At 41.8% G+C, this 144,179-nt stretch overlaps 1 protein-coding gene across 2 annotated transcripts; it reads left to right on the forward strand.

The window, feature by feature from the left end:
- The first annotated feature begins 15,828 nt into the window (after window positions 1-15,828).
- ZPBP (zona pellucida binding protein) lies at window positions 15,829-109,412 on the forward strand. 2 transcript variants are annotated; one of them, XM_081343634.1, is made up of 9 exons: window positions 15,829-16,005; window positions 35,525-35,587; window positions 42,151-42,276; window positions 77,589-77,738; window positions 82,478-82,696; window positions 88,459-88,535; window positions 105,542-105,719; window positions 107,255-107,391; window positions 109,259-109,412. In XM_081343634.1, exons 1-9 carry the CDS (start codon window positions 15,897-15,899, stop codon window positions 109,364-109,366), a joined length of 1,167 nt encoding a protein of 388 aa, XP_081199760.1. In that variant the 5' UTR covers window positions 15,829-15,896; the 3' UTR covers window positions 109,367-109,412. The 2 variants fall into 2 exon arrangements, with proteins under 2 accessions (XP_081199760.1, XP_081199759.1); XM_081343633.1 differs by lacking the exon at window positions 107,255-107,391.
- The last annotated feature ends 34,767 nt before the right edge of the window (window positions 109,413-144,179 follow it).

A 144,179-nucleotide genomic window follows, 5' to 3' on the forward strand; every position in this document is an offset into this window, starting at 1 on the left:
ACCCAGACAGCAGTCCAGACCATCGGACAGTCGCGGGGGGGAAAATAGGGGTTTGGGGGCAGACTCAGCTCTGAGTGCAGAGGGTCTCCCTATCTTGACGGTGATTGGGAGGGGCAGAGAGTATGGGAGCAGAGGGCTTTATCGTTATTGTGGAATGGGCCACCGCTGTCTTCAAGCAGTTGCCTGTTCCCGCCCTTGTTGCTCGTCTCACTTCCCCAGGGGCATAGAATTGCAGAACCCTGGGCTCAGGTTGGTTTATTTCAATGCCACATCCGTGGTGAACAAGGCTCCCCTCATACATGATCTTGTTGAGGAGGAGAACGTGTACCTGGCTTGCATCACGGAGACCTGGCTGGGCCAAGAAGGAGGTGTCCCCCTCTTGGAATTATGCCCACCAGGCTTTCAGGTGCTTCACCAGCCATGGGCCCAGGGCAGGGGTGAGGGGTGGCGGTTATTATTAGGGAGAGTCGTTGTCTGTGAGTGGCCACTGTCCCTCAGATAGGCAGGTGTGAATCTCTACTGTTGAAGTTGGGTCCTGGTGTTCAGTTGGGCCTATTGATTACGTACCTGTCTCCCAGCTGCGTATCATCAGCCCTGCCCAAGCTTCTCAACGTCTTGCCCGGGTTGGCGATTGAGTTCCCCAGGCTTATAGTTCTGGGGGATTTCAATTTGCCTTCCATGGGTGAGGCATCTGAGTTGGCTCGGGAGTTCATGGCTTCCATGACGGCCATGGACCTGACTCAAATAATTCAGGACCTGACTCATAATGGAGGTCACACACTTGACCTGGTTTTTATCTCTGGCCAGTGGATTAATGATCTGGGTAGGGTTGATTTAACCATCCATCCCCTGTCATGGTCTGATCATTTTCTTCTCCAGCTAGACTTTCAGTATGCCACCCCCCCCGCTGCTGGGAGGCAGAACCGACCAGGTGGTTCCGCCCCAGGCACCTGATGGACCCTGAGAGGTTCCGGACGGAGCTTGGGACATTCCCTAGTGGCAACCTGGGAGAGGGCAGCTGCTGGGGCCTTGGATCGAGTTGTGCCTTTGCGGCCTCTGACCCAGTGTGGATCCCAAGTGGCCCCCTGGTTTACCGAGGGACTCTGAGAGATGAAGCGCCGGAAAAGATGCCTAGAGAGTCGTTGGAGGTCCAGCAGATCCGAATCTGACCGAACACAGTTGAGAACTTATCTTAAGTCTTACCTAGTGGCGATGGAAGCGGCAAAGCATGCTTACTTTTCCGCTCTCATCGTGTCCGCAGATAACCGCCCAGCCGCTCTGTTTAGAGTGACCCGCTCACTGCTTAATCAGCGACCGAGGGATGACCCCTTGCAGGGTAGGGCTGAGGAATTTGTACAGTATCTGCAGGACAAAATCGCTCAGATCCGGTCTGGTTTGGACTCCGACTGGGTGGAATCTGGCAGAATGGAAGGGGCAGGTCTTGGTTATACCATCTGGGGTGAGTTTGACCCTGTATCTTTGGATGATGTGGACAGGATTATGTGCAGACTAAGTGCTACAACCTGTTTACTGGACCGATGTCCCTCCTGGCTAGTTTCGGCCCCCGGGGAGGTGACAGAAGGCTGGCTCCAGGCAGTTGTCAACGCTTCCATTGACAGAGGGTGTCTTCCCCTCCACCTTAAAAGAGGCGGTGGTGAGGCCCCTCCTCAAGAAGCCTGCCTTGGACCTGGCCTCATTGAATAACTATCGTCCTGTCTCCAACCTTTGCTTTGTAGCGAAGGTTGTTGAGAGTGTTGTGGCGTGTCAGCTTCCGCAATTCCTGGATGAAGCGGACTATCTGAACCTGTACCAGTCCGGTTTCAGACCCAGTTACAGCACGGAAACAGCATTGGTCGCACTGATAGATGATCTCTGGTGGGCCCAGGACAGGGGCTGTTCCTCTGTCCTGGTCCTACTTGACCTCTCAGCAGCTTTTGATACCATTGACCATGGTATCTTGCTGCGACGGCTCAAGGGTTTGGGAGTGGGAGGCACTGTTTTACGGTGGTTCTCCTCCTACATCTCGGGCCATTCGCAGTTTGTATTGGCAGAGGGGCAGATATACACCCCAAGGCCTCTTTTTTGTGGGGTGCCTCAGGGGTTGGTTCTCTCCCCCCTCCTGTTTAACATCTATATGAAGCCGCTGGGTGAGATCATTCGTGGTTTTGGGGTGAGGTATCACCAATATGCGGATGATACCCAGTTGTTCATCTCCACCCGAAACCAACCCAGTGATGCCCTTCACGTGATGTCCTGGTGCCTGGAGGCGGTACGGGTCTAGATGGGAAGGAACAGGTTCAGGCTAAACCCCTCCAAGACCGAGTGGCTGTGGATACCGGCATCTCGTATTGTCCAACATGTTCCATCTCTTTTGATGGGGGGAGGTATTGCCCCCCTCTGAAAGGGCTCGCAACCTGGGTGTCCTCCTGGATTCACGGCTTAATTTGGAAGAACATTTAACTGCTGTGACCAGGGGGGCCTTTGCACAGGTTCGCCTGGTGCCCCAGTTGTGCCCCTTTTTGGACCGAGATGCCATATGCACAGTCACCCATGCCCTTGTCACTTCTCGACTGGATTACTGTAACGGTCTCTACATGGGGTTGCCCTTGAAGTATACCCGGAGGCTTCAGCTGGTGCAAAATGCGGCCACACGGGTACTTATGAGAGTTCCTCGATACTCCCATGGTACTACACTCCTGCGCGAGCTTCATTGGCTTCCAGTTGTCCTCCGGGTGAGATTCAAGGTGCTGGTAATTACCTTTAAAGCCCTACATGGCTTTGTTGTTGTTGTTAGCTGCGAAGTCGTGTCCGACCCATCGCGACCCTATGGACAACATTCCTCCAGGCCTTCCTGTCTTCTACCATCTTCTGGAGTCCATTTAAGCTCACACCTACTGCTTCAGTGACTCCATCCAGCCACCTCATTCTCTGTCGTCCCCTTCTTCTATTGCCCTCGATCTTTCCCAGCATTAGGCTCTTCTCCAGTGAGTCCTTCCTTCTCATTAGGTGGCCAAAGTATTTGAGTTTTAGCTTCAAGATCTGGCCTTCTAAAGAGCAGTCAGGATTGATCTCCTCTAGGACTGACCGGTTTGATCGCCTTGCAGTCCAAGGGACTCGCAGGAGTCTTCTCCAGCACCATAGTTCAAAGGCCTCAATTCTTTGGCGCTCAGCCTTTCTTATGGTCCAGCTTTCACTGCCATACATTGCAACTGGGAAGACCATAGCCTTGACTATACGCACTTTTGTTGACAGGGTGATGTCTCTGCTTTTTAGTGTGCTGTCTAGATTTGCCATGGCTTTCCTCCCCAGGAGCAAGCGTCTTTTAATTTCTTGGCTACAGTCCCCATCTGCAGTGATCTTGGAGCCCAGGAAAACAAAATCTGTCACTACCTCCATTTCTTCCCCATCTATTTGCCAGGAATTGAGAGGGCCAGATGCCATGAACTTGGTTTTCTTAATGTTAAGTTTCAAGCCAAGTTTTGCACTCTCCTTCTTCACCCGCAACAAGAGGCTCTTTAGTTCTTCTTCACTTTCTGCCATTAGAGTGGCATCATCTGCGTATCTTAGGTTGTTGATATTTCTTCCGGCAATCTTAATTCCAACTTTTGATTCATCTAGCCCTGCCTTTCTCATGATGTGCTCTGCATATAAGTAAAATAGGCAGGGCGACAGTATACAGCCTTGCCGGACTCCTTTCCCAATTTTGAACCAATCAGTGGTTCCGTGTCCAGTTCTCACTGTTGCTTCTTGACCCGCATATAGGTTTCTCAAGAGACAAATAAGATGGTCTGGTACTCCCATCTCTTTAAGAACTTGCCAGAGTTTGTTATGATCCACACAATCAAAGGCTTTAGCATAGTCAATGAAGCAGAAGTAGATGTTTTTCTGGAACTCCCTAGCTTTCTCCATGATCCAGCGTATGTTGGCAATTTGATCTCTAGTTCTTCTGCCTCTTCGAAATCTTGCCTGTACTTCTGGTAGTTCTCGATCCACATACTGCTGAAGTCTAGCTTGTAGGATTTTAAGCATGACTTTACTAGCATGAGAAATGAGTGCAATGGTGCGATAGTTTGAACATTCTTTGGCAGTGCCTTTCTTTGGAATTGGAATGTAAACTGATCTTTTCCAATCCTGTGGCCACTGTTGAGTTTTCCAAATTTGCTGGCAAATTGAGTGTAGCACTTTTACTGCACTGTCTTAAGATTTTGAATAGCTCAGCTGGAATACTGTCACCTCCACTAGCTTTGTTGTTGCTCAGCTTTTATAAGGCCCACTTCACCTCACATTCTAGGATGTCTGGCTCGAGGTCAGTGACCACCTCATTGTGATTATCTAGGACGTTAAGCTCATTCTTGTATAGTTCTTCTGTTTAATTTTGCCACCTCTTCTTAATCTCTTCTGCCTCTGTTAGGTCCCTGCCATTTTGGTCCTTTATCATGCCCATTTTTGCATGAAACGTTCCCTTCATCTCTCCAATTTTCTTGAAAAGATCTCTGGTCCTCCCTATTCTATTGTTTTCTTCTATTTCTTTGCACTGTTCATTTAAAAAGGCATTCTTATCTCTTCTAGCTATTCTCTGGAATTCTGCATTCAATTGGGCATATCTATGTTTTTCTCCCTTCCCTTTCGCTTCCCTCCTTTCCTCAGCTATTTGCAAAGCTTCCTCAGACAGCCATTTTGCTTTCTTGCATTTCTTTTTCTTTGGGATGGTTTTGGTTGCTACCTGTTGTACAATGTCGCGAACCTCTGTCCATAGTTCTTCAGGCACTCTGTCTATCAGATATAATTCCTTAAATCTATTTGTCACCTCTACTGTATATTCAACAGGGATATGATTTAATTCATACCTGAGTGGCCTAGTGCTTTTCCCTGCTTTCTTCAGTTTAAGCCTAAACTTTGCAAGGAGAAGCTCATGGTCTGAGCCACAGTCAGCTCCTGGTCTTGTTTTTACCGACTGTATAGAGCTTCTCCATCTTTGGCTGCAGAGCATATAGTCAATCTGATTTCTGTGTTGACCGTCTGGTGATGTCCATGTGTAGAGCCGTCTCTTGGGTTGTTGGAAAAGAGTGTTTGCTATGACCATCGTATTCTCTTGACAAAATTCTATCAGCCTGTGCCCTGCTTCATTTTGTACTCCAAGGCCAAACTTGCCTGTTATTCCAGTTATCTTTTGGCTTCCTACTTTAGCATTCCAATCCCCCATGATGATAAGGACATCATTTTTTGGTGTTACTTCTATAAGGTGCTGTAGGGCTTCATAGAACCGGTCAATTTCATCCTCTTCAGCACTGGTGGTTGGGGCATAGACTTGGACTACTGTGATATTGAATGGTTTGCCTTGGATTCGAACTGAGATCATTCTGTCATTTTGAGGATTGTATCCCAGTATTGCTTTTCCTACTCTTTTATTGACTATGAAGGCTACTCCATTTCTTCTGAGGGATTCTTGCCCGCAGTAGTATACCTGATGGTCATCTGAATTAAATTCACCCATTCCTGTCCATTTTAGTTCGCTGATACCTAAGATGTCGATGTTCAGTCTTGTCATCTCTTGTTTGACCACGTCCAGCTTTACTTGATTCATGGATCTTACATTCCAGGTTCCTATGGAGAAAAAATCTTTACAGCATCGGACTTTCCTTTCACCACCAGACACATCCACAGCTGAGCGTCCTTTCGGCTTTGGCCCAGTTGCTTCATTCTTTCTGGCGCTACTAGTACTAGCCCTCTGCTCTTCCCCAGTAGCATATTGGACGCCTTCCGACCTGAGGGGCTCATCTTCCAGCGTCATATCGTTTTGCCTTTTGGTACTGTCCATAGGGTTTTCATGGCAAAGATACTGGAGTGGGTTGCCATTTCCTTCTCCAGTGGATCACGTTTTGTCAGAACTCTCTGCTATGACCTTTCCGTCTTGGGTGGCCCTGCATGGCATAGCTCATAGCTTCATTGAATTATGCAAGCCCCTTCGCCACGACAAGGCAGTAATCCATGAAGGGGCTACATGGCTTAGGCCCGGGGTATTTGCGAGACCACCTGCTGCCATTGTCAACCTCTCATCACCCAGTTCGCTCCCACAGGGTCGGCCTACTCAGAGTTTCATCGGTTAAGAAATGCCGGCTAGCGACCCCTAGGCGGAGAGCCTTCTCTGTGGGCACGCCGACCTTCTGGAATGAGCTGCCTCTGGAGCTGCGGATGGCCCCTGATCTTCGGTCCTTTCGCCGTGACCTGAAGACATGGATGTTTCAAGAATCGGGCCTGGACTGACTATGGTTTTAAATTTGGTTTTATGGGGTTAAATTACTATGTATTGAACATATCTACTGTTTAATTCTTTTTTAAATTTTGTATTTTCATGTTCTTTTTCAGTTTTTATTGTTGTGAGCCGCCCTGAGTCCTTAGGGAGAAGGGCAGCATATAAATATAGTAAATCAAATCAAATCAAATCAAGTGGCTGCCCTGAATCACCTGGCACGCACCACCTCCGCTGCCCACCCCGCACAGCCCCGCCATATAGAGTGGGTCCTGCTGCACCCACAGCACCAGCCATGCTGGCTCCGGCCCCGGGGGGGAGCCCGCCACCAACACCCCTCACACTCATGACTGCAGCAGCACCACTCCCCCCATCTCTTGCACCCACCAAGATGAGAGTTGAATGAATGAACCTTTATTGTCAAAGTACATCCATGTATACATTGAGATTAGCTGAGCCTCCCTTTGTGCTCCCACCCCCCCAACTCACAGTGACAACAAATCTCCATCTTATTGCACTAATTGCACCACACACCGGCCTCCCAAGTCAATTCTGCATAAAGTTTATAAAAATTATTTCATGTTCAAAAGCCTAACAGCCCATGGATAAAAGCTGTTTTTCAGCCTGTTGGTGCAGCTGGCTATACTCCTATATCTCCTACCAGATGGTAGGAGAGTAAAGAGATACCGTCTAGGGTGTGAGTCATCCCTGAGAATTTTCCTCAATCTTCCAAGGCAACGAACCCTGGAGATGTCATCCAGTGGCGTCAGGGGACAGCCCACAATGTCTTGTGCTGTACTCACCACCCTCTGTAATACTTTCCTATCCACGGCTGTCAGACCAGCATACCAAACCACAATACCACACGAGAGGACGCTCTCTATAGTAGACCGGTAAAAGAGGGTCATTAGCCGTTGTTCTACCCTGTTCTTCCGCAAGACCCTGAGAAAGTGAAGTCTCTGTTGGGCCTTTCTAGCCACCTGGGTTGTATTAACTTTCCAGGTCAGATCTTCACAGAGGTAGACTCCCAGAAATTTAAAGGAGGTGTCAGGACCCACTCCAAACCACGTCTTAGGAAGACAAAACTCTTGGAGCCAAATCTAGTCCAAAAAGAATCTTTACTATGACATGCTTGGTTGTAGGAATACAAGACAGGACTTAATATTGTTCCACGAACTAAAACCTTATAAAGAGTTCCCGGTTTAATCCCCCCTTAACCCCATTTGGTCAGTCCCCCATCATTTACCTCGTATCATCCCTCTCATGGGAAAAAGGAACTTAGGACCTTTTATGTTTATTGCTCTCTTCCATGACACAAGCCAGATGCTAGCCCCCCCTTTTGTTTCCCCAGTTCAAAAGGCTTCTCTTTTCCTTTGAAATGCCTAATACCAGCTCAATACACATCCGTTCTCTCATCTTCGGGAGAGGGCAGAATCCATGGAATAATGTTTTAAACATACATTTATGAATATGATACAAATGGATTCTGACAGTCCGCTCTCCTTAGAAAAAAGATGTGTCCATCTGTAGGGGAAGAAAAGAAAAGAAAAAGAAAAAAAAACATATATAAATGTTAACTCGGTTTGTTCGGATATTTTGTATGAAATCTCTTAAGCAGCTTTGGTGTTTTAACGTGGCGTTTGCTGACCCATTCGTTTTCTGAGGAGGGGAGATGTTTCCAAGCCACTAAATATTGGGTCGTTCCATGATGTTTCCTGGAATCCAGAATTTCTTTCACCTCAAAATGTTGTTCCCCTTCCACCATGATGGGAGGTGGTGGTGGTGGAATTTTTGTTCGTAGGGGAGATTGTTGTTCTCTCTTTATTAGACTGCAGTGAAAGATTGGGTGTATTTGTCTAAGATTTTTAGGTAGTCCTAATTCAACTGTAGGGACGCAGTGGCTCAGTGGATTAGGACGCTGAGTTTGTCGATCAGAAGGTCGGCAGTTTGGTGGGTTGAATCCCGAGTGCCGCGTAGCAGAGTGAGCGCCTGTTACTCGTCCCAGCTTCTGCCAACCTAGCAGTTCGAAAGCACGTAAAAAATGCAAATAGAAAAATAGGGACCACTACGGTGGGAAGGTAACAGCGTTCCGTGCGCCTTTGGCGTCTACAGTCATGCCAGGCACAAGACCACAGAGACGTCCTCGGACAAGCGCTGGCTCTTCGGCTTTGAAACGGAGATGAGCACCGGCCCCTAGAGTCGGAAACGACTAGCACGTATGTGCGGGGGAACCTTTACCTTTACCTTTAATTCAACTGTTACTGGGTTTATGATTCTTTTAATTAGAAAAGGTCCAATGTATTTTGGTCCTAGTTTTTTACAGGGTTGGAGACATTTTGTAGACAGATATACCATCTCTCCCACCTTGAACGGTGTGGGATCAGCTCTTTTCTTGTCTGCCTGTGTCTTGTGTGCTAATCTAGCTGTTGTGATTCAGGGTTGAGCAGTTGGGTCGGACGATTCAGAGGAGGAGGAGGGGGGTGTTGGAGAGGTTGCTGAGGGTGTTGGAGACCTTGCTGATGAGAGCCCTCAGCCAGGCCCCTCCCACCTGGTTACGATGCAGACCCAGCTGTGTGAGCCTGACAGCGTGGATGAAGATGACCCACAGCTGGCCCTGTTCAAGGACGCCCAACGCAGGAGGCAGTCAATCAGGAGTAAACAGAGGAAGGCAATGGGGCACCTAGGAAGGAGGCAGAGAGAAGCCACACCCTGAACTGTTTAAAAGGGGAATGCATGGGAGGGCTGGTTTGCCGAAGGCAACCATTTCAATAGCTCCTGTTTCATGGTTCGTGTCTTGTTTTTGCTCTGTTTGCTTTTGTGTCCATAAATTTGGCAGGCTTAGTTCCAGCCTCTTGCCTTCTTGTAAAGGGGTTGTCCCTGCCTTATCTGCAGGGCCAGTAGTAGGCTGGTACAGAACACTAGCCTCTGTTAACACTTTTCTGACAATAGGCCAGGTGTATTGTAACTGAGCAATCCATTCCTTTAGTTCTGGAATTACTGGTTGTTTTGGGGTTAGATCAGGTATGGGGTTGAAGCTCTGGCCTGTAGCTACTTGAAAAGGAGTGTAACCTGTGCTGGAGTGAACTGCATTGTTATATGCCACTTCTGCGAAAGGCAGTAGGTCTGCCCAGTCCGTCTGTTGGAAACTTATATAACATTTTAAATATTGCTCAAGTACTGCATTAGACCGTTCAGATTGCCCATTCCCTTGACTAGATGTCAGTCCTTGGGTAGTTCCTAACAGGGATAAAAATTCCTTCCAAAATGCTGAGGTAAATTGCACCTCCCTGTCAGATATGATGCGTTGTGGTGCCCCATGCAATCTGTAAATATGTTGTACAAAAAGCTTTGCTAATGCTTTTGCAGTTGGATTTTTTGGCAAGGTATGAAATGGACTTGCTTAGAGAACAGATCAGTGACAGTCCAGACAATGGTGTTTCCGTTGCTTTCTGGTAGTTCTACGATAAAGTCCATGGCTATTTCTTTCCATGGGACTGAGGGATTCACCACCGGTTGTAACAATCCTGGCGATTTCCCTTCTAACCTCTTGGCCATTGCACAAATTTACAACTGCTCACATAGCTTTCTATGTCTTTTTTCATAGATGGCCACCAAAATTGCCTTTTAGTTAAGTGTAATGTTTTACAAACCGGAAATGTCCTGCTGATTTTGTATCATGGCACAGTTGCATGAAATTGGTCCTCTGGGTAGCAGGTATGTATAACCTCTCACCCACCCAAGGTAACCCATCTTTAATAGTGCACACATGCCTATTTTTCTGGAACCATTCGTCCCCTTCCAAGGACTTTCGGAATTCTATTCCGGTTTGGCTATCCACTTTCGGCTTCATTTTTACTTGTGCCCTGGTGGTGACTGGTGCTGCCAGTTGTTGTTCTGGTACGAGTGGTTTAAAGTCAGTTACCCGTGTGCTGTTATATTGGGGCATGCAAGATAATGCGTCCGCCAGGAAGTTCTTCCTCCCCGGCAAGTGTTTGAGAGTGAAATTGAATCGGTGAAAGTGTTGGGACCAGCAGGCTTGCTTAGGAGTGAGTTTCCTGGGCGTTCTTAGTGCTTCTAAATTTTTGTGGTCAGTCCAGACCTGGAAAGGTATTTTATTTCCTTCCAAAAATTGGCGCCATGTTAATAACGACCACCTTAATGAGAATGCTTCCTTCTCCCATATTGGCCATCGTTGTTCAGTTTCTGTAAGTTTCCTGGATGTATATGTGCAAGGTTGCAACGCCCCATCATTTTCCTGTAGTAATACGGCTCCGACTGCTACGTCGCTCGCATCTGCCTGTATTACAAAAGGTTTGTTGGGATCTGGGTGTTTAAGTACAGGTTCAGCAGAAAAGAGTCTCTTTAGCCTCTCAAATGCTGCTTGACATTCCATTGACCATTTTAGAGGCTGGCTGGGTTTCTCGGGGGACCCTCCCTTCGTTTTCAACAAATTTGTGAGGGGCATGGCTATTTGGCCAAATGCGGGGATGAATTGGCAGTAGAAATTTGCAAACCCCAGGAAACTTTGCAATTGCTTCCGTGTGTGTGGGGGGGGTGCCCACTCTAATACTGCCCTGACCTTCTCAGGGTCCATTTAGATGCCCTCTGGAGATATGCGATATCCTAGGTAGTCGATTTTTTTCTGATGGAATTCACACTTTGATAATTTAGCATATAAATGGGCAGCTCGCAACTTTTTCAGGACTGCTCTGACTAGTTTGATATGTTTCTCTTTGGTTTCTGTGAAGATAAGAATGTCATCGAGGTAAACCAGGACCCCCTTATATAGGTGCTTTCTTAGCACGTCATTAATTAATTGCATAAAGACTGTGGGGGCCCCTTGCAGTCCGAATGGCAATACTTTGAATTGGTAGCACCCCATTGGGCAGTTGAATGCAGTCTTCCATTTATTTTATTTTTATTTTATTTTAATTCTATTTATATCCCGCCCTTCTCCGAAGACTCAGGGCGGCTTACAAGCTTAGCAGTAGCCTTCATTCTATGTATATGCCTGCTTATTAGGGCTTTCGCCCCCCCCCAAGCGTCATTATTACAAAGTCAGCTTAATTGCCCCCAACAATCTGGGTCCTCATTTTACCTACCTCGGAAGGATGGAAGGCTGAGTCAACCTTGAGCCTGGTGGGATGCGAACCTGCACTAATTGCAGGCAGCTGGTGTTACTTAAGGAGGCTTGTCAGACTTGTCTGACAAGCAAAGTCAATGAGGCGGCCAGATTCAATTAACCACTATGTTAACAACTTAACAAATGCAGTGATTCCCTTCACAACTGTGGCAAGAAAGACTTTTAAAAGGGATAAAACTCACTTAACAACTATCTTGTTTAGCAATGAAAATTTTGGGCTCAGTTGTGCTCATAAGGCGAGGACTACCTATATGTTGCTTTTATCAAAAATCCTTCCTTTCGATAGGTGGGATAGCATATCCTTCATTAGGGGAAGGGGGTACAGATTACATTCACTAATTGTATTCAGATTACGGTAATCCACACACAAGCGGAAAGAACCATCTTTCTTCTCCCTGAACAGAACCGGGGCGGCCACTTTGGGTTTGGCAGGCTCAATAAATCCTCTTTCTAAGTTTTTCTTTATGAATCTTTCCATTTCTGCCATTTCCCTTGGGCTCATGGCCTACATCCTGGGTTTTGGGAGTTTTGCTCCGGGTTTGAATTCTATGGTGCAGTCTGTGGGGCAGTGGGGGGGAAGTTCATCTGCCCTCTTCTCACTGAAAACCTCAGCCAGGTCCCTGTATTCCTCTGGTATCTCTGGTAACCCCTTCTCTTTCCCCACTGCTTCTGTCTCCTCCCTTTGGGTTGGGGGGGTGTTTGGGGTTTTTACTTTTTTCTGCTCCCCTTTTGGGAAGTTGAGTTCTGCTGTCCTCCAGTTTATCCTGGGGTTCCATTTCTTCAGCCATTCCAGTCCTAAAATCATTGGGCATTCCATGCCTGGGGCCACTATAAACGTTATGTCTTCCTCATGAGACCCCAGGGACATGTGGATTGGTAAAGTGGCTAGGGTAGCTGGTCCCCCCCCTGCTATAGATCCATCTAATTGACTGAAGGAGATTGCTTGTTTTAGCCTCCTCACTGGGATGCTCAGTTTCTCCACCAGTGTTGGGCTGATGAGGCAGCGGATGCAGCCAGAGTCTATCAGAGCCTTTATTTCGATAGCTTTAGGTATAGAGGAAGCTAATATAGTCACTGTCTTAAGTATGGTTGGAAGAGGTCCACTTACCAATGATTCTCCCTCTGAGCTGTCTTTCGAGGTATCCACCGCCCCTGCGGTGTAGGCCAGAGTCCAATCCCAGGTTTTGGCAGGAATTGTGGACTCTACAGCCTCTGTCCCCTTCATGGAAGATTCTTTTGGGTTGCCTTGAGACTTCCCCAGCTTTTTGGAAGATGATGCCTCTGTTTTGTGTGGAGGAGCTTTTGAATGACATTCTGCAGCACGGTGGCCCTCTCTCCTGCAATTGAAACATCCCTTTGATTTTTTAGCCGTGGCCGGTGGGTTTTCCCCCTCATGTGTTTGCTCGAGTGGCAGGCGGCCCCATGGCTTTCCTCTGCGTTGTCTCTTCAATAGGTCTATTTCCACTTCCTCTGCCAGGACATACCAGTCATTGAGATGGTAGGGGTCTCCTCGAGGCAGGCAAGCGTCATACAGGTCGTAGATTAGACCGTCTTTGAAATGGCTGAGGAGGATGTCTTTTGGCCAGTTCAGCTTGCTGGCGATGGCTCGGAATTCTTGGGTATATTTGGCCACTGTTCGCCTGCCCTGCCTCACCGTTTTGATTCTCTCCCGGGCCTTCCGGTCAGCCAAACGATCCTCGAATCATCACCTCAAGGATGACATGAATCGGTTGAAGTCATTGAGTTCTGGGGTGTTGAAGTCATGCAGGTTCACCACCCAGTCTGCAGCCGTCCCGTCCAGGGCAGATTGCACAATTCAGATGCATGTTTTGTCACTGGGGATGTCCCGTCCGTACTCTTCCATGTAGCTGAGGTCTTGGGTTAGGAAAAATCCCAGTCGTGATGGTTCCCCCTTGAACTTTGCTTCCAGGGGTGGGAATCTTTGACTGGAGCATTGTTTGCGCTGCGGAGGGTATCGCTCCTCATCTCAATCCCCGTCTGGGGGGGAGGTACTGCTGAGTCAGCGACTCTTCTTCCATTGGACGGCCCTGGGGTTTCAGGTGTTGGATCCCTTCCGTTACCCCTCCAGTTGCGACCCCAGGTGTTGCGTTGGTTGCGGTTTCCAGCTCTCTCCTCCCTTAGTGAGCTCAGGGTTGCTTTCATCAAGTCAATGGCTTTTTCCAGAATCCGCTCTTCCTCACTGGCGTGCAGGGAGTTCTCCATCTCTAGTTTCCATTCCGGTTGGTGGTCGCTCCGTCTCAGGGTCACTTCTCCCAAAGCCTTTTCCCACTCACTTTTCCTTCCAACGCCCATCGACCACCGGGGTTCCATTCATGCTGCTCCACCGTTTCCTCCCAGGAGGAATATGACACTTCAGCTTCCCAGTGTTTCTGGGAATTCAGCTGGGAGGAAGTCTCCTTCTCCGTGGGGCTTCCCTCCTCTCTTGCTTCATCGTCAGACATCATATTTATTTGCAAAGTCCCCCAGTAAGGTTTCTCCTTCCAGGTTGACTTCCAGTGCAAGTCCTGTCTAATGTCAGGACCCACCCCAATCCACGTCTTAGGAAGACAAAACTCTTGGAGCCAAATCTAGTCCAAAAAGAATCTTTACTATGATATGCTTGGTTGTAGGAATACAAGACAGGACTTAATATTGTTCCACGAACTAAACCTTTATAAAGAGTTCCAGGTTTAACACCCCCCCCCCTTAACCCCATTTGGTCAGTCCCCCATCATTTACCTCGTATCATCCCTCTCGTGGGAAAAAGGAACTTAGGACCTTTTATGTTTATTGCTCTCTTCCGTGACACAAGCCAGATGCTAGCCCCCCCTTTTGTTTCCCCAGTTCAAAAGGCTTCTCTTTTCCTTTGAAATGCCTAATACCAGCTCAATACACATCCGTTCTCTCCTCTTCAGGAGATGGAATAATGTTTTAAACATACATTTATGAATATGATATAAATGGATTCTGACAGTAGGAAACTCTCTTCACACAGTCTTCCCCGATGTAAAGTGGGGCAGGTTCTGGCACCTTGTTTTTTTTTTTTTAGAAAAAAAGCACTGGTTCTGAGATCATAGCTACCAGCTCCTTCAGAACTCTGGGATGTAATCTATCATGACTTGGTGATTTGAATTTGTCTACAGTAGACAGGTGTTCTCTTACCATTTTATTTCCTAATGTAATTAGCATTCCTAGTCTTTTACAATTCTGTTTCTGGTAGGTTGGCTATTTTTTCTTCTTGGATGAAGACAGATGCAAAGAAAGAATTAACCAGCTCTTTCTCTTTGTTGTGAGTCACTTCCTTACCATTGTCGCCCATTAGTGTGGAACACTTGTTTCCTTGACTTTTTTCTTGTTTTTTAATATGTTAAAAGAAACTTTATTATTTTTGACATTTGCAAGTTCATTTGAGCTTTAACTTTCTGCACTTTATCTTTGCAAATTTGGGCTATATGCTGATATTCTCCCTGACTAATGTGTCCCTCTTTCCATTTTTTATCCTTTTTGTCTTTCAGTTTATCAGAGAGTTACCATGCTGGTTTCTTTTTCAATGATATTAGCTGGACTGGGCTTTTATAATCATGTTGTTTAGAGTGGGTTTTCACCCATGGAATCCTTCCCAAACTCTGTTTATTGAAATCAGTTATTTTAAAGTCTAAGACACTGGTTTGATTATGTTCCATTTCTTGTGTCTACATTATATTGAATGACATGGTCATTCTCCCCTAAAGTTCCTGCAACTTCAACCCCCTGTATCATTTCTTCTGTTAGGAAGAATTAGGTCCAGTATAGCTATCCCCTCTACCTTTCAGATAACAAAGTTGTCAGCAACTTTGTTTGTAAGGAACCATCCATCACTTGATGCAGGGTTTGTCTCCCAGTTGATTTCAAAGTCCCTCATGACTACGTGGTGTTTTCTACATATATTTGTTAACCAGCAAAAAGTTCACCTATCCATTCCAGACCTTCAATTCATTTAAAGACACGGTACATTCCCCCACCCCCTCACCCCACCCCCACGATCTGCGCTATTGTGTCCTTTCTTGCTGAAAGTGACACTGATTCGTAGCTAAATTACAATTAGCAGAGGCAGAACTTCTTAACCTACACAAATGAATTGGGTAAGACATAGAGAACGTTCTAAGAGTGCAGAAAAAGGCAAAAACCTATTAAGTCATGTACTGCTCAAAGTAATGGTAATTTAAATACACGGAGAAATTATGGCCAATAAGTCAACTAGGCTTTTAGGTCACCGATATGATGATATAGCCAATAGTTTGTAATTGCGTAAGAGTCGCAGCCGAGCGCTCCACGCCACGCGAAGACGCCAGCCGAACACTTCTGCGCCGAGCTTCATTGTACTTCCTCCGCCCCTCCCCCTTTCCGTTGTGACGAGAGGCATTCGACGCCAGCGACTAAAGAATTTGTTGACGTCCGCGTGCGAAAAAGTGGAGCGGAGAGCGGGAACTTATCCAGTCCCGCAGGATTTGTTGGCATGCGGGGATGCGGCGCCAAGGATTGCGGAGAAGACGTGACTTCTCCTCTGCATACTGGAGTTTCTGTGTTCCTTGGGTCGCTCTGGCATTGTCCCTATTGCAGGGATTTCCCTTAGGTAAAAGAGCGCGTACTTCAATATTTAGGAGGAAGGGTACAGGAGGCTTCCCAGCTCGACCCCCTTGAGTCCATAATGTGCCTTCTGTCTTCCTCCTGGTATATTGGTAGCGTAATTCGCGAGGAAAGTCCCCGATAATACTGCATGTTTGATTGGTTTAATCGTCTATGGTTGCTGGACGGAGGAGTATAACTAGCAAGCAAACCCATAGTAATGATTCGCATAGAAAAGCCTACAAGCCAGTGTTTGTAGTTGGGCAGTTGGCATTCTGTCTTCCAATCCATGTTTCCTGGGCTAGTAATGTATGGTCTCCGTATGAATAACCCAGTTTTTGCAAAAAAAAAATTGACTGGAGAATTTTGTGTTTCATTCCCATATAGATTTTACCTTTCAATCTTCTGAAAGCCTTCTGAAGTAATTTTTGGGGAACTAGGTGGAATGCTTCCTATGTAAATTGCCCTCACCCAGTTGAATATATAAAGTGCTAAATCCCAGGTGCTTCACCAATAGACGTCTTGAGTCTGACAATTCTGTTATTTCATGTTTAAAAAATAATAATCGTGGATTAATGATCATGAAGAAACTTAAAAATCTTTTTGGGACATATTCACAGCTCTTCACAGTGATTATTGATTTTGAATTATTTTAAACCTTCAAAACTTTTAAACCAAAGATTTATGCAATGTGTTGAGAAACTGATGGACTAGACTCGAGACTGGAGGAATGCTGGTGGCCTGCTCACTGATGAATCCATATTTGTTCTGGCACCTATTTTGGGATTGGCAAAATAACCTTTTGGGAAACTGATTGATCTACTTCTATAATGTACTTATCATAGTATTGTAATACATACATTCATGATAGAAGTATGTAACAATGGATTTATTTGCCTGTCAAAAATATCACCAATTATTTCTACTAACTGGAAAGGTATAGTACTTTCTTCTCTGGCAAACATTGGATAATATTGATGAATTCTCATTGTTATATTAAATTTTCCCAATGTCTATTAGGTTTCACATAATTGAAGGGAATGATTTCAATGTTATATATCTATTCTCCCTTCCTCCCACCAAAAATTAATGTGTCAGGAAAAGGTACAAAATATCTTAAAATAAATTTCAGTCCCGGAATTCATTTGGGTACTAGATATAAGCATATAGACTTTTTATCGCTTCCTAGTTTTCTGTTCAACTTTCCTTTGTTTCAACAAACCAGTTTTGGGCATGGGTGTTGTCGCAGTTACTAAAATGGCTTTGTTCAGTGATAAATCACAGATCTGCTATTCGTTATGCAAATTTCTATCTGCTTCCACCATGATGAACTTGCAAACTATTTTCTAGTAGTTTTCTTTTGTAATTTTCTAAAAGGATATGAAAGCAAAATGAAACTAAAAAATAAAGTTATTTTGAATAATTATTATTTTGTATTAGACAAATAAAAGTAACATTTATTTCAAGATTCAAGACCTTTCAAACAAAGGATCCTAAAATGCATTTGAGCAAATATACTAATAGTTGAGAGAACAAAATAAATGGATTTCATTTTTATCTGAGAAAGAATATTGTATTAAAATGTATTTTTTTCCAGATTTTATAATTGAAAACAGTTGTAGAAAAATTGTAAATGTTTAGAATTACTGTAATTTATTATATTTTCCTTATTTACATATATATGGTTGTATGACTCCATCTTGTGGCTATGCATTGTAGTTATTTTCTTATCAGAAAAGTGTACTATAGTTTAAAACGTAGAAATAAGCACATGGGAAGAAATTTGCCTTCAATTGAACAGCAATATACATATCATGAAAACAGGTTAGTTAGTTAGTTGTATACAATTTTATTTCTGGCTTGGTGTTCAAACTAAAATCCAAAAATGGTAGGCTTTTGTTTTGTTAATCTAATAAAAGGGATGCATGGTTCATAGGCAAACTGAAACAAAAGACCAGAAAGCAGAAATTATACTAATCCTTTTTGAGCTTCAGATTGAAATAATGCTAGCTTTAGAAATGTATAAGAAAGATCGAGTACATTATAGTTAAGCCTTGCTTAGTGAAAAGCATAGATAAAATACTTGCTATGCTACTTGCTATGCTGATAACACAAAAATAATAATTAGAGTTTTCTGGTTGCTCTCCATGTCAGCTAGCATCTAATGGCTAATCAAAAGGAAGTTTTTATTTAATTTTGGTTTGGTTTTAGGCTTATGGTCATCTCAGCAGTAGAATATTTAGTTCACCGAACTAGGAAACAGATATTCGCTGGATTAGACCACATTTTGTACCTCTTCTCTGAGCCTGAAAATTGCTTAGGTAGTCAACCTTAGGATAATATATATAATCAAGGTTTGGATGATGCACAAATTTGTGAATCATTAGAAATCTATGTTGAACCATAGATAAAACTTTTATAATATTGCTTCCCTTAACCGAGGGTTAGGCAACCTTGCCTCTTTTATGACTTGTGGACTTCAACTCCCAGAATTTCTGAGTCAGCATAGCTGGTCCACAAGTCATAAAAGAGCCAAAGTTGCCTACCCCTGCCATAATTCAAGCTGTATTATGTATTTGTATATCCCATTTTATATGTGACTTAGCACATGTTAACTATGTATTGATTGGACTAAAATTTTAAAATAAGTTATGTGATAATCTTATATTTGAAAAAAATGAGTTCTGAATAAAAATTTATAGGACTGTACAAAGTATAATTTATACTTTTCTAGAGTATAATTGTTTCATTTGTTTTAAGTTCATGCTTGTGATAGCCAGTTTGTCGTCTTTTGGTCATTTTTTACTATTTTCAAAATCAAAAGCATCAAGGTCTCCTCTGATTATTCTTGACTATGTAAAATCTTAACAATGTTCATATAATGTTCAAATGTTTAAGCTTTAGATTATTACATAACTGCAAACCATTTGCATTATTCTCATGTTGGTGACCTAAATTAGATTATCTAAGAGCCTTGGTGGAGCAGTGGGCTAATGCCTCCTTAAGTAACACCAGCTGCCTGCAATTAGTGCAGGTTCGCATCCCACCAGGCTCAAGGTTGACTCAGCCTTCCATCCTTCCGAGGTAGGTAAAATGAGGACCCAGATTGTTGGGGGCAATTAAGCTGACTTTGTAATAATGCTGTAATAATGCTGCTTGGGGGTGTATGAAAGCCCTAATAAGCAGGCATATACATAGAATGAAGGCTACTGCTAAGCTTGTAAGCCGCCCTGAGTCTTCGGAGAAGGGCGGGATATAAATGGAATTAAAATAAAATAAATAAATAAATAAATAAATAATCTAAACCTTAAATATTTGAACATTATATGAACATTATAAGATTTTATGAAGTCAAGAATAATCAGAGGAGACCCTGATGCTTGAAGATCCTGAAGATAATAAAAAAATAGTCAAAAGATGACAAACTGTTTATCACAAGCATGAACTCACAACAACTGAAATAATTATATTCTAGAAAATAACACTTTGTACAGTCCTTAGAAAAGAAAAGCTGATGCCTTTGAATTGGGGTGCTGGAAAAACCACACCTCTGGCTACAAGAATAATTAATAAGTAAAAACAGACTGCTCCTTAGAAGTAGTTTGATTTTACTTTACTTAGTAATTAATTATTCCTGTAGCCAGAGATGTGGTTTTTCTAGTATCCCAGTTTCAAAGGTATCAGCTTTTCTTTGTTCTTTCTGATGATCTATCTTTTATGGAAAACTTATAGCTTTGACAATGCATAACTTTACTATTAGTATGAACTTTAATATTTTATTTATATTTGTCATTGTAGTTCTCCCATTATTAGATGAGTAGTTTCTTTTTACTCCACTGAGCATTGCCATTTTATCCATACCTGGCTTGCAAACTGTATATAATTTTATCTGACTTTAATTGCATCACCTTATAAGATTATAAATAGTCTTGCCCCTATTTTCCTAACTCTTCCAAGTTTATTGTTAGCTGTGTTTTCTAGAATCCCCTTACTTTCAGTTTGCAGAATGTCTGGCTCTAATTTGGTGACCAAACTTTCAAACTTTTAACTGGCCCAGCTTATTTGAAGGACTTTAAATATGGAATGGAAAGAAGATCAATCTTTAGGATGTAATCCCAAGCATAAACCTGAAGACAACCAATTATATAGTGCGAAAGAAGGGGAACTCAGACATAAAACATGATACATAGAAGGCAAATTCAGGGACAGTAAAAAAGAATGTAAAACATAGAATAACAGAATTATAAGGGACCTTAGAGATCTTCTACTCCAATACTTTTCAATATTTTCACAGATTGTACCACTTCTAGGACATAACAATGCTTAGCAAGGTGTCAAAAACTTGATGACCAAAAAAAGAAAAAGTACCAGTTTTAATTTCTTTCATGGCGTTTCCTTTGTTGAACCACTTTTGCTTTGCACTGACAGACATATGAATTTATGCATATTTATTAATATGCACCACTACTTTGGTGGTCAGGTGGCTGGCCAGCCTTTTTTTCTATCTGTGCTATTTCTCTCTCGCACACACAGCCTACTTCATTGATCTCTCTCCTTCTCTCATAGAAGCCTCTCCTCCTCTTCTCTCTTTCTTCTTACTGCTTCTCTCACAGAAGCCTCTACTTCTCCCACAGAAGCCTTTCCTCTCCTCTTCTCACTGCTTCTCTCACAGAAGCTTCTCTTCTCTTTTCACTGCTTCTCACGGAAACCTTTCCTTTTCTCCCTCTCTCTTTCTGTTTCCTATTGTCTTTTTTTCCTCTCCCTCTCCCACCAAACCCTCCTTTTATATCCTCTCCTCTCTCCAGCCTCCTCCTTTTCTTTTCCAGATGTGCCACTCTTTGGGGCTCAGGGAGAGCTTCAGCATTGGTTGCCACCACTCCCACACGTAGTAACCCATTCCCCAGCTGGCTGCTGCACACAGCTCGATCAGGTAGAGCTACACATGCCGATCCTAGGCCCTTGGCAGTTCCAGCTGACTCTCTCACCCCAAGGCCTGTCTTGCTCCCAGTGATAGCAGAGACTGTCGGAAGTGCCCTCAGCAGAGCCCCAGCAACACTGCAGCCCCAGCTGACTCTTCCCCCAGGTCTCTCTGGTGCTTTTGCCACTTCAGCTGACACCCTCCCCCTCCCTGCTACACATGTCTAGGTCGCATACCACCTGCCAGGTGCCGAAGTACCACCAGTGGTCAGTATACCACAGGTTGAAAAGCCCCTGCTCAAGCAGGAGACGCTGTACCATTTCAGACAAGTGGCTGTCCATTCTCTTCTTAAAATCTTCCAGCTTTCGGGCACCCATAACTTCTGAAGACAAGGCATTTCACTGGTTAATTGTTCTCACTGTTAATTGTTCTCCTTAGTTCTAGATTGCTTCTCTTCATGATTGGTTTTTATCCGTTGTTTCTTTTCTTACCTTACCTACTGGTGCTTTGGAAAATAGGTTGACCCATTCTTTTTAGTGGTACTCCTCAAATATTGGAACACTGTTATCATGTCTTCCCTAGTCCTAGTTCACTAGACTAGACATAGCCAGTTCCTGCAAATGTTCTTCATAAGTTTTAGCATCCAGTCTCCTAATCACCCCTTGTTGTTCTTCTCTGCATTCTTTCCAGTGTTCTAATATCTTTTTTATAGTTTGATGACTAAAATTGGATGCAACATTCTAAGTTTGGTCTTATTAAGGCTTTGTAAAGCAATACTAATACTTCATGTGATCTTGATCATATCCCTCTAATGAAGCCAAGGATTGCATTGACTTTTTTGGCTGCTGCCATACACTTTTGGTTTATAGTAAAGTAATTGCCACTAGGATTCCAAGATCCCTCTCATGTTACTGGTACAGAGCCAAGCTTCACCTTGTCTCGTGGTGGCGAGCCTATGGCACGTGTGCCAGACTGGGCACACAGAGCCCTTTCTGTTGGTATGTGCGCCAGAGGGACGCTTACCTCCCCCTCTCCATGAGCGCTTGACTAGTGGGAACTGGAGAGGGCAGGGAAACCAAATCTAGCAGTGCTCTCTCTAGCAGTGTGAGAGCTGAGCAGGGATAGGGGAACCTATAAAAGGAGCAGGTTTTGGCGGGAAGGCAGTGAGTGAGTGAGCAGACGGCCTTTGGAAGCAATGGTGGGCATGAGTTTGGAGAAGACAAGTATGATGTGGCGTCCGTTTGTGCTTTGCAGAAGGCTAGTGGAAGGGGGACACATGAGTGGATTTTGGAGAAAGGGGGAGAGGGAGGGAGGGAGAAGGAAGGAAGGAAGGAAGGAAGGAAGGAAGGAAGGAAGGAAGGTGGGCCTGTCAGCTGTTGTGCAGATGCGCAGTAAAGCCTGCCCAGGTGACACCGAAGCCAGCTAGCCCTTTTGCAGGAGAGGTGGGGGGAGAGCAGCTACCCCTGAGCACCATGCCTGCCTCCCTTCAGGCTCCCTTGGCTTCTCCGCCCCCCTCCAGGCTGGGACTGGTCAGATTCCCCCCATGGGAAGTGCTGTGCCCACCACCAGCCCATCCCTGTCCAGCCCTCCTCCATCCTCTTCCTTCTGCGGGCGGACCGCGGCTTACCGAGCCGGATGGTGCCTCGCCCTGCACACATCCTCAGATGGAGGAATTGGGCAGCCTCGGCTCTTGCTCCCTTCCAGCCTCCATTCGCCCAAGGCACGAGCTCAGCGTGCTCAGCTGGCCAGTGACGGGCTGGAGAGCGCCAGACGGCAGCAGCTGCCCCAGGATGAGCGGTAAGTGGGATGGGCGCTCCCAATGTCTGCGGAGCTGTGGCATCTGTGGCAGAAGAGTGCAGGCAGGCAGCGGAGGTCACGAGGAACCCTGATCCCAGCACAGCCCTTCCCCTCCTCCTCCCCTCAGAAGAGCTGTGGGGCTGAGGAGCCTCCCCGCGCCTCCCCACCCCCCTGGTCCCCAGAGCATGCTGACCCCCTTTCTCCCCAAAGGAAGGAGATGAGCCACCTTGGCAGCAGCTGCTGGGCATTGGAGGATCATTTTTCTAATCCAGTTCCCCCCCACACACACAGTGACGAGGGTGAGACAGACCGTGCCAATCTCCGTTGGTGCTGCTGAGCTGGCACCCCTGACTCGAGATGGGACCCCCCCTGCCCAATGTTCTGTGATTAAGAGGCTCTGGCAAGTGCCTGGGGGGGGAGTCAGAGGGGCTGTGAGTCCACCCATATGGCCTCCAAGGACTGTATCATTGAAAGCTCTGTTTTTGTGTTTTTGGGAGGTGGAGTGAGTGGGGAATCTTTATTTTTTGCCTTGTTTTGCTCTTTTAAAGAGAATGTGTGCCCAACGCCCCCTGCTTAGCCAGAAGCCTTGCACCATCACCGTTCACCTGCTGTGCTCCCCCAGCCCCTCTCCCTTTGAAACAAACAAGCCCCCCCCAATCCTCCCCTTCTTGCCTTCTGAATTAAAATGAGAGAAAGCCAAGTTTTTTCTTTTGTGGTCTTTACATATTTAAACTACAGCTAGAAGGAAGTGGGAAAGAAAATCATTGCAAGACACTCTTCTGTTGTAACTTTTTTTCCTTGTCACTTTTTGGAGTTTTCATTCTTTCGTGAGAGGGCAGTGTTTGGGAGGGGGTATAGCTGTCCCTTCCCCCCCAAGCCATCAGCTGAGCAAGACGCCCTCCTGCCTACTGCCCTACTTACCAGAGACCCCCTGGATCTCCCCCAACCCTGCTTGGCCCCCACAGGCATCCCTCCCCAGGAGCAACATCACGTTGGCCATGCCCACCCATTGGGCCCTGCCCACCCCACAATACATAAGTGGGTTTTGGGTTGCAGTTTGGGCACTCGGTCTCTAAAAGATTTGCCATCACTGATGAACGTGTACAAACGTTTATTCTTACCTAGGTGTAAAATTGTACTTTTATTCACTTTGAATTTCATTTTATTATATAGGCACAGTGTTCTAATTAGTTGAGATCCTTCTGGATCTTGAACCTTTCTTCTGGGATGTTGGCTATTCCTACTAGCTTAGTGTCATCTGCAGATTTGATGAATTCCCCTTCTATTCCCACATTTACGCAGATATTGAACAATACTGGGCCTAAAATGGATGATGGTACTCTCTATCCCACATTTTTCTAGCTGTCCATGAAGTAGGTTGTGATCTATTTTGTCAAATGCCTTGCTAAAATTTAAGTATATTATGTCCACAGCATTCCACTGGTCCATTTAGTCACTTGATCAAAGAATAAAATAAGGCTTGTTTGGCTTGATCTGGTTTTGACAAATTTGTGTCCACTTTTGGTTATAACTTTGCTTCCTTCTAAGTGTTCGCAGATTTGTTGCTTGATTATCTTTTCCAAGACTTTTTGATTAGTTTGTAGTTTCCTAGATACATTTTTTTCCTTCGTGGAAGATGGGAATCACATCAGTTATTTTCCAGTCCTAAAATAGTTCCTCGGTGCTCTAAGAACTTTGATAGATATAGGTCAGTGGTTCAGAGATCATATCTGCCAGTTCTCTCAGTTCTCTGGGTTGTAATCCATCAGGACCCAATGATTTGAGTTCATCTAGAGCTGACAGGTGTTCTCTTACCTTATTTTGGCTTATTTTAATTTGCATTCCTAGCCTGTGATTTATGGTTCTATTTTTGGTAAGTTGGGTTGTATTATCTTTTTGCATGAACACAGATGCAAAGTATGAATTAAGCAGTTTTGCTTTCTCTCTCCTGGTAGTTACTTGCCATTATCTCCCATTAGCGCAGGGCTTTTCAACTTTTTCACCCATTGTACCACTTTTAGGATACGGCAACATCCAGTACCACCAGTCACCTAACAAGGTGTCAAAAACTAGATGACCAAAAAAAAAGAAAGGAAAAAGTGATGAAGTACAGGTAGTCCTCGACTTACAACAGTTCGCTTAGTGACTGTTTGAAGTTACAATGGCACTGGAAAAAGTGCCCCCCAAGCCACAGCCGAGCAAGACACCTGACTGCCTGCCTGGTGGCGCTTTTTCTCCTGTCCAAGGTTTTTATTGTTGTGAGCATTTCTGTTCAGGATTGGCAGCAGGTGGGGTGGGCATTTGGTTTTTATTTCCCCTGTCTGCTGGGTGGTTGCAGCAGGTTTTGGTCACTTGACATGACCCTGGGACACTGTGACCGTCATAAATATGAATCATTTGCCAAGCATCTCAATGTATATCACAAGACCCTGGGGATGCTGCAACATTCCAGCTGAGCTTCTTGGCTCAACAGAAGCGCCGGGATCAGCACTGAGCTCCAGCTGGAGCCTGGCGCTGATACTGGCACTTCCGCTCAGCCCTGCAGCTCCAGCCATCTCTCGCTCAGGCTTGTGTGGTGCTGCCACCAGTTCGCTCATTCCCCGCCCCCGCTACCATTTTTCTAGGATGGTCATGTACCACCTGCCAGGTGCCAATGTACCACATGTGGTGCCCGTACCACTGGTTGAAAAGCTCTGCATTAGTGGACCAATTGTTTCTTTGACTTTTTCCTTGTTTTTTATATGTTGAAAGAAACTTTTTAAATTATTTTTAACACGTTGCAAGTCTTCATTTTGAGCCTTAGCTTTCCTAACTTCATATTTGCAGGTTTGGGCTATTTGTTGGTATTCTGCCTTAGTTATGTGGCCCTCTTTCCATTTTTAGTATTTTTTTTTCACTTTGTCCAAAAATATATAAGGGTAGCTATGACATTGTTGCCATTACTGAAATGTGGTGGGGTAAAACCCATGACTGGAATGTATGATTAGAGGGATTCAAATTGTTCAAAAGAAACAGATCTAAAAAAAGAGGATATAGAATTGCTTTATATATATAAGAAATAAGTACACTTCTATAGAAATGCAAAAAAATCCCTAAGAAACAAAATCTTGAATGCATTTGGGTTAATATAAAATAAAAAGGAATAGATGAACTTTTTTGCTAATCACTTAGGTAAGGGGTGCAGGAAGCATGATACAGTATAATTGTATCAACTGGGAGAAAAACTCTGCACCAGATGGGAGGTCAAGCAAGTTCCTGATGATCCTGGCAGAAAATTTTGTCATCCAAAAAGCAGAGGAGGGAACTAGAAGGTCAACTATACTGGATTTCTTGCTAACAAATGAAATGATAGAAGGGATTGAAGTTGCAGGGACTTTTAGGAGTGTCATGTCATATTGGAATTCAGTATAATGCAGGCACAAGTAATTTACCATAGTCAAATTAATATCATAGACTATAACAGAACTTCATAACAAATTTTGTAAGATGCTGTGGCCTTCCTGTCTCTTGTGTAACAGGAGAACAACCCAAAAAAAGAATTGCCCAAAGAATTAAGGATATAGAAGCACAAAATGATATAACTATCCTTGGTAAGGTTGGTAACTTGAAATGGCTGAGTAAATACAAACATATTTTTCAAGTAGACAGTTATTTGAAGTTACAACTGCCAAAACATCTTAGGGAGATATTTACGCGGGCGAGATTCAAACAGCTTGACACAATGGTCACATAGGAGATTTCATGCTATACCCTACAATGAGCATCTCTGCATTTGTGGAGCGGCAGAGGTTGAAGACCTGGCTCACATCCTATTTCATTGTTGCCTATATAAGAGGGTGAGAGACAGGTATCTTGGTCTATATATCAAACGAATGACCCATTGGGATCCCCATATCAAAACAACTTAGCTTATGTCTGGCCAGAACTTGAAAATAATATTTAACGCAGCACAGTACTTAAACAAAATGGTTCAGTTGAGATCTGCATATGTGGGACTGATTGGGGTAGATTGCAAGGGCAACTCCAAAATATAATTTTATCATATTTTATCTATATCTTAAATTATTGTACACTATTATAATTTCATTTTAGATTGTATTTTATTCCTATTTCATTTTAAATTGTATTTTATTCTAATTCCATTTTAAATTGTATTTTATCAAATTCCATTTTAAATTGCTTTTATCAAATTTTAGTAATAATTTGTTGCTGAAACTTTGCACTTTGATATGGCCCAAGGGCTAATCAATAAAGACTTATTATAACAGAACTGACTTCAACAAACTTAGAAAGAGCTTAGGAAGGATTCCATGGATGGAAATCTGAAAGGGTAAATAACTCAAAACGCTTGGGAAACACTGAAATATGAGATTATAAGAGCCCAGACTAACACAATACAATTGAGAAAGAAAAGTAAGAGACCACATACGAAACCAGAATGGTTATATATATAAAAAATTCTCAGATAACCTGAAACATAAAGGACAGGTATAAAAATGGAAAGAGGGACACATAACAGAAACAGAACACCAGCAAACAGCCCTAATCTGCAGGGACAAAGTCAGGAAAGCTAACACTCAGAATGAACTGAGACTTGCAACAAATGCCAAAAATAAAAATAAAGTTTCTTTCAGCATGTTAAAAAAACAAAAAAGTGAAGAAAACGATCATTCCACAAAAGGGAGAAGTTAGCAAGGAAATATTAGGTAACAGGGAGAAAGCAGAACGTCTTAATTCACTCTTTATGCAAAAAGAAAAACAATCCAACCTATCAAAAGAAGTACTGCAGAAGGCAGACTAGGAGTACAAGTCAAAATAGGCAAGGATAATAAGACAACACCTATTCACTCTAGTTGACTTGAAATCATCAAGACCAGATGGATTGCATCTCAGGGTTCTGAAGGATCTCTGAACTAGGCATATGAAATCTCTGAACCAAGTCTGGAGCACTAGAACTAAGGTTCCCATGTTCAAAAAAGGAAAAATGGATCTAGGAAACTACAGGTAAAACACCCTTATATCAATATCTGAGAAAACCCTGGAAAAGTTAAGCAAGTAATCTGCAACACCTTGAAACAAGCAAAGTTATTACTAAAAACGTTTGTAGATTAGCTTTGCAGATCATGGCAAAGAAACCTAATTGCATTCTTTTTTTGACAAACTGACTAAATTGATAGGTCAGAGAAATACTGTGGACGTAATTTATTTAGACTTTAATTAGACATTTAATAAAGTAAACTATAGCTAGTCTACTTTTATCTTTACCAAGTCCACAAGTCATAAAAAGGCCAAGTTTGAAGACCCCCCTAATCTACTGGATATGTTGGAAAAGTTAACCAACTTTTTTATATTTACGTCCAGTCTCTTCCAAGAAGATTACATTTGTTTAACTGAGTGCGAATCATGTTTTGTTACATTTCATTAACGTTGTTGTTAGCTGCGAAGTCGTGTCCGACTCATCGCGACCCTATGGACAACGTTCCTCCAGGCCTTCCTGTCCTCTACCATCTTCTGGAGTCCATTTAAGCTCACGCCTACTGCTTCAGTGACTCCATCCAGCCACCTAATTCTCTGTCGTCCCCTTCTTCTATTGCAGACATGTCAAACACAAGGCCCGGGGGCCAGAAGTGGTTCCATGTGGCCCATGAAGCCATCCTGGAAACAGTGAGGGAACGGCCCCCACTGCCTTGGCTCTGGCCCAGAGACCCTCCTTCTGCCAGAGACCCTCAGATCTGTCCCACTCCTGCCCAGGCCCCCATAGGCACCCTTGATGCGAATGATGTAGAGCTGGCCATGCCCACCCAGTAGGCCATATGGACTCTAGCCACACCCACCCAGTAGTCCACACCCACCCAGGCCATACCCACCCGGCCTCCTGAGGGCAACCACAAAGCGGCCCTCAATGAAATTGAGTTTGACACTCTTGTTCTATTGCCCTCAATCTTTCCCAGCATTAGGCTCTTCTCCAATGAGTCCTTCCTTCTCATTAGGTGGCCAAAGTATTTGAGTTTTAGCTTCAGGATCTGGCCTTCTAAAGAGCAGTCAGGGTCGATCTCCTCTAGGACTGACCAGTTTGATCGCCTTGCAGTCCAAGGGACTCTCAGGAGTCTTCTCCAGCACCATAGTTCAAAGGCGGATGCCATGATCTTGGTTTTCTTAATGTTAAGTTTCAACCCAACTTTTGCACTCTCCTTCTTCACCCGCAACAAGAGGCTCTTTAGTTCTTCATTTTCTGCCATTAGAGTGGTATCATCTGCATATCTTAGGTTGTTGATATTTCTTCCGGCAATCTTAATTCCAACTTTTGATTCCTCTAACCCTGCCTTTCTCATGATGTGCTCTGCATATAAGTTAAATAGGCAGGGTGACAGTATACAACCTTGCCGGACTCCTTTCTCAATTTTGAACCAATCAATGGTTCCGTGTCCCGTTCTCACTGTTGCTTCTTGGCCCACATATAGGTTTCTCAAGAGACAAATAAGATGGTCTGGTATGCCCATCTCTTTAAGAACTTGCCACAGTTTGTTATGATCCACACAATCAAATGCTTTAGCATAGTCAATGAAACAGAAGTAGATGTTTTTCTGGAACTCCCTAGCTTTCTCCATGATCCAGCGTATGTTGGCAATTTGATCTCTAGTTCTTCTGCCTCTTCGAAATCCTGCCTGTACTTCTGGTAGCTCTCGGTCCATATACTGCTGGAGTCTAGCTTGTAGGATTTTAAGTATAACTTTACTAGCGTGAGAAATGAGTGCAATGGTGCGGTAGTTTGAACATTCTTTGGCACTGCCTCTCTTTGGAATTGGAATGTAAACTGATCTTTTCCAATCCTGTGGCCACTGTTGAGTTTTCCAAATTTGCTGGCAAATTGAGGGTAGCACTTTTACTGCATCATCTTTTAAGATTTTGAATAGCTCAGCTGGAATACTGTCACCTCCACTAGCTTTGTTGTTGCTCAGCTTTTCTAAGGCCCACTTCACTTCACATTCTTGGATGTCTGGCTCGAGGTCAGTGACCACCTCATTGTGATTATCAGGGATGTTAATAATAATATAATAATAATAAACCTTTATTGTCAAAGTACAACATGTGTCCATTGAGATTAGCTGAGCCCCCCCCATGCTCTCTCCCCCCAACACACAGTGACAACAAACCCTCCATCCTACCACACCATGTGAACCAACTACACCACACACCGGCCTCCCAAGTTAATTCTGCATAAGATTATGTCCCATTTAAAAGCCTAACAGCCCACAGTTAAAAGCTATTTTTCAGCCTGTTGGTACGGCTGGCTATATTTCTATATCTCCTACCCGATGGTAGGAGAGTAAAGAGATACCGTCCAGGGTGTGAGTCATCCCTGAGAATCTTCCTCACTCTTCCAAGGCAACGAGCCCTGGCGAGGTCATCCAGTGGTGTCAGGGAACAGCCCACAATGTCTTGTGCTGTGCTCACTACCCTCTGTAATACTTTCCTGTCTGCGGCTGTCAGACCAGCATACCAAACCACAATACCATACGAGAGGACGCTCTCTATAGTAGACCGGTAAAAGAGGGTCATTAGCTGTTGTTCTACCCTGTTCTTCCGCAAGACCCTAAGAAAGTGAAGCCTCTATTGGGCCTTTCTAGCCACCTGGGTTGTGTTAACTTTCCAGGTCAGATCTTCACAGAGGTAGACTCCCAGAAATTTAAAGGAGGAAACTCTCTCTACACAGTCCTCCCCGATGTAAAGTGGGGCAGGTTCCTCCTTTTTTCTCCAGAAGTCTAACACCATCTCTTTCGTCTTGATGTTTAGGTGCAAGTTGTTGTTACTACACCATATGGATAGTTTTTGTACCTCCGCCCTATATGCTGCCTCATCCCCACCTGTAATAAGACCCACCACAGTTGTATCATCTGCGAACTTGATTATCGCAGTGGATGGGTCAAATGATACACAATCATAAGTGTATAAAGAGTACAGGTAGGGGCTAAGTACACAACTATGTGGTGTGCCAGTGCAAAGCTTCAGGGAGGTGGACAAAGCAGACCCGACCCTCACTGTTTGTAACCGATCCCTAAGAAAGTTTTGAATCCAATCGCAGATGGCGGGGGAGAATTTCAAGTCAGTCAGCTTCTCGATGAGAATGCTCGGCAAAATGGTGTTGAAAGCCGAGCTGTAGTCAACAAAAAGCATCCTGACGTAACTTCCAGGTTTCTCGAGATGACTTGCTACAGAGTGTAAAGCAGTAGCTATGGCATCGTCTGTCGACCTATTTCCCCTGTAGGCAAATTGATGTTTATCAAAGTCCAGTGGGAGGCATGTCCTAAGATGTTGGAGAACCAATCTTTCGAAGCATTTCATGAGTACAGACGTTAATGCAATAGGTCTGTAGTCATTCAGGCACTCAACTGCAGTTTTCTTGGGGACTGGGACAATGGTAGCTGCTTTCAAGCACGATGGTAAACATGCCGTTTGCAAGGAGATGTTAAAAATCCTTGTCAGGACCCCTGCTAATTGATCGGCACAATTCCTGACCACTATCCCCAGCACCCCATCTGGGCCTGTGGCTTTGCTGGGATTCACAGCCTTCAATACAGCTCTCGGTTGGTGTTCACACAGGGTGAGTGGCTGAGAGTCAGAAGGCCGGCCAGCAAAGGCTACAGGGTCTGGTCTTTTAACCTCGTAGCGGGCGAAGAAGATATTCAGCTCCTCAGCCAACGAGGCATCGGTGTTCGCCATGCTCCTCGTGCTGCCCTTATAGTTGGTTAAGTGCTGCAGTCCCTGCCATACTTGCCTCGGATCGTTGTTCGCTAAATGGTTCTCCACCTTTTGTTTGTATTGTTGTTTTGCCATCCTAATGCCTCTTCTGAGATTTGCCCTGGCCTCTGTATCTGTCCCTGTCCCCTGCCTTAAAGGCAGAATCCCGGGCTCTCAGGAGTGTTCGTATCTGCAGTCATCCAGGGTTTACAGTTCCCGTAAACTCTAATGTACTTATCTGTTGTTACACTATCAGTGCATGTTCTAATATAAGAGAGTACGGCATCTGTATATGAATTTAGATCTTGTTCTTCAAATACACTCCAGTCAGTGGTTTCAGAGCAGTCCTGCAACTGACTGAGAGCACCCACTGGCCAGGTTCTGACCCTTTTTGTGACTGCCTGAGTCCTTTTCCTGAAAGGAACATACTTTGGGCACAACAGGAGTGAAAGATGGTCAGATGTACCCAGGTGGGGAAGAGGGAAAGCTCTGTATGCCTGTTTCAGATTGGAATACACATGGTCCAAAGTGTTCTTCCCTCTGGTGGAAACTTGCACATACTGTACAAACTTAGGGAGAACTGTCTTCAGACAAGCTTGATTGAAGTCCCCAGCCACGACAAGAGCGCCCTCTGGGTGAGTTTGCTGCTACCTGATGATGACGTCATACAGCTGGGAAAGTGCCATGTTACCATTGGCATCAGGTGGAACATAAACAGCTATAATAATTACCACAGTAATTTCTCTAGGCAGATAGAAAGGCCTACATATAACAGTCATCTTGTATAAGCTCATTCTTGTATAGTTCTTCTGTGTAATTTTGCCACCTCTTAATCTCTTCTCTCTCTTCTTGTTTTATCATGCCCATTTTTGCATTGAACGTTCCCTTCATCTCTCCAATTTTCTTGAAAAGATCTCTGGTCCTCCCTATTCTATTGTTTTCTTCTATTTCTTTGCACTGTTCATTTAAGAAGGCATTCTTATCTCTTCTAGCTATTCTCTGGAATTCTGCATTTAATTGGGCATATCTTTCTTTTTCTCCCTTGCCTTTCGCTTCCCTCCTTTCCTCAGCTATTTGCAAAGCTTCATTAGACAGCCATTTTACTTTCTTGCATTTCTTTTTCTTTGGGATGGTTTTGGTTGCTACCTGTTGTACAATGTTGCGAACCTCTGTCCATAGTTCTTCAGGCACTCTGTCTATCAGATCTAATTCCTTAAATCTATTTGTCACCTCTACTGTATATTCAACAGGGATATGATTTAATTCATACCTGAGTGGCCTAAGTGCTTTTTCCTACTTTCTTCAGTTTAAGCCTAAAGTTTGCAATGAGAAGCTCATGGTCTGAGCCACAGTCAGCTCCTGGTCTTGTTTTTACTGACTGTATAGAGCTCCTCCATCTTTGGCTGCAGAGCATATAATCAATCTGATTTCTGTGTTGACCGTCTGGTGATGTCCATGTGTAGAGCCGTCTCTTGGGTTGTTGGAAAAGAGTGTTTGCTATGACCATCGTATTCTCTTGACAAAATTCTATCAGCCTGTGCCCTGCTTCATTTTGTACTCCAAGGCCAAACTTGCCTGTTTTTCCGGTTATCTTTTGGCTTCCTACTTTAGCATTCCAATCCCCCATGATGATAAGGACATCATTTTTTGGTGTTAGTTCTATAAGGTGCTGTAGGGCTTCATAGAACTGGTCAATTTCATCCTCTTCAGCACTTGTGGTTGGGGCATAGACTTGGACTACTGTGATATTGAATGTTTGCCTTGGATTCAAACTGAGATCATTCTGTCATTTTGAGGATTGTATCCCAGTATTGCTTTTCCTACTCTTTTATTGACTATGAAGGCTACTCCATTTCTTCTGAGGGATTCTTGCCCGCAGTAGTATACCTGATGTTCATCTGAATTAAATTCATCCATTCCTGTCCATTTTAGTTCACTGATACCTAAGATGTCGATGTTCAGTCTTGTCATCTCTTTTTTGACCATGTCCAGCTTTCCTTGATTCATGGATCTTACATTCCAGGTTACTATGGAGAAAAAATCTTTACAACATCGGACTTTCCTTTCACCACCAGACACATCCACAGCTGAGCGTCCTTTCGGCTTTGGCCCAGTTGCTTCATTCTTTCCGGTGCTACTAGTACTAGCCCTCTGCTCTTCCCCAGTAGCATATTGGACGCCTTCCTACCTGAGGGGCTCATCTTCCAGTGTCATATCGTATTGCCTTTTGGTACTGTCCATAGGTTTTTCATGGCAAAGATACTGGAGTGGGTTGCCATTTCCTTCTCCAGTGGATTACATTTTGTCAGAACTCTCTGCTATGACCTTTCCGTCTTGGGTGGCCCTGCACGGCATAGCTCATAGTTTCATTGAATTATGCAAGCCCCTTTGCCACGACAAGGCAGTAATCCATGAAGGGGATTTCATTAATATTACTATGCTAATAATTTGTTTATATAATTGTCTGAAGTTGTATAGTTCATGAACTTACGTGTTACCATTTTCATCATATTCATTCTGTTATACCTGGAATGAATGCCCATAGGTTGCATATAGCCCAATAATGCTTTAGTTAACAGTTTAGATATCAAAGATGCCCAGCAATTGGCATAGCATTTTAATATATATCTGCAGTTTCCATATATTCACCTAGGACAATTACCAAATATAGGTAGTCCTCGACTTATTTAGTGACTGTTCAGTGTTACAAACGCACTGGAAGAAGTGATTTATGACTCTTTTTCAGTTATAACCTTTGCAGCATCCCCATATTCAAATGATCAAAATTTAGATGCCTGGCAACTGGTTCATATTTATGACCGTTGCTCTGTCCCAAAGTCATGTGATCACCTTTTGCGTCCTGACAATCTCAGTGGGAAAGCCAGATTCACTTAACTGGGTTACTAACTTATCAGTTGCAGTGATTCACTTAACAACTCTGGTAAGGAAGGTCATAAAATGAGGCAAAACTAACTTAATAAATGTGTCACTTAACAACAGAAATGTTGGACTCAATTGTGGTTGTAAGTCAAGGACTACCTGTAATGCTTTGGGTATGCCTCAGATTGCTTCTAAAATTTAGTGGTGGCTTGTCACCAAAATGTGGCAGCAGAGCAGCTGATTGGCACTTTTTATACCAAACATATTTTTTGTTCCCTGTATCACTCAACTGTTACTTAGCTTTTCCTTTAATTATGATTCCTTTCTTCCTGCACAATGACATTTGCAAACCATGACTGTCAGTAGCAGATACTTTGATATTTAGAGGCAAAGTGCTTTCTGAAGCCATCAAACAGAATTAGATGTTCTTAATGGTCTTAAAAATCAGTAGTATTAATGTTTGCAAGTAATTTATAAGTGCAGTAAATAACATGAATTGATTAAAAATTGATCAAAACTGAATAGGAAATTAAAATATAATTTAGATGAATATTGTGTTTCTGAAATTAATGCGAGGAATGTGCTAAGAAATCAATTGTCAAATTAATGTATCAGTCTTATATTTTTCATAGGGATTAATATATAAATAAATAAATGTTTTGCAAATTAATAAATAAAGACTGATAAGGATTTTGAAAATTTGGATATGTTCTGCTCTGGCTCTTTTTTGAGATTGTTCATAAGATCATGCATTGAATTTTGATTGAAATCTTCCAATTTATTTGAGTTATGAAAATTTTGGCTTTTTCAAAAGAGTAACGATAATCAACATAGGTAAATTATTCAGGATATTATCACTTTGATACCTAATATTAAACCAGCATTTTCTGATTTGAGTATAGAATGAAATATTTATCCTGTGCAAGTCTGGTTTTTAACACCAAATCTAGCATGACGGGAACAGCAAAGAAGAATCTAATATTTCAGCATTTATCCAAGGCATCTTGAAATAATTTTAAAATGTTTGGATTATTGTTTGAATATAGCCATTTCATTCTGTATTCTTGCAATTGTGTGTGAAGTGACTGTGGTTGCTTTGATCTTTTATTGTTCTCTGATTAGTCAACAGTCATTTGTGTCTAGTTATTTTTCTAAGATTTGAAATTATGCTATTTTTTCCCTTTTTTGACAGTTCATTCTTCTACCAGAATAGATCCTCGTGCACTGAAAGTTGTAGGATCAACAAATTTACCAGGTATATAGTAAACAAATTTGAAATTTTAGAGAGGTTTTCAGCATTGGCTATATTCACATGTTCGTATTTTGTCTTTAAATGAAATACACAGTTCATGCCTCATGAATGTTAATGCCATTTCTTTACTCTCTTTCATTACTTTCTATGAGAAGTGAAACAAATCAAAAAAACAAAGTTCCTATTAACTAGAATTAACAAAAACTGTGGTTAAGGGTTAAACTAAAGGTGTCACCATATAAAATCCTGATTTATAGTTGGTTTCTTTTCCTGGTTTTTTGAAACCTATTTACCATAATTAATATAGTTAATAGTTCATTGATCTCCAGGTACAGGTAATCCTCAATTTACAACCACAATTAAGCCCAAGATTTCTGTTGCTAAGTTGTTAAGTGAATTTTGACCAATTTTATGACCTTTCTGATCACAGTTGTTAAGTGAATCACTTGTTATTAAATTAGTAACATGGTTATTAAGTGTCTCTGGCTTCCCCATTGACTTTGCTTATCACAAGGTTGCAAAAGGTGATCACAAGACCCCAGGACATTGCAACTGTCATAAATATGAACCAGTTGCCAAGCATCTGCATTTTGATCAGATGACCATGGGGATGCTTCAATAATTGTAAGTGTGAAAATGGACATGTCACATTTTTCAGTGTTGTAACTTTGAATTGTCACTAAATGGTTGTAGGTTGAGGACTAGAAATGGTTGTAGGTTGAGAAACAGACTCCAAAAAAAAGAGAGAGGAGCAGTTGCACTGTATTTAAGAAATCACCAGACTTCTACAGATATACATAGTACCAAGGAGAAAAGACTTCTTGAATGCATTTGATGAATATTAGAAGAAAAAGAAATGACATTGTTAGGTACATACTAAACAGGCCATCCAACCAAGCAGAGGAAATAGAAAAATGTTTGGTTAATCAGTTAGCTACGTGTGCAGGAAATACACCACTATAGTAGTGAGGGACATTAATTGGGAGACAAATTCTGCAGCAAGTGGGAAATCAGACAGGTTCCTGATGAGCCTAGCTAACAACTTTATCATCCAAATGTTAAAGGAAGAAATTAGAAGGTCAGTTAATTCTTACTAATATGGATGAAATGATGAACGGGGTAGAAGTTGTAGGAATTTTAGGAGCAGAGTGACCATGTCATACTAAAATTCAATATAATGCACACACAGTAGTTGAAAAATGTCAGAGAGGTGTTTTAGATTTCAAGAGAGCTGACTTCAACAAACTAAGAAATTAGGAAGGATTCCATTGATGGAAATTCTAAGGGAAAAATAATTCAATATTGGGAAACATTGAAAAATGAGATTAAAAAAGCCCAATCAAAATACCACAGAGAAAGAAAAATGAGAGACCAGATAAAATCAGTGTGGTTCAGCAAGGAGCTCTCTGACAAACTGAGATACAAAAAGAAGTATAAAAATGGAAAGAGGAGCTCATACTAAGAACAGAATACCAACAAATGGCCTGAATGTGCAAGGGTGGAGTCAGGAAATGCAAGGCTCAGAGAATGAAGTAAGACTTGCAACAAATGCCAAAAATAACAAAAAAAGTTTCTTTTAATATGTAAGAAATATATATATTTATATATTTATATTTATTAAATTTTTATACCGCCCTTCTCCCGAAGGACTCAGGGCGGTGTACAGGGCAATAAATATCAAAATATACATACAAAAGTTAAAAAGAATTAAATAATTATGCCCAATATAAAACAATGATTAAAAATGTTAAAACCAAATCCAAACCCCAACCCCATCAGACCAGGCCGGATTGTTCAAATAAATAAGTTTTTAGATCGCGTCGGAAGGAGCGAAGGTCGGGGGCCGTCTGGAGCTCAACCGGCAAGCGGTTCCATAGGTCTGGCGCGCCCACAGAGAACGCCCTCCCCCTGGGGGCCACCAATCGACATTCTCTGATCAGAGGCACCCTGAGGAGGCCCTCTCTGTGGGAGCGCACTGGGCGGAGGACCTAGCATTGAAATACACGAGCCTGAGCTCAGGTGGCTGCTCATCCTCGCTCCCGGAACCATGGGCCGAAACCAGAGGGTCGGAGCGCATCACCGCTTGGAAACAGCGGGGACGCACTCCCGAATATTGATACGACCCTCTGTTCACACGCCTGCTGCCATTCCCAACCGCCATGGGAATAAACAAACCCACACCCCGCTCCGGGGCCCCGGAGGCACCCAACCCAAGCCTCGTCACGGCGCGATCAATCCCAGGCCTGGTCTGAAAAACGGTTGGTGGAACCCCCCCAGTTCCCGACCAAACCTCATAAGCAGAAAGTCAAGGAAATGATCAATCGACTAGTGGAAGAAGATGGCAAGATGGTGACAGACAGTAGGGAGAAAGTAGACCTTCTTAATTCCTTCTCTGCATCAGTTTTCATGCAAAAAGAAAAAACTTAGCCCAGCCTATCAAAAGCAGCACCATGGGAGACAGAACAGGAATGCAGATCAAAATAAGGAAAAATTTACTAAGTGAATACCTATCTATTTTAGATGAGTTTAAATTGCTGGGACTAGATGATTTACATCCCAGGATTCTGAAGAAGCCAACTGATTTGACAAATCAGCTTGACATCAGTATCTGGGGAAATCCTGGAAAAGAAAATCAAGCAATGGATCTGCAAATAGATCCAGCAGTGGCAGATTTGTAAGCACCTACAAATGAAAAGGGTGATTACCAGAAACCAGCCTGGGTTTGTTTAAAACAGATTTTGCTTTATTGTCTTCTTTGATAAAGTGACTAAATTAATAGATCAAGGAAATGGTGCGAATATAGTATACTTAGACTTCACAGAGTGGATAATAATCGATGATTTTTTTTAAAAAATTGTTTTTTTATTTAAATCAGCTTTTTTATTTTTATCAAATATATTGAAATAAAATGCTTTTGGGAGTAAAAAATTTAAATATAGTTTTCTATTTAAGATATATTAATAATTTAGTTATTCAGCATGAAATGGAGTTTAGTTATGTAGCATGAGGCTGTATATTCTGCAATATTTACATTTCAGGAATATTCTTTTGTCCCATTGTTTTGCAAATCTATGTACACTACAAACTGATTGTTCGAAGAAAAATGCATCTCTACCAGGCTCTAAGTGTTTTAAATAAAAGAATTTGAATAGTTCTCCAACTATCGTGTTTCCCTGAAAGAAAGACCCAGCCTTATATTATTTTTCCCTCCAAAAGAGGCATTAGGTCTTATTTTGGGGGGGTGTCTTATATTTTTTGTGACACTTGCCTCTTCTCGCGGTGGTGGCACCAACAGCCCCTTCCAGCAGTCCACAGTCCACTTCTGCTGTGGCCGCTTGAGGAAGGAGACCGCATGGCACATCTCACCGCTGCCGCCACAACGAGGTAACGCAGGGCGGGGGAGGGGATGGAGCTGCTGCAGCCACCCTGCACCCATTTACTTCAGGGCCCCACCAGCCAGACCATTCCTTGCTGGGTGACCTTCCCTTTCATTCTCCTCCCGAGCTGAACTGCCATGCTCCAGAGGATGGACGGGGTAGGCCTGGTCCCCCTCCACTGTTTCGGAGCCAGGGGGGAGAGATGGCAAAAGGCTTTGATGCCGCTGTGTGCCACTGGAGGGGCTTTCTTCACTCTGCCCCACAGATCATCTGCCTGGTGGCAGCCGCCACCTTCTCCAACTCTCCTGTGGCTTGTGCCATGACCAGGCAGTGCAAGCCTCCCCTGCCGCCTCCCTCTGCCAGGCCTCCGTCACCGCCACTGGAGAGAACAGAACAGGGAGGGGGGGCGTCTATGTGCAACGATGCAGAGAAGAGTACTTGCTTGCAGCCCTGCGTTGCACTGCGTCTCCCTTCTCCATTCTGGAAATGGCAGCCCCGTTTCCTGCCACTTCTCCCAGTGCTGCTGCAGTGTTTGGCGCACCACCACCCAGCTCCTCTCTCTTCCCAAAGGCATTTCTTCACTAACCTGCTTCCCAGCTCTGGTACATTTCTCTCCTTCTGCAGGGAAACAGAGTTTGTGGGACTAAAAAAAGTTCAGTCAACTTTTTCCAACTTCTCGTGGAAAGAAAAGAGAAGTTGGAAGGTCTGACTGAACTGTTTTTAGTCCCACAAACTCCATTTCCCTGCAAAGGGCAATGCAGGGCAGCAAGCAAGTACTCTTCTCTGCTCTGCATCGTTCTCTGTTCGCTCCAGTAGTGGCGACGGAGGGAGATGGCAGGAGAGGCTTGCACTGCCTCGTCACGGCGCCACAGAATAGTTGGTGGAGTAGGAGGAGGTTGCTGATACCAGGCAGATGATCTGGGGGTGAAACGTGAAGAAAGCTCCTCCAGCAGTGCACAGCGGCAGCAGAGCCTTTTGCTGTCACTCCTCCCCTGGTTCCAAAACGGTGGAGGGGGACCAGGCCTATCCTGTCCATTCTCCATAGCATGGTAGTCTGGCTTGGGAGGGGAGTGAAAGGGAAGGTCGCCCAGCAAGGAATGGCCTGGCTGGGAGGCCCCTGAAGCTCCACCCCCTCCCCCATTTGCCTTGCCTTGTTGTGGCGGCAGCAGTGTGAGGTGGGACAGAGCGGACAGGGTCCTAACTAGGGCTTATTTTTGCAGTAAGGCTTATATTAGGCCCACCCTCAAAAATCAGGGTAGGTCTTATTTTCAGGGAAACGGTATGTGTGATTAACCTAAAATTGGTTCTGATATTGCTGTTTTACTAACCTGACAGCTTATTATTCTAAATAGGAAACCTTCATTTTGTTTGAAAATAATATTGAAGATTTTAACTACTGGCAAGAATGAGTCCTTATGTTTAAAGAGCACCTGTCATTTCAGATCCATCATGGCAGCTCCTGTTAGCGGGCATCCACTCACCTGCCTGCCACATCCCTCACCTTGTTGTGTCACTGCCGCATCACCAGTCATCCCATTAAAGTGAATGGGATTGTCGGTGAGTCAGCAGCGGGTCAGAGGAGGAGCTGCTGCGGGACTGAGATGACAAGTTGTTCTTTAAAAAACATGATTTAAATCGAGTTGATTTAAAGCAAGCCTTTAAATTTAAATTATGATTTAAATCATGATTTAAATTGACTTGATTTAAATCAAATCCACCCTGAGACTTCAATAATGCATTTGACAAAGAAGAGTACAGCTTACTTCTTGATAGGATAAAAACAATGTGAATAGATCACTGCCTACCTCTTGGTAAGATAGAACAATGTGGGGTAGACAATACTATCGCCCGATGGATTTATGGTTGACCAACTTCATTCAGCATGTAGTCTTCAGTGGAACTTCATTTACTGTATATGGAGAGATGTATGCAGTGGGATACCTCAGATTCTATTTTGGGGCCAGTATTCTTCAACATCTTAATAAATGATCTAGAAGTGAGGATAGAAGGGTAGCTCATTAAATTTGCAGATGAAACCAAAGTGGAGGGAATTGCTACCACCATGAAAGAGAGACTCGCAGTTTTGAAGGATCTTGACAGACCTGACCATTTGGTCCTGTCCTAAATAGGATGCAGTTCTGTGATGATAAAAGTAAGGTCCTGCACTTAAGCAGGAAAAATCAAAAGCAGGTACAGAATAGATGGTTCTTGGCTCAATAGCAGTAACTGTGAGAGGGCTCTAGATGTCTTCATGAACAATCATCTAAGTGTGAGCCAGCAGTGTGTTGCAGCTGCCAAAATTAAAGCAATCTTAGGCTATATCAACAGAAGGACAGCATTGAAATCATAGTGCTGCTCTGCACTGTAGTAGTAAAGCCATTCTTGGAATGCTGCATCCAGAGATTTGGAGGCTAAACCATACAATGGAACAGTGGAGGAAACTAGATATGGCTGGTCTAATGAAGAGAAGGATTAGGGGTGACATGATAGCTATCTTCCAATACTTGATGGACAGTCATAGAGAAGAGGGAGCTGACATTCTCCAAAGCATCTGATAGCAGGATAAGAAATAATGGGTGAAAGTTAATTAAAGAGAGATTCAATTTGGAACAAAAAAATTTACTGTCAGAACAATTAATGGAACAGCTTGCCTCCTGGAGTTGTGGGTGCTTCATCAATGGTGGTTTTCAAGAAAGGATTGGACAACCATTTTTTGGGATGGTATAAGGAGTCCTGCCCTGGGCAGGGGGTTGGGCTAAAAGATCCCCAAGGTGCCTTCCAACTCTATGATTCTATGTTTCTAAGAAATCTATTGCTAAAAATGTGAATCCCGGCTTGTCTATCAGTCTCTTAGAAGAATGGAATGTGAGCAAAGGATATAATCTTTATTTTTTAATGTAACATTTAATTATTGAGATGCCATAACTAAAGATATAACTTTGCTAGTTATAACAGACATCCTATATCTGAAAGTCTGAACACATGTATTCTTTGTGTATGCTAATTAAATTATTTCATGCAATCCTGAATTACTTACAAACAAATTTCCTTGAAATTAATTGTATTACCTTCTAAGTAAATGTATAAATGTTGAAAGTAGCATAGATTTACTTGCATAATTGTTATTTGAAATGAATTTTATTTTTATGTACTTTCTTTTAACAAATATTAATTAAATTATATTTTCAGTCAAAGTGTACGTCAGGCAGCATCATAACAGTCCACATATTCTATGTTTAACAAATCATCTGAGAAATTCAGAATTGATCGACCCAATATTTGAATGGCATGGACCAAGTGGTGATTTGGTTACAGGTATTTTCCTCTAATATTACATAATAACGTTTTCCTGTTTTTCATCAAAAACAAAAACAGAATGTCAATTTACATGTACGCTCTTGTATATTAACTAAATCTAAAGGGTTTAATTTAATTTTAGTTATAATTAAACACATAAACCAAGCTAATTGTTTTTAACATTTATTTATTTATTTATTTATTTATTTATTTATTTATTTATTTATTTATTTAAATTTTTATACCGCCCTATTCCCGAAGGACTCAGGTCGGTTTACAGGGCAACATAAAATACAATATAAAAATAGTATAAAATTAAAATAGATTAAATTAATTAAGCCCAACAATTAAAACAATATTAAAAGCTAAAACCCCTTCAGTCCAGGCCTGATAGATCAAAAAACCAGGTTTTCAGGTCCCTGCGAAATGAACGCAGATCGGGGGCGGTCCGAAGTTCCACCGGTAAATCATTCCAAAGGGCAGGCGCGCCCACAGAGAATGCCCTCCCCCTGGGGATCACCCGCCAGCACTCCTTAACCGCCGGCACCCTGAGAAGGCCCTCCCTGTGTGAGCGCACAGGACGATGGGAAGTTGATGCCGGCAGCAGGTGTTCCCTTAGATAATCCAGACCCAATTATGGCTAGTTCTTGACTTACAAGCATTCATTTAGTGACCATTCAAAGTAATGACAGTGCTAAATGAATGGTGGTTACAACCGATTCTTGGAATTCTAGCCATCTAGGCATCCTCATGGTCTTGGGATCATGATCTGGGTGCTTGGAAATCGATTTTTACAGTCTTAGTTGTAGCTCCCTCAATCATTTGATCGCCATTTGCAACCTTCCTTGTCAGCTTCCCCAGGAAGTCTTCCCCACATGTATGCTCTTCTCCACTTTCTTTGCTTTTGTGCATTCTTGCATCCATACCCAACAAGATCATAGCTCTGCATCTCCCTTATACTCTTGAGTACTCCCATACATTTACCCTTATGCACCCAAAGCTTGTCTCTCTGTCACCCTCATATAGCTGTCTTTACCCTTCCCTACCTGCTGCTTGTCCCTTACCAGTTTGCTGACTTCCTTGCAAGCTGCTTGGGATTTGAAACTTAAGCTGGCTTCTCTACTGACTTGTGGGAAGCCAGCAGGAAATTGCCTCACCAAACTACTGTAGCTTTTGGTTAATAACGGCAACCAGGACTGCAGACATTGCCGTTGCTAAATTATGTGGATGCAACTTTATGACCAAATCATTTAGCAGTGGAAATTCAGCCCTAGTTGCCATTGTACGTCAGGTTTTGAAGTTCAAACCCCCAAATTTACTCAAATAGAGGTATTCCTTAGACCAAAAAAGTTGTGTTCTTCTGTTTAAATGCAAGAGAAATTATAGATATAATTTAACTTTGGTTATATTGTCTTGCTCCCTTACATTTGTGCTTCTACAGTTTGTATTCTACCCTCACCCACAGAACTCACTGGGTAACTGGGCCAGTCATTCTCAGCCAGTTACTTCAGAGCGTTATTGTTGTGGGTCAAAAATAGGAGGGAGTATTATGTATGGAGATTTATTACAGGTAGTCCTCGAGTTATGACCGTAATGGACCTTGTACATTTAAGTGGAATGTTAGGACAATATTAAACAATTTGCCTCAAGTAATGACTAGCTATCCCTGCTCTCCCCAGTGCCACTTGATCAGCCATCAATTTATCGAATTGTCCTCTTAATAGCTTAATAACTTCCTTAGTCTTCACATCCGATGGGTTCAAAATTAAGACCTTTTCTTTTTCCCTAATTTCATTCTCCAGTTCTTTCCTTCTGGCTTCCAAAGTACGTCTGTATTTATTATTCATATATATCAACACCCCTCTCATGTAGGCCTTGCTAGCATCCCAAACCATGTCCATAGAAGTATCCTTATTCATATTAATTTCAAAAAAATCCTTCATCCGCTGTTTACATTCTTCCACATTCTTCTGATTTCTAAACAAATTCTCATTTACGTGCCACGAGCGCCTATCCCTATTGTCCTTATTGATCTCTAACCAAACTGGACTGTGATCCGAAATAGTCCTTGCACAAATCTTTACCTTCTTAATCCTGGAAAAAAAATCATTAGTCAGCAAAATAAAATCAATCCTAGAAAAAGATTGATGTCTGTCAGAAAAAAAAGTATAATCCTTTTCACGTAGGTGTATGTCACGCCAGATATCTCTCAATTCCAAGTCGTCCTTCATTTCAAAAAAAGATTTAGGCAATCTGGCATGACTCGGAGCACGCTTAAAAGAACCCGCCTTGTCCATCTGTACATCCAATACACCATTCCAGTCCCCCATAAAAATAAACGATTTATAATCCAATTGAGTAAGCTTTGTATGAAGTGAACTAAAAAAATCAGCTTGTTGTTGATTAGGAGCATACAGTCCAACTAAAAGCGTTTTTTTACCTTCTAACAACAAATCTATCATAACATATCTTCCTTGCTTATCTGCTTCAATTAATTCCGCTGTTAGAGTACTTTTAACGTAGACAACCACTCCATTTTTCTTATTCATCGCAGAAGCAACAAATTGCGTTCCCAACCTTGGGTTCGATAAATACTTTTGGTCCATAACCCTAATATGTGTTTCTTGCAAACATATAACATCAATCTTAAATTGTTTTAAATATTGAAAAACTTTCTTTCTCTTCTGTGGTGAGTTTAATCCATTGACATTCCAGGTTAGGAATTTAGTTGCCATGCGTGGCATCCCGAAGCTTTTGAAGCACATCTTTAATAGCCCCTATATTTTCTTTGGGCCGCGCTCCTCCCACAGCTTCACTATAAGTACGTTTTGAAAGTTCCATAAACTTCTGCTGGTCTTGCTCTTGTACTTGTCTTGCTCGTTTTACAGCGGCGTGCGTCAGCCTCTGCTCTCCAGCAGCCACCAATGAAGCTGTAGTTTGATCCCCTCCAGCACCATTCTCCTCTGTCTGTCCACCTTCAGCCTCTTGAGGTTTTCCCTCTCCTGATCCCTTTGCTGCTTCCAGGAGTGATAGAGGGGTTGCTTTTAAAACATTGTTGTAGAAATCACGCGCCGAAATCACAGTAACCAGACGATATCTTTTACCTTCGTGCATCACCACCAGTCCAACTGGAATCTCCCATCTAAACTTAATATCACGTTGCTTAAGTTCCTGTACGAGAAATGCAAAATCCTTCCTTCTCCTTAAAATCTTTGGAGGAATTTCTTTTAGAACCAGCACTTCTTGCTCAGCAACCACAACTTTAGTATCATAAGCAGCTTGAATAACTTCATCTCTAGTTGCTCTCTTTGTAAAATAGACCACCACATCTCTAGGTAACTTCCTCTGCCTTGCAATCCATGAATTTACACGAAAAACTTTATCCATACATCTCTCTATTTCAGATGCTGGCTGGCCCAATACTGCTTCCAAAGCCTCAGAAATCAGCTGCTTTAGGTCTTCTTTAGGATTCTCTTTTAAGCCCCTGATTCTTATAGCATACTGCATCTGATGATACTGGACAAGACTCAATTCTCCGTCCATTTTGTCCCTTAAATTTTCATTCTCCAGTACCTTTACTTCTAATATAATATTCTTTTGACTAAGATCCTCCATTTTTTCTTCCAAACATTGCACACATTCAGCCACGCTTTCCACTGTAGACAAGATGTCTACCCTCATTGCACTAAACTTCTCATTAAGCTTCTCTTCCATCCTCTCCTCCAATTTCTCCATCTTCTCCTCCAACTTTGCCATCTTATCATCCAGCATTTCTGACATTACCTGGGATTGCCTTGCAAAGGCGTCTTGTAAGTCCTTAAGCGTCAATGCCACAGGAGGTGCAGGAGGAAGCAGAGCTTGCAACGATGTCTGTTGCACCGGGGAAGTTCCCGCACTCCGAAGAACTTTAGAGGAAGATTTAGCCGCCATCTTTCTTCACTTTCACTTTTTGCGCACTTTCACTTTAAGTTTATAAAGTCCATTAAGCTAGAGAGTAAGAATAAAAGTCCTCTTCACCTGAACCTCCTGTACCGCTCTGCCTGCTCCTTTTACTCCAAAGTCTTTCCTTCTGGCAGGGGTGGTCGCAAACGCCTGGCTCCGCTCCAAAAATCCCGGAGCAGAGACGCTAAACAGCTGGGAGCAACCCAGGCTACGGGGGAGTTCAATCCTTCAGCCGCCCAAGCTTTCAGCTCAGGCGGCCCTGGAGAACTCAACCCCTACCTGGGGCCTCACCCCCTCCTCTTTTCCCGAGGAGGGGGCTTCAAATCCACCTAAACAGCTGATTGGCGCTGTTTTAGGTGGAAAAACTCAGCTGTGAAGCGGACAGCCCGAAACGGCTATCTTCGGCGCCGCGCCGCCACCGGAAGTCCTAAACAACATTATCTTAAGCCTAAAGATATTTACCTATCTTGCTATTATCCTTCTTATCTTTCTAATTTTCTTCTCTTTCCTACTACCTTCTCAAACTAGTATCTTATGATTTATTATTTGTTAGTATCTTATGAATTATGATGGTTTCTTATGATTTTTGATCTATAACTTATTACTTTGTTGTTTGTATGCACACTGAGAGCTTATGTACCAGAGACAAATTCCTTGTGTGTCCAATCACACTAGGCCAATAAATAGAACAGAAGAGAATAGAGATAGAAATAGAGCTGGAAGGGACCTTGGAGGTCTTCTAGCCCAGCGCTCTGCTCACGCAGTCTCAGACAGGTGAATATCTAGTCTCTTCTTGAAAATCTCCAGTGATGGAGCGCCCACGATTTCTGGGGGTAAGCTGTTCCACTAGTTGATTGTCCTCACTGTCAGGAAGTTTTTCCTTAATTTCAGGTTGCTTCTCTCTTTGATCAGTTTCCAACCATTGTTTCTCATCCTTCCCTCTGGTGCTTTGGTGAACAACCTGGCTCCCTCTGCCTTGTGGCAGCCCCTCAGATACTGGAACACTGCTATCATGTCTCCCCTATTTCTTCTTTTCTTTAGACTAGGCAAACCCAAGTCCTGTAGCCATCCTTTGTATGTTTTAGTCTCCAGGCCTTTGATCATCTTAGTAGCTCTTTTCTCAATTTTTTCCAAACTCTCAACATCTTTTTTGTGATATGGTGACCAAAATTGTCTGCAGTATTCCAGGTGTGGTCTTACTAGGGTTTTATAAAGTACTAATACTTCATGTGGTCTTGATTTTATGCCTCTGTTTATACAACCCAGGATGGTATTAGCTTTTTTGGTTGCTGCTACACACTGCTGGCTTATAGTCAAGTGATTGTCCACTAGGACGTCAAGGTCCCCCACTGTGTGTAAGCCAGGTCTTGCCCAATCTGTATTTATACATATAATAGTAAAACCTTTATTGTCAAAGTACAACATGTGTACATTGAGATTAACTGAGCCTCCCCCTGTGACAACAAACCCTCCATCCTACCACACCATGTGAACCAACTACACCACACACCGGTCTCCTTTGGTTTTTCATGCCTAAACGTAAGACTTTGCTTTTCTCCACATTGAAACTCATTCTGTTGGATAGGACCTATTGTTCAAGTTTGTTAAGATCTTTTTGGATCCTGAGTTTGCCTTCTGGGGCGTTGGCTACTCCTGTCAGTTTGGTGTCATCTGCACATTTGAAGAGTTCCCCTTCAATTCCCTCATCTAAGTCATTTATGAAGATATTGAAGAATACTGGGCCAAAGACGGAACCTTGTGGTACCCCACTGCTTACTTCTCTCCATGTGGATGTAGTGCCAGTGAGGACTTCTCAGTGTTCCAGTATTTCAATTCTATCAGCTGGCCACTGATCTCCTGGCTGGAGAGAGGCTACAAGTCTCTCCTGGTTCTTGCAGGGTTTTAGGAAGCCAACCCCTGTGTGCAGAACAGCAGCTTCAGGACAAGCTTTCCCTTGCTTTAATCTCCTCCCTCCTCCAGAAAGCTTCCCAAACCTTTCCCTTGCTTTAACCCCCTCCCTGCCCTAGAAAGCCACACTTCTTCAATAAAAAAAACAAAAAAACTTGAGAGGGATGGACTTGTTAATCTCTCCTTCCCCCCAATTAGGTATAAAAACTAAAATCCTGCTGTCCAATATCTATCCCTTTTAAAATGCTTAACTTGGCTTCAGGCTGAAGAGTAGAGAGATAAAAGCAAGGAAGCAGAGAAAATCTTTCTGCTGCCTTTTGCTTGAGGAGCTGCAGAAAAAATTCAGCTCCAAAAGCTTAGCCGGCTATAACATATGTGCAACAAAATGGGAAATGTTGGGTCCTTGAAAAGTTGTTTTGCTGTTTGTGTGACTACCTGAAGAATCCAGGTAGGACTTAAAAGTGAATTCTAGCTGGGTTTTAAAGGCAGTCAGATGAACAGTTTCTCTCCTGTTTTGCTGCATAAACAGCAAAATAAAGTTTTTAAGGAATTGGCTTCTTCTCCTGTTTCGGTTTTGCTGCATAAACTTGCAGGGCTGAATTTTTTCTGCAGCTCCTCAAGACAGAAAGCTGCAGAAGGATTTTCTTTGTTTGTTCCTCTACTATTCAACCTGAAGTCAAGATAAGGTTTATAAAAGGGATAGAGATTGGAGAGCAGAAATGGAGAGTAATTTTTGTACCTAATTGGGGAAGGAAAGGGAAAAAGATTTTTTTTCTTTATTGAACAACTGTGGATTTCTGGGGGAGGGAGGAGGTTAAAGCAAGGGAAAGGTTTTGAGAAGCTTGTCCTAAAGCTGCTGCCTTTGTATTGTTGAAGGAAAAGTCTTCATCATGTTTCATCCAAACTGGGGATAAATAACATGGCGACTGCTTTAGAAAGAATGTTGCAGTTTATTGAAGAGGAGAGCCAGACAGAAAGACGGGTCTGGAAGGAAAAGAAGTGAACACATGTAGGGAGTGGGTTTTTATACCCTCTGGAGCCTTTTGTTTGGAATGGTTTCCTGTTTGAGGCTTTGTATTTCCTGTGTTACATATTCTGACCTGAGTCTGGGTGTGCCTTTCTGGTGGTGGGTTAATCCTATTATGTCCCAAGGCTCATATCCTGCTTCCCTGGGGCTGTGGCTGATGTTGATCTTTCTTCCTAATCCCAGTTTCCTGACAAGATTATCACATCTGCATTTCTACAGACTTGGTTTCTGCTTGGGACAGAGAGACTTGGGGGCAGGATTGGTTTCTGCTTTTAAAATCCTTTAGGGAAATATATTCTGCCCTTTTAATATTTCCTTCTCTGTGGGGGCTGACTTCCAACAAATCCCTTTGTGCCATAAGTGTGTGAACGACACACTTACTGACACAAGATTAAAATTGATCTGGTCAGAGAGACTTGGTAAACAAGCTTTAAACTGTTAAGACACAAAAAAGGAGGACACTAATAGAGGCAAGCAGAAAAAGATCCCTGCAGTGGCTCCCAAAAGGGGAGCTTCCAAACCATAAAGTTCTGAAAATTAGTGCAAAAATTTTGTTTGGTGGAAAAGAAATTTATACTTTCCAATATTCTGTGCCAATCATTTTCAAATGTTGGATGTCACTTTGAGCTTCCAATCAGGTTTGCACATTCCTCTCAAAATTCTTCACAGCCATGGTTTGCCTCAGTACATAACTACTGGCTGCTCATTTTCAGTGGTTGTTTCCTGCCTTAGCTCTTGGTGCAGTGCATCCAGGTTTGTAATGTCCAATTGAGGTTAGCCAGTATGCAAGCCAGGCTATTACATTTTTCTTAAATTGCACATAGTGATCCCTAGGAGTCCCAATCTGAGTCCACCAGAGCAAGATATTCAGGGCTTAGTTTTAGTGATCTCTTTCCTGCTACTTCCTCAGTCAGGGCATATGAATTGCAAATTGCCTGAGAGGGCCTGGTTCCCTCCCCTTGGAATTTGCAGGAAGTTGTTCCTACAAAGTTTTAATGGCACAGGGCAAGAATCAGGCTGGAACCTGATTACAGATGGTAGGTGAAAGAGACTCAGTGTGATTATGAATGGTGTGTGTGTGTGTGTGTGTGTGTGTGTGTGTGTGTGTATGTGTAGCTACTAATACAAACGCAATACAAACATTCTGGATAAATTTTCCTCCCACCAGACAGAAATCCAGTTCAGTACTTGCTGTGCCAACTATTCCCAAATGCCATCTCTCAACTGACAAATGGGGCAAAAAGAAAACTTTACAGTGAGTTTCCACCTCCCCCCCCCCCATAGTCTTCCTAATTTTCTTCTGAGGCTTCATGTGGGGACCCATGGCTCCAGGACTCCTTCCTTCCTCTGCATTGTTCACAGGCATCTGGGGGAATGGTAGAACTTGGGAAGATCTGTTCCACTCTGGTTGCATGGTGGCTTTTTAGTGGATGGCTGGATTGAAAACCCAATTCCATGGCTCAAATGGATGGAGGCAGCATCTGGGTCAGTGTGCTCTGCCTCCAAAGGTCATCTATGCAGGGCTGAAAGACATGAGAGCAAGAACTCCTCCCCCCTTTCTGGGTGGACTCTCCCAGGAGAGGCAGACAAAGGCATGGAGAACAGACGATAAGAATAGGAGAAGTAGAGGGGATGGGGTAGCTTGTAGGCAGAGTTTGAAAAGGCATTAATACTGTAGTTAAACAGATAGGCAGACAAAATGAAATCATAGATGAGGACAAGAGAAAGGCTGGATTCTGGTAAGAGAACATACATGAAAAGTTTCACTTCTGAACTGAACATTTGCAACATATTAGGACTTAAGGATTTGCAACTTGAAAAATGCTGGTCATGTTTCAGGAAAAGGATAGACAGATAAAACCCATTTACAACACATACCCATTTACAACACATTGCAGAATGATTTCCAGAGCTTGGGGCAGGAACCTAGCAGAACAGGCTGTAGCTTACTTTTTCAGAGGTTTTACCAGTGTATAAGGAGTAAAATGGAAAAGACCAGCTTATACCAGAATTCAATATGTGGCTAAAGGAGTGGTGTAAAGGGGAAGGTTTTGGTTATATTAGTTACAATGTCTGTAGCTGGTCCAATGAAACAATGTACAAAAGAGACGGTTTGCATGCATCAAAGAAAGGGACTGTGTTACTTGGCAATAAACTCAAAGATTTTCTGGAGGAATATTTAAACTATACAACGGGGACACTGAGTTAATTGATACAGAACATCCCTGTCCCCGGCAATCAAAAAAATTACAGGGTTAGCTGTGCATGTAACATAGATGTGTGTGTGGACAAGAATATCAACCTTGCTATCAAGCAAAATCAAGCTTTTAATAGCGAGTGCTACACAAAGTTCACTAACCAAACAGGTGATAAGAAAATAGGGGAACTCTGGCACCACACATGTTATATAGAAAGTAAACATAGGGTCAGTCATAAAGGACACAAATGTCTATACAACAATGCGCAGAGTATGAACAGTAAGCAGGGTGAACTAGAAATTCAGGTAAATGAGGGCAGATATGATATTGTCATTGTGGAAACTTGGTGGGATGAAACCCACAAATGGAACACTCAGCTAGAGGGATTTAAATTATTTAAAAGAAACAGACCAAATAAAAGAGGAGGTGGACTTGCTCTCTATATAGGAAATAACTACATCTCTATAGAAATAGAACACAACAATGATGAAAACTGTCTTGAATGCATTTGAGTCAATATAAAAGGGGGAAAAATGACATCGTCATAGGTGTACACTATAGGCCACCCAACCAAACACAGGAAATAGATGAACTTGTTGCTAGTCAACTAACTAAGGTATGTAGGAAGCACATCACAATAGTAATGGGGGACATGTAAAAAAACAAGAAAAAAAAGTTAAGGAAATGATTGCTCCATTAGTGGGGGAAAGTGGCAAGAAGGTGACAAGCAACAGGGAGAAAGCAGAATTATTTAACTCATTTTTTTTCTTTTTGCATCTGTCTTTACACAAACAAAGGAAAAAACAGTCTAACCTATCAAAAACAGTACCATAAAAATAGATTAGAAACACAAATTAAGATAGGCAAGAAAATGTAAGAGAGCACCTATCCAGCCTAGACGAGTTTAAATCCCACGACCAAATGGATTACACTCCAAGGTTCCTTGAGAATACACTCCAAGGTTCCTTGAGTGTAATCCGTTTTCTTCATTGATGGATTGGTAGAAACTTTTCCGATTGGATTGAAATTGGAGGTTCTGCCTATAATTTGCAATTCGAGCTTCATATCTACTGATTTTCCTGGCTATAGCTGTCATTTGCTGTTTTATTATTTCCATTGCTTCCTTGATCTTCCTTGTTTCTAAGTGGTATTTCTTGATTAGGTATTCTTTGGTCTTCTTGTTCTTCAGCTTCTTTTCTTTCATCTGCTTGCATGTGATCTTAACTTGCTGATCTTATTTTGTAGTCTAACCTTCCATTTTTGTGGTGCACTGTTTGTTTGTTTTTCTTCTTTGTTGATTTTGCATCCCAGGTATTCAGTTATAACTGCAGCTGTGCTGTACATTAGTTGGTTTGTTTCTTGCAGTGAATTGGTGCTTATACTTGATATTGCAGTATTTGCATCTTTTAATGCTTGTGCTAGCTGTTTCTTTGGAAAAAGCTTCAAGGCAGGCAGCCTTATTCTGTTGTTTTTGTGCTGTTTTAGATGCTCAGTTATTCTTTGTATCAGTTCTTTTATTTCTTTAGTTAGAGGGCTTTGTTCTTCCTGAGGAAGAGGTGCCTGGTTTCCAAATGAGAACAGTTGTATATCTTGCTGGATTCCTTCACTGCCAAATCCCCCTACATTCTGAATTACTTCTGGCAAGGCTTTGATTTCTTTACCCTGGCTAAACCTTTGCAGTTCATCCAATTCTGTTTCTGTGAATACTTTATTGCGTATTATAAATCGGCATTGATCAGCTAGTCTCTGTTCTGTTATTTCTGATTCTGGATTGTTGTTGTTGTTGTTGTTGTTATTATTAAATGCAAGAGTGAAACCTTTCCAGCAGATGAACTTAAAACATTCCCTCCTGCTAACTTTGGGCTGTTCTTAAGAGTACAGAGAGAGAAAGTGGAAAAGAAAAGAAAACAAACAAACAAACACATTTCTCTTTACTTTGTTTGTTGGCCAGACAAAAGTGAAGGTATTTCCTTTTTGTGGCTTAATTAAGCAGAATTTCTAGCAGAATTTTAAAATTCTTTTTCTTTTTTTGTATTTGTTTTATTGGTATTTTTTAACATAACATAAATCATTCAGTAATTTGTAAACAGTATGTTGTCTGGGTAACATTTATAAGACAATCTTTAACAATTAGTTTCTATAATCTATATTCCATATGTTAGTTTCATTTGATTTCTCCTTTCCCCAAAGTATCTTTCTTTGCAAAATATTAGATTAAGACAATTCTCATTATTTTGATTAACAATTAAGTATATAGTTTTTCCAATAATCCTATTTGTCATTTTAATTGCCTTATCGTAAATCCTGTTACCGTGCTTATTTCAGCTTATTTCTCCCCCCAAATTCTAAATATTCTTACTAGTGACAATTTTTTAAACAATTAACTACATTTACATTGGTGGATTTAATTCTATTTTTTCCATATAAGCCCTCTCATATTTTTATATTTCTTACTAAGTAAAAAAGTAGAAAGAGAAAAGAAAAGAGAAGAGAGACAAAAAAGAGGGGGGGAGAAGAAGAAAAAAAGAAAAAAAAAGACAAATGCACTGATATACGAAAAATAACATACAACTTAAAATATGTATCCCTCCTAATTTAATATATATTTATTTCCTCAATTTCTTATTCTTTTTGACCATAGCTAAGAATGTATTTAATCTATTTAAACTTTAAACATTCCATTCAGTAGATCTAATCATCTAATCCTTTAACTCCCATTCAAAACACATTTTTTATGTTTTTCTTATCGTCACATTTAAATAACTAAAACGTTTGCTTTGTTTAAATCATTTCAACTTTTTTTTCTCTTGCAGAAAGGAAAAATAAAAAATATTGTATTAATTAAAAAAAGTTCATCCCTCTTTAGCCATATTCAAACAAATGTTTCTTATTGTATTTGTTAACAAAAAACTCATCTCTCTAAGAGTAATATATTCCATTTTTTTTTTCATTTTTAGCCATTTTCAAACAAATGTTTCTTTTTAAGTATTCTCTCTGATAGGTCCCATCATCTATTTTCTTGATTTCCATTTTAATCTTTTTTCTCTGGCCATTGCCTTTCTTAATCAGTATGTTTTGCTGCATCATTTGTTTCCTGTAAAGTATTTTTTTCTCATTCTTTTCCTTATCTTCAAAGTTGCTTGGACATGTTGAAATATTTCCCATTTGAATTAAATCATGATTTTTTATTTTATACGGTTCCATCTTTAAGTCTCTATCCTCAGAATTATTTTCAGTCATCTCTACTGTATTTTCCTGGGAAATTTCTTGGAGTGAAATTAAGTTGGAGATAAGTTGACTCATACTCTCATGGTTGTTCTGTATTTCTTTGTAGTTTAAAATCATTGTCCTTTTAAATTGTTGCTGCTTATCATGTTTCCTTTTGTAAAGTATTCATTGCTTCAGATTTGTTACTCTCACTTTGTTTACACAGCTGCATTTTCTAAGAACGTTGAGGGTCAGAGAAAAAAATCCTCACCCACCAGCGTTTGCTCATTTTTCAGATCTTTCTAGTCTTGTTTCTCTCTCTAAAGGGTAAGTTTCGCTTCCAGTAACCAAAAGGAGGGAGTAAAATCCCCCTCCTTTTTTGTGGAGATCTCTTATTTTGGGGACTTTCTTCTTCAGGAAAATAGGTAGGATAGAGAAAATCAATATTCTTACCCAGATTCAAGCATGCTGTTTAAAATCCGCTTAGTTTAAAAGCTTATGGCTTCTGTTGTCTCCAACTATGGCTGGACATGGAGTTAGCCAGCCCTTTTTTCTGTTGGTTTCTGGGAGGTTTCTCCTGGACTGTTCGGGGAGACCGCCATCTCTCCTAAGTCCCTGGGATTTCCTTCATTCATTCCACCCCTTCGAGGCGGGTTCTGACCCCTTAGGGTCCCCAACAAAAAGAAATTTCAGGGTTCGGCATTCCAAATCTTCAGACTGCTCGCTGGAAAACAGGAACTGGAAGCCTGAATTTTAAAATTCTTTTCTCTTTGGATTAGAAACAGTTAACAGTCACATTTAGCTCATACACAAAGACTTTGACACACATATACACACAAAGGCAAAAGAACAGAAATGGAAACAGAAGTCTTAGTTTTATACATCCTAGTCCAGGGGTCGGCAACCCGAAAAAGGAAAAGAGCCACTGGGAACTGGTTCCATCACACATAAAAAAAAAGTGGGAGCCGAATGCGTGCGTCCATGCACACGCATGCGCAAAAAAAGTCTTGCGCATGCGCAAAACGGTTTTTTCTTGCGCATGCGCGGACGCCCGCAGTTGCCACCTTCCTGTGTGTGTGATGGAACCGGTTCCCAGTGGCAGCGGCACCGCCGCCTTCGGCAGCCTGTAAGCGTGCCGTGGCAGCTCTCCCAAAGAGAGGAGGGCGGCGGCCTGCAAACGGGCCGTGGCGGCTTTCCTCCTCTTTGGGGGAGCTGCTGCGGCACGTTTGCAGGCTGCCGAAGGCGGCAGCTGTGCAGACGGCCGCGGCAGCTGTTGCAGCCTCTGGACGCGACATTCGGCAGGGTCCCTCTTCGCAGCACGGCATGAGGCCCTCACCCCCCATGGACATGTCCTCCTTGCCACGGGAGCCACCCCCGCCATCCTCGCACACCACTAGCGCAGGCCCACCTTGTCTTGGGGGCCTGCGCTCCGCACGCCGGCTGCATCCTCCGATCGACTGACGCCGCCAGGGAGACTGCCCGGTGTCGGGCTCGACACGCCCGACACCCGGTGAGGCCGCGGAGGGACTCACCGGGCCCCGTGACCAGCTGCCGGCGTCTGTATGCAGCCCCCACGTTACTGCGGCCTTCCACTGAGCCGGGGAAGAGCGCGGCCACCGGGACGACCCAGCAGCCACCGGGGCCTCTCTCGATGCCCCAGCAGCCACCGGGGCCTTCCGGCAGGCCGGGGAGCAGCCGTGGAAACGCGCAGCCAGCTGACATGACCCAGCGCCGACGCAGTGGGCCGAGGAAGAGCGAAGGGGTGGGGCAGGAGCGAGCGTGCCTGTCCTGCTCCTTTTCTCTTCTAAGCGGCACTGCTCAGCAGAGACGGCGACGACATCGGGGCTTGAGATCTCGCTTTCCCCCCCCTTCCTCCCTCTCTCGTGCTTTACATACACACACACACACACACACACACACACACGCACACACAAAAGCACAGAGTTCCCCTTCCCCCTTGTACAGGAATGAAAGGCCCCCCGAAGGAAGCCTGGCCTCTTCACCGCACCGATCCGCTGAGGAGGTTTTTTCAAGCGGGAGACGGGCAGAGCAAGATAGCCGAAGAAGAGACTCCTCAGACGGCGCCGTCTTTTTCTTCCCCTCCAGCTACTGGCTCTGAGCCCCAGCTCGCGGGTCTGCCTGGCGGCTTTGCGCGAAGCTTGCCGGGGTCGTTTTGAGATTTACACGTGTCGTTCTCTGGGGGTAAAGGGGTACCCGACCTATTCCCCCCCCATTGAACGACCAGGGGAGGGTAAGAGCCTCTGTGGGCAGGGAGGGAGGAGCGGCGAGAAAGGGACGTTTGGAGCCTCTGCGGGCAGGGAGGGAGGAGCGGTGAGAAAGGGACGTTTGGAGCCTCTGCGGGCAGGGAGGGAGGAGCGGCGAGAAAGGGACGTTTGGAGCCTCTGCGGGCAGGGAGGGAGGAGCGGCAAGAAAGGGACGTTTGGGTGTAAGCCGAGCAACCCCGAAAATCGGTTTGAGTAGAAAAGGAGGAGCTTTGGCAGGGAGGGAAGTGAGGTTGGAAAAGCAGGCTGGGCGAAGGAAGGGAGCGGAGGCGGCAGCTTTGCAGACGCAGCTTTCTCAAAGAGCGGCGCCGCTGCCCGTTCGCGCGGAGGTACGCGCGCACCTCTCCAAAGGTTTGGGGAGGTGCGCGCACAACTCTCGGAATGGGTAGCGGCCCTGCTTGTTGCGAAAGCTGCTGCGGCCCGTCTGCAAAGCTTTGCAGACGGGCCGCGGCAGCTTTCGCAACAAGCGGGGCCGCTGCCCGTTCGCGCGGAGGTATGGAGACCTGCCGACGTTTGGGGAGGTTTGGGGAGGTGCGCGCGAACCTCCCCAAACGTCGGCAGGTCTCCGGACGGCGGCGGCTTGGGAGAGGTGCGCGCGCACTCTCCAAACCGCCGCCATCCCGTTTGCACAGCTGCCATGAATGCGGCAGGTCTCCGGACGAGACGGCGGCAGCTTGGAGAGGTGCGCGCGCACCTCCGCCCTTCGGAAAGGTGCGCGTGCACCTCTCGGAACGGGCGGTGCCACTCTCCATTTGGAGAGGTGTGCGCGCACCACTGCCCGTTCGAAGAGGTGCGCGCGCACTGGGCGGCTGGGAGCCGCAGGAGACGGCTCAAAGAGCCGCATGCGGCTCTGGAGCTGCGGGTTGCCGACCCGTGTCCTATTCATTCCCATCATAAATATCAGTTAACTCAAATTAGGGAAGGCACAAATCTTAAACATACCACGTGATTGCAGAGTGAGAGAGAGAGAATCACTATTTCTTATTTTCCCTTGAAGTACCTTTATTTAGCCAAATTGGGTTCCCAGCAAAGCCTTAAGCAAAGTCCATTTTTTATATACCTATCTACCCATCTCTTTTTCATACCTGCTTGAACGGGTACCTGATTCCCATCCCAGGCTCAAGCAAGCATTACACGGGAGTCTATCTTGACCCTTGAACTAGAACACCTCATGATCCCATATTCCTGATGCAGGGTTTCACTTTGGTTCTATTGGGTCTGGTGCACTGAAGCCTCTTGAGGATGTATTTTAAGTGCCCTATGTGACAGTTTCTTCCCCTAAGCATGGGGAACATTTTGTTGTTCTAGCATCTCAGATTGCAATTTATTATTGTAATATTGGATGGATAAATAGGTTAAATAACGGGTTGGCAACCCGTGGCTCCGGAGCCGCATGCGGCTCTTTGAGCTGTCTCCTGCGGCTCCCAGTCGCCCGGTGTGCGCGCACCTCTTCGAACAGGCAGTGGTGCGCGCGCACCTCTTCAAACGGGCACTGTCTCCAAACGGACAGTGGCGCCGCTCATTGGGAAAGCAGCTGCGGCCCGTTTGCAGAGCTGCCGCCTTCAGAGAAAGGCGGCAGCCTGCAAACGGGCCGCGGCAGCTTTCCCGACAGACGGCGCCACTGCCCATTCCAAGAGGTGCGCGCGCAACTCTCCAAACGGGCAGAGGTGCGCGCGCACCTCCGCCCAAACAGGCAGTGGCGCCATTCATTGGGAAAGCTGCTGCGGCCCGTTTGCAGAGCTGCCACCTTCAGAGGAAGGCGGTAGCTCTGCAAACGGGCCGCGGCAGCAGGTCTGTAAATGGGTGGCGCCACACGCGCACCTCTCCGAACGGGTGGAGGTACGCGTGCAGCTCTCCAAACCTTTGGAGAGCTGCGCGTGCACCTCTCCGAATGGAAAGTTGCCGCGGCCCGTTACTAAACTCTACATATTGCAGAGCACACATAACTGGCCAGTTTCTAAGGAAACTGACCGGGGCCTGCGCACGCTGGTATCCCTCGCATACCTTGTCTATACCTGCGGGGGCGCGTGCGCGGGGTGGTGGTAGTGGTGATGGTGAGCACCCTACGCTTTGAAGCGCTATTGTTCAGCTTGCAACTATTTCTTGGAAAGCCTTGAATGTGGTGTCTTTGGCACCATCCACGCGCCCGGTGAGAAGTCCAAATGGCGCGGATTTGCAAGGGAAATGCTAAAAGCCATGATTAAGGCATTGATTGCGGCCCTCCGCCGGGGGCTTAAACGAAGCCAGTCAGGCTTGTCGCGGTCTGATGTTGATGACAAAGAAGCTTACATTTCCTTTAAAATAAAATAAAATGGATTCCCCTTCCCCTCCTTCCACCCCCCCACCTCGCCCCCCGAAAGGAACACAGTATAACACAACTAGGCGTTTTACGTGAGGGGAAACGTCTCTTGTCTTCGCCCATTTTTGCTGCCGATGCTGTTTCCCGAGGCGCTCGGCTAAGGAGGAACTTTTTTTTTTGAGCGTGGCTGGGACGGAGGACTTGTCCTGCGCGTCCACAAGCAACGAGGGCAAAACCCCTTGCGACCTGGTTGTGAGAAATGGGGAGAATGAACACCCCTCCACACACACACACACACACACTCGGCCTCCCTGTCGCCTGGATTCTCACTTCCTCTTCAGGTGTGCTCTGAGACTCAGGCGCGCGGCGCTTTTCGTTTGTGGAGCTGGGGGAAAAAAGTTGCCTTTCCCCGAAGTGCCGCAACTCCCTTGAAGCGACTCGTAGCGGCCCCGTTTCCCCCCCACCTCCGCGCAACTTCTGGCTATCCCCCGTTTGCCAGATCTGCAACTAGAGTCTCTGTCCATTCCCACCCCCTGCCCAACCCCGCCATCGATTCTGTAACTACCGCAAACGACACCCCCCCCGGGGCAATTGGAGAAAATAGGATGATGAAGGACTGCAAAATAATACGTTACACGTCTCCATCGATTAGCCATCGATTAACCATTATTTCCCTGAATGACAAGCAAGCCAGTGGTCAAGTAAGTGAGGCTGATGATTTATTTACACGTGAGACAGGGAGAGACGATTTCTTTATTCCGCCGGCGAGCTCAGCGCCCGGCAACCTTTGGCGAGTCAAGAGCGTGGCTCTGGGAAGCGCGCCGGCCTTTCCTGCCTGGGTTTTATGAGGGACGAAGTGAGTTGGGCTGGAAAGCTGAGAAATGACTGCGCTTCTCCGTTCTGCCCGGGAGGATAAGGACGAATACCTGCAGTATAACTACAGTTAAGGAGAAGATCGTTTTATGGATTCAATATTTACACGAATATTGATTGGTGTTTATTGAACTTTTAATTTAATTCTCTGGTTCACACAGCGTCTTATTGGCAGTTAAGCACAAGTGTATAAAAGGAAGAATTAGAGAGGCTCCAGGTACTTTGAATATTTTGGCCCGAAGCCACTAGGCTTCGGTGACCGAGGTCGCGATTGCGGCGGGTAAGGAAAAGGGAATCGGGCTTCTTTCAAGGGTTTGTCGTATCTCTGCCACCCCCCTCCACCCAGTCTCGCCCCTTGTTGTCTTTCTGCTGCGTGGGAGGCAGAAATACTGGGGCAGCCAGCGCTGCCTGAGGGCTGATCGTGCTAAATTTCTGCCTTTCTCGTAGTTACTAAAGCATCGAATGGCACCATGAAGAGGGGTGGGGTTCTGCCATTTTGTCGAAATTGGGGAAAACGTCGAAGTTGGGGAGCAAGTTCCTCGGAACTCTCCGGGACTTTTTAAATTAAATCAGCACAATACTAGGCTGTGTGGAGAGCTGATGCAATGGAGGAGGGCTGCCACTTTGTAAGATTTGGGCTTTTATGTCGTGGGGAAAAGAGCACTTTAACAACAGGATCTTTTCTCGTAAAGAAAAAACAAAAAGCTCACGCTCTGTGTTGCTTTTCTTTCTCCCTGTATTTCTAAGATTACGGAAGCTTTGCCAGAAAATTTTATGCGGGTGGTTGAAAGATGGCATCACAATAAGGAGGTGACCATTTGACTGGGTGCCAGATTAATGTCGGCTTTGCAAACGGGCCGTCGCCGCCGCGCAACCAGTTCCATCACACATAAAGTGGCAACAGCGCGCGCGTGTCTGCGCACGCGCAATAAACAAAATGATTTGCGCATGCGCAAAATGTTTTTTACGCGTGCGTGGACGCACGCACGCGGATCCCACTTTTTTTTATGTGTGATGGAACCGGTTCCCAGTGGCTCTTTTGCTTTTTCAGGTTGCCGACCCGTGGGTTAAATAGTATCAGAGGAAGCACCTCATTGAGGATCTAATTTATTGAATCCATTGTTGAAAATGTCCAAGCATCACTAGTCAGTGAAATGAAAAGGATTCTATGAAGTAGAAGCAAACATTTAATTTGATACAAAGCATCCTATATTCACAGGTATTGACCGTAATATGCAAGAAAATTATCAAAGTATATAATTCATTGTTTCATTTTTTAATGGAAAATGAAGATTTTTTAAAATGGAATCCTAAAATATGCCAGCTTGGGAATTTTATTTCTGAATTGAAAGCAAATTTTTAAATTTCCATTGTTCTGGCACAGTCCAAAGGGCTCACTTTCAACTATAAAGAAATAAATGGCTCTGTTTTTTATGTTTTTTAATGAAGTAGCCCAGAATTAAATACTTCTCTCTACACAGAGATTTATTTCTGTGTCTTTGCATTCAAAAATTAGGTAATGAGTGACATGGGAAGTTTGGCTGTCAACACTAATGTTCTAATTTAGCTGACATTTTAGATCAGAGGCCCCCAACCTTTTGGGCATGAGGGACCAGTTACATGGAGAGAGGTTTTTCCACGGACCAGAGGGGGTGTGGTTTTGTGTGCTTCCTGCATCCCGTGGATGGGGCTTTGCTTGTTTGTACAGATTGGTTGCTGGCATGCCGTGGCCCAGTACCAGTCCATGGACCAGGGGTTGGGAACCCATTTTAGATTGTAAAGGTAAAGGTTCCCCTGCACATGCGTGCTAGTCGTTTCCAACTCTAGGGGCTGGTGCTTATCTCCATTTCAAAGCCGAAGAGCCAGCGCTTGTCCGAGGACGTCTCCGTGGTCATGTGGCCGGCATGACTAGACGCCAAAGGCACACGGAACGCTGTTACCTTCCCACCGCAGTGGTCCCTATTTTTCTACTTGCATTTTTACGTGCTTTCGAACTGCTAGGTTGGCAGAAGCTGGGACGAGTAACAGGCACTCACTCTGTTACGCGGCACTCGGGATTCGATTGTACCACCTTTAAATTAATCAGTGTAGCTATTGTTTTATTACTGCTTCTACTAGTTTTATAACTTCAACTGATTTTCCTGCAGTTTATTTATTATCTTCTTGATGTTGGAAATCACTTTAAGTATAATGTCATTATAAACATGCATTTAAATATTTAAAATAAAATAAACCCTTTGCATTCATCCATTTCTTTTTTTGCTTATGCATTTTTAGTTATTTGAAATGTTCAACTGAAATATGATCGACTTGTTTTTAATTATATCTTTTGGCACTTCCACAATAAAAGAAATTAACTGTTCAGAGCAAGGGACAAATGGCCATTAAAGAGGAAACTGGGCAAATTCATTGGATATGCTTCTCAGTGTAAAGGTAGACTGTGAGAATAAGTAATACAAATACAGTATGTTGCTGAGGTGAATGAGTATCATACTGTTTAATTGAATTCTGCAGCATAGCAAGATAATACAAACATGTTAGTGTTCTTTCTTGTACTTCAGAATGTCCCTCTTAGGATTTCAGCTTGCTAGCTACTACAATGTTTTTTCAAAGAGATTTTATTGTCCCAAAATGAACTGTAGCATTTTTATTGGCAGGTTTGGTTCTTAGATGTCAGTCAGGCAAATATTGCAGTGTTATTTAGAGAGAGTGAGAGAAATATTTTAGAATGCTTTATTTTCCTAGATTTTTTTCGTTTAAGTAAATGTACCGTATTTCCCGGCGTATAAGACGACTTTTTAACCCATGAAAATCTTCTCAAAAGTCGGGGGTCATCTTATAAGCTGGTATATGGCGTGCTGAAACTTTAGGGACAGGCGCCCTCTAGCTGAGCCACCGTGTGCTGCATCCCCGCCAGCCGCCCCCCTCTCCCTGCTTTCATGCGTACTCACTGTCGAGCCCTGCAGGCTCGACACTTCGAAGGGACGCCCTGCACATATGAGGACACCCCAGCCCGTTCCCTGGCTTTCACCTTGCCCTTTCACAACGTGGCTGCGTATCCGGACAGTCCTGAGAGGATTTCCGCAGCGTGGAGGACTTCTGCGGCCACGCAACAGCTGACGGCCGCGTCTGCGCAGTCGAGCCTTCCTGCAGGCCTCCAGTATGGCCTGCTGGTTCTTCAACACGACCAGCAGGCCAGGCTCAATGCAAACCAGCAGGCCGAGCCGCAAAGGGACAGCAGACCACCATGGCTGGTGCTGGATGTGCCAGGACCTCTACACGCAGATGCGAGGCTCAGCGGATGGCGGTAACGGGATGGATGCCGCGATGAGTGTTGGAGGGGCCGACGGATACCGGGCCCGAGCCAGGGACGTTGGTGGGAGGGTCTCTGCTAGTCCAACCCGGGGGTGCGGGGCAGGGGCTGGCTAGGCCTGGGGGGTGGTCTCTGAGTGGGGGTCGTGTGGCATGGGTGGTGGGGGTGCGTATGATACGGGCGGGAGGACAGAGGATAGAATGCTAAGGGGCGGGCTGAGTGTTACCTGGCAGGCTTGCTTGACGATGGACGATGCTTCGCAGGGCTTGGGGCAGGCGCGCATGGGAGAACTGGGTGGGGTATTTATCAGCCTATGGGCGGATGTTGGCTTGTGTTGGTGGGATGGGGTTTTTGAACGGGCGGACGATAGAGTGATGGAGCAGGATGCTGCCAACGCTGACTTTGTTCCAGTTTAGTTATTCCTGTTTGGCTGTGTGGAAATAAACGTCACTCGTACCTACGACTGTGGTTTTCGTCGGGGACGCACTGTGACACTCACATTGCGTACTACCGCTCGGATCGTCTTGAAGACAGGGAGGGCTGGGCAGGCAGGGAGGGAGAGCTGACCCACCCAATCCAAGCAGACTTTGTATGCAGTGTGCACAGAAAATACATCGCTTGCCGTGATTGGCTGGTTGATGTATACTGGGATTGGCGATTCTGAGGGAAGGCAGTCTATCTGGTGAGCAAATACATGTGGTGAATACAGTACAGCACAGCACCAGTATCTGTACCGGTTCATACAGTACAGCACCAGTACATACAGTACAGAATACAAATGGCTAACAGTCAAGACCCCATCATGGCTCCACCAGCAAGAAGAAAGAAATATGAAGCCAGTTTCAAACTTAAAGTTATAAACTTTGCCATAGAACATAATAACTGTGCTGCTGGAAGACAATATGGAGTAACAGAAAAGATGGTTTGGTACTGGAAAGCAAATGAAAAAGCATTTAAGCCAAGGGGTAAGTGTGCATTAAGAAGAGGCACCCCACATTGGCCAGAACTCAAAAAACATGTAACAGACATGGTGATTGAGCATCGCCAAAGTGGTTATGTAGTGACCCGAAATAAAATACATTTGTTTGCACTTCAGTGGGCCAAATCTAACCCAGATCACAGCAACAGATTTAGGGCCACTGTATCCTGGTGTACTAGATTCTTGAAAAGGCATAATCTGGTACTGAGGCAAAAGACGAGAATTGCACAAAAATTACCTGCAGATCTTGATGCCAAAGTAAATAGTTTCTATCGATACGTAATACAACAGCGCAATAAACGTGGCTATGTGTTAAGTAGTATCGGAAATATGGATGAAACTCCAATGAGTTTTGATATGGTTGGAAATAAAACTGTCCATCCAAAAGGTGAACAAGCAATTTTAATTAAAACAACAACAGGACATGAGAAGTCCAGTTTTACAGTGGTACTAGCATGCACAGCTGATGGCGCCAGACTGAGACCAATGATTATTTTTAAAAGAAAAACAATGCCGAAACTCAAGTTCCCTCTTGGTTGTTTTGTACATGTGAATGAAAAAAGCTGGATGGATGAAGAAGGGGTAAAGCTATGGCTTGATAATGTATGGAGCAGGCGACCAGGTGGACTTATTCAAAAATGTAGTCTACTGGTGTGGGATATGTTCAGGGCTCATTTAACTCCCAGCACCAAGCAAAGGCTGGCAAGAATAAACACAGATGCAGCAGTTATTCCTGCAGGATTGACATTGTTGGTACAGCCACTGGATGTGTGCCTAAATAAGCCATTTAAAGATCGCATTCGAGAACAGTGGAATGAGTGGATGGTTAGCGGCGAAAAGTCATTCACAAAAGGAGGAAACATGCGTGCTCTACAGTTGGATGTTTTGTGCAAGTTTGTCATAAAAGCCTGGAATGATATTGATGCAGAAACAGTAATCAAGTCTTTCAAGAAGTATGGCATATGAAATTCATTAGATGGTATGGAGGACGACCACTTGTGGCAAGATGAAGAGGAAGCTGAAACCATACCATCTGATACGGAATTAGATCCATACGATGACTTCCTTACAAATGTATCACAAGATGTCATTGATGTACTTATGATATCAGATGACGAACAGGAGGATTTTGAAGGCTTTTAAAGGGAAACTGTCATGCCAGCAAATCCTGTAAAAATAGCTTGGAGTTATGATGGGCGTTGCTGACTCGCCAGGGACTTGCCCGGCACTTGCTCGCTCTCTATTGTTTGTTATCTTCTTCCTATCATCATCAGTTCCAGTTTGGTTGACAGCTTAGAAAACAAACAGCATGGCAGCTCCCATGGGTTTATTGTCTTTTCCTTCCTTTCAGCTTTAGAGTGAATTAGGAAAAGTTTAATCCACTTGCACTGTTTTATGTTTACATGTTTGATGACAAACAGCCTTATGTTTATAAGTGACAGTTTTCCTACTAAGTACCTGCATGTCATAAGCATTTGAATTAAAATTACCATATTAAAATCAAATCTGATGTTTTTTAATTTTTATTTGGTGTGCGTTGGAAGAGGGGTAGTCTTATACGGTGAGTATAGCCCAAATCCTATAATTTAACAGGAAAAGTAGGGGGTCGTCTTATACGCCCAGTCGTCTTATACGCCGGAAAATACGGTATTTTACTGGATTGAAAAATAATTATTGCATAATATTTTTGATTAATCTTTTTTCTTCATCAGTATTTTTAACTTGTTTAAAAATAAACTCTTCGTTGTAAAAATCTAGCTTTTAAAGGTAAATATTCTCTGTTCAAAATTTGAGTTGCGTACAGAATTGGAGTTAGGATGTTATGCTATTGCTGTGATTTCCTGTTATCATGATTTAAAACCCTGCCCACACAATCTTCATAAAAATCTTGTTGAGAATTTTGAGTAAATAAAACTTGTACTTCGTTTATAGAAAAAGTAATGTTACTGAAATATCTTGTTACTTAATTTTAACAACTGATAGGATACTGAAAGTTGAATCATGGCAACTGGGCTTTTTTTTTGGGTTTGAAACATTTCACTGCTTATCCAAGTACCTTCCTCAGTGTTTTAACCCATAGGATATTAAATCCAATATTCCATATTTAATCACATGAGTGAAGAAAGCAGTAATGTTGCTGATCGTGAAACTCCTAGGAAAAACGAATTGGCTGGATCCTTTCCAGTCTAGATTCAGTTCATACCTAGATTGGCATGGAAGTACTTTGGTTTCCTAAAGAAGAATGTAGTGGGAGAGAAATGGAGAATACAACTTATTGATACTCTGGATTTCTCAGTGATATTTGATACGGCTAAGAGCAATAACTTTTTGGAGACTTAGTGCTGAACATTGGAGGTGCTACAGTGAGGGGGAAATTTAACTTGATCCCCTGCTGATTTTGTATGTTTGCCCACTGACAAAGAAATGATCACTCTATAATTTTAATAGTAGGTTTATTTTAAGAGTGAGAGACAGAATAACAATAAAAAATCCAGAAAAATGCATTTCAAAAAAGTTATAAATTGATTTGCATTTTAATGAGTGAAATAAGTATTTGATCCCCTATCAATCAGCAAGATTTCTGGCTCCCAGGTGACTTTTATACAGGTAATGAGCTGAGATTAGGAGCACTCCCTTTAAGCACTCCCTAATCTCAGCTTGTTACCTGTATAAAAGACACTTGTCCACAGAAGCAATTAATCAATCAGATTCCAAACTCTCCACATGACCAAGACCAAAGAGCTGTCCAAGGATGTCAGGGACAAAATTGTAGACCTACACAAGGCTGGAATGGTCTACAAGACTATCTCCAAGCAGCTTAGTGAGAAGGTGACAACAGTTGGTGCAATTATTCACAAATTGAAGAAACAAAATAACTGTCAATCTCCCTCAGTCTGGGGCTCCATGCAAGATCTCACCTCGTAGAGTTTCAGTGATCATGAGAACGGTGAAGAATCAGCTCAGAACTACACGGGAGGATCTTGTCAATGATCTCAAGGCAGCTGGGACATAGTCACCAAGAAAACAATTGGTAACACACTACGCAGTGAAGCACTTAAATCCTGCAGTGCCCACAAGTTCTGCTCAAGGAAGCACATGTTCAGGCCTGTCTGAAGTTTGCCAATGAACATATCTGAATGTTTTGCTAAGTCATAATTTGCAGGGGTCAAATACCTATTTCATTCATTAAAATACAAATCAATTTATAACTTTTTTGAAATGCATTTTTCTGGATTTTTTGTTGTTATTCTGTCTCACTGTTAAAATAAACCTACCATTAAAATTATAGATTGATCATTTCTTTGTCAGTGGGCAAAGGTACAAAATCAGTAGGGGATCAGATAATTTTTCCCTCACTGTACTTTTCTGTTAACTACTGTGAAACAATTATTATTTAGTATATGATGAGAACACGACAGAAGAAAAGTAAACAGATATACATAGTCCATGTAATTATAAGTAAAACTTCTATGAGGATGGCCTCATAACAGGATGTCCAATTCAGCCCTCTAGGCCAGACATGTCAAACACAAGGCCCGGGGGCCGAATGCGGCCTGCGAAGTGGTTTCATGTGGCCCGCGAAGCCATCCTGGAAACAGTGAGGGAACGGCCCCCACTGCCTTGGCCCTGGCCCAGAGACCCTACTTCTGCCAGAGACCCTCAGATCTGTCCCACTCCTGCCCAGGCCCCCATAGGCACCCTTGATGTGAACGATGTAGAGCTGGCCATGCCCATCCAGTAGGCCATATGCACTCTAGCCATGCCCACCCAGTTAGTCACGCCCACCCTGGCCATACCCACCCGGCCCCCTGAGGGCAACCGCAATGCTGATGCGGCCCTCAATGAAATTGAGTTTGACACCCCTGCTCTAGGCGATTGCCTCTGGCATTGCTTCATGCAGATCTTCTAGGAAACAAGAATGCATGTTATGAGCAATCTTGCACAATATGTTTAATAGTTTGCAAATCAGCACCATAATCACAACAAAGGAAATCTTTTCATTCCCACTGATACAGGACTGAGGCACTTCCAATAGTATCATACCTAATTCTGTTCAATTTTAACCAGACAAAGCAAGGCAGGTCGATGTCAACGCTGCTAACATCGAATGTTATTGCTTGACAAGAGATGAAGAAGTAGCCATTTCATATGTTAAACTTGTGTATTGCTTTAAGAGATTCAGTTTAAAGTTGGGAGGGGGGAAGAGGAGGATTGTACCTTCAAGGCCATCTCTAACTAAAGAAGATAAGACCTTGGAGGGTTTTCTAATGGAAGGGAAACTGATTCTTTAAATTAATTGGAGAATATGATTAATGACAAAATTAGAAAGGTAGAGAATTGTGTTTTAATATATTGTGCAAGGGGCGGAGATTTCAGATTCCAGCTTCCTTCGAGCAAGCATTTGCTGGTGTATTAGGCTAATAAAGGACTTTTAAGGTAAACAATGCCTCAGAGTCACTTGAAAAGCCCATACGTTGGAAACTTGACAGTCAAAACTAAGTGGTTTAGTAGAGGGATCATTAATGGTCAAGCCCAAGAAGGTACGTTGGACTGTTCCCATATCCAGACATTCTCTGGGTTAACTAGCTGTTTTCCAAGCTGGTCTACGGGATTTCAATGTTGTGATAGACTGTGTATTGTCCTAATGAATAGGGAGGGCCTCAGCATCCTTGGCCATAGCCAAATGAGTTTGATGGCTTATAATGTGGGGCAATATGATATTGTTAAGTACAAGTAACTAGTGCACAAAAGTGGGATGCAGTGTGCCAGAGATGATATGCATTGTCTAGCAGAGTTGAACATTAACCATTTGGGTGTGGGCATTGTTATTGTACATGCTGGAACAATTCAGCTGTGGAATAAACCAAAGCCTAGGAGATCAGCACTCCAGGAAGTTCCAGCCAGTCTGTTCAGTGAATAGTTGTGACTTTTCAATTTTGCAGCTGTTTTTTCCAGGTGTTGCTGGAAGGTTAGTGATCTGTTCAGTGTTACCCCCAGATATTTCAGGGAATTATTGTATTGTAAAATACAGTTCTAGAACTTCACTGAAGGCTAGTAATTTATGTACCTTTTGCTAAAGTGGAATGTGGCTGCTTCTGTTTTTGTTAGATGATCATCCAATTTTTGGAGATGTTGAGAGAGGATGCCTTCTGAATCACTGAAGTTGATTCTTTGGATTATGAGATTGATATCATTGGCATAAATGAATTTCCGAGAAACAGTTTCAGACAGATCATGGATGTAAAAAGAGCAGAGGATAGCACTTATGCTTGTGGAAGTCAGTTATTCAATTTATATCTGCTTCTATTGAATTCTGTGAAAAACTGTAATAACCTGTTACTCAAACTGCTTTCCATCAAGGCAATGGTGTTAATACAAAGTACAAATCTTTATTAATTCGAGGAGAAGTCCTCATCATCATCATAGGCTGCTGAGAGGTCAAGAAAAATAGAGAATTTTTTCCTTTTCCTTTGGAATCCATTCTCCAGGTAGAAAGTTAATCCAAGGACTTGATCGCTACAATCATGTTTGGGGTTGTTAGGCATATGGTGATAGCCTACAATGTTGGGTTGAAAATATATTAACCATGACGTTGTGACTTTAAGATGTTAATTGGCCAATGGGTGTGTAAGTGTTCTCATGGCCATAAGAGGGAGCTAGGAACGTAGCTTCTCTCTCTCTCTGAATTCACTGCTCTCTACTATTACTGTTTTTGCTCTGTTTTGCTATACTGTTGGTTTACTACTGTGATAAACCTGTACAACTGTGTATTGACCTCTAGACTGGTAAGAAGACTTTGTATTTTGGATTACTCCTTGGACTGTTGCTATTGTGTATAACCTGGGCTGTTTATTTTTGACCGTGCATTTTTGTTTTACACCACCTCAAAAGTAAAGTATTTTTTGCTTTCACAACTCAGTGTACTCTTGTGGTTACTGTGTGACTCTTACTGCTCTCAGCACCCTTCCTTATCTGTGCAACTCCTTGGTAGCACAAGGAGACCACTGCACAACAATTCCTTAACAGGGGTAAAATCCAGCTTGTTTAACTAGGATTACAGATTCTACTGCTAAGGTTGTTCTGTTTAACACAAGTCTTTCTAAAAGTTTTTAGGTGACACATAGAAGAGCAATTGGCCTGTAACTTTCAAGAGCTTTAGGATCCTTCCCTGATTTCAAAATTGCAATATTTTGGTCTTGTTGAATATAGGAGACAGCCATCCTGAGTATAGTATGGAACTAAAAAAGAAGGCAAGGCAATGTTTAATTGCTGGTCCACAGTTCTTCAGTAGTTCTTTGTACATGGCATCAAATCCTGTAGCTTTTCTTTTCTTTTTTGTAAAGAATCCAGGCCCCTCTACACTTCTGGTGTAAATGAGTGTAAGTATAAAGCAGACATGTCAAACTTGCAACGTCACATGATGTTGCATGATGTATTGGAACCTTTTCCCCATTGCCGGCAATGGGCTGGGTGCAGTTTCCTCGTGATGTGTCCGACCTGTGGGCTGGCAGTTTGACACTCCTGGTATAAAGCATGTAGTGGAAAGTCCTGCCTCAGTAATCTAAATACAGATCTAATTTGTCTGGTGAATTTTGTATGTCTTGTTGTCCTTTAAATAGAAATAATATGGTTAGCTGTGGATTCCACACGGATGGTAGAATGTTTTCTGGGTGGTACAGATGATGAGTCCAATTTTCAGATGAGGGACCAGGTTTTCCTGTCAGAGGGATAAAGTTTAGATTTTCTACAATCCTGGATTATTTCTTTTTCCTAGCTCTCTCCAGAGACATTGGCAATTCGGTTGCTTTCTCCAGATTCCTGTCCTGTTTAAACTCGTTGCACAAGTGACTTATCTCCTCGCTCCATCCAGAGACATAATCTTTATGGTGGCCTCTGGGAATGTTTCTTTTAGCTACAGATTTAATTAAGCCAACAAACCTGTCACAGTTCTTAGGGACTGCTTTGATCCATCCAATATTAGCATCAGTTCGCTTGGCAGAAGTATTCCAATCTGTTTTTGGAAGTTCCAGCGAGGTTTAGGAGTGGATCTAATTACTGGGGTCTGGAGTCCTATTCTATAGATTATAGGCCTATGCTGACTGTGAAACAGTCAAAAGATGGTGTTGGTAAATACTGCTTGAATACTGGGAAATTTTCTGCATCATGTTGAAAAATTTCATATTGTTTCTCTTACTTAATACTGTATACACTTAAGGCTTTTGCAAAAGTTCATGGGGTTTGGAGCCCACTAGCACTAGTACATGGATAACATTGGCAATATTTCTGTTTCTTGCAAATTTGGATCTAGTAGAATAAACTGTAGCAAGATTTGGAGAATAGAAATTGTTTGTTATGGATTTGTTGGATTTCTGAATAGGCTTGCATCAGTCTAAGAATAGATATTCCTGGAATTAGCATTAATGTTGGACAGCCATGTAATATCTGTGGAAGAAAGCCCTTTCATTAATTTGGGTTGATACCAGGAGAGAGACCAGGGATCAGTGTCACATTATTTTTGTCATTGATTCTGTTTGAAGTTATTTTCAATGGCAATTGGGAGTGTGGTCATAAACCACACTATCAGGTTTAGTGCTACCATAAGGCACAATGCCATTTAATAACTAAAAGCTTGGCATTCCCTCTCGCTGTTGTAACCCCATGCCTGCATGGATTATTAAGTGGGAAAATAAGTGGGAGGTAAAGAACATGGGAATGGGGAGGATCCTCTGAATAGGTGCTGGGGAGCAATGACAACAGGTGGGCTCTGGAGACAGTATTACAGAGTATATATCTCAGGATTTATAGGGGGAGGCTGGGAGAAAAAGAAGTGGGAATGACTTATGAGAGCGAATTGTTGCCTACCAACTTCTTCGTTGACTTTTTTTCTGGGAAGTTGCTAGGGAAGGTTGCAAACGGTTATCATGTGACTGCAACTTACTTTAGTGTAATTGTAAGCAGTGCTTTTTTTCTAAAAAAAAAAAAAGGTGCCAGAACTCTCATCTTGGCGGGTGCAGGAGGTGGAGGGGGCAGTGCTGCTGCAGTCACAGGTGTGAAGGGTGTTCACGGCGGGCTCCCCTCCCCGGGGCTGGAGCCGGCGCGGCTGGTGCTGTGGGAGCAACAGAGCCCACTCTATATGGCGGGGCTGCGCGGTGCGGGCAGCTGAGGTGGTGCGGGCCAGGCGATGTTTTAATCTTACAATTTTAAAAATATTTTTTTTCTATTGTAAGTTTCCCCAAACCTCACCATGTGGATTGCATACAAATATTATATAATTGGTAAATAAAGGTAGAACATATGTTAAATATACATCAAATGATAATATGCTTCCCTACAAAGTCAATTCTTGCTCAATGACAGACCAAGGAGTTAACTCGGAAAGGCAAGAGGAAAATCTAGAAGAGATGTGTGCAACTTATAGAAGGGAAAGGCCCACACTGATAAATTAAAAATCTTTGTGGTCTGCAAAGGAATGCTGGTGGGCTAATCAATGATTTGGTGACTAGAGGAGCATCTACAGTGTTGGAGTTCGTGGTCATGATAAGCCATGGAGGCACTAGGCAACATGACTTTCAGGGCAGTGGTGGTGATTTTATTACTTTTTTTTAAAAAAAAGTCTGTGCTCTGTCCAAGGGTGCTTGGTAGGCTGCATGTACAAGCCTGGTCTAGAATTTATTTTGGAGCATTCAACTATCTAGAGCACGCATGTCAAACTCATTTTGTTTGAGGCAACTTTTTATAAAAGAATTGCCATTAATTTCTTTTAATAAAATAATTTAAATCAATTTTTCACTTGATTTCAAATTAAATGAATTATATTGGTTGACAATGAGATTTTTTTTTAGTACAATTGCCAAATGCAATAAACTGGTTTTAGGTATAAGTTACTGGAAGGAAAAAGGAATCCCTGCTGCGTTACTGATCCCAGAGAAGCCTTTGCATGTATTCAGGTATCCTTAGGGTGCCATAGTTATGATCGAGAAATATTGGTTGCAAAGTTGGCATTTCTGGATGTAATACAGATATTTTGGACTTGTTTTTGTTTCTTTGCATGTTTGATATTTTTAAAAAGGCATATGCTACTGACTACGCTTATGCACATATGTAACATGATCACTGCTTGTCCAAAATTTTACTATACAGATAATACCACCAGAAATTATTTTAGCCTTTTTAATGAATGTTGTTATTGATGTTAAGCTCACCAGGGAAAACATCATATATTGTTATGTATATACTAGGTTAATTATGTAAAGACTGAAGTGCAACATAACTAGATTCTAAATAATCTATTTTTCAAAATACACAACAGTCCAAACAGTAAAAGTCCAAATTAAGAATATTTCATTCTTAAGAATTGTTTAGATTCAAAATAGTTTTCAAGTGTGTACAAAAGATACTATTTTTTCTAGAATCAGCTAAATTAGACATATTACATTGAGAAAAATGTTTCTCATTTCTTTCCTGTTACCTTTGATTTCATTGCAGAGATGTTAACATAAGAAATAGATTATTTTGTTATCTAATTTTACCTTCCAAAAGACAGAAGCAGATGAAAAATGTGAGGTTCTTTCCTGTTGGCTTTTTTGAATTAGCTGTTTTAGATTCTAAAAGTTTAGTTCCTAAAGAAGTAATCCTGTAAATAATTTTGATGTCCTCCTCTAGTGCAGGCTCTTTTATGACTCGTGGACTTCAACTCCCAGAATTCCTGAGCCAGCATGGCTCAGCTTGGAAACTTCTCCCTTTCCCCTCAGCATGGCTGGCTCAGGATTTCTGGGAGTCGAAGTCCTCTAGTCATAAAAAAGAGCCAAGATTGCTAGCCCTGCAATAGGCTTAGGAAAGCCAATAAGGGAGCTGGGGTTTTTTTGTTGTTTTTTGTTTTGCAAAAAAAAAGGTGCCGGAACGCTGTTCTGAGCATTCTATGAGAAAAAAAGCCCTGATTGTAAGATTAGTACCTGTATCATGATGACAAGACCCAACTACAGCAGCGGCAAATTGTAGACTAGTCACAATTTCCCCTTTTTCAGTTCTGTCAATATAGTGTTCAAATGTCTCACACCTGACAGAGTTGTGGTTGAGAATATAATACACTGCTAAAGACATTTTTACTCTCTTGTATATAGGGATAATGGAGGCAATAACCGAGCACACACACAAAAATCTTAAAGTAATTTTATTTCTATGCACTTCTGCAACTTATGAAGATCTCTTTTTAATTCTGTCTCTTATACCAGTCTGGTTATATTGAACCAATTAGTACTGTTGCAGAATCAAGAGACTCAGACCCCGAAATCAAAAGAAGTTTGTTTTATTTTGCGCAAAATGTTCAGAACAAAAAGCAATATCAATGTCTGAACACGTTTTCAGGGAAAAGCAAATGCATATACTGTGTAGTCTTCAAAAGTAGCAAAACACAGAAATGTAACTTATAAGCATTGATTGGTTACTTGAATTACAGCCCCCAACTCCCCCTTGTTGCTATGCTGAATTTAGCTAAATATCTTGCAACATTTTTACTGATCGAGGTCACAGGTTCCTAATTGCTTAAGTTTCCGGCACCATGTTTGTGGTTAGCTACAAACGAGACATATGTGGTTAGATGTATCACAGCTCTGTGCTTGACTAAATAGGTGTGAGAGACAGATGAACTCGTGGTTTGGCATTTTCCATTTCCTTGTTCTTTTCTAACTAATACACACATTTTCTTCATGCCTCACTTTTATGTCCTACCTCACTTTTATGACATGCAGCATTTTTATGTATTCTTTGTATCTTTCTTTATGACCTGCCTCAGTACTTCCTGGTTCTGTTGATCTTTTTAAAAAACATTTCTAGGGAGTATTATAATTTGAAAAAGACACAGAAATACAGGTAATCCTCAGGTACAAACATTCATTTAGTGAGTTTTTACAAAAATGAATTTATTCAGAAAGGTTACTTACATTAGAAATTCAAAATTGCAAGCAAAAAGAGGCCTCTGTAGCCATGTGACTTGGATTCAGTTATTGCTGCAGCAACCCTGTCCAGTTACAAATGCAATTTCCTGAAGCCGGAAAGGTGGTAGTGTTTTTCCCCCCTCTGGTCACATGGCCAAACGAGCTGAACGAGTGCAGGTTTGTTTTTGCTTTTTTGGTGCTGCATGGAGAATGCAGCTGCCTGGGCTTGAGGACTGCTTCTGCAAGTGTTTTAAAATATATTTTTTTCTTACTCTATAGTAACCATTTTTAAGCACTGTACTTTGCAAACTATTATGTTTGTAAATACAGTACTTTGCAAAGATAAAGTTTGTCTGCATTCTTCTTGAAACTTGTAGAAATGCTAGCCAGGATCTACACAAAGCATTCTATAACGTTGTGTTTCCTTGCTTTTATTTTGGAGAAATGTGTATATTATTGTAATTTGTAGGTTTTAAATTTAAATTGCCTCCAGAAGTTGTGGGTGCCCCATCCCTGGAGGCTTTTAAGAAGAGACTGGATAGGCATTTATCAGAAATACTCTGTTGTGAGAGTAGTGGGTTAGACTAGATCAGGAGTAGGCAACCTTAGCTCTTTTATGACTCATGGACTTCAACTCCCAGAATTCCTGAGCTAGCCATGCTGCCATGCTGGCTCAGGAATTCTGGGAGTTGAAGTGCACGAATCATAAAAGAGCCAAGGTGTCAGGACCCACCCCCATCCACATCTTAGGAAAGAAAGAACTCTTGAACCAGGAATTGCCCAAAAGGAGCTTTTACTAAAACATGATTGGTAATGGGAATACTAGACAGGATCTGAAACTGTGTTACAGTTTCGTACTTTTAAAGGGTCCCCAGTCAAAACCCCTCAAACCATCTGGTCAGTCCCGGGTCAATGAAACTTCAGGTGTCAAACCCTTCCATGGGAAAGAGGGATCTTCCCATCCCTTTACGACAATTACCTCCTTCCTTTCAGATTCTAATCGGAGATACAAACCAGATCTCTTCCCCCCCCAGTTCCTTTTTTCTCAGTTCAAAGGTTCTTCCCCTGGTCTTTGAAGACAGCCTTCCGGCAGGCTGAATAAACAATCCTTGCCCCTATTAACATCTTCTCTTTTCCTCCTTGGAAAAATGGCAGAATCCAGGGAGAGATATAAGATTTTAGAACATACAGATAAGAGTTTTATGAATGGGATATAAATGGATTCTGACACAAGGTTGCATACCCCTGGACTACATGACCTCAAGGTACCTTCCATCTTTGCTACTGTTGCAAACAGAGTTCTGCAAATCCCTTCCCCATGTCCCTCTTTGTGCCTGGCTGGAGACTTTTAAGCTAATTAGTGGCAAGTGGGTTTTTTTAAAGCACTTGTTCTGGGCAGTTGAAAATGCTTGTGCTAACTAGCAGCAATTTTTTTTTTAAAAAGCAACTGCAATAGCTGCAAGCCCTACTTGGAGGCAGTTTAGTTCCTAAGTTGGCTGTATGGGAAAAAACTGATGGGTAGCAGGCAGAAAAGCCTCTCAGTTCAATTAATGTGGCAGCAATCAATTAAAAAATCAGGAATAGTAAGTCAGATCATTGTTCATTTAATAACCCATTTGATTCAATTAATGAATTTGATTTTAAAAATTTGTAAAATTGAGTGTGATCCATTTGACAATTTTTTTTAACTTAAGAGCCTAATGGGCAGGCTCCATTAGGTTCGTACCCCAAGGACTACCTGTACACACTATATATATGGATGTTTGTATGTATGTCTCTCTCTCTCTTCTCTCTCTCTCTCTCTCTCTCTCTCTCTCTCTCTCTCTCTCTCTCTCTCTCTGTGTGTGTGTGTGTGTGTATAATATATCTATATCTATCTATCTAGATAGATATAGTTATAGATATATTATTATTATTATTATTATTATTTATTATTATTATTATTATTATTATTAATTTTATTTGTATACCGCCCTTCTCCCGAAGGACTCAGGGCGGTGAACAGGGCAATGCATGTTAAAAGACAAAATACAAAAATTAAGAGATTAAACAGAATGCCCACAACTCTTACAATAAGTTAAAACACAATAAAAAAGTTAAAACACATTAATAAAACCCAACCCCATCCCATCAGGCCAGGCCAGCTTGTTCGAAGAGGTAAGTCTTTAGATCGCGCCGGAAGGAGTGGAGGTTGGGCGCCATCCGGAGCTCAACCGGAAGATGGTTCTATATATATATAGAGAGAGAGATATATTGATATATACAATATCTATATTGATATGCTTTAAAATCAAGACTAAATAATTAAAATATATAGTTACTATGGTTTGAAAGTCCTTAAAAAAGTTATTTTATCTTTTCAAAACAGGAAATGAATCTGTGACAATATCCCCAACAGGAACACTTTTATTCCAACATTTCAAATCTTATATGAGTGGAATTTACACATGTTCCCTAGTGTTTAAGCCTACAACTGAGCAAGAAGAAAAAATCTATTTAATTAAATATGTTATTTACGGTAAGATGAATAACTGTCCTTTTTTCAGTGTTTAGTTTTTTTGTCAGAATTATATAATGAAATTCATATATAGTTAAATGTTGCTGCAATTAATCTGTAACCAGCTAACTCAGAACAATTGGTATTTAAAATATCCTTGGTATAGAACAAGGGTAGGCAACCTTGTCTCTTTTATGACTCGTGGACTTCAATTCCCAGAATTCCTGAGCCAGCATAGCTCAGCTTGGAAACCTCTCCCTTTCCCCTCAGCACGGCTGGCTCAGGATTTCTGGGAGTTGAAGTTCACGAGTCATAAAAGAGCCAAGGTTGCCTACCCCTGGTATAGAATATAGGCATATTGATTTTCTTGTAGTCTTTTTCTATACCCCTGGTATAGAATATAGGCATATCGATTTTCTTGTAGACTTTTTCTTCTTTTAAAAAGGTAGCAAGCCCTAAGTAAGTAGAAAAATAACATCTGATTAATAGCTTGAATATTGGGGATAAGCAGAATGTTCAGCTTAAGGTCATGTTTACTTGGAATAAAACTGAATTACAGTATTTTATCTCAAGCTTCAAAAAAAAACATCCTGTGATCCAGAGTTTTATCTCAAGTTTGGATCAATGTGAGGTAATTTTTTCTGTAGTTGCAATTGCTTCAGTATTCTGTGGTTGGTTTTATTAAAACATTCCTTAAAGCCATGACCTTAAAACATGCATTATTTCAGTCTTTGCTGCCACTGGCTTCGCTGCCACATATTTCATATACTGAGAAATATTTTGGAGATAAGAAAAATAATGCTGCCTCCCTGATAAAATATTTTCTAAGTAGTTTGAGTTTATTCATTGTGTTCAATTGTGTTGGTGTTGTCCTTTTGGGGGGAGGGGTAGGTTGACCAATAACTGGCACTCACGTTTGCCATATCCATTCTGGTTGTAGAATGAAAAAGGAAAGTCTAGTGTCAAGTTGCCATTATTCCATATGACAGAACACACAAAATAGTTTTTTATTAGGATTGAAACCGCTTAAAACAGTCTGACAAAACAATGTTTAATTCTTTGTTTAATATCAACTTTGAAACAAAATTTGGGTATCCTATTCAATATTACATAGTAATATACTGTAAACATAATGCATTCTAAAATCAAACTACTTCTTTAAAATATTTTTCCCTTTAGAGTATTACTTAGAAAATATTTTCATTCTATACTAGAGAATTAAGAATTCACATCAAAAGTTGTTCTGCAGTTGGGTTTGGATAAATCATAATGTGAATATGTTATTTGTCTGCACATTTCCTCTTTAAGCTGCCCCTTTCCCCAAAACCTGTAGCTTATTTGAGATATATTTCAAATAGTTTTTTATTACATCAGGATAACTAAATTAGTTTAATTCCTCTTTCTAGACTTTCAGAGTTTAGTTAGTAAAGGTTAACTAAATAATAGTTTATGTCAGCTTAACTTGGTTGATGAAATCCACTCCACAGGAAGTCTAAAACTACTTTTATTGAGATTGGTTAAACAGTAATAACGAAGTTGTGCAAGTCTGATTGTATGGTGCCTTCTTTCTTATACTCTAGTGCACGGGTGTCAAACTCGCCGTATCACGTGACGTGTCGCGACGTATCACAACTTTTTCTCATTGCTGGAGCTGGGAAGGGTGCGGCATTTGCATGATGCAACTGGCTCCTGGGCTGGCAGTTTGACATACCTGCTCTAGTGAATTAAGGAGGTGTCTCTGACCCACTTCTAAACATTAAATGGACATTGTGGACATAGAAAACGTTTCACCACTTGCGTTGACAACAGAGATTACATATTTCTGTTAGTGTCCTCTATCATGGTCTCTACAGTTTCTGGATTGGGATAGAAATGGAAATTGTAGCTTAAATAAACTAAGTATCAAATGGTGTATCGAAAGGCAATAAAATAGGTTGCAACAAGGCCTAAGTCTTAAAATATTGATCATGATATAATATGATTTATTTTTACTAAGCTTTTTTCTACATATGCATGGCTTGAATCGATCCAACTGATAGAACTATTTCTTTTGTTTTAAGTGAAAAGTTATTGAACCCTAATTATTTTAATTATTTTATATCAATGATTGTTAATTAACAATGCAAAAAGTATCTTAATTTCACAGAAACATTTATTTTTATATTACGATTAGACTAATCTCAAAGGGTAATATTTGCTATGATAGCACTTTCTTTTTTATTTTCCATATTCTATAGAACAGGCATCCCCAACCCCCGGGCCACAGCTCACTATAGGGCCTTGAGCCCTTTGGAATTGGGCTGCGGAAGTGGCAGGTGAGCGTTTGCGCGCACATGCATTTCCACTTGTGTGAGCGGCAACCAAACACATACATGCACAAATGGAGCTACACATGTACGTTTGCCTGCCTCTCACGCAGAATCCCCAGCCAGACTGGTTGAGCAAATCTGCTGTACAGGCCTTCTTTGTTATGTAAAGTTGTTTCTCAAATTTGGGTCTTGTTTTGGGCAATTTGGGGAAATGCAGTAGCTCAGTGGTTAAGATGTTGGCCTTGTTTGCTGGAAAAGCAGGCAACCCAGGTTTGAAATCAGAATACCATGCGATGGGTGGAGCTCTCCTCCTAGCCCCAATTCTTGCCAGTCTAGCAGTTTGAAATCATGCAAATCTGAGTATATTCCCACTTCAGTGGGAAGGTAACAGCACTCCGTGATACAATGCTGGCCATATGACTGCAGAAATGTCTTCAGACAGCACTGGCTCAATGGTCTTGAAACGGAGATGAGCGCCACCCTCTATAACTGGCAATGACTAGTGGAATAAAATCAACTGGGACATGTTTAGTTTATTTTTGGTCAGTTCTTAATCTTAGAAATATTAATTGATATTATTATAGAGATTGCATTGAAATTAAGCTCTGTAGCAGAACCATTAAACAGATCTATCTCTTTGGGAAATTAGAGCATCTGTGCTCACTGAGTCATTTTCTTAGAAGGAATTTTTGAAAGTAGGAACAATTTTTAATTTCTTTGGTTCTGATAAAACATTTAAAAGAAATATCATGGATAAGCTTACATCAGGCATTATTATTTATCCTACTCTCCAGTGTCAATGAAAATATTTAAATTTGCTGTTGTAAAAATTGGATACTAGAGAAAATTAACCATTACAGTTGAAAGAGAAGAACATTGTAACATAATTACAGATTGAAGCAAAATACTGTAACATGGGACATACTGAAAGAGGTTTTTTTGAATAATGGATCCAGAAGATAATTTTTATAGTTGTCAGAAGAAAAAGAAGGAATATAAACTTGGTTTATTTGATCAAATTTGAAATAGATATATTGCTATCTACAGTAACCCTAAGTGGACTCCTGCTGAGATCAGGACTGAAATGCTTTATGGATTCGTTTATAGAAAAGAAATGAGATCTGGCAAGAGGAGATTATTTGTTGCATTATAAGAGAAAGTGATAGGTTACTAAAATTGTTTATACTTGTTATGAGGAATGTTGGAAATTATATGTTTCTATTTATATTGTAATCTTATTTTTCTTTTGTATTTCTCTATTTTATCCATCTACTCTATTTTTTCAGCATGTAGTAGTTTTTGCTGTTGAAATTATACTCTTTAATAAAATGTTATGTATGCAATATTTGAATTGTGTGAATATGCTGTTTCTAGTTATTTATATTTGCTTCTTTTCTCTATTTTAATTTGAAAATAATAGTCTTGTTTTAATGGGGTATGCTACTATTAGTGCATACTAATGTGGCAGTCCTCTTCCCCTAAGCCCTTTTTAAATCATATGAATCTTTTCCTATGAAACAATAGTCGCTTATTGACTTGTGACCTTATCAATAAAATAAAAGTCTAATTCCAGAATAAAGTAGATAGGAAATACAATGATAAAATACATATGTAGTTATAATCAGTAATCAGATGAATTTCCCTTGCAGAGAAATTTGTTTAGTGTACCAGGTTTTTGGGACCACTGCCTTAGTTATAAACTTAGCAGTTTTCCGTAAATATATACAGTACATCTGATCCCAGGAAGAAACATGTCACTGTATGGTTCAGGTCCCAATGGGCTGTTCTTTCCAATAAGCCTAGTGGGGGCGTAGTTGAATAAACTATGAGAAATATTTTCAATGGCTAGGGTACTGCATATACAGGTTCTCTCATAATATGAGAAGTGGTGGAAACACCCATGTTTGGCCATGGAATCCAGCAAGTCAAATTTTGCTCTGAGATAGGCCATTCTTAAAATTTTTGTCAGTTTCACTGACAGGTATTTTTCAGGTTGAAAAGTACTTTTATTTTTAGTCAGCCAACTTACTTCCATTACTAAATGCATTTTTTTTTCAGTTTTAATCTGCCTACTTTAATTTTAATAATATACAATCCATGATAATAAAAAATAAAGAAAATTAAATATCTAGATCTCAACTTCAAAAATGCATGAGTTATTTTTAATCATGAAATCTTTACTCTTGTGATTTTTGAACAATGAACAGTATTTTAACAGTGGTTGGATAAAATTTTATCTGCTGTTCAAAAGAAAAAGATCCCACAGGAGAATTCCAACTACGTGATTATACCTAAAGTTAAGCAGCTTAGTTCCCAAGTATAGTATTCTAGGGGATGGTATTTTTTTTTCTTTTGGTGCAATTAATTCTTGTTTAAAAATAAATTCAGTAATTTTAAATCTTAATCTTGGTATCTTGATTTTGTTTGAATCTAAACTTTTTTTTTCTGCAGCTTATTCTGATCCTAACTTTTACTATGAGTTAACAGCACGATATCATTCAGCTCCCTGCAATAGTATCTATAATACTAATTTTGAAAAGAAGCTGCTTCAGATACTGGCCAAGCTTGTTGTGGAGCTAGCTTGTGAGGTTTCATTACAAAAATCTGAATGTCATCATGTAAAAATGCAAAGAGCTGGAATGCAAAATGAACTATTCTTCACTTTTAAAGGTAAGACTAGTTTGAAGAGTTGTTCATGGATGCATGTTTTTCATGATAAGTTGAAAGCTATTTTTGTCCCATACATTAAAGGTGTATCTGACAGAAGTTATGTAAAAGTAATTGAGATGTTAATTGATAATGTACAATGAAATAATTTGACAGCTTGCTGATTTAGTAAATGACCAGATCATTTTAATTATATATTAAGTAAATGACCAGATCATTTTAATTATATATTAAGAAAATATATTATGATTGAAATAATGATTTCAGCAGAGTCCTGTTTTCCTTGATTTTAGAGATATTTGCAATAATAAAACATAATTCAGTATTACAGGTAATCCCTGAGTTGCAAGCGTTCCCTTACTGAACATTCGAAGTTACATGATAAGCGCCCCCTAGTGCTTATGAGACAGTCCCAAAATTATGAATGTTGCTGCACCACGGCAGTCATTCACCCTTACGAACGACCGCAGTAGCACTGTAACATTCACCCTGGTTATTCCCTCCCTCCCACCACCCTGGGTCTCCCTAGGCAGTAGGTCTTGTGAGGATTGAGATCTTTTGCTTTCTTTTTTTTCCCCCCAAGATGGCGGTGCATTCACATGCAGTGGCCCTGAGCTCCTGGTACTGGTGTGTGTGATTGGAATAATGTGTGTATTGATGAGTGTGCACAATGTAGTGCGAGGGGCTAAATTAGCCTACACACGCATAGAGCTGCTAAACATCGGGCTCGCAAGGCAATCTGGAATTACCAGCAATTTTCACCAGTCCCATAACATACCGAACTGCGTAGCGAGGCCAGATCTCCGTGGATTGTCATCAGGCCGGGGAGGAGCTGACGTAAGTGAAAGAGAAAAGAGCAAAAACAAAAACATGGCTGCAGAGCCAGGCTGCTGGCTCGGCTCAGGAAGCAGCCTTATAGACCGGCGCTGCCAAGTGTTTTCTTGAGTAATGCCAGATCCCTCGTCCATAAAATTGAAAAATTACAGCTGCAGATGGCAGCAAGCAGGTTTCTCCGTGAATGTGTGATGGTTGTCATGGAGACCTGGCTACATTCAGCTGTGCCAAATGCAGCAGTAGAACTGACAAGCCAAGTCATTCACTGCTCTAACAGAAATGGAGGTTCCGGTAAGAGCAAGGGAGAAGGACTCTGTGTCTATATAAATTGTGACTAGTGTGCCAACAGTAGATTATTGCTCCCCAGATGTGGAACTGATGACTGTCACATGTAGGCCATTTTTTCTGCCTAGAGAAATTACTGTGGTAATTATTATAGCTGTTTACATTCCACCTGATGCCAGTGTCAGCCCAGCACTTTCCAAGCTAGATGATGTCATCTCCAGGCAGCAGCAAACTCACCCAGAGGGCCCTCTTGTCGTGGCTGGGGACTTCAATCAAGCCTGTCTAAAGATAGTTCTCCCCAAGTTTGTGCAATATGTGCAATTTTCCACCAGAGGGAAGAATAGTAGACCATGTGTACTCTAACGTGAAACAGGCATACAGAGCATTCCCCCTCCCCTACCTGGGTACATCCGACCATCTCTCACTCCTGTTGTGCCTGAAGTATGTTCCTCTCAGGAAAAGAACTCAGACAGTCATGAAAAGGATTAAAATCTGGCCAGCAGGTGCCCTCAAGTCAGTTGCAGGATTGCTTTGAAACCACTGACTGGAGCGTATTCGAAGATCAAGACCTGAACGTATATATGGATGCCGTACTCTCTTATATCAAAGCGTGCACTGATAGCCTGACAACAGAAAAGTGCATTAGAGTTTACGGAAATTGCAAACCCTGGATGACTGCAGAGGTATGAATACTCCTGAGAGCCCAGGATTCTGCCTTAAAAGCAGGGGACAGGGACACATACAGAGAGGCCAGGGCAAATCTCAGAAGAGGCATTAGGATGGCAAAACAACAATATAAACAAGGTGGAGAACCACCTAGCATATAACAATCTGAAGCAAGTGTGGCAGGGACTGCAGCACCTAACCAACCACAAGGGCAATACAAGAAACATGGTTAATACTGATGCCTTGTTGGCAGAGGAGCTGAATATCTTCTTCGCTCGCTATGAGGTAGAAAGACCAGACCCGATAGCCTCTGCTGGCCAGCCTTCTGATTCTCAGCCACTCACCCTGTGTGAACATCAAGTGAAAGCTGTACTGAAGGCTGTGAATCCCAGCAAAGCCGCAGGCCCAGATGGGGTGCTGGGGATAGTGGTTAAGAACCGTGTCGATCAATTAGCAGGGGTCCTGATAAGGATCTTTTAACATCTCCTTGCAAACAGCCTGTGTACCTTCATGCTTGAAAGCAGCTACCATTGTCCCAGTCCCAAAGAAAACAGCAGTTGAGGGCCTGAATGACTACAGACCTGTTGCATTAACGTCTGTAGTGATGAAATGCTTCGAAAGACTGATTCTCCAACATCTTAGAACATGCCTCCCACCGGACTTCAACAAACATTCATTTTCCTACAGGGGGAACAGGTCGACAGACGATGCCATAGCTACTGCTCTACACTCTGTAGTAAGCCATCTAGAGAAACCTGGAAGCTATATCAAGAAGCTTTTCATTGATTACAGCTTGGCTTTCAACACCATTCTGCCGAGCATCCTTTTTGAAAAGCTAACTGACTTGAATTTTCCCCTTCCATCTGCAATTGGATTAAAGACTTTCTAAGGGACCGGCTACAAACAGTGAGGGTCGGGTCTGATTTATCCATCCCCCTGAAGCTTTGCACAGGCTCGCCACAGTGCTGCGTGTTTAGCCCCAACCTGTACTCATTGTACACATACGATTGTGTATCGTCCAACCCATCTACTGCGATAATTAAGTTTGCAGATGATATCACCATAGTGGGTCTTATTACAGGTGGAGATGAAACAGCATACGGGGGGAGGTACAAAAACTATCCATATGGTGTTTGGAGAACAGCTTGCACCTGAACATCGGCAAGACAAAGGAGATGGTGCTAGACTTCTGGAGGAAAAGAGAGGAACCTGCCCCACTTTACATCGTGTGTGTGTGTGTGTGTGTGTGTGTGTGTGTGTGTGTGTGTGTGCGCACGCGCGTAGAGAGTTTCCTCCAGAGTCTACCTCTGTGAAAATCTTACCTGGAAAGTCAATACAACCCAGGTGGCCAGAAAGGCCCAACAGAGACTCCACTTCCTCAGGGTCTTGCGGAAGAACAGGGTAGAACAAGGGCTAATGACCTTATTTTACTGGTCTATTATAGAGAGCGTCCTCTTGCACAGTATTGTGGTTTGGTATGCTGGCCTGACAGCTGCGGATAGGAAAGTATTACAGAGGGTGGTGAGCACAACACAAGACATTGTGGGGTGTCACCTGACACCACTGGATGACATCGCCAGGGCTCGCTGCCTTGGAAGAGTGAGAAAAATTCTCTGGGACAACTCACACCCTGGTCAGTACCTCTTTACTCTCCTACCATCGGGTAGGAGATACAGGAGAATAGCCAGCCGTACCAACAGGCTGAAGAACAGCTTTTATCCATGGGCTGTCAGGATCTTGACCGGGAAATCACTTTATGTATGATTGACTTACAAGGCCGGTGTGTTGTGCAATTAGCTCACATGGTGTAACAAGATGGTGGGTTTGTTGTCACTGTGAGTTGTGGTGGTTGGGGCATGAAGGAAGGCTCAGCCAATCTCAACGTATACATGGTTGTACTTTAACAATAAAGGTTCATTCGTTCTTGGCTGCTCCAGTCCATCAGTGTGTTCGCAGACAATGGAGGCCTAAAGTAATGCAAGATCACACGAGATCAGTTGTGCGAGATCTCACGCTACTGATGTCGCGTGATCTCATGGTACTTTAAGCCTCTGTTCTCTGCAATAGATAACGGAACTGAAGTTGGGTGATGCTTCTGCGTGCCTCCGAAGGCCCAATCTGGGCATTGGAGGGCTTTTCCAGGTTGTTGCCGCTGCAGATGAGACTGGGAGACGCTTCCCTGTGCCTCTGAAGCCTGATCCAGGCATTGGAGGGCTTTCCCAAGCTGCTGCTGCCCAGAAATGAGGCCAGGGGATGCTTCAGCATGCCTCCAGAAGCCCGATCCAGGCCTCTGAGGCCTCCTCCAGGCCTCTGAGGCCCAGAACAGACTTCTGGAAGTGGCATCCACGCACTTGCGCAGGAGGCCTCCTATGCACCTCCCAGATCCAGAACGGAGGCAAGGGATGGCCTTTAGATGCCTCTGCAGGTCTGTTCTGGGCTTGGGAGGCCTCCCAGGCCCAGAACGGACTTCCACGCACTTCTGCAGGTCTGTCTGGGCCCTTCCAGGCCCAGAACAGAGGCCATGGGTTGCGGCCACGTGCTTCTGGAGGTCTGTTCTGGGCTTCAGAGGCTTCCCTCTGCTCTTGATGGGAACAGAGAAAGAAACAGAGAGGCTGCAGATCCTCACAAGGTAAGTGACCCAGCATGGCAGGATTGGGTGGGGGAGCAATTATGGGGACCCCAAGGGAGGAAGCATAAGGGAGGAGCTTGGGTGGTCTGAAGCAGGTGGCCTGTTTCATCAACAGCCCCCCCCCCCCTGGCCTTTCCCACCCTGAGATACCTCATGTTCACTTAATGAGCCGCGCATTTGCCCATGCATTTGATTAGTGAAAGCTGGGAGTGAATCACATACAAGTTATGAGATTCACTCCTACGAATCCTCGAGTTACGAATGGAATAGGCAGGCTCCATTATATTCATAACTCGAGGACTACCTGTACTTAATAATGGAACACTAAAATAGTGATGTATTTAGTAGACAATGAATAGTTATATGCACAGATTTATTACTGAACATATTGTAAGCCATTAACATATTTGTTGTGGCATAAACCTCTGTGGATTAGAATCCATCATCAAATCTGTGAAATTTGAAGGCTGCACAGAGTTAAGTTGGTAAATACACATTTCAAAAAGTATAGGCTTTGACAGCCTGGAGTTGAAATACAAGTGATCCTCATTATTGGCCGGGGTTCTATTTAGATCTAATAACAGCAGATAAAAACTTGAAAAAATATACTTGACCCACCCAGGAAATCGTATTTTGTGGAATAATAAAATTGTGACAGTGATGACAAATATGATTATTCATATAAGCAGTAAATATATTTTGTGGTCTTTATATAACTACATATTCTCTTGTTCTTTTAGTCTCAATCTTAACTCCTTTGTACCACGTCAAGTCACATCTTTGATCTGTTTAGTCCAATAGTGTGTGCTGAACAATAGGATTTTCTTCTTTAAAAAGAGGTCTTAATATTCAGTTTAAAAACTGACTTCTAATTTATGTATTCTATGCCAGAGTTCTAAATATACCACATACTTCATTGCATTACTTACATATACAGAGTATAAAAGTAAAATTTGATGATGGCAGCGTACTTTTCAATTATATGTGCAAGAGGATTAAATTCCTTAATTATTTAAAAATATACTATTAAATAGATGCCATAGTGGCTGAGAACACCTTAGTGACCTCAGCAGATCTCAAAAATTTAAGCGGCATGGACCAAATTAGTGCTTAGGTGGGGGAACTTCCAGAAAATCTAGCATTGCAGAGTAAAGTGAGATGTTGAAAAGTACTTTGGAAGATTGCATTGACATATTACTTACCAAATGTTGCCAAGAAACTGATATAGTTATCTAGTCAGGAGGAGTTGAAGTTGACTCAAAGGAGTCTTTTATCCTTTAAATTCAATTTCCTTTAGAAAACAAGACTATGTGTACTGTATTGTTTCTCATATAGCTGAATATTTTTATAGTTTCTTCTCTAGAAGCAGTAAAAGGCAAAGGTCTGTGTCAGAAAAGTGTATGTGATGTATCAAGAAGATTACGAAAGGTAATATAAATACTTCAGAAAAGAAATGAAGTTCACAAGAATGTAACATTGTTTATCTTTCAAAAAGTAAATAGCTTTAATATTTTTGTGTAAGTTGTAAAATAAAGATTGAGTTAAAAAGAATGATAATATAGTTTATTATCAAAGAATATGGGATGGAATAAGAGAGAGGTTCATGCAGGAAGTTAGTTTTTGTCAAATTAGTTAACAATACTAAAGAATTAAACCTCATTTCAAAAAGAGTGATCAATATACAAAATATTAAATTTTGTTCCAACTTGGTGATGGTTATGCATACATACTGTTGGTTTGTTCTGTAAAAATTGTGGACATCCATTTATAAAAGAATATAAAATTCTGCTTTTAGTATATTAACAACCTCTCTCCCTGAATATTTACTTCTTTTAATAAAGTAGAAATGGATTACAATAGCAAGTGGAGAAAACTATAGAAATCGAGCCAGTGGTCACTTTACTCCCTTAGGATCTCTAGCTTTTATCAATGCTGTGTGATTTCTGACCAGTTTAGCAAGGCACCCAAGAAGGGCTATGTTGTTATTGATTCTTTGCACTTCTGGCGAGTGGGCCCTTCTCTTAAACAATCCAGATTCTTTATCTTTCATTAGCAAGGTAGGGAGAGGAATAAATATCCACCTGAGAAAACTATGGTGCAAGTTATAATTCAAGTCAATGTTTCCTTATTCATTGTAAAGCTATTATGCCTACTAAGCCATGACAATTCTTTGCTATTACTGCTATTCATGTTGGTCAGAGAAGGGAGCCCACAAAATGGAAATTTGAGATTCTAGAAGCTTGGGTGGAGTACTTCAAGGAATATTGGTATATTGTTGGCCCTAAAGAAGAAAAAATATGATAGAAAAATTGAATAGGAGCCCATAGCAGTGTAAAACAATTACCCCAGGAATTACCATAACTGAAAAAATGATACCAGTTCAGAAGACTTATTTTCTTATTTGTGAGAGTGAAAAATCTTTCCATTGTTCATATAGAATACTTATCCCTGTGAGAAGTGAAAAGGAAACAAAGAAATGTAAATACTCTTCATTTAAGCCCAAAATAGTATTTCATTCAACTTCCCAATTACTATTGGGTTTTATTTTTTAATCTATGCTGCCCAGAATACATGGTTTGCCTTCTTTAATAAAGTGACTAAAGAAGTGGATCAAGGAAATACTGTGAATATAGTATACTTAGCATTGGGGGTCTGAGTATACTATAAGACATTTCTTGGTAAGATAGAACAATGTGGGATAGTACCATCACCAGATGGATTCACAATTGGCTGACAACAGACACTCCACATCTGGTCTTCAATGGAACTACAACTATGTGGAGGGAAGCATGTAGTAGGGTACTTCATGGTTCTGCCTTGGGCCGTGTTCTTTAGCATCTTCATAAATGATGTAGATAACCAGATAGAAGGGGAACTTACAAAATTTACAGATGACACCAACCTGGAAGGAATTGCTAATACTTTAGAACATAGACTCAAGATTCAAAAGGATCCTAACAGATTTGAGCAATAAGTCCTATCCAATAAGATGCAATTTGGTTATGAGAAAAGGTCCTGAAAAAACAAATGCTCAGGTATAGAATAGGTAGTACCTGGTTCAACAGTAATAACTGAGAGTGATTTAGATGTCCTAGAGGACTACCACTTGAACATGAGCCAACAGCTTCCCAAAAACCAATGCAGTCCTAGGCTACATCATCAGAGGGATATTATCAAGATCACAAAAAGCGATAATACTGCTCTGTATTGCACCTAGGCCACACTTGGTATGATATGTCCAGTTCTTGTCATGATAAAAAAAAAAGATGCTGAGATCCTTAAAAAAGTACAGAGAAGAGCAAGAAACATGATAAGGGGTCTGGAGGTACCTCTTAAATATATGATGAATGATTAAGGGAAATGAGTATGTCTAGTCTAATGAAGAGGAGGATTGGTGTCAGACCTGCCCCAAATCTAACTCTAGAAAGGAATGATCCTAGACTCCAGTTGGTTGAAGTAATAGATACTTTAACTAGAGTAGAATGGTTGCAAGGCAAGTAAGGTGGGATCTGAAGAATTCCCACAAAAAGCACCAAATTTTTCCTTCCCTCCTGGTCCACCTCCCTTGAGCAATCACCAGTGTCCAATAGCAAGTTGTTTGGATGTTTTGGGAACTCTTCGATGGTGGGCAGTGCATCTGCTCATACTCAGGCCAGTTGTCCTTGAAGTCTGGAGCAAACTGGTAAAAGCACCTGGTTATTCTCTCTTCTGTCAATTTCCCCCTCCCTCCTGGCTCCTTTCTTACATTCTCACCCTGGCTGTAACCCACATTCCATAACCCCCCTCCTTCCTGAAATTTGATGTCAGGATTCCAGCAGAAGCATGGTCTGAGGTGCTGAAGTTGGCAGACCTGACATTCGCCCTCCATGAGCAGGGATGTTAGTCCTGGAAAAGAAAAAGAGACAAGGGAAGGGAGAGAGAGAAAGAAATGTAGATGTCAGCCTGGTTTGTCTAGGTATTTGGAGTGGAATTTTTTCAGCAAGCGCAGGGCGTTGACATAGTGGGCATCTACCTGTTCAGTTTCTACTGGGGGAAGATGCTTCCAAACAACAAGATACTGGATTTTCCCTCTTATGTGTGCAAGAGTCTAGAATGTCCTTAACCTCAAAATATTGTTCACCTTCGTTGAGGATAGGAATGGAAGTGTTGGTTCAACAGGGCACAGTGGAGAGGTGCTTGCAGACTTAAGCAAGTTGCAATGAAACACCGGGTGAATGTGCCTTAGCACATTCTAAGTAATTCTAGTTGGAAAATTACTAGGTTGATTTGATTTATTGGGAAAAGGCTGATGTATTTTGGGAGGGCTGTCTTGATTGAAGATACTTAGTGGATAGGTAGAATAGGGCTCCTATTTTAAATTCTGCGTCACCTAATGTTTATAAACCACCAGCCAGGTGTTTTGAATTTGGGTCACTCATTCTTCCAGGGTGGTTATGTAAGGTTGAGGTAACTTGGGCATGGTTACAAAGTCTTGGCCAGAAGCCACTTTGAACGATGTAAAGCTAGTGCTCCTGTGGACGGAATTGTTGTAGGCTACTTCTACAAAGGGAAGCAGATGAATCCAATTGTGTAATTGACATAGCACCTGAGGTATGTGTCTAATACAGAATTTGTAAGTTGACAGGATCCATTAGTGTCCGGATGATGGGAAGAGCTAAATCCCTGGGAAGTTCCCAAGAGTTTAAGGAACTTGTTGACAGAACCAAGAGGTAAATTAAACTCCCTGATCTCTGAGATAATGCATTCAGGGAGACCATTTAAGTGGTAGATGTGCTGAATAAACAGTTTAGCCAGCATGTGCACTGAAAGGATTTTGTGACGGGTGCACTTGTTTAGAAAAGAGGTCAGTTATGAGTTTTTGCCAGTGCTTTCAGAGAGTTCGACTATAAAGTCCATGGATATTTCTTTCCATTGGGGTTTAGGATTTAACTACTGGTTGGATAAGTTCTTGTTTTTTCCCCTGGCACTGTTTTGCTGAGGCACACAGTGCCTCACAGCCACCAGAATTGGCACTTTACCATGTGTAAAATTTTTATGAACCCAAAATGACCTGCTGTTTTAGAATCATGGTTCTTTTGAAACACTGTTATTTGTTGGCTTTGGGGGATGTATGCCATAGCAAGTTCATCAAGCATTGTGCATTCTGCTTTATGGTCCCTAAACCTCGGGTCTGAGCTTAGAGCCTCTTTTAAGAAAGTGAGTAAGTCTTTTGCCAGGGAGAAGAGAGTTTCCCTGCCCGTCAGGTGATTGCTGGAGCTGCTAGTTGTTTTGAGGGAATCACCACTCGGACTATTTCTTTTCACTATTTTTTTTTATTGAAAAGTTTTATCATACATTTTATCTTTAACAATCCCCCTAGCCCTCCCCTATCCCTCCCTCCCTACCCCTCCCCCCCTCCCCCCCCGACTTCCCAGAGCTAAGTACAAGGTATAAAAAAACAAGAAAAACCAATCGTAGACATTCATATGCTAACAACCATAAACTCTGAAATCCATCTCTCTCTAGCTCATATAGGGTAATTACAAACACTATTAATATAAGATATATAAAAAAAAGGAAAAGAGAAAAAAAGAGGAGAAAAAAAAGGAAGACTTATTCAAATGCTACATGAAACTTCTTAGTCCCATATTTGTTCTGGATATACTCAATCCATTTTCTCCACTCCATAACATAACGTTCTTGCGAGTGATCTTTCAAGTAAGCCGAGATCTTTGCCATCTCTGCCAGGTCAGAAACCTTTAAAGTCCATTCTTCTACAGTCGGCAGTTCCTCCTTCTTCCAATATTGGCCTATTAAGAGTCTTGCTGCCGTAATTAAATTCAACATCAGCTTAGTGTCCACAACCGTAGCATCTGTAATTATACCCAACAAAAAAAGTTGCGGACAAAACTTTATCCTTTGCTTGAAAATCTTCTGCATGTTCCACCAAATTTTTATCCAAAAGGCCTTAACCTTTTTACAAGTCCACCATATATGAAAATATGTTGCATCTTCTTCACCACACCTCCAGCATTTAGGCTGATAGTTCGGATACATACTTGCCAGCTTTTTAGGATCTAAATGCCATCTGTAAAACATTTTATAAAAATTTTCTCTTAAATTTTGAGCTTGTGTGAATTTTACGTTCCTCACCCAAATCCTTTCCCATGTGTCCATTGTAATAACTTCTTGGATATTTTGGGCCCATTTAATCATACAATCCTTAACGAGTTCTGTTTCTGAGTCAATTTCTATCAAGGCAAGATATATCCGTTTAATATGTGCTGGACCCTGATTTCTGATTTGCTTTATCAGATTTTCATCAGTCATTGTAAAACCATTTTTCTGATCTTCTTTCCACCTGGCCCGTAGCTAAGTATATTGAAACCAAGTCTGAACAATCTTCTCATCTCGCAAGAGACTATATGGTTTCAAACACCAGACATTTCTTTCCAAGCTTAGAATCTCCTTGTACGTAGTCACATCGTGTTTGAAACCAGCATGTATATTTTCTATTGCGTGTTTTGGGATTGCCCACAATGGTATCTTACAATCTAATTTATGTCTGTACTTCTTCCAAACCTTCAACAATGCCTGTCTTAAAATATGCACTCTAAAGACATTATCTACCTTTTTATCATACAACAAATATGCATGCCAGCCAAACAACAAGTCATGACCCTCAAGATGTAATAATCTCTCTTGTGTCAAATTGATCCAATCACTTATTCCTGCTAAAGCAGCAGCTTCATAATATAATTTAAAATTAGGCATTTTAAGACCACCTCTTTCACGAGTATCCTGTATTACCTTTAGTTTAACTCGTGGCCTTTTCCCTGCCCATACAAATTTATTGATACCGCGCTGCCATTCCTCCAAGTTAGAATCTTTCTTAAGAACCGGTATCATTTGAAATAAAAATAAGAATTTAGGCAGGACATTCATTTTCACTGCTGCGATTCGCCCCAACAAAGACAATTGCAATTTTTCCCAACTCTCCATTTCTTTTTGAATTTTCCCCCATAATTTTTCATAGTTATTTTTATATAACTTTGTATTAGAGGGCAACAAAAGCACCCCCAAATATTTAACCCTTTTAACAATCTCAAATCCAGTTAATCCTTCTAAGAGGGCCTTTTGCGAAGCTGTCATATTTTTGGCCAGAATTTTAGTTTTTTGTGTATTGACTTTAAATCCAGAAACCTTCCCATATTGTATTATTATCTCCATCAGGTCCACAACAGAGTTCTCCGGCTGTGTCACTGTAACAACCAGATCGTCTGCGAACGCTCTCAATCTATAATCCTGATTTGTATACCCTTAATTTTTTCCGAATTCCGTATTTTAACCAACAATATCTCCAATGTTAGTACGAATAACAAGGGCGATAACGGACACCCTTGCCTTGTGCCCTTCTCGATATTACATGCTTCTGTCAGGCTATTATTAACTATTATTCGGGCAGTTTGTTTTTGATATAATGCCCTAATTGGTTGCAAAAAATTATCCCCAAAATTCATTTTATCCAAGACTTTCATCAAAAATTGCCAATTCAATTGATCAAAAGCTTTTTCAGCATCTAAAAAAATTAGTGCCGCAGGGATCTGGTTATTCCTTTCCAAAAACTCTAACACATCAACTATATGCCTCACATTATTTTTCATTTGCCTACCACTAATAAACCCCGTATTTCTTTTCACTATTGTACTGGGGCAGCCTGGATAGGGCATCCACCGGAAAGTTTTTCCCTGCCAGAAGGTATCGTAAGGTAAAGTTGAATCAATTAAAATATTGGCCCCACCAGACCTGTTTAGGTGATAGTCTCCGGAGTCTTTAGTGCCTCTAGATTCTTATGATAAGTTCAGACCTCAAATGGGATTTTGCTCCCTTCTAAAAAATGCTTCCAACTAAGCAGCTCCCACCACACTGCATATGCCTCTTTTTCCCCCATACTTACCACCTGCACTCAATTTCAGTAAGTTTTTTGGAGGTATAGGCACAAAGCTGAAGGATTCCTTGATCATTTTTTTCTGTAGCAGCACAGCCCCACCACCATGTCACTTACATCTGCCTGAATGATGAATGAGAAATGGGATCAGAGTGCTTTTTACACAGGCTCAGCCGCAAACATGTGTTTGAGTTTTTCAAAAGTAGCTTGACATTCCATTGACCATTTAAGAGATTGGCTGCCCTTTGGTTTCCCTCCTCTTTGGTCTTTAGCAAGTTCATCATGGGTAGGGCTGTTTGTGCGAATGCAGGGATGAATTGGCTTTAAAAGTTGGCGAAACCTAGGAAGCTCTGAAATTGCTTTCTGGTGCTTGGACTTTTGCAGGGTCCATTTTGATTTCCTTATGGATGATGTGACACCCTAGATAGTTAATTTTGCTTTGATGGAATTTACCTTTCAATAGCTTGGCATATAGTTTGGCAGCCTGCAGCTTTTTTAACACAGCTTGCATAGCTTTACTTGCTCAGCCATGGTTTCCATATAGATCAGAATGTCACCTAAGTACACTAGGACTCCCTTGAATAAACGTTCCTGCAGCACTTGGTTAATTAACTGCATAAATACAATGGCCGCATCTTGCAGTCCAAATGGAAGTACTTAGAATTGAAAACATCAGAGCGGGCAATAAAAAGCGGTTTTCCATTCATCCCTTTCTTTGATCCTGATTCGATAGTAAGCCTCCCTGAGAACCAGTTTAGTAAAAAAAAAATAATCCCTTGGGCCAGATGAGCTAGCATGTCCCACATAAGTGTCAAGGGGTATACTGCATTTAACCTTCGATAGTCCATACAGATGAAGGGACCCATCCTTCTTTCCTCAAAAAAATACCACTACTCGTGGTCTAGCTGACTGTATAAAGCCTCATTTTAAGTTTTTGTCAATAAAAGCCTGGACCTCGTCAAACTCCCTTGGAGTCATTGAATATAGCTTGGGCTTAGGTTGTGTAGCCCCTGGCAGTGTTTCTATAGTCTGTGGTGGTGAGGTGATGTTCGTCTGAGCCATACTGCTTTGGGATTTGAGACTCGGCTTTGGGTCTTTCCTTCACTTCTACCCCCACTTCCTCTCTGGGTTTCACCATATTTCTGTGTTTCCAATTTTGAGCATTCTTTCCCTGGGATTCCCTCAGGTTTCTGCTGCTGCATCTTTAAGAGCCAATTCTTCCAGTTCACATAGGGATTCCACTTTAGGAAGCCATGTTAACCGTACCATAAGGGGCCTTTCTATGCCAGGTGCCACAATGAAACTTCAATTGTCTGTCTGCTCCCCCATCTTCATTTCTATTGGTTCAATGATGAATGTGGCAAGGGCTCCACCAGCCGCTGACCCATCCAGCTGGCAGAATGCCACAGGCACTTTAAGTTGCCTCAGGTGTAAGCCCATTTCTTCCACTAGACAGGACTGCCCAGGCACTTGGTGTAGCCTAAGTCCAGAAAGGTACCAACTTCCCCTGTGACCTGATGAGCGGACCATTAGCTCTACTTGTACAGTCATCAGTGTCGGGGCAACTTACCAAGGGGTCATCGTCTGCTCTCACCTGAGCTCTTTGGATCCTGGTTGGAGTTCCCATGTCCCCAGTGGGAAGAACTTTGTGACCTCTATCCTTTTCAGAGCTAACTCTCAGGTTCCTGTCGCCGGTTTCCCTTGCTTCTTGGCAGGACCCATCATGAGCTTCTGGACTGACACGCAGCAGTCAGTAGCTCAGTTCCTCTCCTTTCGACACTTGAAGCAATCAGTGGAGCATTGATGGGAGCTTTGCTTGCAGCTTCTAGGTCTCACTTTCGATGGTGAGGGATGTTCTCCATCCGTGGCTGGCACGGGTTCAGGATCTAGCTAAATTAATCTCTTATCTCCTCAGTGAGGACATACCATGCATGTAGCGTGCGAGGGGCTCCTCAGGAGAGGCAGGCTTTGTATACATCATCATTCAGCTGTCCTGGAAACTCTAGATTAGCATGTCCTGCAGCCAGTCAGTCAGCTTGCAGGCTGGGTGCAAAATTCTTGGGTGTAGGCAGCCACAGATATTCGCCCTTGGTTAATGGTGTTCATGCAAATTCTGGCCTGCAAGGGGGTCTTCCAATGTCTTACAAAGGGCCATCATGAACTGACTGAAGATGCGCATCTCTGGAGCGGCTCCTTCTAGGGCAAGGGTAACACACTACACTTTTGTTCCTTTGGTGGGCAGGTCTTCCCCATACTCCTGCAGGTACATTTGCATCAGGAAGAAGGCCAACTGCTTTGGATCGCCACCAAACTTTACCCCCAGGGCAGGGGGTTCTGCTCCTTCTCCTTGGTGCAGGAACCCACTGGGCTTGAGTCTGCTGAGCCATTGGCGCTGGGGCAATCTGTGGTTAAGATGGTGGGGCTTTGGCTGTAGCCACTGGAGGAAGTGTGGCCACGGGGGATTGCAGCTATTCCATCATCCATGTGGCAGTGACTGGCAAGGAGCCCCATCTGGGCCATGGCCTTGAAGTTGCCAAATGCTCCTCTAAGGAAATTGAGTGCCTGTTCAAATAGCACATCTTTGGGCTCAGGCTTGTCAGGTGCTATGAACTCTTCCTCATAGCAGTGGGTTCTTTGCGGCAGCTTCCACAACTTCCCCTTTGTGGATCCCTGAAGTGGATCCCAGAAGGCTTCTACTCCCAATCTTTTTCCTTCCAGGTACCTAGGGACCACCTGGGCTTCGGCTGCTTGTCACAGGCTTCGAGTTCCACAAGCCACTCAGCATGATCTTCACTCTGGGATTTGGCTGCTGCTTCAGCCCAGTCTTCTCCCTCCTCCTGTTCGCTGTCGTGAGTTAACATTGTGTGCACGATCTCCATGGTAAAAGGTGTCTCCAGCTTGACCAATTTTGTAGATCCTGCCTAATGTCAAAACTGTCCCAAATCTAACTCTAGGAAAGAATGACCATAGACTCCATTTGATGTTTTTTTTAATTGAAAAGTTTTACAATACATTTTTTAAATAGAGAAAAAAAACCTCCCTCCCCTCCTCCCAACCCTCCCCCCTCCCCAACTTCCCAGAGCTGAATACAGGGTATAAACTTACAAACCTAAGCTAAAATATGCTAACAACAAAAATAAAACATTAAATTCTATCGCGCTTTAACTCTCCGTAAACATAACTATATTACTAACAAATAACTAATAACTAATAATACATTGTATAAAACCACTACTTACTCAAATGCTAAATGAAACTTTTTAGTCCCGTATTTATTCTGAATATATTCGATCCATCTTCTCCATTCCACAATATATCTCTGTTGCGATTGTTCTTTCAAGTATGCTGAAATCTTTGCCATTTCCGCCAAGTTAGAAACTTTCAAAGTCCACTCTTCTATAGTAGGCAGTTCCTCCTTCTTCCAATATTGGGCTACTAAAAGTCTTGCTGCCGTAATTAAATTCAACATCAATTTAGTATCTATAACAGTAAAATCTGTAATAATACCCAACAAAAACAACTGCGGAGAAAACCTTATCTTTTTCTTAAATATCTTTTGCATATTCCACCAAATTTTAATCCAAAAAGCTTTAACTTTTTTACAAGTCCACCATGTGTGATAATACGTTGCATCCTCACAACCACACCTCCAACATTTAGGCTGACAGTTCAGATACATACTTGCTAGTTTTTTAGGGTCTAAGTGCCGCCTATAAAACATTTTATAAAAATTCTCTCTTAAATTTTGGGCCTGTGTAAATTTTACGTTTCTAACCCAAATCGTTTCCCAAGTATCCATTGTTATAACCTCCTGAAAGTTCTGGGCCCACTTTATCATACAATCTGTAACAACTTCCGTTTCTGAGTCAATTTCTATCAGTGCATTATATATCCTTCTTATATGTGCTTGACCTTGATCTCTAATTTGTTTTACCAAATTTCCATCAGATATCAAGATACCAACTTTCTGATCTTCTTTCCATCTTGCTTGTAACTGCCCATACTGAAACCAAGTTTGCACAATCTTTTCTTCTTTTAAAATATTATATGGCTTTAATTGCCATACATTCCTTTCTATCCTTAAAATTTCTTTATATGTAGTCTCATCATGTTTAAATCCAACATTTATATTTTCTATTGCATGTTTAGGTATTGCGCAAATTGGTATCTTGTAATTTAACTTATGTCTATATTTTTTCCATACTCGCAACAGAGCATACCTTAATATATGTATCTTAAATACATTATCCACCTTCTTATCATACAATAAATATGCAAGCCAACCAAATAACAGATCATAACCCTCAAGATTTAATAATCTCCCTTGTGTTAAATTAAACCAATCACTTATTTATGATAAAGCAGCAGCCTCATAATATAATTAAGATTAGGCATTTTAAGACCACCTCTTTCCCGTGTATCTTGCATTATCTTAAATTTGACTTGTGGCTTTTTCCCTGCCCAAACAAATTTATTAATACTTTTCTGCCATTCCTCCAAATTTAAATCCTTTTTGAGTATAGGTATTTGAAACAAAAATAAAAATTTTGGCAAAATGTTCATTTTTACTGCTGCAATTCTTCCCAATAAAGATAATTGTAATTTTTTTCAATCATCTATCTCTTTTTGTATTTTTAACCATAACAATTCATAATTATTTTTATATAATTTCACATTTGAAGCTGAGAGATAAACCCCCAAATATTTAGTCTTTTTAACTATTTCAAATCCTGTTAACTCTTCTAAAACAGCCTTTTGTTCTATAGTCATATTTTTAGACAATATTTTAGTTTTTTGCGTATTTATCTTAAATCCAGAAACTTTCCCATATAGCGTTATTATCTCCATCAACTCTACAACTAAGTCGGTTGACTTACTGTAATAACCAGGTCATCCACAAACGCTCTCAATCTATAATCTTGATCTCTTATTTGAATTCCCTTAATTTTATTTGAGTCTCGTATTTTAATCAATAATATTTCCAATGTTAAAACAAACAGCAGAGGTGACAACGGACACCCCTGTCTTGTACCCTTTTCAATATTACATATTTCTGTCAAACTACCATTAACTATTATTTGAGCTGTTTGCTTCTGATATATTGCTCTAATAGATTGTAAAAAATGTTCCCCAAACTCCATTTTCTCCAATGCCTTAAATAAAAATTGGCAATCCAATTGATCAAAAGCTTTTTCAGCATCCAAAAAGATCAGCGCTGCAGAAACCTGGTTATTTCTATCCAAAAATTCCAATACGTCTACAATATGTCTCACATTATTCTTCATTTGTCTACCATTTATAAATCCAGTTTGGTCACTATGAATCATTAGCTGCATTACCTTCATCTATTTGCTAAAATTTTTGCAAATATCTTGTAATCAGTATTAAAAAGCGATATTGGCCTATAGTTTTTGGCTTGGGTAGCATCTTGATCTTCCTTTGGAATCAGCAAAATAAAAGCTGTTTTCCACGATGGAGGCACTTCTCCTCCCAATTGAATTGTCCTAAACAATTCTCTTAAAGGTTCCACCATTTCTGACTGTAAATCTTTATGATAGACGGCAGTCAAACCGTCTGTTCCTGGTACTTTACCCACCTTTAATTGCTTAATTGCTAGAATAATTTCTTCATCATTTATCAATTGATTCATCCCTTCCCTTTGTTCTTGTGTAAGAACAGGAATGTTAACTTCTTGCAGATATCTATCTATATCTACATCTTGAATCTTGTCTCTAACATACAACTTAGAGTAAAAATCAACAAAAGCCCTTTTAATAAAATTCTGCTGATACACCACTTTACCCTTGTGCTCTATTCTATCTATGTTATGTGACCTTTGTTTCTTCCTTAACAAGTAAGCTAACCACCTACCCGGCTTATTAGCATTGCAAAAGGTATTATGTTTAGCATACCGTAAGTTGGTTGCCACTTGATCTGCCATCAACATATCAAACTGGCCTCTTAGTAAAGTAATTACTTTAATTTTCCCATCAGATGGATTCAAAATTAAAGCCTTCTCTTTTCTCTTAATTTCCTCCTCTAATTCTTTTCGCCTATGTTAAAGTTTACGTCTGTATTTATTATTCATATATATTAACACTCCTCTCATATAAGCTTTACTTGCATCCCAAACCATCTCAATAGAAGTACCCTTATGCATATTCATATTAAAAAATTCTTTCATCTGTTTTTTACACTCTTCCACATTTTCTTGCTATCTAAACAAATTTTCATTTAGTCGCCAAGACCATCTATCTCCATTATCTTTTTCTATTTCCAACCATACTGGACTATGATCTGATATAGTTCTTGGACATATCTTAATCTTCTTAATCCTAGAAAAAAAATCATTAGTAATTAGTACAAAATCAATCCTGGATAAAGATTGATGCCTATCGGAGAAAAAAGTAAAGTCTTTTTCTTGCAAGTGTCTTTCTCTCCAAACATCTCTCAATTCCAAGTCGTCCTTCATCTCAAAAAAAGATTTAGGCAATCTAGCATGACTCGGTGTACTTCTAAAAAGGCCTTTTTTGTCCATTTGTACATCCAAAACTCCATTCCAATCTCCCATAAAAATACAAGATTTGTAATCCCACTGGATGATCTTGCTGTGTAATAATTTATAAAATTCTCTGTTGTTGATTAGGAGCATATAATCCAACCAAAAGTATTTTCTTTCCTTCTAGTAATAGTTCAGTTATAACATATCTTCCTTTTTTTATTCCATTTATATCCCGCCCTTCTCCGAAGACTCAGGGCAGTTTACAAGCTTAGCAGTAGCCTTCATTCTATGTATATGCCTACTTATTAGGGCTTTCACACACACCCCAAGTGGCATTATTACAAAGTCAGCTTAATTGCCCCCAACAATCTGGGTCCTCATTTTACCTTGTTTATCTGTTTCAATTAAACTAGCTGTTAAAGTGTTCTTAACATAAATAACAACTCCATTTTTCTTATCAGGAGCAGAGGCAATAAACTGTGTGCCCAGCCTAAAATTTATCAAATACTTTTGATCAGCTGCTCGAATATGTGTTTCCTGTAAGCAAATAACATCATTTTTAAATTGTTTTAGGTATTGAAATACTTTCCTTCTCTTATTCGGCGAATTTAATCCGTTAACATTCCAAGTTAGAAGCTTTGTCGCCATCTTTTGCGACCTGAAGCTTTTGGAGCACCTCATCCAAAATCACCTGCACTCTCTTCGGTTTCGCTCCTCCCACTGCTTCACTATAAGTAGGTTTCTGAGATGTAATTATAGCTTTCTGTTGTTCTTGTTCTTGTCTCATTCGTCTGGTTGCAGCCCGTGTCACTCTTTGTTCTCTAACCTCTTCAATTGGTACCGGAATCTGGTCCACTCCTGTAGTTTGCTGGGATTCTCTTTCTTTCTGCTGAATAACTCCTTCAGCTCCTTGTATGCTCTCCATTCGTGACTGACGCTCTCCTTCACCATTCCTCCTTTTAAATTCTGAAGATGGCGGAGATCCTGCCTTCAAAATATTGGTATAAAAATCTTGTGCCTGCAAAACTGTGTTAAGACGATATTTCATGCCTGCATGCATCACCACCATACCTACTGGAATCTCCCATCTAAACTGGATCTCCCGTTTCCTTAATTTTTCTGCCAAGAAAGCAAATTCTTTTCTTTTCCTTAAAATTCTTGGAGGGATCTCTTTCAGAATTAAAACTTCTTGCTCAGCTACTGTACATCTATTATTATAGAAGGCTTGAATAACCTCATTTCTGATTGCTCTCTTTGTAAAGTAAACCACCACATCTCTAGGTAACTTCCTTTGTCTTGCAATCCAAGAATTAACATGAAATATTTTATCTATATCCCCCATAATATCTTCTGCTGAACGCTCCAAAACTTGTTCAAGAGCCTGTGCCACTATTTCTTTCAAATTTTCCTTAGGATCTTCTTTCAAACCTCTGATTCTCACAGCAAATTCCATATCACGGTATTGTAGCATGACTACATCATCATCAATCTTTTCCATCACATTTTCAGCATCCAGCATTTTAGCATCTAATCTCATGTTATTTTGACTAAATTCTTCCATGCAGTCATCCAGACGCTCAGTACACACTGCCAGCCCTTGAAATGCAACCAAAATGTCTGCTCTTATTTCAGTATTCTTCTCCTCAATAGGTTCAGCTATTTGTTGGGATTGTATTTTTAAAGCATCCTGCAAATCTTTTATTGTTAAAGCTGGTGCGGGTGCTGCAGGAGGAGGCATCAAAGCCTGTAATGAAGACTGTTGAACTGGCGAAGCACCAGCACTTCTAGGAACTTTACTTGGTTTGGAAGCCATTTTAACACTGTTACTTCTGTTGCGCACTTTCACTTTCCGCAGCACTTGCAACTTTTTCCACAAAATACTCTGAGTTAAAGTTCAAATACTTGCTATTACAGCATTCTCCTGCACAGCTCTGCCTGCATCCAAGTAATCCACGATTGACTATCGATGGCAGGGATGGTTGCAGCGTCCTGCTCTGCTCCAAAGCCTTGGAGCGAAGGCGTCCCAGAGTCCGGAGCAAACTCAGGCTTCGGGGGGGCTCACACCCTTCAACCACCAGAGTTAAAACTCTGGTGATCTAGGGGAGCTCTACCCCTGCCTAACTGCTCACCCCCTCCTCTTTTCCCGAGGAGCGGGTTTCTGAGCCGCCAAACAGCTGATCGTCGCTGTTTTTAGCAGCTCTACGGAAAGCAGCGGGGCTGACGGCCGAAACGGCCGCCATCAACGGAGCCTTGCCACCCAGAAGCCCCATAGACTCCATTTGATTGAAGTAATAGGTACTTTTACTAGAGTACAATGATTGCAAGGCAAGTAAGGTGGGATCTGAAGAATTCCTGCAGAAAGCAATAGATTTCTCCTTTCCTCTTAGTTCAACCTCCTTGAGCCAGTGACCAATGTCCAATAGCAAGTCATTTGGATGTTTTGTGCACTGTTTTATGGTGGGCAGTTCATTCGCTCATTCTCAGGCCGGTTGTCCTTGAAGTTTGGAGCAAACTAATATAGGCACCTGATTATTCTTACCCCTGTCAATTTCCCCCTCCCTCCTATCTCCTTTCTTCCCTTCTTACGCTTGTTCTAATCCACATTTCATAGCCCCCCTCCCTCCTGTCCTTTGATGTCAGCAGAAGTGCGGTCTGAAGTGCTGAAGCTGGCAGATCTGACAATTGGGGTGACATGATAGCTGTCTTCCAGTATTTGAAAGAAGAAGTTGATCAGTTTATTCTCCAGACCATCTGAGGGCAGGACAACAAGCAATGGGTGGCAGCTCATTAAAGAGAGAAATTTCCTGACAGTGAGAGCAATTAACCAAAGGAACAGCTTGCATCCCATAATTTTGGGTGCTCCATCATTGGATGCTTTTAAGAAAAATTGGACATCCATTCATCGAAGATGGTATAACGAATTCTGCCTTGAGTACAGTGTTGGACTGGAAGATCTCCAAACTCTTTTCCAGTCCTATGATTCTATAAATAATCTTCCACTTCTCCTTCTAGACCAGGGGTCCACAACCTTCAGTCCTGGTCATGGCATGCCAGAAATCGGGTCACACAAACAAGCGGAGCCCCATCTGGGATGCAGGCAGCTTGCAAAACCGTGTCCCCTCCAGTCAATGGAAAAAACTCTCTCCATGGAGCCTGTTTCTGGTGCTCAAAAGGTTGGGGGCCACTGCTCTAGATACTTTAGGAGATAATCTTTTTTGGAGACCAGAAGGGGGGGAAAAAACTAAAGCAAAAACAAAAGTATACTTTTTCCATTTAGTTCTTAGAAAAAAAAATGTATCTACCCTCTGAAAGAAAAGAAATTGAAGGAGAAATTGGGAGAGATTTGACAGCATCCTCTCATTGGAGAGATGTATTTAATTATCCTCACTTTTGCCTAAGTCTGTAGCTATTTGAATACCAGGCCAAACTAAGAAACTTGATCTATCAGATTTGATAATTGGAGCTAAGATTAAGATATCTCTCTCAACCATCATAACTATTTACTATCTTGATACCCAGAGTCCTGTAAGAGAATCAAGAAGTTTGAATGGGCCACTAAGGCCATTTAATCCAAACAGCTAATCATTGTAAGATTTCTAATACTCTGTATTTCAAATATCCTGCAACATATTCAGTATTATACAACCTGCATTCTAGGATGAGAAAGGACAAATTTCTCTGATATCCTTTCAAGTGTTTGAAAAGTGTTTTTCTCTCTCCCCTCCACACACATTAGTCATCTTTACTCAAGGGTGAACAAACATAACTCCTTCAATCTTTTTTCTTGAAATTTAGTTTTTAGTGCTCTGAACCAGCATGTCACAAAGACATTCTCTCATGTATAAGAGTATTTATTCATTGTATATTGCAATAAATACATTAGCCAAGGATAAACACTTAATGTTATTGATACAGTTTGTATTTTTTATACAAGTAAGAAAAGAAGCAAGTAAAAAAAATGCTGATTTTTATCTTTATCAAGAAAGTAATTTCTTTTTACTTCAGGCAAAAGACCTAATAGAGAAATTCTTTAGCCAACAAGTTGAAGTTCTTGGAAAAAGAACAGCACCACTACCTGAAATATACTACATTGAAGGCACTCTGCAAATGGTGTGGATTAATCGCTGTTTTCCAGGTTATGGAATTAATTCTCTACTACATCCAGATTGCCCTAATTGTTGTGGTAGGTTGGAAACATAACAATTTTCAGAATTATAAATACAGATTACTAGATATTTTAGAGGAATTATCTAGTTAACTATTTAGCATTCACATGTCCCATGTTACACCCTCCCCCTTGTTCTACTGTTCAGTTTGGTTCACAAAAGTTGGGCTAAGGAGCAGGGGAGATTGCATGTGTGTGTTAGATGCATGAGTGCTGGGTGAGGCAGCTTTGAATCCCAAAGGCAGTGATGCAGAACCACATAGCACGATCTGCCAAGCGGATGGACAAGGCATTTTCTGCACTTGCTCAGAGGCATGGGGTTTTTGAATTTATGTAAAGAAAGCTATCCTTCTAAGCATTTAAAACATGTGCAGAGAGCAGGTAGAAACTCTCATATAGAGCAAATGCATGAAGAGAATATTTTAAATCATTATTGCACTTCAGCTTTCTAGCTTGGCCAACAATGCCTTTTTTATTCCATCAAAGCAGCCATCCAGCTCTTCCCAAGAGCCAGCTTGGTGGTTCAGTAGTAGAATTTTCACCTGCCACTTGGAAGCCTGGGCTCAGTTCCCAGCCAACAAGAGTGCTGCTGCTGCTTTTGCTGCCTTCCTTTAGTTCTTCCTTTCTGGCTACTTTAATTTATTCACTTGTACAATGAATATTTTTACTGTTTATTGTACATATTTCTTTTAATTAAATGGTCTCTGTGGGTCCAACTCTAGGGAGAAAAGGCAGCTAGGCAAGTAAAATCTATTTTTATGGTTAAATATAACTTTTTTCTAGAAAACATGCAGCGATTTACTTTGGCTAAATATATTTTTCTAGCAAAGTGAAACCCTAGAACTACAAAAGATCTGTTGCATTGACCACAAATCGAATGCAGTCCTGCGGCATGGCAGGCTAGAATTCTACCACTGAACCACCAATATAGTTATTGTAGATACAATGGACAATTCATTCTCTCTCTGCTGCTCCAGCCTGTTGCTAAATTTATATGATGTATTTCTCAGATTTATATAGCCACTCATCTTACAGATGCATGACTCATTTTATCCTTTTTTTAAACTTAATTTTGGAAAAGGGCCTAAATTCCTTCCGCTGGTCCTTGCTTGCTCCTGGCTTCCTTGTACCTGGCTCCCCACTATTGCAAGGCAGCAGCAAGGCAGAGGCTGAAGCCAGCAAGGAAGAGAAAGAGGAGACAAAGAAGAGTGTGTCAGCTGCAGCTTTTCAGCTGCTGCATTAGCCAAGTGGGAAGGTGCTTCCCCCGATCCCCCTCCTCTTTCAGGTAGTGACCCCTCTGCAAGGGGAAAATGTTGTGGGAGGTGATTGTGAGATTAAGTCAAAGCTGAGAATTTTACAATCTATGAAAACTTTGAAAGCAGGGGGTTATGATGATGATGATGATTAACAACATACTGCCCAAAGGTAGATAAAGGCTTTGGACTTGAGTAAGATACTATCCTGGGTGAGAAGTAAGCTAAATTCTGAATTAATTGGTTAGAGATAGATATTTTATTTTCATTCTCTTATTTTTGTCCTCCTTACCATTTGAGGATATGACCAAAGAAATCTACAAATGGAATGCAGGGCCGAATCTGGGCAAGGGGGCCAGCTGGTGCATCCTTCCACCAGTGGCCAATGGCACATGGGGGGAGGAAGCAGCCTCCTGGTCTCCCCACACCAGTGTTTGGTGAGTTATACCATGGCTAAGTGTCCCACATGGAAGAGTGGCCAGGGAGATTTGTTCTACAGTGAATCACCCAATGCAGGGCAGCGGGGGACAGGATGAGGAGCAGGAGAAGGCCAGTGGTGAAGGGACACCCAGGGTGTGGAGCCTGTGGTGGTGCACTGGAAGCTGGGTAGCCATGGCAATGTGTTGGGGGCAGCTGGGGGGGGCTGCAGTGAAGTGGCTGAGGCAATGTGGTTATAGCTAATTGTCCCATTCCAGACTGGGAAGGTTGCAAATGGTAATCTCGTGACCCAGGATGCTACAACCATAGTAAATACATTCTGGTTTCAAAGGCCCTAATTTTGATCATGTGTCTCTGTGGATGCTGTGATGGTCATAAGTGCAAGGATCAGTTGTAAGTCACTTTCCAATGCTGTTGTAACTTCAAATGGTCGCTAAATGAATGATTGTAAATTGAGGGCTATTTGGACTCAAGAAGACCCTACTCTTAGAAGCAAATATTTTCTAAAGTTCTTTGACATTAAATTGCAGGAGAAATCACTCAAGGACTGAGTTTCAATAGTTTTGTTCATAAGAATTGTTGGAAGCATACCTACATAACAAACTAAGCCAACCATAATGATAAATAGTAGGTACATAACATTACAAGATTTATATTTTATTTTGGTACTACTGTGTTTCCCCAAAAATAAACTTTGGCTTGATTTTTACACCTGTGCCTAATATAAGCCCTACCCCCAAAGTAAGCCTTAGTTAAGAGCCTGCACAGTTGGCCACTTGCCCACCCAGTCTGGTTGTTCGTAGTGGGAGAGGGGGTGGAGCTGCTCCATGCGCTCCGTACCCAGTTACTTTGGGGGCCCTGCAGCCATCCCTACCATGCCCGACACTCGCCACATGGCGGCATCAACAGCCCCATCCAGCAGGAGCCCTCATGGCCACCATCAGCTCACTTCTGTGGCCACTCATGTACATCACCCCCCCCCCCAGGCTCCATTTCACTGGCAGAAGCCTTTAGGAAATGCCTCTGCAGCCAAGAATGGAGCCCTGGGTTGATGTGTGCATCACCCTCCCAGCCTCCGTTTCAACAGCAGAGGCCTTCAGGAAACCCAGGCCTCCAATCTTGGCTGCACAGGCCCTTCCTGAAGGTCTCTGATGGCGAAATGGAGCCCAGAGGCAACGCACGCATTAACCTGGGGCTCCATTCTCCACTGCAGAGGCCTTTCCTAAAGGCCTCTATTGGCAATAGTGAGGCTAAGGGTGATGTGTGCAAGCAGCAGTGAGCAGCCACAGAAAAAGTGGGCCAATGGCAGCCACGTGGGCTCCTGCTGGACATGGCTGTTGGTGCTGCCGCTGTGAGGCAAGACAGTGGAAAAAATAAGACATCTCCTGACCTAATGCTTCTTTTGGATCCAAAAAAATTATAAGACTGGGTCTTATTTTGGGGAAACACAGTAGTTGTGAAATATGTATGAGTTTTCATACAATACAAAGCCCCAAGAAAAACAATACCAGATGTTCTGTACCTGTAATTATTCACAATATAGTTGAAGATAAATCTCAGAATATGATGGGATGGAGCAGAGATGTTAGCTGTATACAATGTGTTGCAGATAACTGATGGAGTCGTCTCAAAGTTTCTTGCACCTATGATGGCTGTCTTACACATTTTACATTTACTTCTGCTTATGCTTACTATTTCCTTATTTTTTCTTAAAACATTTTTGTGAGTGTGAACCCCAAATTTAGGAAATAAATCTTGAAGCAATTAACTGGATTTGAATCTGAAATTTTCATTCTATTGCAAATTGCAATATATTTGATGACATGATTATTTTTGTTTGTTTTGTTTTCCTTTCTTTTGTTATAGTGGTTTGCAGTCCAGGATCATTCAATCCTCATGAAGGAACTCATTGTCTTCAATGCAACAGAAGTCTGGCATATGGAGCCAAACATTGTTACTAGACTCTCGGCATAATCCTTTCGCTATGTTTAGTGACTTTCCTGTACTTTCATCTCTATAATCCAAATAAAAGGATTTTTCAAAAAAGTAATTTATATTACGAGATTACATTTATATGAGGAATGATATGTGGCAGAAGAGAATAAGGAGAAATTTCCTGTGATTAATTAGTAGAATGGCTTGCCCTCGGTAGTTGTGGGTGCTCCACTACTGATGGTTTTAAGAAGCGATTGAACAACCATTTGTCCAAAATGGTATAAGGTTTCCTGCTTGAGCTGGGGGATGGACTAAAGTCCCTTCCATCTCAGTTACTCTATTTCATTCTTTAAAAATAGTTGCATTCCCCTGGCAATTTTATATTTCTGAAGATGCAATTATGTTTAAATTTCAAGCGGGGAACCTTTCAAGTATCTTTGGTTTTAGAAAATTCAACACCATAGATAGGAAACATGACAACATAATATATCATCTTCAGTTTCATAGTCTTATGGTATGCAAAGAATGTTAGATCCTGATACTTGCTGATTCAACACTTCAATCTTGTATGAGAAAAAATGGATTTTTTCTTCATTTAAGATGCATTTTGCTATTCAGTAAAAAAAATAGTAAATAACACTAAAAGCAAAAATACAATACTTAGAATTGCTCTATTAAGCAAGGTTTCTATTAATTTTGTTTACATTACAACTATAATAGATACCACCTCCCTTCTATCTGACATAAATGGAAAACTTAATTCACCATTCCATTCTTTTAAAAATGCTTTTCGTGTTCTTTTGGATATTTGGAGGTTCAGAGTATATCTGATAAGAAAAACCACTGAGCTCTTATTCAGTTATCAGTTAAGTTATTTAGGCAAGAAAGTTAAGGAGTTGGGATTACAAGTGGTATTTTCATGGGAAGATTAACATTCAATGAGAGAACAAAGCATTATAGAAATAAACCAGTTTAAAATGTTTGAAAAAATAACGATCCCAATTGGAATTTTATTTCATAAAGCTTGTGGACTGAAAGATTTTTTTACTCTTTACTTTTTATTATTTAAGAAGAAAAACTGAAAAGATTTTTAAAAAATTCTGGGACTCAAAGGGAAACTTTAAAAGGTAGAGGCAACACCGTGTGGTCAAACTTGGTATCTCAATCTGTTATTCTTCAGGGGTTTGGCCGACACCATAGAAAACAGATAAGACATACGTTACCTTGAAAATTTTGAAACAACAGCTGTGAAAAGCTCTGCTATGCTTCATATCCCGGAAAAAAAACCTTTCTCTTTCTTTTGGATTTCCTAATTGTAAAGCCCCTAGTCTAAAATACCAATATGGAAGAAGATCAGGAACAGAAATTCCTTATGGATAAAGATCAACAAATTCTTTTAATGATGAAAACAATCAAACTGTCATCACAGCCAATGAAAAATTAAGAGGCTACAGAAAAGAACAAAAAGACAGACCAGATATGAAAGCCCAAACTTTGACCAGAACTAAAGAACCATCTATACAAAACACAATAGAAAAAGTGGAACATTTAAATGCCATGACAGAAGAATCAATTGCTCAACAAATACTGACATTTGAAAATCCAGAAAAGACACTGATAGCATGGAAAAAGAAAAAGGTTTCCTATGTAAATCAGAAGGAATTGGAGGATCCAGAAAAAGAATACTTGGAAGAGAAGACAAACAATTCAGAACAACCACATCAATACAGAAAAATAAAGAGACAATGTGCCAGATCTACTAGTCCTCTCAAAAAAATGGTGACTGGATGGTTTTGTCAACGCCAAATAACATATATGACAATATGATTGGTTTGATGATTCAAAAACAAGGAAATGGAAGATGGCTTGGCAAAGAAAAAAAGCTAAAATTAGACTGAAGAAGAATGGAGTTTTGACCGTCTTACGAAAATTTAAAATAGAATATATTCAAATAGATAAGACATGTATGTAGAATATAAGACATTGCTATGAATTGAGATAAAAGGTTTTGGGCATTAAAAATTAGTAGCATAAATACTAATAGGTAAATTTTAATATTAAAAGAAAATGTGTGTATAAAGGTCGTGTAAAGGTGAATAAGATATATATATATATAAGCTAAAAACCTATTGTTGAAAGCATTAAACAGGTCTGTATGGAACATTAAAAACAAAAATTGACAGAGAATGAAAGATTAGAACAAGCAAATCAAAACTTAGAAGGAGCAGTCACTGCCTTGCAAGTGGAGAAAACTGTACACTATTTGAGATTCCAGAACATACCCGAAGATAAAGAACAAGATATAGCAGAAGTGATTATTAATCTATTAGCAGAGGCTCTAAAAATTGAAAGATTGGAGATGCAGCAAGAAGTGGATGAAATATTTAGAATGAATTCAAGTTATGCGAGGAAACACAAATTGCCCAGAGAAGATTTATGAAGAAAACAACAAGGGATGAGATATTAAGAAGAGTCAGAGATGACCCATTACAATATAAAGATAAAGAAATAGTAGTGCTAAAACAGATTCCCAAGAGAATAAGGGATACTCAAAGACAATATCATTTGTTGACTACAAAGCTGATTGCAAAAGGGGTAAATTTTAGATGGCCCACCCCAGAGTCTGACTGTTTAGTAGAGTAGGCACAGTGGTCACTGAGATTTGGCTGGTTAACCTGGTCAGGGGTCCCATGTTGCACTTCTGAGCTGCCATGTTCCTCTTCTGAATCAAGTTCCACTGAGAGGAAAACCCTGGTGGTTCTGGTGTGAGCTGGCTTGGGCGCCAGCTTGAGGACCTCGGGAGGGACTTGTGTCATAGTCCTCACTTAGTGACCATTCTGGAAACCTTTTCCTAAGTTGGTCAATATGTCTTCTGACCAGTCGCCCTCCCTCCAACCCCACTTTATAAGATAGGGGTCCAGAGTCTTTGATCACCTGACCAGGAACCCATAGGCCCATAGTTCCTGGCCCAAACCCAATCACCTATTTGCAGCCCCCTCGGGAGTTTTGGTTTAGAGGCTTCGGATGCCAGTCTGTCTGGATGCAACCTGTCCAGTTTAGTAATTAAGCGCCTTCCCCAATGCAGCTCAGCAGGACTTTTACCAGTAGCTGTGCAGGGTGTAGTGTGTTGACAGAGCAAGAAGTCTGCCAGTCTATGATGCCAGTCACCTGTGATGATGTGCTTGAGCGCCTCCTTTGTTTTTCCTCACCATGCGTTCGGCTTGTCCATTCGTAGAGGGTTGAAATGGTGCAGATGTAGCATGTCTGATGAGGTTAGCTCTGAGAAAAGCCTGAAACTCAGCAGCAGTGAATTGAGCCCCATTATCAGAAAGCAAAACATCAGGCAACCCATGTGTTGCAAAAAGTTTTCTCAGCACCTGGATGGTCCTAGCAGTAGTCATATTAGGGACTGGAACTACTTCCAGCCATTTTGAGTGGCTATCCACTACTACCCATAAAAAGCTGTCATTGGAAAGGCCCAGCATAGTCTATATGAACCCTGGACCAGTGGGTATGTGTTTCCTCCCACCTATGAACTGGGGCCTGAGGCATTTCAGGCCTAGACCTCTGGCAGGTATAGCAACCATGGACTTGATCCTCCACAGCCTTATCCAGGCCAGGCCACCAAAGGTAGCTTCTAGCTAAGGCTTTCATCCGTACAATGCCTGGATGGCCTTCATGTAAGGAATGTAAGACTCTGTCCCTCAATGATGTGGGGATAATGACTCTGTTGTCCCATAATACACAGCCCTTATGTGCAGACAATTCATGTCTTCTGACAAAATAACTTTGGAAATCGGCCTGGACTTTCTTTCAACCAGCCCGTGTATACCCATGACAGTGCTCTGCTCAGAATTTTATCTGTAGTAGTCTCAGCAGCAATATCCCCTGCATGGAGAGGAAACTCAGGCAAGTCCTGAATGGACAATATTTTAGCAGCAGGAGCTGGATCAGGATCCATTAATGGCAGTGGTAGTCTGCTGAGGCCATCTGCATGGCCCATTTCCTTTCCAGGTTTGTGAACTAACTTAAATTTGTATGCAGACAAAAATATAGACCATCTCAGCATTCTTGGAGATAGTACATGGGGGGTTTGCTTATCTGTTGTGAATAGGCCCAAAGGGGGTTTGTGGTCAGTGAAGACAGTGAAATCCCTGCCATATAAATAATCATGAAATTTTTTGACTCCAGCCACTATGGCTAAGGCTTCTTTATCAATTTGTGCATAATTACGCTCAGCAGCAGATAAGGTTCTAGAATAGAATGCAATAGGAACTTGTTTCCCATTCTTGTCTATGTGACTTAAGACTGCCCCCACCCCATAGGGAGATGCATCACATGCAAGGCATACAGGTTTAGACTCAATGTAATGAGTTACAGTCTACTTTTCTGAAAGAAGGGCCTTGAGATCCTGGAAACTTTTTTCATGTAAGTCAGTCCACTTCCAAGGGGCTTTTTTATCAAGTAGCCTGTGAAGGGGCTCAGCTATTGTAGCCTTATGAGGTAGAAATGTGTGATAAAAGTTCAGGAGGCTCTGCTCTGCTTTGGATTTTGGCCTAGGAGCCATTTTGATGGCTTTAATTTTTGACTCAATGGGGTGAATCCCACTAGCATCGATACGGAACCCCAAGAATTCCATTGAAGAAACCCCAATACTACATTTGTTTTTCTTTAATTTGAGGACTGCATCGCAGAGCCTTTGTAACACAGCCCTGAACCTGTTGACCAATACTTCTGGGGATTCCCTGGCAATGAGAACATCATCAAAATAAGGACAGACACCCTGAATACCTTTAAGTGTGCATTCCATAATCCCTTGGAAAATACCCGGTGCAATGCTGACTCCAAACTGCAAGCGTTTGACTTTGAATGACCCTCTATGAGTTACTATTGTTTGAGCCACAGCCGTGGCCTCGTCTACCAGCAGTTGCTGATACACCTGTACTAAATCAAGTTTAGCAAAAATGGTTCCCTCTTGCAAAGAGGCTAGAATATGGCTGACTATCGGGACCGGGTATGGATGTTGATTTAAGGCTTTATTTAATGTGTATTTGTAGTTTGCACAAATGCAAACCTTCCCGTTGGGCTTTAGTGGGGTGACAATAGGAGTTTCCCACTCCCCGCCATCAACAGGCTGTAATACACCCTGCTCTACTAACTTATCAATTTCGGAATCGATTTTGTGTTTTAAGGCAAAAGGAACTCTGTGAGGCTTGACCCTTATCGGTACAACGTTAGGATCTAATTTAAAGGAAATTGGTGATCCAGTATAAGTTCCCAGTTTTGACTCGAAAACATCTGCGAATTCCTCACAAACAGCCATGAGGTCTGCTGTCTGTGTCTGGTTAATGCCTGTTATTTGAATGCCCAAAGCCTCAAACCAATCAAGTCCTATAAGACTTGTTCTTTGGCCCCCTTACTATGACATCCAGGTGCCACCAAAACCCTTTAAATTTCACCAATAAGGTGGTTTCACCCTTAACTTTAACCTGAGCATTCTGAAAATCTGTTAAAATAATATCTGAGGGCCTTAGTTTAGCCCACTGTTTGCTGCGTCTGCACACAAGATTGAATGTATCATGCGAGATGATTAAGACTGCCGAGCCGGAGTCCAGTTCCATTTTGCATGGAATTCCTTGTAGCTCCACCGAGAGCTTAAGTTTAGGCTTAAGGGGACGACGAGCCCCAGTGCAACAAACGCTTCTCCGCCTTTTGAAGAACCCCACACTGACTGGACCCAGGGCCCCGGTACCTTTCCTAGTTGGTTCCTCCAACTGGTGCTTGGGTGGCCTGTCTCTCTGGCGAGCTCTGCACACCACCACGATGTGACAAGTCCTTCCGCAAGCTCTACACGTGGCCAAATGGAATCTGCAATTTGCGCGGGAGTGGTTGCCTCCGCACCTCTTACAACTAGGTAAGAGAACTGCCTTGTAATTGTTCTCTCTTTGCTGATTGCCGTGGTTTTGCATGCTTTGCTGTCTCTGGAGCTTGTTTATTTCTCGTTCTTCGTCTTCTGACAATTCGCCGCCGCATTTGGCGACCTCGTGGTGGACGGAATCTTCTATCTTGGAGATTTGGTGGGCTGCACTGTTTGTACTGCGCCTCTGGCTGCTTCGTCAGCCATGACCTTGTCCTGTGCTTCGGTGAATGTGAGATTTGGTCTAGCAAACAATCTCAGCTGCAGGGTTCTGTGTCTCAGGGCACAGATGAGTCGGTCTCTCAGACGCTCCTCTAAATTCGAAAACTTGCAGAGACGTGCAGCCTGCCTTAAGTCCGCAATAAACTCTGATGCTGTCTCACCGGGAAGCTGCACTTGTTGGTCGAATTTAAAATGCCATGCCATCTCTGACATTTTTGGCTGAAAATGCCCAGTCAGCTTCTTCTTAAGGTCAGCAAACGATACTGCTTCAATGGGCGTTGGCGTGAAGAGGTTTTCTGCTAGATCAAATGTCGCTGGCCCACACACGCATAGCTTTTAGGCCTTCCTCTGCAATCTGGTTAGCTCGTAGGTAATTCTCCACTTGTGAGAGGTAAGACGGCCAATCTTCTCGATGTTTGATGTCCTCAATTCCTGCGCTGTTGTTGGATCCTGCTTCTTAGGCTCAGGAACGCGTGCTCTGAGCACGGGGCCGCTAGTGTAGCTTACTAGCCGGCTAGAGGGGGGGGAGATGCCTCTTCCCTCCAGCGAGTAATGCTATCCCCTTGTGACTTCAGCCCTTAGGCAGAGAAGCAGGATAATCAAAGATCTGAGTTTCTTTTGTCTAGCCCAGTCCTCCTCTCAAGATGACAAGTTTGGGACTTTTTATTCATGGATACTATTATGTCGTGGGCTCTGAAGAGCAGGAACGAAGACACGCAGATGAGTACAGAAAAACTCATTATTTAAGCAGAAACTGTACTGAGGATTTGGAGTCACCCTGTCTCAATATATAGTCAGGCCCTCTGAAAACAACCAATTGGATTGTACCCATGTTTGCTGCCCAAAGTTGACCAATTGCAGGACTGGAGACATCCTGTCTGGGTTGCTGGTGGTGATATTCCAAAAGCCCAGTACATAACAGATTGAATTCCCCATCAAAAAGAAAAAGAATTTTCAAACTACAGAAATTAAACATTGATATAATTTGTTTGCAAGAGATACACATAAAGAAAATTATAAATTTTTGGAAAATCCAAAACTTGGAAAACTTTATTATACATCAGCTCAACAACAAAAAAAGAGGAGTAGCTATATATGTTAAGGAGACAATAGATTCCAAAATGATTTATGCAGATGAAGGAAGAATACTAATGGTAGAAATTTTTTAAAATCAAAAACAGATACTTTTGATAGCAATATATGCACCAAATAACAAACAAGAAGAATTTTACCAAAACCTTCACAGAAAAATAGTAGAAATGAAATATCAAAATATATGCTTAATTGGGGATTTCAAAGCAATAGTAGATGGGACATTAGATTATAAAAGCAGTAAATCGGGGAAACAAGAAAGAAAAAGATTACCCAAGATTTTTTTTTAACATGATAGAGGAAATTGGTGTACAAGATATTTGGAGAGAAACCCCAGAAAAATCACAATATACATTTTATTCTAATAGTCATAAATCTTGGTCTAGAATTGATATGATTTGGATGATGCCTGAATTAAGGTTTAATAGGCAGGAAATTGAAATAAAATTAGGTACTTGGGCAGATCATAATCCTTTAAAAATCGTGTGGAAAGGAATGCAGCAAAAATTAAGATGGACTTTGAATCAATCCATATTAAAAGAGAAACAATTTATAGAATTAGCAACAAAGGAAATGGAATTTTTCTTCAAAGAAAAAAGAAGATACATTACAAAATGTATGGAATACAGCCAAAGCATATTTTCGAGGCATAGCGATAACTTACATGGCGAAAAGACAAATGGAAATAATAAAACATAAATTAAATTTAATAGAATCAGAAACACTGGGACAGCAAATTAAAAAGCAAAAGTTTTTTTAAAATGCAAATAAACCAAGAAGATAGCTTATAAACATAAAAAACAGAATGAGAAAAAATTGATAAACAATTTAAGTAGATGAAAAAGGCTGTTTACAATTTTAAAATGAAGCAATAAAAAAGATAATTAAAGAATACTATGAGAAACTGTATGTTAAGGAAGAAACTCCATGGGAGAAAATGACTCAATAAAATAATTTACCTAAAATTCCAGAAAATTTCAAGACTATGTTAAATGAAAAAATAACAATGATGGCACTGACAGAGGCAATAAAAAGACAAAAAAATGAAAAAACACTGGGATCAGAAGGACTCCCAGCAGAGTATTATAAATGCTTACAAGATATTTTATTTTTATTTTTATTTTAATAATATTTCTATACCGCCCTTCTCCCGCAGGACTCAGGGCGGTGAACAGGGCAAGAATAAAAATACAAATTACAAAAGTTAAAACTAAATTAAATAAATGCCCACATACTAAAATAGATATTTAAAACCTAATAAATAGCCCCCGATCCCCCCATCAGGCCAGGCCAGCTTGTTGAAAAAAGTATGTTTTTAGCTCGCGGTGAAAGGAGCGAAGGTCGGGCGCCGTCCGGAGCTCAACCGGGAGCTGATTCCATAGCTCCGGGGCGCCCACAGAGAAGGATCTCCCCCTGGGGGCCACCAGTCGACATTCTCTGACCGGTGGCACCCTGAGGAGGCCCTCTCTGTGGGAACGCACAGGGCGGAGGGAAGTCGATGCCGGCAGCAGGTTAAGTTTATATGTTAAGTTTACCATCGAAAGATGTATGTAATGAACTTTTATTGGAGGCAAAACTCAAATACATGGACAGAAGCAAATGTTACTTTGATACCAAAAGAGGACTCAGATTTCACCCAGATAAAAAAAACTATAGACCAATATCACTATTAAATGTGGACTACAAAATCTTCACTTCAATAATAGCTGAGAGGTTGAAAAGATTTTTGACTGAATTTATACATCCAGACCAAAACGGATTTTTGGCAAAGAGACAAATAAAAAATAATTTGAGAATAATACTAGACATATTGGAATATTATGAACTACATCCAGGGAAACAACTGGCATTAGTATTTTTAGATGCCCAAAAGGCATTGATAATGTTTCTTGGCAATTTATGATTCAACAACTAAAAACAATGGACTTTTGTCAAAACTTTATAAATATGATTCAGATAATATATCAGAAACAAACAGCAAAAGTGATTGAAAATGGGGATTATACAGAGAATTTTGATATACAAAAAGACACAAGGCAAGGATGTCCATTATCCCCACTGCTATTTATCTTAACTTTGGAAATTTTAAATAGAAACATTAGGCAAGATCCAGAAATTAAAGGATGAAAATAAAAGGTGAAACCTATAAACTGCAAGCATTTGCAGATGATTTGGTATTCATTCTAGAGGAACCTTTAGAGACGATTCCTAAACTGTTGGAAAAGATAGAACTGTTTGGGGAGATAGCAGGATTAAAGATAGAGAAAAAACTAAAGTGATAGTTAAAAATCTTACAGATAAACAAAGCAATTATCAGAAAAAATAGAATTGCATATAGTCAAAAAGGTCAAATACTTGGAATATATTTGACAGCAAGATGTTCAAGAATAAAAGATAACTATATTAATTAGTTAAATCAAATAAAGCTTGATTTGGAAAAATGGAAGAATCTCCAACTGTCAATGTTAGGAAGAATTGTTATGGTGAAAATTCTATGTTTGTTTCAAATGACACCTATAAAACTGGAGGGTTTTTTGTTTTGTTTTTGAAGATTTAAACTCTCTAATTCAAAAATTTATCTGGCAAGGAAAGAAAGCTAGAATTAAATTGAAAATGTTACAAGAAGCCAAGGGGAATGGAGGTTTTGCCTTGCCAGAATGGGTTTTATATCATGCGTCAATGCTAACATGGGTAACATGGGTAAAAGAATGGATAACTCTTAGAAATAAATGATTGCTGTACTTGGAGGAACATGACCTGCAACTTGGTTGGCATGCTTTTTTATGGTATGGAAAAAATAAACATAAATACTTCCAAAACCACTATATTAGAAATACACTATTATTAACATGGGAAAAAATAAAATGTAAAATTTATTTGAAAATTCCAGGATGGCTTTCAACAATGGAAACATTTGTACATCCAAATCTAGTCAGTCTTGATAAAATATGGACATATAAAGATATTCTAAATTCTGAAGGGAACTTAAAATCCAGACAAGAGATGGAAAGTCAGGGCATTGATTTAACATGGTGGTCACATTTACAAATGCAAGTCAGATATGACAAAGATATTAAACAGTATGGATTTTATAAAGAGCAGACCATGTTTGATCTGATATTACTAACTTCTGATGAAAAGTCAATTAAAAATGTACAATTTCTTATAAAATCTCAAAATGATGAACAAGTAAAAGAGACAATGACAGTATGGGCAAAAGAATTTTGGATATAATATACTTAGAGAAGTGGCAAAGTTTCTGGGAAAGAAACTATAAATTGACAATGTCAGCTTCATATAAAGAAAACTTATACAAAATGTTCTATAGATGGCACTTGCCACCAACAAGATTAGCAAAAATGTTTAAAAATATGTCAGATAAATGTTGGAAATCTAAACACAAATCAGGTACTTATTATCATATGTGGTGGACATGTGTTAAAGCAAGGAGATATGGGACAAAAATCCACCTCCCTCCGCCAGCCCTCTGTCGCCACCACTGCAGAGAACAGAGAATGGGGACTGGAGCAGCTCTCCACAGCAATGGAGAGCAGAGTACTGCCACTCTGCATCACCCTGCATTTCCCTTTTCCATTTTGGAAATGGCAACCCTCTTTCCTGCCGTTTCTCCTCTGGGCACTGCTGTAGAGTTTGGTGCACCACCAGCCTGCTCCTCTCTCTTCCCAAAAGCATTTCTTCATTAACCTGCTTTCCAGCTCTGGTGCATTTCTCTCCTGCTGAAGGGAAACGGAATTTGTGGGATTAAAAATGTTCAATCAGACCTTCCAACTTCTCGTGAGATCTTTTTTTTTTCACAAGTAAGACCAGGTCTTACTTTTGGGAAAACATGGTAGATAGATAGATAGATAGATAGATAGATAGATAGATAGATAGATAGATAGATAGATAGATAGATGATAGGATTATGTAAAGATAGTCCACAAAAATCCACAAAGATATTTAGAATATGTAAAAATTTAAAAATATTGTAAAGATATTGCAGTCTCTGATAATTTGTAATCCACAAAATTGAATAGAGTGATAATTACAGCCCAGGGCAATACAATTTACTTTCACGGAAATAAAGTTTACAGTCTAGGCAGTAAAGCTTTAAAATTGTGATAGTTGTAATAACTTTTTAAAATGATCACTCAGTTTTCTCAGGAACATTCAATATATATGTAGCGTAAGCCCCTCAGAGGCTGCCAAAGACCAGACCCTCCTAGCCTTCCCCCCTTCAGTTATGCTCAGTAACTGCACTCTCAAGGTGTTGATAGAATGTCTTTTTAAGCGGGAACTCACACGGAGTGAAGGGGTGGCAGTTTCTCATCATCAAAGAGGTTTACAGGAACAAAGATGACCAACCCCTAGCCACGGCAGTCTTTGTGTGACAGTGTTTATCAACCCCCTAGCAGTTGTGACAATAATAGTCAATGGCTTGTAGCAGCTGCTTGGGAAAATGGGGGGGGTCCCTCTGGCTCCAGGCAGCAACGGAAAGCACGAACAAAGATAGTCAGTGCTTCGCAGCAACAGCTTGCCCTGCAAGGGCAGCTTCCCACAATGTCTACAGCCTGCACAGGTGGTAATGATCAAAGGTTGGATGTCCGCTGGTCTCTGAAGCAGTAGTGACCAGCCTCTCCTTCTCTTCTGTCAGCACTCGTAATCCCAGGTCTCTCTATGCCAAATCCCTCCATTTCTTTCTAGTTAAAACCTGAATTTAAAACCCCACCAAGCTTTCCCTCTTCTCACTCTCACTCTTCCCTTCACTCGGGATATCCCCCTGCAACATAAAGTAATAAAACTCTGCTTTCTCTCTCTCCTTTCTTCTATTTCAGAGAAAAAGAATCACACAAAACCCCAAACTCCTCTTCAGCTTCACCTGGTCTCTCCTCGACAACAACCACCACCAGTCTTCCCTTTCTCCTTCCCCTTTTCTTTCCTTCTGCCTGATCCACACCCGCCATGCCCAAACCGGCAGCAGCTTCCTGAGCTTCCTACTTCCCTCTCTCTGGCCAGGCTCCCGCAAAACCTTTCGGCCAGCCGTTACACACTCCCCCAACCAAAGAAGTTTCTTTGGTCCCCCAAAGAATAGCAAATTTACTGCTAAGCATCTATATTATCTGACAGTGAATCAAACTTCATTTCACAGTAGGCATCACTCTCTCTATGCTATGACCCAGGGCATCATACGTTAATCTCTTCACTGGATGTATAGGCCTTGGCCTCTATACTTTAGGCTCAGCAATATCGTGGATGCCATCCTCTCATAACTCCACTCCTGGAGGCACCTGAGACTGACGGCTCCTCCTCCAATTCTGGTAATTGTGGGATGTATGAAGTGACCAGATCCATCTTTAATGGCTCCTCTAACTCTGTGATCTCCGGGGTGAATGACCCCTCCTGTCCCAACAGTCCCCCAGATTGATTCACTACCTCAAGTACTTGAGGGGTCCTCTCCCATTTGCAAACTTTAAGTATCACCTCAATACCCACAGTGGAGGGTGTCATCCCAGTATCCCCCGATGACCACAACCAACCTATACAACTCTCTTCTTCTTCAGACTCTTCCAGTTCCCTTCCTGCAGACAGATCGGGTTTTGCCCTAGTTCCTAACTTTCTTACTGAGCAGGGCTCAGTTGTGATGGCTGGCTGGGTGACTTGTATTGCCTTATTTAAGGGCAATAAATGGTTTCGATGCCACACCTTCAAACATCCTGAACTTCCCTCTGGTCATATCTGATACACTGGTAATCCCGGCAGCTTCTCATTAACAACATACAACTGGGAGCCCCACCAATCTGTCAGGCTGTGCTTCCCAGAGGGACCTAAATTCCTTAATAGCACCTGATCGTCAGACTGCAAATCCTGAACTCTCACTTTCAAATCATAGTTCCTCTTATTCCACCATTCTTGAACCCCTGTGGCCACTGAGGCCTTTTCATAAGGCCCCTTCAGATTGTTCTTCAATCTATCTACATAATTACGATGTGACCTAAGTGAGGTCACATCCAATGAGGTGCCAATGTCTACAGGCAGGCGGGCTTCCCTACCAAACATGAAGCGATACGGGGAATACCCAGTGGTGTGATTCCTCATGCACCGTATCGCTGCACGGTGGTAGAAATATATTGTGTCCAGACTTCCGGTTTACCGACGCTGGGGGACCCTGGAAAGGGTCAAAAGTCACCCGGTAGGGGTGACTAGCAAGGAGGAGATCCATGCTTGATCACAGGAGGGCAGTAGCCCATCCGCCCAATCCAAACCGGCAGACAAAAGACCAGCCATAGAAAAATGGCTCGTCACTAGGCTCCAGACAGCCGAAGTCAAACTTACCACCAGGCACCTACAAAGCAGTGCAGATGAGACTGGGTGAGATCTGAACCTCTCTTCAATCCTATTTTTTCCACCTGTATAAACTGCCCAAGGTATTTTCCCCCCTGTAGAGAGGGAAGGGAAATTCTATCCCACCCTCTAGAAACAGTAGTGACTGGCTATCCAGGGGAGTTTAAAACATTGAAACAATAGCCTGATTTTAATTGATTTTTATTTTTCTAAAACTTGAGGATTAAAAGATTTCCTATTCTTATTGAAGATTTGGGTTCTTACTTACAAAAAAGAAGTAAAATTGAAAAAAGGACTATAAAACTCTTGGATTTAAAAAAGAAAATCCTAAATGGTATGGGCGACATCTTGTGGCTAAACCTGATATTACAACCTGTTATTGTCTAAAAGAGACTTGGCTTGAAGACCAGACTATAGATAAGACTTTTGTAACCTTGGCTATCAGCTGTGAGAAGCCCAGCTGTGCTCTATACTCAGTGATAAAATTATTTTTACTTTCTGATTGTAAAGCTTTTAATTCACACCACTAAGAGAACAGATTTTATTTATGTTGAAAGCAATTCATGAAACTATTCTTAAAGCCACTGATGAAATAAGTTTAAGTTTATTGAATTTATATACCGCCCTTTTCCTGTAGAACTCAGAGCGGTTTACAAAGTATTTAAAAACATCAATACAATACAAGAGTTAAAAACAGTTAAAATAATTAAATTTGATCCCTGAGGGGGGGGGGAAACTCTCAGTCTGGCTACCGAAAAGAACAAGTTGTCAGCCTAGATAAACGAACCCAAACTTTGATCACAACCAAAGAATTAACTACACAGAATAAAATAGAAGAAGTGGAGCAATTAAATACTATGATAGAAGATTCAACTGATCAACAAACACAGTTAACGGAAAACCCAGAAAAGGGATTGACAACTTTGAAAATGGAAAAGACTTTCTATATAACCCAGAAGAAACCTGAGGTTCAGGAAGAACAGATAGTTGACTTAGCAAGGTGGCCATATTTGCAAATTGAAACAAGATATAGAAAAGATGCAAAGACAATGGGATTTTATAAAGAACAGGCAGAATTTGATCAGATATTATTAAAAACAGACAAAAACCTGATTAAGAAACTTTACAGATTTCTGCTAAACTTGAAGATGGAAAAAGAACAAGTACAAGATACAATGATAACATGGGCAAAAAACTTTGGATATTCTATAGATGTGGAGGACTGGCAAAAATTATGGGATAGAAATATTAAATTGACTAAAGCAGTTTCATATAAAGAACATTTGTATAAAATGTTTTACAGATGGCATATGACACCAGTAAGATTAGCTAAAATGTTTAAAAATACTTCAAATAATTGCTGGAAATTTAAACAAAGACCAAGTACCTATTACCATATTTGGTGGGTATGCCCTAAAGCAAAAAGGTTCTGGCTTAAGATACATACATGGTTGGAAAAGATGACTAAAATACAGGTTGAATTTAAACCAGAACTGTTTTTGTTAGGAATATTAGGAGCTAAATATGAGAAAGAGAATGAGTATCCAATATTGCATGTATTGACAGCAGTGAGAATAGCATTTGCCCAATATTGGAAAAATGAAAACCTACCAACTGAGGAGATTTTAATCAAGAAAATTTTAGAATGTGCGGAAATGGACAGATTAACTTTAGAGATTAAAGAGAAAGAGGATTCGATTTATTTTAAAACATGGGATAAATTTTACCAATGGTTAGGAAAACGAACTAGCAATATGTTATTTTGAATATATATTTGTTGTTGTTGTTAGCTGCGAAGTCGTGTCCGACCCATCGCGACCCTATGGACAACATTCCTCCAGGCCTTCCTGTCCTCTACCATCTTCTGGAGTCCATTTAAGCTCACGCCTACTGCTTCAGTGACTCCATCCAGCCACCTCATTCTCTGTCGTCCCCTTCTTCTATTGCCCTCGATCTTTCCCAGCATTAGGCTCTTCTCCAGTGAGTCCTTCCTTCTCATTAGGTGGCCAAAGTACTTGAGTTTTAGCTTCAGGATCTGACCTTCTAAAGAGCAGTCAGGATTGATCTCCTCTAGGACTGACCGGTTTGATCGCCTTGCGGTCCAAGGGACTCGCAGGAGTCTTCTCCAGCACCACAGTTCAAAGGCCTCAATTCTTTGGCGCTCAGCCTTTCTTATGGTCCAACTTTCACTGCCATACGTTACAACTGGGAAGACCATAGCCTTGACTATACGCACTTTTGTTGACAGGGTGATGTCTCTGCTTTTTAGTGTGCGGTCTAGATTTGCCATGGCTTTCCTCCCCAGGAGCAAGCGTCTTTTAATTTCTTGGCTACAGTCCCCATCTGCAGTGATCTTGGAGCCCAGGAAAATAAAATCTGTCACTACCTCCATTTCTTCCCCATCTATTTGCCAGGAATTGAGAGGGCCAGATGCCATGATCTTGGTTTTCTTAATGTTAAGTTTCAACCCAAGTTTTGCACTCTCCTTCTTCACCTGCAACAAGAGGCTCTTTAGTTCTTCTTCACTTTCTGCCATTAGAGTGGTATCATCTGCGTATCTTAGGTTGTTGATATTTCTTCCGGCAATCTTAATTCCAACTTTTGATTCATCTAGCCCTGCCTTTCTCATGATGTGCTCTGCATATAAGTTAAATAGGCAGGGCGACAGTATACAGCCTTGCCGGACTCCTTTCCCAATTTTGAACCAATCAGTGGTTCCGTGTCCAGTTCTCACTGTTGCTTCTTGACCCGCATATAGGTTTCTCAAGAGACAAATAAGATGGTCTGGTACTCCCATCTCTTTAAGAACTTGCCACAGTTTGTTATGATCCACACAATCAAAGGCTTTAGCATAGTCAATGAAGCAGAAATAGATGTTTTTCTGGAACTCCCTAGCTTTCTCCATGATCCAGCGTATGTTGGCAATTTGATCTCTAGTTCCTCTGCCTCTTCGAAATCCTGCCTGCACTTCTGGTAGTTCTCGATCCACATACTGCTGAAGTCTAGCTTGTAGGATTTTAAGCATGACTTTACTAGCATGAGAAATGAGTGCAATGGTGTGATAGTTTGAACATTCTTTGGCACTGCCTTTCTTTGGAATTGGAATGTAAACTGATCTTTTCCAATCCTGTGACCATTGTTGAGTTTTCCAAATTTGCTGGCAAATTGAGTGTAGCACTTTTACTGCATTGTCTTTTAAGATTTTGAATAGCTCAGCTGGAATACTGTCACTTCCACTAGCTTTGTTGTTGCTCAGCTTTTCTAAGGCCCACTTCACTTCACATTCTAGGATGTCTGGCTCGAGGTCAGTGACCACCTCATTGTGATTATCAGGGACGTTAAGCTCATTCTTGTATAGTTCTTCTGTGTAATTTTGCCACCTCTTCTTAATCTCTTCTGCCTCTGTTAGGTCCCTGCCATTTTGGTCCTTTATCATGCCCATTTTTGCATTAAACGTTCCCTTCATTTCTCCAATTTTCTTGAAAAGATCTCTGGTCCTCCCTATTCTATTATTTTCTTCTATTTCTTTGCACTGTTCATTTAAGAAGGCATTCTTATCTCTTCTAGCTATTCTCTGGAATTCTGCATTCAATTGGGTGTATCTTTCTTTTTCTCCCTTGCCTTTCGCTTCCCTCCTTTCCTCAGCTATTTGCAAAGCTTCCTCAGACAGCCATTTTGCTTTCTTGCATTTCTTTTTCTTTGGGATGGTTTTGGTTGCTACCTGTTGTACAATGTCACGAACCTCTGTCCATAGTTCTTCAGGCACTCTGTCTATCAGATCTAATTCCTTAAATCTATTTGTCACCTCTACTGTATATTCAACAGGGATATGATTTAATTCATACCTGAGTGGCCTAGTGCTTTTCCCTACTTTCTTCAGTTTAAGCCTAAACTTTGCAAGGAGAAGCTCGTGGTCTGAGCCACAGTCAGCTCCTGGTCTTGTTTTTACTGACTGTATAGAGCTTCTCCATCTTTGGCTGCAGAGCATATAGTCAATCTGATTTCTGTGTTGACCATCTGGTGATGTCCATGTGTAGAGCCGTCTCTTGGGTTGTTGGAAAAGAGTGTTTGCTATGACCATTGTATTCTCTTGACAGAATTCTATCAGCCTGTGCCCTGCTTCATTTTGCACTCCAAGGCCAAACTTGCCTGTTATTCCAGTTATCTTTTGGCTTCCTACTTTAGCATTCCAATCCCCCATGATGATAAGAACATCATTTTTTGGTGTTAGTTCTATAAGGTGCTGTAGTGCTTCATAGAACTGGTCAATTTCATCCTCTTCAGCACTGGTGGTTGGGGCATAGACCTGGACTACTGTGATATTGAATGGTTTGCCTTGGATTCGAACTGAGATCATTCTGTCATTTTGAGGATTGTATCCCAGTATTGCTTTTCCTACTCTTTTATTGACTATGAAGGCTACTCCATTTCTTCTGAAGGATTCTTGCCCACAGTAGTATACCTGATGGTCATCTGAATTAAATTCACCCATTCCTGTCCATTTTAGTTCGCTGATACCTAAGATGTCAATGTTCAGTCTTGTCATCTCTTGTTTGACCACGTCCAGTTTTCCTTGATTCATGGATCTTACATTCCAGGTTCCTATGGAGAAAAAATCTTTACAGCATCGGACTTTCCTTTCACCACCAGACATATCCACAGCTGAGCGTCCTTTCGGCTTTGGCCCAGTCGCTTCATTCTTTCTGGCGCTACTAGTACTAGCCCTCTGCTCTTCCCCAGTAGCATATTGGACACCTTCTGACCTGAGGGGCTCATCTTCCAGCGTCATATCGTTTTGCCTTTTGGTACTGTCCATAGGGTTTTCATGGCAAAGATACTGGAGTGGTTTGCCATTTCCTTCTCCAGTGGATCACGTTTTGTCAGAACTCTCTGCTATGACCTGTCCGTCTTGGGTGGCCCTGCACGGCATAGCTCATAGCTTCATTGAATTACGCAAGCCCCTTCGCCACAACAAGGCAGTAATCCATGAAGGGGAATATATATTAGTATATATGAATATATATTAGTAAAGAGAATGATATATATTGACTAATTGATACTGTATATGATTATCATTTAGCATATATATTATAGCTATTTACTGTTATATTAATTAGTGTTAATTGAACATATGTACCCGGACAATAGTCTGTTTGCTAAAGTTTGAAAATGTTATTGAAGGGTAACCCCAATGTTGTTCCCAACCCCATTCCTACCCCTATCCTGATCCTAACCCCATCCCAAATCCTGATTCTTACCCTGGTTATATCCTCTTCCTAACCCTATAAAATGCAATAAAAACTCTTATAAAGAAGAAGAACAACAGACAGAAGGGAAGATAAACATTTTAAGATTTCTCTCTCGCCGAGAGAGAGAAATAGAGAGATGATTTATTAGCCCCTTCAAAAAATGGTGACTGGATGGCCTTTCTTCAAACAATATATATAATAACAGAGGGAGATCTATACGATGATTTAAAAGCATGGATATGGAAGGCGAATTGGCAAAGAAAGAAAGCTAGAATAAGGCTGAAGAAAATTGGGGCTTTGATTTATTAGTAAGGATTAAAATAAAATATACTTGATTTAACAAGATATGTACTTTGAATACTAGATTTTGTTATGAACTGAGATAAAGAAAACTGGTTATTTTAAAATTTGGAAGTATAAATACTAAAAATTAAATTTGAATATTGATTTGTTTATAAAAGTTGAATATAAAGCTATTTAAGATATATAAGCTAAAATATATTGATAAATGTAATAAACATGTTTTTACTTAGCTGATATAATAAAAACTACTAGCTTAAATATGCAATAATAGACATTATGAGAAAAAGAGAGGAAGTATTCGTTCAAATGAGAAAATTTGGTTATTAAATTTAAGATGTTTGGAAATTAATAGAAAATAAGAATGTTATACTGTATTATCAATTGTTGATGTAAGATAGTGAGAAATAGAATATATCTAAATAGATAAGATGTATATTCTGAATATTAGACTTTGTGATGAATTGTGGAAATGGGAACTTTGATTATTTAAAACTTGGAAATTATAAATATTAAATGTTAAAGTTGAATATTAATGGGAAATTAAAAATTGGGGAAAACTAATTAGGACATTGATTGTCTATAAGGACTGACTGTTAAAATAACAAGGATATGTATAAGCCAAAAATTATTGATGAATGTAAGAATGTCATTTTTATTTAATTGATTTAATAAGAACTGTATTAGTTTAAACAGGAGACAGTAAATGCTAAGGGGAAAAGACAGGAAAAATGTAATGTAGTAGCTTGAGACCTGTACTAAGCATACTTGTATGTTATTGTATTATCAATTAACCCAGCCGCCACGTTGCTTTTTAAATACCTAAATGTAAAACTAGAAAATCAACAAAACTTTTTTTTAAAAAAGAAATATGTTGCATCCAGTGTTGTTTCTGTTCTTCAGTGAGTGTCCCCAACATATCCAAAAGAGTATGATTAAATCTCTCGGGCTGCAGATCTTCTTGTGGATGATAAGGGGTGGTACATGACTTCTGAATGCCCAGTAACCCCAATAGTTGCTTAACAATTCTATTTTCAAAGTCTCTCCCTTGGTCAGAGTGTATGACCTGAAGTAGCCCATAATGTACAAAGAACTGCTCCACCAATATTTTGGCTATACCATAACAGCGCACTGATCTTTTGTTGGGATAGCCTGGGCATAACGGATAAAATGATCAGTCATGACCAATACATCCACTTACATCCAGTTCCAGGCAAAGAAAGTCAATGCAAACCAAATCCAAGCGCCCATAACTTTGCAAATGGCCCATCGGTACAGTCCTCGAAGGTAGGGTTTTCCTCTGAACACAACGCAGACAGGATCTACAATAATCCCTAACTTTTGTCTTCATACAGGCCAATAGAATCGATCCATTACTAACTTAAAAATCTTTTCTGGCCCCATCTGCCATGCTCATCATGTAGCGCAATCAACACTGCTTCGCTGAGTTTCTCTGGAAGCAAGAGTTGCCACCTTTCTTCAGGCCCATCTGAAGCCCCCCTCCAATAAACCACTCCATCGTGAAGCTGTAAGCAATCCCACTCCTTGTACAACACTTGGGCTCCTCGCAATGAATTGGCAAGTAAAACATCCTGCTGGCCACTTCTCAGAGCAATTTCAACCAGGCCAAAGAAGGGATCTTCCACCTGGTCCCTCCTTAGATCTTTCTTAGTCAGAACAACCTACCCTACCCTCTGACCTGAATGGGATTACAATATAATTTGGGAACACTTGCAATAGTAACCCCCACCAATTCAGCCCCAATTGCTCCCTAAGCTCATGCTCAACCCTTCGGTACAGCCATCGGGTCAATTGTATCCACTCTCCAACATATGCCCCTGAATCATGGGGTCTCCTTGACAAAGCATCTGCATCCATGTTCCTCACACCCAGGCAATATTTCAAACTGAACCTAAATCCAGAAAGGGTGGCCAACCATCGATGCCCCATAGCAGTGATGGCAAACCTTTTAGAGACCGAGTACCCAAATTGCAACCCAAAAGCCACTTATTTATCGCAAAGTGCCAACACGGCAATTTAATCTAAATACTGAGGTTTTAGTTTAGAAAAAAACAACTCATACATTAACATCTTTTTTCTTAAAAGAAAAACACAATAACAAAGCTTTCAATGATACCAACAACTTTTTACTGAAAGGTAAAAGTTTACATTTGGCATGTTTTTTAACAATTCATGTGATTTTTGCTGTTGTATGCTTGCTGATAATTTGTCTAACCTTGGCATATACTTTGTAAGTTTGAGAGCAACACATGCAGCACTCAGATCTTATATTAGTCTGCTTCTGGTGTCAGATTTGATATAACTCAAAGCTGAAAACTGCACTCCCTCTGGAGGCTTGATTTGGCTAGGAAGGGGCTTGAGAAATGGCTTTTTCCTATGAAAACAGCCAAAGAGTGAGGCATGCATGCCCACAGAGAGGGCTCTGAGTACACCCCCCCCAGCACGCGTGCAATAGGTTGGTCATCACTGCCCCATAGCATCAGGTTTACTGGTTATGACCAAATACACGAGTGGATTATTATCTGACTTAACCTCAGACTCCGCCCCATACAGATAATCCTTCAACTTATCCACAACTGCCCACTTGAGTGCCAAAAATTCCAACTTATGAGTGGGATAATTCTTTTCCACTGGAGTTAAACCCCTGCTGATGTATGCAATGGGCTTCAGCTGTTGATCACATTCCAGATATAAGGCCATCCCGACTATCGTCCACATATAACTCATATGGTCGATTAGGGTCTGCATAAGCCAGGACTGGGGTTTTCGTAAGCCTCCACTTCAACTGGTCAAAAGCTTGCTCATGCCATTCAGTCCATTCTGCCTGAATAGACTCCCAAGACTTCCTGGGTCCCTTAGTTTGATGGACTGGATTCAAACAACCCACCACTTCCTCTACTTCTTCATTCTTTAACAACTCATTGAGCAAGCAAGCTATCGTTGCAAATCCTTCCACAAACCTCCAATAATATGAACAAAACCCCAAAAACTATTGCAATTCAGCTACATTTTGGGACTTGGCCCAAGAAACTACTGCCTTAAGCTTGGCAGGGTCCGTTGCCACCCCCTTGGCCGAGACAACATGACCTAAATAAGTGACAGATGGTTCATAAAATTGGCATTTCTCCAGTGACAATTTCAGCCCTTCCTCATGAAGCCTTGTCAATAGCTTCTCCAAATGCTCCTCATGCTGTTCAAGGGTCTCACCAAAGACAATAATATCATCTAAGTAAACCAACACCTCTAGCAGGTTCATATCCCCCACTGTCCATTCCATGAGCCTTTGAAAAGTCGCCAGAGCCCCTGACAGCCCTTGAGGCATTCAATTAAACTCGTAAAACCCCAATGGGCACATAAAAGCAGTTTTATCCCTATCCTCTGGGTGCATGGGGATCTGGTGGTAAATCCAGTACACTAAACCACTTCGCCCCTGACAAACACTGCAGAGCATCCTCTATCTGAGGAGCTGTATACTGATCTCCTTAAGAGTGCGGTAATCTATACACATTCTCAGGGACCCATTCTTCTTCTAGATCACCACTATAGGGGAAGCATAAGGGCTTTGGGATTCCCTAATGACTCCAGTCTTTTTCAGCTCTGCTAGATGCTTTCTAAGGTCATCTAGGTCACTTAAGGGAATCCACCAAGATCTTTCCCTGAAGGGCTTATCCTCCTTCAGTCAGATTACATGCACTCCTAGCATAGTCAACATCAAAATCAATTCTCAAAAATAGGTGTTTCCACTTCCAAAACTGATCTCTCACCCTCTCCCACCACTTAGGATAAAGCTGTTTATTCTTGGGATATAACTGATCCATCAAAACCTCCCCCTCAGTCTTTCCCCTATCATTCAGAGACCCAATCGGGGTAGTTGGGCTCACTTGCCCCAACAACATCCGATTCCTCAGCCGTACAGGGAGGGTCGTGATATTCCAGACCCCAATCAAGATCCGCCCTTTTGCTTGCCGTAATACTCGCATGGAGACTACCTCTTTAATTAATTCCACTTCACTGCTCCATCCCTTCAGTTACACTCAGCAGCCGTGCTCTCAAGGTGTTGATAGAATGTCCTTTTTAGTGGGAACTCATGTGGAATGAAGGGGTGGCAGTTTCTCATCATCAAAGAACAAAAATGACCAACCCCTAGCCATGGCAGACAGTGTTTATCAACCCCCTAGCAGTTGTGACAATAATAGTCAATGGCTTGTAGCAGCTGCTTGGGAAAATGGGGGGAGATCCTCCGGCTCTGGGCAGCAATGGAAAGCATCAGCAAAGATAGTCAGCGCTCTGCAGCAACAGCTTGCCCCAAGAGGGCAGCTCCCCACAATGTCTACAGCTCGCACAGGTAATAATGATCAAAGTTTGGATGTCCACTGGTCTCTAAAGCAGTAGTGACCAGCCTCTCCTTCTCTTCTGTAGGCACTCGTAGTCCCAGGTCTCTCTATGCCAAATCCCCCCCTTCTTTCTAGTTAAAACCTGAATTTAAAACCCCACCAAGCTTTCCCTCTTCTCACTCTCACTCTTCCCTTCATTCTCCCCCTGCGAAAGAAAGCAATAAAACTCTGCTTTCTCTCTCTCTCTCTCTCTCTCTCTCTCTCTCTCTCTCTCCTTCCCTTTATTTCAGAGGAAAAGAATCACAAAAACCCCAACTCCTCTTCGGCTTCACTTGGTCTCTCCCTGACAACCACCACCACCACTCTTCCCTTTGTCCTTCCCCTTTTCTTTCCTTCTGCCAGATCCATGCCCACCACGCCCAAACCGGCAGCAGCTGTCTGAGCTTCATACTTCCCTCTCTCTGGCCAAGCTACCACAAAGCCTTTTGGCCAGCCCCGCTACATATACAAAAAATACAAAAATTTATATTCAATTCATTCATGATTATTTAGTTAAGAAATACTGTAATCCTTATAAATATGCAGAGAAAAAAGAAAAAGAAAAAACAGATCTGTACCTAATTCATTGGGGTGGGGGGAGAACACGTGCAAATAGATCTAATTCATTTTGCTGTTGTCTGTGTAATTATGCACTATTAATGGTAAAAGAATTATTCTACAAATATTGAAGAAAAATAGTACTGTCTATATAGAGAAACTACCACCAAGCTAAGATGCTATGCTTGACCGTTCAGCAGAAACAGAGGAAGCTGTAGACTCACCAGGGCTCACCAGAATAAACTTTGCATCCAAATAAATGTTTTAATTCCAAGTTTTCTTTTCTCTCTCAGTGCCATCTTTTCCTCCATTCACTTTTCCCCCCCTGTGGATGCAATTCTATGCATGTTTAGGGTTTTTAAAAAGATTTTAAATAGGTTATTCAGGAGAGCCCTGTTTCTGCATGCCTGCCAGTAGACAATAAATTTAATTGCTATTGCTATCTATTACTATTCAAAAATCATGCACATCATTCCACCAAATATGGAAATAACATTGAATTTACAAGTAATTTAGAACAGACCTGTGAACATTGCTGCTTATAAGGTTGAATGGAAATAAATTTAGTCCTGGCCAACCACAATTGGGAGTAAAAACTCAATTGCTAAGTGGTGCGTTGTTTAATTAGGTGAACATCATGTGAACATGTTAGGTTATGATCAGTTCTGATTAGTCATTAAACAAATCACTGTGGGCCATTAAGCACATGACTGAATAGTGACTTCCTGCCTAATTCCCCATTGACTTTTCTTATCAAAGGCTGTCTGTTAAATGATAATCATGTGACTCTAGGAATGTTGCAATGGATGCAACTTTGAAAACTGGTTGTAAGTTTCCTTTTTAGTACCATTGTAACTTTGAATGGTCACTGAAGAAGCGGTCAGTAAATGAGTATTGCTGTATATATCTATTTACTTACTACAAATTTAAGCTTGTTTTATTTATTTATTTTAAATCCATTAAGTTTGCTTTAATCTTAAAATGTGGTTAATACATCAATTTTCCCCATACAATAGATTTTAGCTTCATGAACTGGGTATAATTATTATACTGTTACAGAAGTAATCCAGAAATTGAAGCAATAACTCTTGAGGATGTTTTTCCCTGTTAAAAAGGGGTTGTCAACACTGTGATAAACCAAAATGAAGCCACTTTCATTTTGTCTTCATTGCCACATATTTAGTTAGAAGAAGGAGGTGGGGGTGTAGTTTTCAGTTAGCCAAAAGATTTCACATGTATGGGTACTAAGGTCATTGCTGATAACATTTTGGCGGGCTAGAGCAGCTGGGAGGAGTGTCTGGATTTTAAAACAATTGGTGAATGTGATTTATGATAGCAATTTGGGGTGGGAAATGAAACTTGCAAATTTGTAACCAAGGGGAGGGGAATTTAGTCTTGGGTTCACCCTTGTATGTGCTGTTATGTTGTAGCTAAATAAAAATGTTCTTTAAGGAAGAAATGCTTGTCTTGAAGTTCTTTTAGATGGTCTCATCTATCGGAACTATGACAGGGGTAGGTAATTTGTGGACCATAACAGATGATTACACTGTTTTGTAATCTCCTGAATGTCTCAAATATTCCAGCAGTGAGCAAGGTAAATATGTTTGCTTTTTTGTTGTTCCATTTTGAGTTCTGAGAAGATTTAATGAATAAAAAGTTGCCTTAAATCTTGTAATATCTTAAAGCATCTATTCCCTGACTATTCCTGGAGCACTGGGGAACTACCAGAGGACTGAAAGAGAGCTGATGTACTTCCCACCTTCAAAAAAGGGAAAAAAATAGATCCAGGAAACTACAGACCTATCAGCCTGACCTCAATACCTGGGAAGATTCTGGAAAAGATAATCAAACAACAAATCAGCGAACACATTGATGCAAACAAAGTTATCACTAAAAGCCAACATGGGTTTGTCAAAAACAGATCATGCGAGACAAATCTTATTGCATTCTTTGACCAAGTGACAAAACTAGTGGACCAGAGGAATGCTGTAGATATAATTTACTTGGACTTCAGTAAGGCATTTGATAAAGTAGATCACAACCTACTACTTCAACTATCCAGATATCAACTGGGAGATAAACTCTGCAGCAAGTGGGAGATTAAACAGATTCCTAACCAACATAGTCAACAACTTTGTCATCCAAATGGTGGAAGACGCAACTAGAAGTAAAGCTATAATGGACCTAATTCTTTCTAATAGGGAAGAAGTGATAAAGGGAGTTGGAGTTACCAGAACCCTGGGCAAAAGTGACCATGTCATACTGTAATTCAATATAATGCAGACACAAGCAATACAAAATAATCCAACCAGTGTCTTAAACTTCAAAAGAGCTGATTTTAACAAAATCAGGCAGAACCTAGGAAAGATTCCACAGATAAAAATCTTAAAGGGGAAAATAACTCAAGGAGCATGGGAAACTCTGAAAAATGCAATCATAAAAGCCCAGTCCAGAACAATACCACTGAAAAAGAAAAACAAGACATTCAAGAAGAAACAAGCATGGCTGCACAAAGATCTCTTAGACAAACTGAAAGTCAAAAAGGACAAGTACAAAAAAATGGAAAGAGGGACACATAACTAAGGCTGATTATCAGCAAACAGCCTGTAGTGTATGCTGGGCTGGCATACCGGATTTAAAGGGATTGGCTGCCTGACCAGTGGGAAACCAGGGTTCAAACCTATTGGTCAGGCATTCACCTGGGCAGGTATAAAGCATGCCCAGGTATCTGTTGTCCGGTTGTTCAGGCCACGCTACCAGCAATAAAATCATGCACACACCAACGCCTGAGTCTCTTCCATCTGCAAACCCGACTTAACAGTGGTGTCGAGGGTGAGATCCTGCTTCGATCAGTGGTAAGAGACCCGCAGTCAGCCGCAGCTGCCAGGTATCTCACCTGAAGTCGAAGTAGGATCAGTCAGATCGGACACAATGGCTCAGGTTGGTCAGGCTCCTGTTTTTAACATCGCTCAGCCTGAAGAGTGGGAGGCATTCATGGGGCAGCTGCAGTTCTTTATGAAGGTGAACCACATTACTGAGGATGGCATGAAAGTTGCTGCACTGCTCAGTACTTGCAGAAAGGACATTTACAACCTGGCAGTGGGGTTGTGCTCACCGACGGCCATCAGTGCTGTGACCTACGGCGACCTCATTGCCAAACTGAACCAACACTTCAACCCGCACATGTCAGAGGTAGCGTGGAGGTTCCAGTTCATGAAAAGAGACCAGCAGCCATGCGAATCAGCAGCCGCCTTCATAGCTGCAGTCCAGCAGGTGGCTTGTTTATGCAACTTTGAAAACCTAGAGAACAGGCTGCGCGATCGAATCGTTCTTGGACTCAAGGACCGGAGGTTGCGGCAGAAATTGTTCGCCAAACTGAACCTGACTCTCAAGATGGTCCAGGAAGAAGTAATGGCCTGGGAACTAGCGGAGAAACCAGAGATGGGTAAAGCCAGCCACAGCAGCCCGAGCGCTACCGTGCATCAGACGAGTGGACCCGGAGGAAGCAGCGAGGATGGACCAGCGGCAGAGGTAGATGCGCTACACCTGAAGGCAAACCAACCGTCAGAGCAGCATGGTAGCCTGAGGGGTCAACGGTCGACAGCCACCACCACCTGCCAGGAGAAGAAATGCTCCAGATGCAAGTGCGGGTAGTCTAAACAAAGATGCACCGGGTGCGGAGGAAATCATAACTGAGCCACCTGCAAATTCAGGTCAGCCAAGTGCAGAGAGTGCGGCAAGACGGGACACATCGCATCCGTCTGCCAGAGCCGAAACCGCGACAACCTCCACAAGGTGGATGCCGAAATTCACCTGCCGACAGGTACTGGGACTCTGAATCGTATCATGCCCATCAGCTACACCGAGAGCAGATGGGCAGTTTGTAATACGGGGGCTTGTCCATTCCTCACCCCCAAAATCAAGTTTGATGTGCATCTGCAAGGGGTTCCCTGTAAAATGGAGCTGGACTCCGGCTTATCAGTCTCTGTCATTTCTTCCGAGACTTATAAATTAATTTGCAGCTGGAGCGGCCAGCGGGGCCCCTTGAGGTCATCTAGCATCAGCCTAACCAATTTTCAGAACACCCCAATACAAGTCCGGGGGGAGGCTACCTTCTCTGTGCGATACAGGGAGTTCCAGGGGCCCTTAGACGTCCTAGTGGTCAAGGGACAAAGGACCAGCCTGTTAGGGTTAAACTGGTTTCAAGCGCTGGGAATCTGCATTATCGGAATTCACCAGACCCAGGTTCCCAGCATCGAGTCCGTGTGCAAGGCATTTGCAGAGGTGTTCGATGAAACGCTGGGAAAATACACGGGACCACCAATCACGTTCAAATTAAACCCCAACATACAGCCCATCCGAATCAAACTCCGGAGAGTACCGTTCGCATTAAAACACAAAACTGAGCGGGAACTCAACAAGCTAGTCACGCAGGGGGTGTTGCAGCCGGTCGAGGGAGCTGAGTGGGAAACCCCCATTGTAACCCCAATCAAAGCAAACGGCGAGGTGAGGATCTGTGCTGACTATAAATGCACACTCAATAAAGCATTAAATCCACACGCATACCCAGTGCCCACGGTCAGCAGGATCCTCGCATCGCTCCAGGGTGGCGCAATCTTCGCCAAACTGGACCTCGCTCAGGCTTATCAGCAACTCCTGGTCAACCCAGAGACCGCAGATGCACAGACTATTGTAACCCACAAGGGGGCGTTCCGGGTAGACCGGTTGCAGTTCGGAGTTAGCGTAGCTCCAGGCATCTCCCAGGAGGTGATGGAGCGAACGCTTAAGGGCATACCGGGGGTATGCCCGTACTTCGATGATGTTCTCATTGCAGGGGACTCAGAGGAGGTTTTGGCAGAACGGCTGCAGGCTGTTTTAGGGAGATTCCGTGCTGCTGGCCTCAAGCTCAAAAGGGAAAAGTGCAGCATTGGAGTGCCAGAAACAGAGTTTTTGGGGTTCAGAATTGATGCTCAGGGTGTTCACCCTGCAGCATCTAAGGTGCAAGCAATCAAGGAGGCCCCCACGCCTAAAAGTAAGGCGGAGCTGCAAACTTTCCTGGGGTTACTCAATTTCTATCATGCCTTTTTACCCCACAAAGCATCTATTGCTGAACCTCTGCACAGATTACTGGACAAGCACACCACATGGAACTGGACCAAGGTACATGACACCAGTTTCCAAACCCTAAAAGACCTGCTCACAAGCAATGCCACAATCACGCATTACATAGAAAACAAACCAATCTGCATTGCATGTGATGCTTCTCCTTATGGGGTGGGGGCTGTGTTAAGCCACTTAGAGGAGGATGGCAAACAGGTCCCCATTGCTTATTACTCCAGGACATTGTCTGGGGCCGAACGTAACTATGCCCAAATAGACAAGGAAGCCCTGACAATAGTTGCTGGAGTAAAGAAGTTCCATGACTACTTGTATGGAAGGACCTTCACCATTTTCACAGACCATAAACCATTATTAGGCCTGTTTATAACAGACAAACAGACCCCACAAATCCTGTCACCCAGAATGCTTCAGGTGGTCCATCTTCCTGTCGACTTATGCATGCAAATTAGTGTACAAGCCGGGCAAGGAAATGGGCCATGTTGACGGTCTAAGCAGACTTCCTTTATTTTTTTATTTTTTATTTTAATTCCATTTATATCCTGCCCTTCTCCGAAGACTCAGGGCGGCTTACAAGCTTTAAATCACAGGGAACCAGATTCCGCACCCACAGTCCAAATACTAGCCATCCAAGATCTGCCAGAATGTCCTCTCAGTGCCAGAGACATTGCAGCCAAAACACCCACAGACAAAATCTTGAGTAGGGTACAGATGTGGGTAAACAACTGGGTGGCAAGACAAATCCCCAGGGCCAGAATTCACGGCATTCTTCACCAGAAGGCACGAGTTGTGCACACACAAGGGTTGCCTGTTGTGGGGATGCCGGGTTATCATACCAGAGGAACTGAGGAACAGGGTCCTTCGCTCACTACACGAGGGTCATCCGGGGTGGTACGAATGAAGGCGTTGGCAAGGAGCTACCTGTGGTGGCTGGGCCTTGACAAGGACATTGAGGGACAGGTAGCTGGTTGCTATACCTGCCAAAGATCTCGGCCAGAACAGCCTAATGCCCCAGTCCACAAGTGGAAGAAAACACACGCACCCTGGTCCTGAGTCCACATTGATTATGCAGGCCTGGTTAACGGCCAATCATTCTTGGTAGTGGTGGACAGCCACTCCAAATGGTTGGAGGTGGTACCTGTGAGTAGCATGACCACAACAGGGACTGTCCAAGTGCTCAGGGGACTCTTTGCCACACATGGCCTTCCCGATGTATTGGTCTCTGATAACAGTTCACAATTTACTTCCTTGGAATTCCTGGCATTTCTGAAGACCAATAGAATTAGACATGTCACCTCTGCTCCCTTCCACCCTTTGACTAATGGCTTGGCTGAATGCATGGTGTGCACCACAAAGGACACATTGAAGCGCATCATTCTAGGAGACTGGAAACAACGGTTGCCCAAATTCTTACTACACCAACACACCACACCCTGCAACTCTACCGGGAAAAGCCCAGCAGAACTTAGGTGGGGCAGGCATCTTATAACCACTCTTGACAGACTACATCCGGACAGAGTGGCAGCGGGCACTGAATACCCAAAGACCCCCAGAGAATTCACTAAGGGGGACTCCATATGGGCAAGGAACTACGGCTCTGGCCATGCATGGGTACAGGGGGAAGTGGTTAAGAGAATAGGGCCATTGTCATACATTGTAAGGGTGGAGGGAGGTCTCCAATGGAGGAGACATGTTGACCAGCTCAGGCGACGGGCTCCTGAAAAAGTTCCAGACAGTGACAACCAAGATGATCTTCCCGGACCTGAATCCAATCAAAATGACAAAGGGGACACTGAGGAAAGGAGAGTGGTTGCCAAATCTTGGTCTTGGGGACAATTCCTACACCATCAACATCAGGACAATAATAACGGGGCTGTGACACCTTCCACAGTACCAGGGAGCCCTCATAACTCCAAGTCCAAGGAGGTCGGTCACAACACCACACCTGTAACATCACCAGTACCTGGGGCACACCACAACATCAGGCCTGACAACACAAGTTGCAACACCTCGCCGGTAAGGGGGAACCCCTGAGGCGATCTAGCTGGGCCCATAGGCCTCCTGCTTACCCCTCAGACTTTGTGCAAACTTGAGGGGGAGGCATGGGAGTCCTGGGGGGCCAATTGTACATAGTTATGTTGGGGGAAAGATTTTGGGGATTGTGAACTCAGGGAGTGTTGTCTATTCTTATGGGGGAAGGGGTGTAGTGTATGCTGGGCTGGCATACACGTGTAGCAGCCGCATCAGGAGGCGCAGAGCTGGACAGCTTCGTGCAGGAGCTGCGTTCAGCAGGAAAGCCGGATTTAAAGGGATTGGCTGCCTGACCGGTGGGAAACCAGGGTTCAAACCTATTGGTCAGGCATTCATCTGGGCAGGTATAAAGCATGCCCAGGTATCTGTTGTCCGGTTGTTCAGGCCACATTACCAGCAATAAAGATCATGCACACACCAACGCCTGCATCCCTTCCATCCGTGAACCTGACTTAAGCCAGAACATGCAGATGATATCAGAAAGCAAAGACTCAGAATGAACAAAGCCTTGCAACAGAAATCAAGGACAATAAAAAAGTTTTTCCAACATATTAATAACAAGAAAAAAGTCAGGAAACTGTAGGTCCACTAAAGAGAGAACATGGCAAGGAAATAACAGGCAGTAGGGAGATAGCATAGCTGTTTAACTCATTCTTTGCATCAGTCTTCATACAAAAAGAAATTATAGCCAACATACCAAAATAAAACTGCTGCAAAAGACAAACTAGAAACAAAAATTAAAATAAGCAAATCCTGGAGCACCCGGGAAGTACCTGAGGATTGAAAAAGGGCTGATGTGGTTCCCATCTTCAAGAAAGGAGGAAAAAACAAACCCAGGGAACTACAGACCAATCAGCCTAACATCAATACTGGGACGATCCCGGAAAAGATAATCAAAAAACAGATCTGTGAACAAGTAGAAGCAAACAATGTTATAATTAGTAGCCAGCACAGGTTTGTTAAAAACAGATCACGCCAAACCAATCTTATTTCATTCTTGGATAAAGTGACCAAATTAGTAGACCAGCGAAATGCCGTTGATGTAGTATACTTAGATTTCAGTAAGGCATTTGACAAAGTAGACCACAATCTATTCTTGGTACGCTAGAAAGAGGCAGAATCAACTATATCACTATCAGATGGATTTGTAACTGGCTGACAAACTGTACTCAACGAGTAGTCCTCAATGGTACTACATCCACATGGAGAGAAGCAAGCAGTGGGGTACCACAAGGTTCTGTCTTAGGCCCAGTACTCTTCAATATCTTCATAACTTAGATGAGGGTATAGAGGAGGAACTCATCAAATTTGCAGATGACACTAAACTGGCAGGAATAGCCAACACCCCACAAGAGAAGCTCAGTATCCAAAAAGAACTTGACAAACTTGAACAATGGGCCCTATCCAACTAAATGAACTTTAATGTGAAGAAAAGCAAGGTTTTACATTTAGGCAGGAAAAATCAAAGGTATAAATATAGATTAGGTGAGACCTGGCTCAAAAACAGTAACTGTGAGAGGGATCTTGGAGTCCTAGTGGAGCCAGCAGGAGGCAGCAGCCGCCAAAAAAGCTAATACAATCCTGGGTTGTATAAACAGAGCCATAGAATCAAGATCATGCAAAGTATTAGTACTGCTTTATAAAACCCTAGTAAGACCACACCAATTTTGGTCACAATACTGCAAAAAAGATGTTGAGATTTTGGAAAAAATTCAGAGAAGAGTAACTAAGATGTTCGGAAGCCTTGAGACTAAAAAATATGAAGAATGGCTGCAGTAATTGTGGTTGGCTAGTCTGAAGAAAAGAATAAATAGGGGTGACATGATAGCAGTATTCTAGTATTTGAGGGGCTGTCAGAAAGAAGAGGGTGTCAAATTATTCTCCAAAGCACCAGAAGGCACAACAAGAAACAATGGTTGGAAACTGGTCAAAGAGAGAAGCAATCTGGAATTAAAAGAGAAGCTTCCTAACGGTGAGGACAATTAACCAGTGAAACAGCTTGCCTTCAGACATTGTGGGTGATCCATCACTGGAATTTTTCAGAAGAGACTAGACAGTCACTTTCTGAAATGGTATAGGTTCTCTTGCTTGAGCAGGGGGCTGCACTAGAAGACCTCCAAGATCCCTTCCAGCTCTATTCTATTCTTCATTTTCTATTATTTTCTCTATTTTATAGTCCTACCATTTTTTACAGATCTTCCAATAAAGGTTTATTGCTACTTTGTCATTCTGTTGTTTGTAGTTAGTCTGTGTAATCTTCTTGCAGCAGCTAACCAGGTGATCCACTGTTTTTCAGCTTCTTGCAGAGGTGACACTTGCTATCTGTTGCTGTCTTCTGAATGCTGGCTTTGTATGCATTTATTCTTAAGGCTTGGTTTTGTATAGCCAGAAGTAATCCTTCTGTCTCTTCAACTTTCCTGCTTAGATATTGCTAGGTCTTGTTAGTATCTGGTCACTTTATATAGTGACCATGTAATAGTTTACCTTCCCAGTGCCTCTTTTCTGCTCTTCATTTAGTCCTTCTTGTAGGCCATTTCAACTCTCCAGTATTCAGTAAACCTTGGTTTATTGACTTCAGTAGATCTTTTTCACTATTCTTCACATGTTCTTCTAATGCCCTCTTTATGTATTTATTATATTTTAATCATTTTTATTTTTTAAAAAAATTGTCAGATGATGGACATGTGTTTATCCTAAGCATGTTTAAACTCAAGCTCCTGATGATTAACCCACTACCTCCATTGGAAGTTGGTTCCAAATTTCCACTACTCTTTCTTGATTTAATAGTTTCTAACATTGCTTTTGAACTTCCCACCTGTCAGCTTGAAGTTATGCCCCTATGTTCTTGACTTTTGCTTAATATTGAAAATACTGTCATCTAAAATCTTATTCATACCCTTAATATATCTAAATTTTTCAATCATGTTACCCTTTCCCTTCAGAAGCAGAAAGCTTGTGCAGGAGAACTACTGTATAGTAGAAGCAAAGTTGGACTTCTCTTGAACTAGAGATGAGGGAAGGTATAACTTGAAGTCAAGAAAACATTCAAAAAGCAGAGCAAAACTCTGCTTTGGTAAGGAGAACCTCTGTAAATGTGTGAAAAGAGCTCAACTAAGCTCCTGGACTCCTGGTTAGAGAAGGTGCCAAACAGACTCTGAAATACATAGGAATCAGGCATTATTTAGGGTATATTAGCAGAAGTAAGCTGAGAAAATCTCTCCTCTCAAAATAGAAGTTCTAGGTTAAGATGTCAATTTTGCCAGATTTTAGCAGAGGAGTTTGTTTTTTTTAAAGGATGAATATTAAAATGGTTTTTGTCCATCTGCAGTAGTAATGCAGTTGACTGGGCAATACTTAGTCTATCACAGATTCTTATTAATATATTTTCTTTATCAGGGAAGTGAAAAATCAGAAGAGAAGGGTGAAGCAATGCCTCATTTTCTTCTGTTTTACAAGTTGTCATCTAAAAAGTTTACTTAAAAGATAAGCAGAATTGATCTATCTATCTATCTATCTATCTATCTATCTATCTATCTATCTATCTATCTATCTATCTTCTAAACTCATCAAATTTGCAGATAACACTAAACCGGTAGGAATAGCCACACCCCAGAAGATAGTCCCAATAT

The sequence above is a fragment of the Vipera berus genome (assembly GCF_964194415.1).
Source record: "Vipera berus genome assembly, chromosome: Z".
In the NCBI taxonomy this organism is placed as follows: Eukaryota; Metazoa; Chordata; class Lepidosauria; order Squamata; family Viperidae; genus Vipera; species Vipera berus.

What these genes read in the sequence shown, in the direction of transcription:
- ZPBP (XM_081343634.1), top strand. Translation starts at nt 15,897, where the DNA reads ATGCGGCGCCAAGGATTGCGGAGAAGACGTGACTTCTCCTCTGCATAC. An exon ending in ATTGCAGGGATTTCCCTTAG is followed by an intron (nt 16,006 to 35,524) that starts GTAAAAGAGCGC and finishes CTTTTTTGACAG; the next exon opens with TTCATTCTTCTACCAGAATA. An exon ending in TCTCCCCACACCAGTGTTTG is followed by an intron (nt 107,392 to 109,258) that starts GTGAGTTATACC and finishes CTTTTGTTATAG; the next exon opens with TGGTTTGCAGTCCAGGATCA.